This window comes from Pongo abelii, chromosome 13 (assembly GCF_028885655.2).
Source record: "Pongo abelii isolate AG06213 chromosome 13, NHGRI_mPonAbe1-v2.0_pri, whole genome shotgun sequence".
NCBI lineage: Eukaryota > Metazoa > Chordata > Mammalia > Primates > Hominidae > Pongo > Pongo abelii.
In genome coordinates, this window is record NC_071998.2 from 1,703,572 (window position 1) to 1,847,750 (window position 144,179).

Consider the following 144,179-nt stretch of genomic DNA (forward strand, 5'->3'; position numbering starts at 1 on the left):
CACAAATTAGCCGGGCGTGGTGGCAGGCGCTTGTAGTCTCAGCTACTCGGGAGGCTGAGGCAGGAGAAGAGCACGAACCCGGGAGGCGGAGCTGGCAGTGAGCCGAGATTGCGCCACTGCACTCCGGCCTGGGCGGCAGAGTGGGATTCTGCCTCAGAAAAGAAAGAAAAAAAACATCTTCATATATATGAATGTGTGTGTGTGTGTGTGTGTGTGTGTGTGTCTGTGTGTGTGTGTGTACTCAGGTACACTCACTTTACTTCTGAGTTATCTCGTCACCACTTAACCAGCACCAATCAGAGACCACATTTTTCTAGGCAGTCTCCAAATGTACATTACAAATAGTAACGTACTTTAAGGATAGTAATGAAGCTCCGGGAAAAATTGCTTGTCTCCACCTCAGCAGACCAACCTGCCTGGGCCAGCTTCTCTCTTCCTCTACTCTTCAGAAAGTGCTAGACCTGCAACATCTGACAGAATACAGCTTCCATGACTCCTCAGTGCCATGGAAATGGAACGAGCTGAGAGCAATCTAAAGACTGGGAGATATTAGGTCTCTTGGATCTTACTTCTTTTGGTTGCTCGAGCACTTTAATTCCCGAGAGAGCCCTCCCATCTCCATCAGTTCTTCCAGGAACCTGTACCCTCCTTGTGTCTCGAAGATACGCTGGTCTAACTTGTTACATGCCTTTACAAGAAAGTTGGTAAAAATAAAAGGAAAGCTGAACAACGTCACAATATGGAGGTATGAAACAGAATTTCCCCATACTTGGTAAAGTTTAGAAATTTGTGTAATACCCGAAGGCAGATTCTATGTACAATAAGTCCTAGTTTAAGAACAAGAGCTGAGGGTATGAGGAAATAAAACTATATTTTCCGGGAGTATCTCTGGCTTCAGGAAGAAAGAGCACATGTTACTCTCCATTCAATATTAGGGCTGAACTATGGGGTCTTTTCGATCCTTTTTGCTTACCCTCTGCGATTCAGGGGGCACATGGCAAAGGTAAACAGACTGAAACAGCACCGTGGATAGCTGTGAGCTGTGCTGGGAAGATTCACGGTGATTCCATAATAAATCTCAGGTCTTTCTTCTGTAACAAAAAATTCCTCTTTTCCATCATCAAGGTAAAGCCGAGTATGTACAAGTAGAGTATGCGATAACTTTGTCACTCGTGACGAACCTAGTCGGTCCGATACTTTAACAACTTCTCCAATGTCTCTGCACTCAGGTTGGATATTCTGAGTGGGTCATCGGTAGAATGAATGAAATCAAGAATACTCTAAAGCAGTGTTTGGAAGTCAATTTCAGTGTCTCCGGAAGCACTGGGAAAATCACCATGTGTAACGAACGTGAAGTATCCACAGGCTCTCTCTGTGTCTTTGAAACTGCCCATGTGTTCATTAGAAACGGCGGCTTGAGGAAAGGTGGTTTTGGAATTGGTTTCCCTCTAGTCTTACGTGATGCATCTCTACTATATTGCATTATAATAAAGCAAAGGGTCACTTGCTGACATAAAGCACAGGAGGCAGGAATGGAAGAGTCAACTTAGAGAAAAAAAGTGCTTTTCGGTTTTATTTTCATTTCTGCAGTTTGGAAAACAGTTTAACAGTTTAACAGATTTTGTGGCGGCTCACAAAAATACATATGAGCGTTGAAAATGTACAGAAGAACAACAATTGGGAGACATTTCCGGAAGCTTCAGTTTCTGAAACCCAGACATGAGCCTACAAGCTAAGACACGGCTACACCAGGCTTCAGCGTGAAACCATACAACTCCTGGGAAGGGCTTCCCTCTCTGAACGCAGCTACCTGTCCACAGGATGCTCTAGGCCCAGGCACCTTTATTCTTCCAACTAGAGAGACATAGAAAGATGCCTCCATATCCCATGAAGATGCCCAAGCATTTGGCCAAGGCTCCTATGAAACAGTCTGCTGTCTTCATCCAGGTAAGGGCAACTTCACATTTTCAGACACTAAGGTCGTGGGTAAATCCAGGGTGGACTGAGAGGCGGAAGCTCCAGCAAACACAGTCCTGTGGCTGGAAGATGAATGCAGTACTTATTCCTGCACCAACAGACCCTTGCCTCTGGCCTTGGGCCTAGAGCATGATTTTTTGGTAGTTGCTGTTGGGGAAGAGGCCCTTGGGCTTTAACCTGCGGACAGCCTCCCTTAAATGCTTGGGCTGCAGCGGGGGCGTTTCTCCCCACATCTCACACACGTCCAGGGCCTCTTCCACCACCTCTCCAACAAAGACCTTGGCGATTCCAGCCATGGCAATGGCGGCGTTCTCAGACACCGAACTGCCGGTGATAGACTTCATCAGACCTGCAATGCGTGCTTTTGGGAAAGCTGACCGGCGACACACTTCGTAGCGGGCCAGCTGCTCCTCAGACATGGCAGACAGCAGGGCTGTCATCCTCTGAGCCTCCTCTGCATCCACGGTGGGCTTCCTCTCCTTCTTTCCTTTGGTATGTCTTTTCCGTCTTTTGGCGGCAGGAGGAGCTGAGGCTGAGGCCTCCTTGTCCCCTTCTGTGAGGTCCATGACATCCTCACTCCTGAGCTCACCTCCCTGATCCCTGGGTTCTTCCAAGTTCCCACCTAGGTCCTCAGGGATTCCATCCTTCTTGCTGCCCTTCAGACCTCGGGGCATGGCGAACATCTCAGCAGACACACCTGTTTGCCTGCCCGTCTCCACGGGTGAGATTCAAGTCTGCCCCGTGACAGCAGCTGTAGAGGCAGAAGTTCTGGCTGGGGTGGTTTGATTACGGATCTGCAGCGAGAACCTTTCGAAGATTTTAGCTGCCGTGTTTCTGCTGAGCCACTTTAGCCATAACTGGACACAGCTCCCTGCCTCCCCTTCCCACACACAAACACACACGCTGAATTTTCTCACTTCCACAATGTGAAGAAACTTGTGGATGGAGAGTATATTAGTTTTACATCAATGCAGAATAAATTCTCACAAATTTTGGACTCTTAAAACAAACCCCAGCTCAGAGGTCAGAAGTTCTACCAGTCCAAGTGACTGCCACCTGCTCAGAGCCACACGAGGGACCTCCGGGATGGGTCTGGCTGTGTGGTCGCTGCCTTCACCTGAGAAGGGTCTGGCTTCGATCTGACTCGAGGTGGTGGCAGAATTCAATGCCTTCGGGTTGTGAGCCCCAGGCCCACTTGTCTGTTCTGCCTGCTGCCGTGAGGACGCTCTCGGCTCCTGCAAGTGTTGCCCAGGTCTGGGCTGTGAGGCTCCCTGGGTCTGCACGGCCAGTGCCGGGGAATCTCCCACAGGGCAATGTCATCTCAGGGAGCTCCAGTCCTCCCTTATAAAGAGCTCGGATGATTGAACTAGACCCAGCCCTTAGCAGCTATTGGCTCAGGATATCCCTAAGGAAATCAGGGATTTGGGCGGGCTCATCAATTCACGCTTCCGCCCACCCCCAAGGGAGGGGCAGACACAGGGCGAGTCTCCGAGGGGCGGAAAATGCAGGGGGTATTTCAGAATTCAGTCTTCCTCACAGAATCGCAAAGTTCACGTTTCACAACCATAAAGAAACTATTTACGCTAAAAATGAGACTTTTTAAGAAGTTGCACTTAGAAAACTTCAATGTCTGAGAAAAAAATATCCCTAACGCACAGGGAAACAGGTGGCTTATCCAATACTCTGGAAATAAAATGGGCTGGGTGAGGGGAATATGAAAATATTATTTCAATTTCATCTCATTTTATTTATTTATTTATGTACTTATTGATTTATTTTTGAGACAGAGTCTCCCTCTGTCCCTCAGGCTGGATTACAGTGTCCTGAGCTCAGCTCACTGCAGCCTCCGCATCCTGGGCCCAAGGCATTCTCCTGCCTCAGCCTCCAGAGTAGCTGGGACTAAATGAGTACGCCACCACGCCAGGCAAATTTTTGTCTTTTTTATAAAGTGTAGAGGAGGTTTCACCATTTGGGCCAGGGTGGTCTTCAACTGCCAACTTCAGATGATCTGCCCCAACTTGCCTTCCAAAGTGAAGGGACTATAGGCGTGAGCCACTGAACCCAGACTATGATAGTTTCACACTGAGGCCTGAAGCTGCTCTGCCTTAGGATTTTTCCTGAGTTTTACGTTCTTGTCATGATGAGTTGCTAGTTCATATTTTCCGTTGGATCTTTTCGAAAGGGATTACTGATGAGATTATGGCTTTCTCACAAAGAATACCACTTTGGTGAAACTATACTGAAATCAGGAGTACCTTATGTTTCCGATACTTATCAAGCACAATATTTGAACACGGCGTGGTAGGTGAAAGTGTAGGAAGCAGAATTTGGCAAACCCCATTTTTTTTCAATTTCGACGGTTTCAGGATTTTGGTTTCAGCCAAACTGAAGAATGTCCTAATGAGCTGTCAATTCACAGGCCATTACAGACAATTTTTGAAACTACATCACACTGTAATTTAAGGAGTACGATTCTAAAGAAATTTGAACAATCTGGTGGTATTGCTAACACCAAACAAGGTTGTTCAGCTCTTTCATCTTTAAAAACAAACAAACAAAAACATGATGTGGAATTCTCTCATTTTACCAAACAGCCGTACGCTCCCTTGAATATGTGACTATGAAACCCAAGTAATTGGAAGAAGAAAAATAAAGGAAACACCTCATCAGTCTCATTAATAGTTTTGTGGAGAATAGTTTATTTTTCAAAAACTGCTGTCTATGTCTTGATATTTTTAGACACGGCTAAAGCTGAAATTGCATGAATCCTCTCTCTAACATTCATGCTACTAAAGAAACTTTTCCCAAGATTTGACTGCATTCATTTCATAAAAGCCCTGTCCTCTTCTCCCCTATGTATCTATATTAGCACTCTGCCTTCTACCCTCTTCCATAGGAAACACAAATCCGTCAATTGATCACTTAAGCCTTTCCAGTTTGGGTACAACATTTTCTGTAGTTGTACTCCTGAGATTTGTCCTTTATACTTCTAAAGACTAGACCCTAGATAATACATGCTTGGGAATAGTGGAGCTAGCTTGCTTAAACTTTATTTAGGCGTATGCTAATTACTTGTGGGGGGCAAAGGCAGGCAGTGAGGATGTTAAGCTTATCCCAAAATAGTCAATTTTGGAAAAGACACAAGTACAGGCCGGGCGTGGTGGCTCAGACCTGTAATCCCAGCACCTTGGGAGGCCGAGGCGGCCGGTCACGAGGTCAGGAGATCGACACCATCCTGGCTAACACGGTGAAACCCCGTCTCTGCTAAACATACACAAATTAGCCGGGCGTGGTGGCAGGCGCTTGTAGTCTCAGCTACTCGGGAGGCTGAGGCAGGAGAAGAGCACGAACCCGGGAGGCGGAGCTCTCAGTGAGCCGAGATTGCGCCACTGCACTCCGGCCTGGGCGGCAGAGTGGGATTCTGCCTCAAAAAAGAAAGAAAAAAAAATCTTCATATATATGAATGTGTGTGTGTGTGTGTGTGTGTCTGTGTGTGTGTGTGTACTCAGGTACACTCACTTTACTTCTGAGTTATCTCGTCACCACTTAACCAGCACCAATCAGAGACCACATTTTTCTAGGCAGTCTCCAAATGTACATTACAAATAGTAACGTACTTTAAGGATAGTAATGAAGCTCCGGGAAAAATTGCTTGTCTCCACCTCAGCAGACCAACCTGCCTGGGCCAGCTTCTCTCTTCCTCTACTCTTCAGAAAGTGCTAGACCTGCAACATCTGACAGAATACAGCTTCCATGACTCCTCAGTGCCATGGAAATGGAACGAGCTGAGAGCAATCTAAAGACTGGGAGATATTAGGTCTCTTGGATCTTACTTCTTTTGGTTGCTCGAGCACTTTAATTCCCGAGAGAGCCCTCCCATCTCCATCAGTTCTTCCAGGAACCTGTACCCTCCTTGTGTCTCGAAGATACGCTGGTCTAACTTGTTACATGCCTTTACAAGAAAGTTGGTAAAAATAAAAGGAAAGCTGAACAACGTCACAATATGGAGGTATGAAACAGAATTTCCCCATACTTGGTAAAGTTTAGAAATTTGTGTAATACCCGAAGGCAGATTCTATGTACAATAAGTCCTAGTTTAAGAACAAGAGCTGAGGGTATGAGGAAATAAAACTATATTTTCCGGGAGTATCTCTGGCTTCAGGAAGAAAGAGCACATGTTACTCTCCATTCAATATTAGGGCTGAACTATGGGGTCTTTTCGATCCTTTTTGCTTACCCTCTGCGATTCAGGGGGCACATGGCAAAGGTAAACAGACTGAAACAGCACCGTGGATAGCTGTGAGCTGTGCTGGGAAGATTCACGGTGATTCCATAATAAATCTCAGGTCTTTCTTCTGTAACAAAAAATTCCTCTTTTCCATCATCAAGGTAAAGCCGAGTATGTACAAGTAGAGTATGCGATAACTTTGTCACTCGTGACGAACCTAGTCGGTCCGATACTTTAACAACTTCTCCAATGTCTCTGCACTCAGGTTGGATATTCTGAGTGGGTCATCGGTAGAATGAATGAAATCAAGAATACTCTAAAGCAGTGTTTGGAAGTCAATTTCAGTGTCTCCGGAAGCACTGGGAAAATCACCATGTGTAACGAACGTGAAGTATCCACAGGCTCTCTCTGTGTCTTTGAAACTGCCCATGTGTTCATTAGAAACGGCGGCTTGAGGAAAGGTGGTTTTGGAATTGGTTTCCCTCTAGTCTTACGTGATGCATCTCTACTATATTGCATTATAATAAAGCAAAGGGTCACTTGCTGACATAAAGCACAGGAGGCAGGAATGGAAGAGTCAACTTAGAGAAAAAAAGTGCTTTTCGGTTTTATTTTCATTTCTGCAGTTTGGAAAACAGTTTAACAGTTTAACAGATTTTGTGGCGGCTCACAAAAATACATATGAGCGTTGAAAATGTACAGAAGAACAACAATTGGGAGACATTTCCGGAAGCTTCAGTTTCTGAAACCCAGACATGAGCCTACAAGCTAAGACACGGCTACACCAGGCTTCAGCGTGAAACCATACAACTCCTGGGAAGGGCTTCCCTCTCTGAACGCAGCTACCTGTCCACAGGATGCTCTAGGCCCAGGCACCTTTATTCTTCCAACTAGAGAGACATAGAAAGATGCCTCCATATCCCATGAAGATGCCCAAGCATTTGGCCAAGGCTCCTATGAAACAGTCTGCTGTCTTCATCCAGGTAAGGGCAACTTCACATTTTCAGACACTAAGGTCGTGGCTAAATCCAGGGTGGACTGAGAGGCGGAAGCTCCAGCAAACACAGTCCTGTGGCTGGAAGATGAATGCAGTACTTATTCCTGCACCAACAGACCCTTGCCTCTGGCCTTGGGCCTAGAGCATGATTTTTTGGTAGTTGCTGTTGGGGAAGAGGCCCTTGGGCTTTAACCTGCGGACAGCCTCCCTTAAATGCTTGGGCTGCAGCGGGGGCGTTTCTCCCCACATCTCACACACGTCCAGGGCCTCTTCCACCACCTCTCCAACAAAGACCTTGGCGATTCCAGCCATGGCAATGGCGGCGTTCTCAGACACCGAACTGCCGGTGATAGACTTCATCAGACCTGCAATGCGTGCTTTTGGGAAAGCTGACCGGCGACACACTTCGTAGCGGGCCAGCTGCTCCTCAGACATGGCAGACAGCAGGGCTGTCATCCTCTGAGCCTCCTCTGCATCCACGGTGGGCTTCCTCTCCTTCTTTCCTTTGGTATGTCTTTTCCGTCTTTTGGCGGCAGGAGGAGCTGAGGCTGAGGCCTCCTTGTCCCCTTCTGTGAGGTCCATGACATCCTCACTCCTGAGCTCACCTCCCTGATCCCTGGGTTCTTCCAAGTTCCCACCTAGGTCCTCAGGGATTCCATCCTTCTTGCTGCCCTTCAGACCTCGGGGCATGGCGAACATCTCAGCAGACACACCTGTTTGCCTGCCCGTCTCCACGGGTGAGATTCAAGTCTGCCCCGTGACAGCAGCTGTAGAGGCAGAAGTTCTGGCTGGGGTGGTTTGATTACGGATCTGCAGCGAGAACCTTTCGAAGATTTTAGCTGCCGTGTTTCTGCTGAGCCACTTTAGCCATAACTGGACACAGCTCCCTGCCTCCCCTTCCCACACACAAACACACACGCTGAATTTTCTCACTTCCACAATGTGAAGAAACTTGTGGATGGAGAGTATATTAGTTTTACATCAATGCAGAATAAATTCTCACAAATTTTGGACTCTTAAAACAAACCCCAGCTCAGAGGTCAGAAGTTCCACCAGTCCAAGTGACTGCCACCTGCTCAGAGCCACACGAGGGACCTCCGGGATGGGTCTGGCTGTGTGGTCGCTGCCTTCACCTGAGAAGGGTCTGGCTTCGATCTGACTCGAGGTGGTGGCAGAATTCAATGCCTTCGGGTTGTGAGCCCCAGGCCCACTTGTCTGTTCTGCCTGCTGCCGTGAGGACGCTCTCGGCTCCTGCAAGTGTTGCCCAGGTCTGGGCTGTGAGGCTCCCTGGGTCTGCACGGCCAGTGCCGGGGAATCTCCCACAGGGCAATGTCATCTCAGGGAGCTCCAGTCCTCCCTTATAAAGAGCTCGGATGATTGAACTAGACCCAGCCCTTAGCAGCTATTGGCTCAGGATATCCCTAAGGAAATCAGGGATTTGGGCGGGCTCATCAATTCACGCTTCCGCCCACCCCCAAGGGAGGGGCAGACACAGGGCGAGTCTCCGAGGGGCGGAAAATGCAGGGGGTATTTCAGAATTCAGTCTTCCTCACAGAATCGCAAAGTTCACGTTTCACAACCATAAAGAAACTATTTACGCTAAAAATGAGACTTTTTAAGAAGTTGCACTTAGAAAACTTCAATGTCTGAGAAAAAAATATCCCTAACGCACAGGGAAACAGGTGGCTTATCCAATACTCTGGAAATAAAATGGGCTGGGTGAGGGGAATATGAAAATATTATTTCAATTTCATCTCATTTTATTTATTTATTTATGTACTTATTGATTTATTTTTGAGACAGAGTCTCCCTCTGTCCCTCAGGCTGGATTACAGTGTCCTGAGCTCAGCTCACTGCAGCCTCCGCATCCTGGGCCCAAGGCATTCTCCTGCCTCAGCCTCCAGAGTAGCTGGGACTAAATGAGTACGCCACCACGCCAGGCAAATTTTTGTCTTTTTTATAAAGTGTAGAGGAGGTTTCACCATTTGGGCCAGGGTGGTCTTCAACTGCCAACTTCAGATGATCTGCCCCAACTTGCCTTCCAAAGTGAAGGGACTATAGGCGTGAGCCACTGAACCCAGACTATGATAGTTTCACACTGAGGCCTGAAGCTGCTCTGCCTTAGGATTTTTCCTGAGTTTTACGTTCTTGTCATGATGAGTTGCTAGTTCATATTTTCCGTTGGATCTTTTCGAAAGGGATTACTGATGAGATTATGGCTTTCTCACAAAGAATACCACTTTGGTGAAACTATACTGAAATCAGGAGTACCTTATGTTTCCGATACTTATCAAGCACAATATTTGAACACGGCGTGGTAGGTGAAAGTGTAGGAAGCAGAATTTGGCAAACCCCATTTTTTTTCAATTTCGACGGTTTCAGGATTTTGGTTTCAGCCAAACTGAAGAATGTCCTAATGAGCTGTCAATTCACAGGCCATTACAGACAATTTTTGAAACTACATCACACTGTAATTTAAGGAGTACGATTCTAAAGAAATTTGAACAATCTGGTGGTATTGCTAACACCAAACAAGGTTGTTCAGCTCTTTCATCTTTAAAAACAAACAAACAAAAACATGATGTGGAATTCTCTCATTTTACCAAACAGCCGTACGCTCCCTTGAATATGTGACTATGAAACCCAAGTAATTGGAAGAAGAAAAATAAAGGAAACACCTCATCAGTCTCATTAATAGTTTTGTGGAGAATAGTTTATTTTTCAAAAACTGCTGTCTATGTCTTGATATTTTTAGACACGGCTAAAGCTGAAATTGCATGAATCCTCTCTCTAACATTCATGCTACTAAAGAAACTTTTCCCAAGATTTGACTGCATTCATTTCATAAAAGCCCTGTCCTCTTCTCCCCTATGTATCTATATTAGCACTCTGCCTTCTACCCTCTTCCATAGGAAACACAAATCCGTCAATTGATCACTTAAGCCTTTCCAGTTTGGGTACAACATTTTCTGTAGTTGTACTCCTGAGATTTGTCCTTTATACTTCTAAAGACTAGACCCTAGATAATACATGCTTGGGAATAGTGGAGCTAGCTTGCTTAAACTTTATTTAGGCGTATGCTAATTACTTGTGGGGGGCAAAGGCAGGCAGTGAGGATGTTAAGCTTATCCCAAAATAGTCAATTTTGGAAAAGACACAAGTACAGGCCGGGCGTGGTGGCTCAGACCTGTAATCCCAGCACCTTGGGAGGCCGAGGCGGCCGGTCACGAGGTCAGGAGATCGACACCATCCTGGCTAACACGGTGAAACCCCGTCTCTGCTAAACATACACAAATTAGCCGGGCGTGGTGGCAGGCGCTTGTAGTCTCAGCTACTCGGGAGGCTGAGGCAGGAGAAGAGCACGAACCCGGGAGGCGGAGCTGGCAGTGAGCCGAGATTGCGCCACTGCACTCCGGCCTGGGCGGCAGAGTGGGATTCTGCCTCAAAAAAGAAAGAAAAAAAACATCTTCATATATATGAATGTGTGTGTGTGTGTGTGTGTGTGTGTGTGTGTCTGTGTGTGTGTGTGTACTCAGGTACACTCACTTTACTTCTGAGTTATCTCGTCACCACTTAACCAGCACCAATCAGAGACCACATTTTTCTAGGCAGTCTCCAAATGTACATTACAAATAGTAACGTACTTTAAGGATAGTAATGAAGCTCCGGGAAAAATTGCTTGTCTCCACCTCAGCAGACCAACCTGCCTGGGCCAGCTTCTCTCTTCCTCTACTCTTCAGAAAGTGCTAGACCTGCAACATCTGACAGAATACAGCTTCCATGACTCCTCAGTGCCATGGAAATGGAACGAGCTGAGAGCAATCTAAAGACTGGGAGATATTAGGTCTCTTGGATCTTACTTCTTTTGGTTGCTCGAGCACTTTAATTCCCGAGAGAGCCCTCCCATCTCCATCAGTTCTTCCAGGAACCTGTACCCTCCTTGTGTCTCGAAGATACGCTGGTCTAACTTGTTACATGCCTTTACAAGAAAGTTGGTAAAAATAAAAGGAAAGCTGAACAACGTCACAATATGGAGGTATGAAACAGAATTTCCCCATACTTGGTAAAGTTTAGAAATTTGTGTAATACCCGAAGGCAGATTCTATGTACAATAAGTCCTAGTTTAAGAACAAGAGCTGAGGGTATGAGGAAATAAAACTATATTTTCCGGGAGTATCTCTGGCTTCAGGAAGAAAGAGCACATGTTACTCTCCATTCAATATTAGGGCTGAACTATGGGGTCTTTTCGATCCTTTTTGCTTACCCTCTGCGATTCAGGGGGCACATGGCAAAGGTAAACAGACTGAAACAGCACCGTGGATAGCTGTGAGCTGTGCTGGGAAGATTCACGGTGATTCCATAATAAATCTCAGGTCTTTCTTCTGTAACAAAAAATTCCTCTTTTCCATCATCAAGGTAAAGCCGAGTATGTACAAGTAGAGTATGCGATAACTTTGTCACTCGTGACGAACCTAGTCGGTCCGATACTTTAACAACTTCTCCAATGTCTCTGCACTCAGGTTGGATATTCTGAGTGGGTCATCGGTAGAATGAATGAAATCAAGAATACTCTAAAGCAGTGTTTGGAAGTCAATTTCAGTGTCTCCGGAAGCACTGGGAAAATCACCATGTGTAACGAACGTGAAGTATCCACAGGCTCTCTCTGTGTCTTTGAAACTGCCCATGTGTTCATTAGAAACGGCGGCTTGAGGAAAGGTGGTTTTGGAATTGGTTTCCCTCTAGTCTTACGTGATGCATCTCTACTATATTGCATTATAATAAAGCAAAGGGTCACTTGCTGACATAAAGCACAGGAGGCAGGAATGGAAGAGTCAACTTAGAGAAAAAAAGTGCTTTTCGGTTTTATTTTCATTTCTGCAGTTTGGAAAACAGTTTAACAGTTTAACAGATTTTGTGGCGGCTCACAAAAATACATATGAGCGTTGAAAATGTACAGAAGAACAACAATTGGGAGACATTTCCGGAAGCTTCAGTTTCTGAAACCCAGACATGAGCCTACAAGCTAAGACACGGCTACACCAGGCTTCAGCGTGAAACCATACAACTCCTGGGAAGGGCTTCCCTCTCTGAACGCAGCTACCTGTCCACAGGATGCTCTAGGCCCAGGCACCTTTATTCTTCCAACTAGAGAGACATAGAAAGATGCCTCCATATCCCATGAAGATGCCCAAGCATTTGGCCAAGGCTCCTATGAAACAGTCTGCTGTCTTCATCCAGGTAAGGGCAACTTCACATTTTCAGACACTAAGGTCGTGGCTAAATCCAGGGTGGACTGAGAGGCGGAAGCTCCAGCAAACACAGTCCTGTGGCTGGAAGATGAATGCAGTACTTATTCCTGCACCAACAGACCCTTGCCTCTGGCCTTGGGCCTAGAGCATGATTTTTTGGTAGTTGCTGTTGGGGAAGAGGCCCTTGGGCTTTAACCTGCGGACAGCCTCCCTTAAATGCTTGGGCTGCAGCGGGGGCGTTTCTCCCCACATCTCACACACGTCCAGGGCCTCTTCCACCACCTCTCCAACAAAGACCTTGGCGATTCCAGCCATGGCAATGGCGGCGTTCTCAGACACCGAACTGCCGGTGATAGACTTCATCAGACCTGCAATGCGTGCTTTTGGGAAAGCTGACCGGCGACACACTTCGTAGCGGGCCAGCTGCTCCTCAGACATGGCAGACAGCAGGGCTGTCATCCTCTGAGCCTCCTCTGCATCCACGGTGGGCTTCCTCTCCTTCTTTCCTTTGGTATGTCTTTTCCGTCTTTTGGCGGCAGGAGGAGCTGAGGCTGAGGCCTCCTTGTCCCCTTCTGTGAGGTCCATGACATCCTCACTCCTGAGCTCACCTCCCTGATCCCTGGGTTCTTCCAAGTTCCCACCTAGGTCCTCAGGGATTCCATCCTTCTTGCTGCCCTTCAGACCTCGGGGCATGGCGAACATCTCAGCAGACACACCTGTTTGCCTGCCCGTCTCCACGGGTGAGATTCAAGTCTGCCCCGTGACAGCAGCTGTAGAGGCAGAAGTTCTGGCTGGGGTGGTTTGATTACGGATCTGCAGCGAGAACCTTTCGAAGATTTTAGCTGCCGTGTTTCTGCTGAGCCACTTTAGCCATAACTGGACACAGCTCCCTGCCTCCCCTTCCCACACACAAACACACACGCTGAATTTTCTCACTTCCACAATGTGAAGAAACTTGTGGATGGAGAGTATATTAGTTTTACATCAATGCAGAATAAATTCTCACAAATTTTGGACTCTTAAAACAAACCCCAGCTCAGAGGTCAGAAGTTCCACCAGTCCAAGTGACTGCCACCTGCTCAGAGCCACACGAGGGACCTCCGGGATGGGTCTGGCTGTGTGGTCGCTGCCTTCACCTGAGAAGGGTCTGGCTTCGATCTGACTCGAGGTGGTGGCAGAATTCAATGCCTTCGGGTTGTGAGCCCCAGGCCCACTTGTCTGTTCTGCCTGCTGCCGTGAGGACGCTCTCGGCTCCTGCAAGTGTTGCCCAGGTCTGGGCTGTGAGGCTCCCTGGGTCTGCACGGCCAGTGCCGGGGAATCTCCCACAGGGCAATGTCATCTCAGGGAGCTCCAGTCCTCCCTTATAAAGAGCTCGGATGATTGAACTAGACCCAGCCCTTAGCAGCTATTGGCTCAGGATATCCCTAAGGAAATCAGGGATTTGGGCGGGCTCATCAATTCACGCTTCCGCCCACCCCCAAGGGAGGGGCAGACACAGGGCGAGTCTCCGAGGGGCGGAAAATGCAGGGGGTATTTCAGAATTCAGTCTTCCTCACAGAATCGCAAAGTTCACGTTTCACAACCATAAAGAAACTATTTACGCTAAAAATGAGACTTTTTAAGAAGTTGCACTTAGAAAACTTCAATGTCTGAGAAAAAAATATCCCTAACGCACAGGGAAACAGGTGGCTTATCCAATACTCTGGAAATAAAATGGGCTGGGTGAGGGGAATATGAAAATATTATTTCAATTTCATCTCATTTTATTTATTTATTTATGTACTTATTGATTTATTTTTGAGACAGAGTCTCCCTCTGTCCCTCAGGCTGGATTACAGTGTCCTGAGCTCAGCTCACTGCAGCCTCCGCATCCTGGGCCCAAGGCATTCTCCTGCCTCAGCCTCCAGAGTAGCTGGGACTAAATGAGTACGCCACCACGCCAGGCAAATTTTTGTCTTTTTTATAAAGTGTAGAGGAGGTTTCACCATTTGGGCCAGGGTGGTCTTCAACTGCCAACTTCAGATGATCTGCCCCAACTTGCCTTCCAAAGTGAAGGGACTATAGGCGTGAGCCACTGAACCCAGACTATGATAGTTTCACACTGAGGCCTGAAGCTGCTCTGCCTTAGGATTTTTCCTGAGTTTTACGTTCTTGTCATGATGAGTTGCTAGTTCATATTTTCCGTTGGATCTTTTCGAAAGGGATTACTGATGAGATTATGGCTTTCTCACAAAGAATACCACTTTGGTGAAACTATACTGAAATCAGGAGTACCTTATGTTTCCGATACTTATCAAGCACAATATTTGAACACGGCGTGGTAGGTGAAAGTGTAGGAAGCAGAATTTGGCAAACCCCATTTTTTTTCAATTTCGACGGTTTCAGGATTTTGGTTTCAGCCAAACTGAAGAATGTCCTAATGAGCTGTCAATTCACAGGCCATTACAGACAATTTTTGAAACTACATCACACTGTAATTTAAGGAGTACGATTCTAAAGAAATTTGAACAATCTGGTGGTATTGCTAACACCAAACAAGGTTGTTCAGCTCTTTCATCTTTAAAAACAAACAAACAAAAACATGATGTGGAATTCTCTCATTTTACCAAACAGCCGTACGCTCCCTTGAATATGTGACTATGAAACCCAAGTAATTGGAAGAAGAAAAATAAAGGAAACACCTCATCAGTCTCATTAATAGTTTTGTGGAGAATAGTTTATTTTTCAAAAACTGCTGTCTATGTCTTGATATTTTTAGACACGGCTAAAGCTGAAATTGCATGAATCCTCTCTCTAACATTCATGCTACTAAAGAAACTTTTCCCAAGATTTGACTGCATTCATTTCATAAAAGCCCTGTCCTCTTCTCCCCTATGTATCTATATTAGCACTCTGCCTTCTACCCTCTTCCATAGGAAACACAAATCCGTCAATTGATCACTTAAGCCTTTCCAGTTTGGGTACAACATTTTCTGTAGTTGTACTCCTGAGATTTGTCCTTTATACTTCTAAAGACTAGACCCTAGATAATACATGCTTGGGAATAGTGGAGCTAGCTTGCTTAAACTTTATTTAGGCGTATGCTAATTACTTGTGGGGGGCAAAGGCAGGCAGTGAGGATGTTAAGCTTATCCCAAAATAGTCAATTTTGGAAAAGACACAAGTACAGGCCGGGCGTGGTGGCTCAGACCTGTAATCCCAGCACCTTGGGAGGCCGAGGCGGCCGGTCACGAGGTCAGGAGATCGACACCATCCTGGCTAACACGGTGAAACCCCGTCTCTGCTAAACATACACAAATTAGCCGGGCGTGGTGGCAGGCGCTTGTAGTCTCAGCTACTCGGGAGGCTGAGGCAGGAGAAGAGCACGAACCCGGGAGGCGGAGCTGGCAGTGAGCCGAGATTGCGCCACTGCACTCCGGCCTGGGCGGCAGAGTGGGATTCTGCCTCAAAAAAGAAAGAAAAAAAACATCTTCATATATATGAATGTGTGTGTGTGTGTGTGTGTGTGTGTGTGTGTCTGTGTGTGTGTGTGTACTCAGGTACACTCACTTTACTTCTGAGTTATCTCGTCACCACTTAACCAGCACCAATCAGAGACCACATTTTTCTAGGCAGTCTCCAAATGTACATTACAAATAGTAACGTACTTTAAGGATAGTAATGAAGCTCCGGGAAAAATTGCTTGTCTCCACCTCAGCAGACCAACCTGCCTGGGCCAGCTTCTCTCTTCCTCTACTCTTCAGAAAGTGCTAGACCTGCAACATCTGACAGAATACAGCTTCCATGACTCCTCAGTGCCATGGAAATGGAACGAGCTGAGAGCAATCTAAAGACTGGGAGATATTAGGTCTCTTGGATCTTACTTCTTTTGGTTGCTCGAGCACTTTAATTCCCGAGAGAGCCCTCCCATCTCCATCAGTTCTTCCAGGAACCTGTACCCTCCTTGTGTCTCGAAGATACGCTGGTCTAACTTGTTACATGCCTTTACAAGAAAGTTGGTAAAAATAAAAGGAAAGCTGAACAACGTCACAATATGGAGGTATGAAACAGAATTTCCCCATACTTGGTAAAGTTTAGAAATTTGTGTAATACCCGAAGGCAGATTCTATGTACAATAAGTCCTAGTTTAAGAACAAGAGCTGAGGGTATGAGGAAATAAAACTATATTTTCCGGGAGTATCTCTGGCTTCAGGAAGAAAGAGCACATGTTACTCTCCATTCAATATTAGGGCTGAACTATGGGGTCTTTTCGATCCTTTTTGCTTACCCTCTGCGATTCAGGGGGCACATGGCAAAGGTAAACAGACTGAAACAGCACCGTGGATAGCTGTGAGCTGTGCTGGGAAGATTCACGGTGATTCCATAATAAATCTCAGGTCTTTCTTCTGTAACAAAAAATTCCTCTTTTCCATCATCAAGGTAAAGCCGAGTATGTACAAGTAGAGTATGCGATAACTTTGTCACTCGTGACGAACCTAGTCGGTCCGATACTTTAACAACTTCTCCAATGTCTCTGCACTCAGGTTGGATATTCTGAGTGGGTCATCGGTAGAATGAATGAAATCAAGAATACTCTAAAGCAGTGTTTGGAAGTCAATTTCAGTGTCTCCGGAAGCACTGGGAAAATCACCATGTGTAACGAACGTGAAGTATCCACAGGCTCTCTCTGTGTCTTTGAAACTGCCCATGTGTTCATTAGAAACGGCGGCTTGAGGAAAGGTGGTTTTGGAATTGGTTTCCCTCTAGTCTTACGTGATGCATCTCTACTATATTGCATTATAATAAAGCAAAGGGTCACTTGCTGACATAAAGCACAGGAGGCAGGAATGGAAGAGTCAACTTAGAGAAAAAAAGTGCTTTTCGGTTTTATTTTCATTTCTGCAGTTTGGAAAACAGTTTAACAGTTTAACAGATTTTGTGGCGGCTCACAAAAATACATATGAGCGTTGAAAATGTACAGAAGAACAACAATTGGGAGACATTTCCGGAAGCTTCAGTTTCTGAAACCCAGACATGAGCCTACAAGCTAAGACACGGCTACACCAGGCTTCAGCGTGAAACCATACAACTCCTGGGAAGGGCTTCCCTCTCTGAACGCAGCTACCTGTCCACAGGATGCTCTAGGCCCAGGCACCTTTATTCTTCCAACTAGAGAGACATAGAAAGATGCCTCCATATCCCATGAAGATGCCCAAGCATTTGGCCAAGGCTCCTATGAAACAGTCTGCTGTCTTCATCCAGGTAAGGGCAACTTCACATTTTCAGACACTAAGGTCGTGGCTAAATCCAGGGTGGACTGAGAGGCGGAAGCTCCAGCAAACACAGTCCTGTGGCTGGAAGATGAATGCAGTACTTATTCCTGCACCAACAGACCCTTGCCTCTGGCCTTGGGCCTAGAGCATGATTTTTTGGTAGTTGCTGTTGGGGAAGAGGCCCTTGGGCTTTAACCTGCGGACAGCCTCCCTTAAATGCTTGGGCTGCAGCGGGGGCGTTTCTCCCCACATCTCACACACGTCCAGGGCCTCTTCCACCACCTCTCCAACAAAGACCTTGGCGATTCCAGCCATGGCAATGGCGGCGTTCTCAGACACCGAACTGCCGGTGATAGACTTCATCAGACCTGCAATGCGTGCTTTTGGGAAAGCTGACCGGCGACACACTTCGTAGCGGGCCAGCTGCTCCTCAGACATGGCAGACAGCAGGGCTGTCATCCTCTGAGCCTCCTCTGCATCCACGGTGGGCTTCCTCTCCTTCTTTCCTTTGGTATGTCTTTTCCGTCTTTTGGCGGCAGGAGGAGCTGAGGCTGAGGCCTCCTTGTCCCCTTCTGTGAGGTCCATGACATCCTCACTCCTGAGCTCACCTCCCTGATCCCTGGGTTCTTCCAAGTTCCCACCTAGGTCCTCAGGGATTCCATCCTTCTTGCTGCCCTTCAGACCTCGGGGCATGGCGAACATCTCAGCAGACACACCTGTTTGCCTGCCCGTCTCCACGGGTGAGATTCAAGTCTGCCCCGTGACAGCAGCTGTAGAGGCAGAAGTTCTGGCTGGGGTGGTTTGATTACGGATCTGCAGCGAGAACCTTTCGAAGATTTTAGCTGCCGTGTTTCTGCTGAGCCACTTTAGCCATAACTGGACACAGCTCCCTGCCTCCCCTTCCCACACACAAACACACACGCTGAATTTTCTCACTTCCACAATGTGAAGAAACTTGTGGATGGAGAGTATATTAGTTTTACATCAATGCAGAATAAATTCTCACAAATTTTGGACTCTTAAAACAAACCCCAGCTCAGAGGTCAGAAGTTCTACCAGTCCAAGTGACTGCCACCTGCTCAGAGCCACACGAGGGACCTCCGGGATGGGTCTGGCTGTGTGGTCGCTGCCTTCACCTGAGAAGGGTCTGGCTTCGATCTGACTCGAGGTGGTGGCAGAATTCAATGCCTTCGGGTTGTGAGCCCCAGGCCCACTTGTCTGTTCTGCCTGCTGCCGTGAGGACGCTCTCGGCTCCTGCAAGTGTTGCCCAGGTCTGGGCTGTGAGGCTCCCTGGGTCTGCACGGCCAGTGCCGGGGAATCTCCCACAGGGCAATGTCATCTCAGGGAGCTCCAGTCCTCCCTTATAAAGAGCTCGGATGATTGAACTAGACCCAGCCCTTAGCAGCTATTGGCTCAGGATATCCCTAAGGAAATCAGGGATTTGGGCGGGCTCATCAATTCACGCTTCCGCCCATCCCCAAGGGAGGGGCAGACACAGGGCGAGTCTCCGAGGGGCGGAAAATGCAGGGGGTATTTCAGAATTCAGTCTTCCTCACAGAATCGCAAAGTTCACGTTTCACAACCATAAAGAAACTATTTACGCTAAAAATGAGACTTTTTAAGAAGTTGCACTTAGAAAACTTCAATGTCTGAGAAAAAAATATCCCTAACGCACAGGGAAACAGGTGGCTTATCCAATACTCTGGAAATAAAATGGGCTGGGTGAGGGGAATATGAAAATATTATTTCAATTTCATCTCATTTTATTTATTTATTTATGTACTTATTGATTTATTTTTGAGACAGAGTCTCCCTCTGTCCCTCAGGCTGGATTACAGTGTCCTGAGCTCAGCTCACTGCAGCCTCCGCATCCTGGGCCCAAGGCATTCTCCTGCCTCAGCCTCCAGAGTAGCTGGGACTAAATGAGTACGCCACCACGCCAGGCAAATTTTTGTCTTTTTTATAAAGTGTAGAGGAGGTTTCACCATTTGGGCCAGGGTGGTCTTCAACTGCCAACTTCAGATGATCTGCCCCAACTTGCCTTCCAAAGTGAAGGGACTATAGGCGTGAGCCACTGAACCCAGACTATGATAGTTTCACACTGAGGCCTGAAGCTGCTCTGCCTTAGGATTTTTCCTGAGTTTTACGTTCTTGTCATGATGAGTTGCTAGTTCATATTTTCCGTTGGATCTTTTCGAAAGGGATTACTGATGAGATTATGGCTTTCTCACAAAGAATACCACTTTGGTGAAACTATACTGAAATCAGGAGTACCTTATGTTTCCGATACTTATCAAGCACAATATTTGAACACGGCGTGGTAGGTGAAAGTGTAGGAAGCAGAATTTGGCAAACCCCATTTTTTTTCAATTTCGACGGTTTCAGGATTTTGGTTTCAGCCAAACTGAAGAATGTCCTAATGAGCTGTCAATTCACAGGCCATTACAGACAATTTTTGAAACTACATCACACTGTAATTTAAGGAGTACGATTCTAAAGAAATTTGAACAATCTGGTGGTATTGCTAACACCAAACAAGGTTGTTCAGCTCTTTCATCTTTAAAAACAAACAAACAAAAACATGATGTGGAATTCTCTCATTTTACCAAACAGCCGTACGCTCCCTTGAATATGTGACTATGAAACCCAAGTAATTGGAAGAAGAAAAATAAAGGAAACACCTCATCAGTCTCATTAATAGTTTTGTGGAGAATAGTTTATTTTTCAAAAACTGCTGTCTATGTCTTGATATTTTTAGACACGGCTAAAGCTGAAATTGCATGAATCCTCTCTCTAACATTCATGCTACTAAAGAAACTTTTCCCAAGATTTGACTGCATTCATTTCATAAAAGCCCTGTCCTCTTCTCCCCTATGTATCTATATTAGCACTCTGCCTTCTACCCTCTTCCATAGGAAACACAAATCCGTCAATTGATCACTTAAGCCTTTCCAGTTTGGGTACAACATTTTCTGTAGTTGTACTCCTGAGATTTGTCCTTTATACTTCTAAAGACTAGACCCTAGATAATACATGCTTGGGAATAGTGGAGCTAGCTTGCTTAAACTTTATTTAGGCGTATGCTAATTACTTGTGGGGGGCAAAGGCAGGCAGTGAGGATGTTAAGCTTATCCCAAAATAGTCAATTTTGGAAAAGACACAAGTACAGGCCGGGCGTGGTGGCTCAGACCTGTAATCCCAGCACCTTGGGAGGCCGAGGCGGCCGGTCACGAGGTCAGGAGATCGACACCATCCTGGCTAACACGGTGAAACCCCGTCTCTGCTAAACATACACAAATTAGCCGGGCGTGGTGGCAGGCGCTTGTAGTCTCAGCTACTCGGGAGGCTGAGGCAGGAGAAGAGCACGAACCCGGGAGGCGGAGCTGGCAGTGAGCCGAGATTGCGCCACTGCACTCCGGCCTGGGCGGCAGAGTGGGATTCTGCCTCAAAAAAGAAAGAAAAAAAACATCTTCATATATATGAATGTGTGTGTGTGTGTGTGTGTGTGTGTGTGTCTGTGTGTGTGTGTGTACTCAGGTACACTCACTTTACTTCTGAGTTATCTCGTCACCACTTAACCAGCACCAATCAGAGACCACATTTTTCTAGGCAGTCTCCAAATGTACATTACAAATAGTAACGTACTTTAAGGATAGTAATGAAGCTCCGGGAAAAATTGCTTGTCTCCACCTCAGCAGACCAACCTGCCTGGGCCAGCTTCTCTCTTCCTCTACTCTTCAGAAAGTGCTAGACCTGCAACATCTGACAGAATACAGCTTCCATGACTCCTCAGTGCCATGGAAATGGAACGAGCTGAGAGCAATCTAAAGACTGGGAGATATTAGGTCTCTTGGATCTTACTTCTTTTGGTTGCTCGAGCACTTTAATTCCCGAGAGAGCCCTCCCATCTCCATCAGTTCTTCCAGGAACCTGTACCCTCCTTGTGTCTCGAAGATACGCTGGTCTAACTTGTTACATGCCTTTACAAGAAAGTTGGTAAAAATAAAAGGAAAGCTGAACAACGTCACAATATGGAGGTATGAAACAGAATTTCCCCATACTTGGTAAAGTTTAGAAATTTGTGTAATACCCGAAGGCAGATTCTATGTACAATAAGTCCTAGTTTAAGAACAAGAGCTGAGGGTATGAGGAAATAAAACTATATTTTCCGGGAGTATCTCTGGCTTCAGGAAGAAAGAGCACATGTTACTCTCCATTCAATATTAGGGCTGAACTATGGGGTCTTTTCGATCCTTTTTGCTTACCCTCTGCGATTCAGGGGGCACATGGCAAAGGTAAACAGACTGAAACAGCACCGTGGATAGCTGTGAGCTGTGCTGGGAAGATTCACGGTGATTCCATAATAAATCTCAGGTCTTTCTTCTGTAACAAAAAATTCCTCTTTTCCATCATCAAGGTAAAGCCGAGTATGTACAAGTAGAGTATGCGATAACTTTGTCACTCGTGACGAACCTAGTCGGTCCGATACTTTAACAACTTCTCCAATGTCTCTGCACTCAGGTTGGATATTCTGAGTGGGTCATCGGTAGAATGAATGAAATCAAGAATACTCTAAAGCAGTGTTTGGAAGTAAATTTCAGTGTCTCCGGAAGCACTGGGAAAATCACCATGTGTAACGAACGTGAAGTATCCACAGGCTCTCTCTGTGTCTTTGAAACTGCCCATGTGTTCATTAGAAACGGCGGCTTGAGGAAAGGTGGTTTTGGAATTGGTTTCCCTCTAGTCTTACGTGATGCATCTCTACTATATTGCATTATAATAAAGCAAAGGGTCACTTGCTGACATAAAGCACAGGAGGCAGGAATGGAAGAGTCAACTTAGAGAAAAAAAGTGCTTTTCGGTTTTATTTTCATTTCTGCAGTTTGGAAAACAGTTTAACAGTTTAACAGATTTTGTGGCGGCTCACAAAAATACATATGAGCGTTGAAAATGTACAGAAGAACAACAATTGGGAGACATTTCCGGAAGCTTCAGTTTCTGAAACCCAGACATGAGCCTACAAGCTAAGACACGGCTACACCAGGCTTCAGCGTGAAACCATACAACTCCTGGGAAGGGCTTCCCTCTCTGAACGCAGCTACCTGTCCACAGGATGCTCTAGGCCCAGGCACCTTTATTCTTCCAACTAGAGAGACATAGAAAGATGCCTCCATATCCCATGAAGATGCCCAAGCATTTGGCCAAGGCTCCTATGAAACAGTCTGCTGTCTTCATCCAGGTAAGGGCAACTTCACATTTTCAGACACTAAGGTCGTGGGTAAATCCAGGGTGGACTGAGAGGCGGAAGCTCCAGCAAACACAGTCCTGTGGCTGGAAGATGAATGCAGTACTTATTCCTGCACCAACAGACCCTTGCCTCTGGCCTTGGGCCTAGAGCATGATTTTTTGGTAGTTGCTGTTGGGGAAGAGGCCCTTGGGCTTTAACCTGCGGACAGCCTCCCTTAAATGCTTGGGCTGCAGCGGGGGCGTTTCTCCCCACATCTCACACACGTCCAGGGCCTCTTCCACCACCTCTCCAACAAAGACCTTGGCGATTCCAGCCATGGCAATGGCGGCGTTCTCAGACACCGAACTGCCGGTGATAGACTTCATCAGACCTGCAATGCGTGCTTTTGGGAAAGCTGACCGGCGACACACTTCGTAGCGGGCCAGCTGCTCCTCAGACATGGCAGACAGCAGGGCTGTCATCCTCTGAGCCTCCTCTGCATCCACGGTGGGCTTCCTCTCCTTCTTTCCTTTGGTATGTCTTTTCCGTCTTTTGGCGGCAGGAGGAGCTGAGGCTGAGGCCTCCTTGTCCCCTTCTGTGAGGTCCATGACATCCTCACTCCTGAGCTCACCTCCCTGATCCCTGGGTTCTTCCAAGTTCCCACCTAGGTCCTCAGGGATTCCATCCTTCTTGCTGCCCTTCAGACCTCGGGGCATGGCGAACATCTCAGCAGACACACCTGTTTGCCTGCCCGTCTCCACGGGTGAGATTCAAGTCTGCCCCGTGACAGCAGCTGTAGAGGCAGAAGTTCTGGCTGGGGTGGTTTGATTACGGATCTGCAGCGAGAACCTTTCGAAGATTTTAGCTGCCGTGTTTCTGCTGAGCCACTTTAGCCATAACTGGACACAGCTCCCTGCCTCCCCTTCCCACACACAAACACACACGCTGAATTTTCTCACTTCCACAATGTGAAGAAACTTGTGGATGGAGAGTATATTAGTTTTACATCAATGCAGAATAAATTCTCACAAATTTTGGACTCTTAAAACAAACCCCAGCTCAGAGGTCAGAAGTTCTACCAGTCCAAGTGACTGCCACCTGCTCAGAGCCACACGAGGGACCTCCGGGATGGGTCTGGCTGTGTGGTCGCTGCCTTCACCTGAGAAGGGTCTGGCTTCGATCTGACTCGAGGTGGTGGCAGAATTCAATGCCTTCGGGTTGTGAGCCCCAGGCCCACTTGTCTGTTCTGCCTGCTGCCGTGAGGACGCTCTCGGCTCCTGCAAGTGTTGCCCAGGTCTGGGCTGTGAGGCTCCCTGGGTCTGCACGGCCAGTGCCGGGGAATCTCCCACAGGGCAATGTCATCTCAGGGAGCTCCAGTCCTCCCTTATAAAGAGCTCGGATGATTGAACTAGACCCAGCCCTTAGCAGCTATTGGCTCAGGATATCCCTAAGGAAATCAGGGATTTGGGCGGGCTCATCAATTCACGCTTCCGCCCACCCCCAAGGGAGGGGCAGACACAGGGCGAGTCTCCGAGGGGCGGAAAATGCAGGGGGTATTTCAGAATTCAGTCTTCCTCACAGAATCGCAAAGTTCACGTTTCACAACCATAAAGAAACTATTTACGCTAAAAATGAGACTTTTTAAGAAGTTGCACTTAGAAAACTTCAATGTCTGAGAAAAAAATATCCCTAACGCACAGGGAAACAGGTGGCTTATCCAATACTCTGGAAATAAAATGGGCTGGGTGAGGGGAATATGAAAATATTATTTCAATTTCATCTCATTTTATTTATTTATTTATGTACTTATTGATTTATTTTTGAGACAGAGTCTCCCTCTGTCCCTCAGGCTGGATTACAGTGTCCTGAGCTCAGCTCACTGCAGCCTCCGCATCCTGGGCCCAAGGCATTCTCCTGCCTCAGCCTCCAGAGTAGCTGGGACTAAATGAGTACGCCACCACGCCAGGCAAATTTTTGTCTTTTTTATAAAGTGTAGAGGAGGTTTCACCATTTGGGCCAGGGTGGTCTTCAACTGCCAACTTCAGATGATCTGCCCCAACTTGCCTTCCAAAGTGAAGGGACTATAGGCGTGAGCCACTGAACCCAGACTATGATAGTTTCACACTGAGGCCTGAAGCTGCTCTGCCTTAGGATTTTTCCTGAGTTTTACGTTCTTGTCATGATGAGTTGCTAGTTCATATTTTCCGTTGGATCTTTTCGAAAGGGATTACTGATGAGATTATGGCTTTCTCACAAAGAATACCACTTTGGTGAAACTATACTGAAATCAGGAGTACCTTATGTTTCCGATACTTATCAAGCACAATATTTGAACACGGCGTGGTAGGTGAAAGTGTAGGAAGCAGAATTTGGCAAACCCCATTTTTTTTCAATTTCGACGGTTTCAGGATTTTGGTTTCAGCCAAACTGAAGAATGTCCTAATGAGCTGTCAATTCACAGGCCATTACAGACAATTTTTGAAACTACATCACACTGTAATTTAAGGAGTACGATTCTAAAGAAATTTGAACAATCTGGTGGTATTGCTAACACCAAACAAGGTTGTTCAGCTCTTTCATCTTTAAAAACAAACAAACAAAAACATGATGTGGAATTCTCTCATTTTACCAAACAGCCGTACGCTCCCTTGAATATGTGACTATGAAACCCAAGTAATTGGAAGAAGAAAAATAAAGGAAACACCTCATCAGTCTCATTAATAGTTTTGTGGAGAATAGTTTATTTTTCAAAAACTGCTGTCTATGTCTTGATATTTTTAGACACGGCTAAAGCTGAAATTGCATGAATCCTCTCTCTAACATTCATGCTACTAAAGAAACTTTTCCCAAGATTTGACTGCATTCATTTCATAAAAGCCCTGTCCTCTTCTCCCCTATGTATCTATATTAGCACTCTGCCTTCTACCCTCTTCCATAGGAAACACAAATCCGTCAGTTGATCACTTAAGCCTTTCCAGTTTGGGTACAACATTTTCTGTAGTTGTACTCCTGAGATTTGTCCTTTATACTTCTAAAGACTAGACCCTAGATAATACATGCTTGGGAATAGTGGAGCTAGCTTGCTTAAACTTTATTTAGGCGTATGCTAATTACTTGTGGGGGGCAAAGGCAGGCAGTGAGGATGTTAAGCTTATCCCAAAATAGTCAATTTTGGAAAAGACACAAGTACAGGCCGGGCGTGGTGGCTCAGACCTGTAATCCCAGCACCTTGGGAGGCCGAGGCGGCCGGTCACGAGGTCAGGAGATCGACACCATCCTGGCTAACACGGTGAAACCCCGTCTCTGCTAAACATACACAAATTAGCCGGGCGTGGTGGCAGGCGCTTGTAGTCTCAGCTACTCGGGAGGCTGAGGCAGGAGAAGAGCACGAACCCGGGAGGCGGAGCTGGCAGTGAGCCGAGATTGCGCCACTGCACTCCGGCCTGGGCGGCAGAGTGGGATTCTGCCTCAAAAAAGAAAGAAAAAAAACATCTTCATATATATGAATGTGTGTGTGTGTGTGTGTGTGTGTGTGTGTCTGTGTGTGTGTGTGTACTCAGGTACACTCACTTTACTTCTGAGTTATCTCGTCACCACTTAACCAGCACCAATCAGAGACCACATTTTTCTAGGCAGTCTCCAAATGTACATTACAAATAGTAACGTACTTTAAGGATAGTAATGAAGCTCCGGGAAAAATTGCTTGTCTCCACCTCAGCAGACCAACCTGCCTGGGCCAGCTTCTCTCTTCCTCTACTCTTCAGAAAGTGCTAGACCTGCAACATCTGACAGAATACAGCTTCCATGACTCCTCAGTGCCATGGAAATGGAACGAGCTGAGAGCAATCTAAAGACTGGGAGATATTAGGTCTCTTGGATCTTACTTCTTTTGGTTGCTCGAGCACTTTAATTCCCGAGAGAGCCCTCCCATCTCCATCAGTTCTTCCAGGAACCTGTACCCTCCTTGTGTCTCGAAGATACGCTGGTCTAACTTGTTACATGCCTTTACAAGAAAGTTGGTAAAAATAAAAGGAAAGCTGAACAACGTCACAATATGGAGGTATGAAACAGAATTTCCCCATACTTGGTAAAGTTTAGAAATTTGTGTAATACCCGAAGGCAGATTCTATGTACAATAAGTCCTAGTTTAAGAACAAGAGCTGAGGGTATGAGGAAATAAAACTATATTTTCCGGGAGTATCTCTGGCTTCAGGAAGAAAGAGCACATGTTACTCTCCATTCAATATTAGGGCTGAACTATGGGGTCTTTTCGATCCTTTTTGCTTACCCTCTGCGATTCAGGGGGCACATGGCAAAGGTAAACAGACTGAAACAGCACCGTGGATAGCTGTGAGCTGTGCTGGGAAGATTCACGGTGATTCCATAATAAATCTCAGGTCTTTCTTCTGTAACAAAAAATTCCTCTTTTCCATCATCAAGGTAAAGCCGAGTATGTACAAGTAGAGTATGCGATAACTTTGTCACTCGTGACGAACCTAGTCGGTCCGATACTTTAACAACTTCTCCAATGTCTCTGCACTCAGGTTGGATATTCTGAGTGGGTCATCGGTAGAATGAATGAAATCAAGAATACTCTAAAGCAGTGTTTGGAAGTCAATTTCAGTGTCTCCGGAAGCACTGGGAAAATCACCATGTGTAACGAACGTGAAGTATCCACAGGCTCTCTCTGTGTCTTTGAAACTGCCCATGTGTTCATTAGAAACGGCGGCTTGAGGAAAGGTGGTTTTGGAATTGGTTTCCCTCTAGTCTTACGTGATGCATCTCTACTATATTGCATTATAATAAAGCAAAGGGTCACTTGCTGACATAAAGCACAGGAGGCAGGAATGGAAGAGTCAACTTAGAGAAAAAAAGTGCTTTTCGGTTTTATTTTCATTTCTGCAGTTTGGAAAACAGTTTAACAGTTTAACAGATTTTGTGGCGGCTCACAAAAATACATATGAGCGTTGAAAATGTACAGAAGAACAACAATTGGGAGACATTTCCGGAAGCTTCAGTTTCTGAAACCCAGACATGAGCCTACAAGCTAAGACACGGCTACACCAGGCTTCAGCGTGAAACCATACAACTCCTGGGAAGGGCTTCCCTCTCTGAACGCAGCTACCTGTCCACAGGATGCTCTAGGCCCAGGCACCTTTATTCTTCCAACTAGAGAGACATAGAAAGATGCCTCCATATCCCATGAAGATGCCCAAGCATTTGGCCAAGGCTCCTATGAAACAGTCTGCTGTCTTCATCCAGGTAAGGGCAACTTCACATTTTCAGACACTAAGGTCGTGGCTAAATCCAGGGTGGACTGAGAGGCGGAAGCTCCAGCAAACACAGTCCTGTGGCTGGAAGATGAATGCAGTACTTATTCCTGCACCAACAGACCCTTGCCTCTGGCCTTGGGCCTAGAGCATGATTTTTTGGTAGTTGCTGTTGGGGAAGAGGCCCTTGGGCTTTAACCTGCGGACAGCCTCCCTTAAATGCTTGGGCTGCAGCGGGGGCGTTTCTCCCCACATCTCACACACGTCCAGGGCCTCTTCCACCACCTCTCCAACAAAGACCTTGGCGATTCCAGCCATGGCAATGGCGGCGTTCTCAGACACCGAACTGCCGGTGATAGACTTCATCAGACCTGCAATGCGTGCTTTTGGGAAAGCTGACCGGCGACACACTTCGTAGCGGGCCAGCTGCTCCTCAGACATGGCAGACAGCAGGGCTGTCATCCTCTGAGCCTCCTCTGCATCCACGGTGGGCTTCCTCTCCTTCTTTCCTTTGGTATGTCTTTTCCGTCTTTTGGCGGCAGGAGGAGCTGAGGCTGAGGCCTCCTTGTCCCCTTCTGTGAGGTCCATGACATCCTCACTCCTGAGCTCACCTCCCTGATCCCTGGGTTCTTCCAAGTTCCCACCTAGGTCCTCAGGGATTCCATCCTTCTTGCTGCCCTTCAGACCTCGGGGCATGGCGAACATCTCAGCAGACACACCTGTTTGCCTGCCCGTCTCCACGGGTGAGATTCAAGTCTGCCCCGTGACAGCAGCTGTAGAGGCAGAAGTTCTGGCTGGGGTGGTTTGATTACGGATCTGCAGCGAGAACCTTTCGAAGATTTTAGCTGCCGTGTTTCTGCTGAGCCACTTTAGCCATAACTGGACACAGCTCCCTGCCTCCCCTTCCCACACACAAACACACACGCTGAATTTTCTCACTTCCACAATGTGAAGAAACTTGTGGATGGAGAGTATATTAGTTTTACATCAATGCAGAATAAATTCTCACAAATTTTGGACTCTTAAAACAAACCCCAGCTCAGAGGTCAGAAGTTCTACCAGTCCAAGTGACTGCCACCTGCTCAGAGCCACACGAGGGACCTCCGGGATGGGTCTGGCTGTGTGGTCGCTGCCTTCACCTGAGAAGGGTCTGGCTTCGATCTGACTCGAGGTGGTGGCAGAATTCAATGCCTTCGGGTTGTGAGCCCCAGGCCCACTTGTCTGTTCTGCCTGCTGCCGTGAGGACGCTCTCGGCTCCTGCAAGTGTTGCCCAGGTCTGGGCTGTGAGGCTCCCTGGGTCTGCACGGCCAGTGCCGGGGAATCTCCCACAGGGCAATGTCATCTCAGGGAGCTCCAGTCCTCCCTTATAAAGAGCTCGGATGATTGAACTAGACCCAGCCCTTAGCAGCTATTGGCTCAGGATATCCCTAAGGAAATCAGGGATTTGGGCGGGCTCATCAATTCACGCTTCCGCCCACCCCCAAGGGAGGGGCAGACACAGGGCGAGTCTCCGAGGGGCGGAAAATGCAGGGGGTATTTCAGAATTCAGTCTTCCTCACAGAATCGCAAAGTTCACGTTTCACAACCATAAAGAAACTATTTACGCTAAAAATGAGACTTTTTAAGAAGTTGCACTTAGAAAACTTCAATGTCTGAGAAAAAAATATCCCTAACGCACAGGGAAACAGGTGGCTTATCCAATACTCTGGAAATAAAATGGGCTGGGTGAGGGGAATATGAAAATATTATTTCAATTTCATCTCATTTTATTTATTTATTTATGTACTTATTGATTTATTTTTGAGACAGAGTCTCCCTCTGTCCCTCAGGCTGGATTACAGTGTCCTGAGCTCAGCTCACTGCAGCCTCCGCATCCTGGGCCCAAGGCATTCTCCTGCCTCAGCCTCCAGAGTAGCTGGGACTAAATGAGTACGCCACCACGCCAGGCAAATTTTTGTCTTTTTTATAAAGTGTAGAGGAGGTTTCACCATTTGGGCCAGGGTGGTCTTCAACTGCCAACTTCAGATGATCTGCCCCAACTTGCCTTCCAAAGTGAAGGGACTATAGGCGTGAGCCACTGAACCCAGACTATGATAGTTTCACACTGAGGCCTGAAGCTGCTCTGCCTTAGGATTTTTCCTGAGTTTTACGTTCTTGTCATGATGAGTTGCTAGTTCATATTTTCCGTTGGATCTTTTCGAAAGGGATTACTGATGAGATTATGGCTTTCTCACAAAGAATACCACTTTGGTGAAACTATACTGAAATCAGGAGTACCTTATGTTTCCGATACTTATCAAGCACAATATTTGAACACGGCGTGGTAGGTGAAAGTGTAGGAAGCAGAATTTGGCAAACCCCATTTTTTTTCAATTTCGACGGTTTCAGGATTTTGGTTTCAGCCAAACTGAAGAATGTCCTAATGAGCTGTCAATTCACAGGCCATTACAGACAATTTTTGAAACTACATCACACTGTAATTTAAGGAGTACGATTCTAAAGAAATTTGAACAATCTGGTGGTATTGCTAACACCAAACAAGGTTGTTCAGCTCTTTCATCTTTAAAAACAAACAAACAAAAACATGATGTGGAATTCTCTCATTTTACCAAACAGCCGTACGCTCCCTTGAATATGTGACTATGAAACCCAAGTAATTGGAAGAAGAAAAATAAAGGAAACACCTCATCAGTCTCATTAATAGTTTTGTGGAGAATAGTTTATTTTTCAAAAACTGCTGTCTATGTCTTGATATTTTTAGACACGGCTAAAGCTGAAATTGCATGAATCCTCTCTCTAACATTCATGCTACTAAAGAAACTTTTCCCAAGATTTGACTGCATTCATTTCATAAAAGCCCTGTCCTCTTCTCCCCTATGTATCTATATTAGCACTCTGCCTTCTACCCTCTTCCATAGGAAACACAAATCCGTCAGTTGATCACTTAAGCCTTTCCAGTTTGGGTACAACATTTTCTGTAGTTGTACTCCTGAGATTTGTCCTTTATACTTCTAAAGACTAGACCCTAGATAATACATGCTTGGGAATAGTGGAGCTAGCTTGCTTAAACTTTATTTAGGCGTATGCTAATTACTTGTGGGGGGCAAAGGCAGGCAGTGAGGATGTTAAGCTTATCCCAAAATAGTCAATTTTGGAAAAGACACAAGTACAGGCCGGGCGTGGTGGCTCAGACCTGTAATCCCAGCACCTTGGGAGGCCGAGGCGGCCGGTCACGAGGTCAGGAGATCGACACCATCCTGGCTAACACGGTGAAACCCCGTCTCTGCTAAACATACACAAATTAGCCGGGCGTGGTGGCAGGCGCTTGTAGTCTCAGCTACTCGGGAGGCTGAGGCAGGAGAAGAGCACGAACCCGGGAGGCGGAGCTGGCAGTGAGCCGAGATTGCGCCACTGCACTCCGGCCTGGGCGGCAGAGTGGGATTCTGCCTCAAAAAAGAAAGAAAAAAAACATCTTCATATATATGAATGTGTGTGTGTGTGTGTGTGTGTGTGTGTGTCTGTGTGTGTGTGTGTACTCAGGTACACTCACTTTACTTCTGAGTTATCTCGTCACCACTTAACCAGCACCAATCAGAGACCACATTTTTCTAGGCAGTCTCCAAATGTACATTACAAATAGTAACGTACTTTAAGGATAGTAATGAAGCTCCGGGAAAAATTGCTTGTCTCCACCTCAGCAGACCAACCTGCCTGGGCCAGCTTCTCTCTTCCTCTACTCTTCAGAAAGTGCTAGACCTGCAACATCTGACAGAATACAGCTTCCATGACTCCTCAGTGCCATGGAAATGGAACGAGCTGAGAGCAATCTAAAGACTGGGAGATATTAGGTCTCTTGGATCTTACTTCTTTTGGTTGCTCGAGCACTTTAATTCCCGAGAGAGCCCTCCCATCTCCATCAGTTCTTCCAGGAACCTGTACCCTCCTTGTGTCTCGAAGATACGCTGGTCTAACTTGTTACATGCCTTTACAAGAAAGTTGGTAAAAATAAAAGGAAAGCTGAACAACGTCACAATATGGAGGTATGAAACAGAATTTCCCCATACTTGGTAAAGTTTAGAAATTTGTGTAATACCCGAAGGCAGATTCTATGTACAATAAGTCCTAGTTTAAGAACAAGAGCTGAGGGTATGAGGAAATAAAACTATATTTTCCGGGAGTATCTCTGGCTTCAGGAAGAAAGAGCACATGTTACTCTCCATTCAATATTAGGGCTGAACTATGGGGTCTTTTCGATCCTTTTTGCTTACCCTCTGCGATTCAGGGGGCACATGGCAAAGGTAAACAGACTGAAACAGCACCGTGGATAGCTGTGAGCTGTGCTGGGAAGATTCACGGTGATTCCATAATAAATCTCAGGTCTTTCTTCTGTAACAAAAAATTCCTCTTTTCCATCATCAAGGTAAAGCCGAGTATGTACAAGTAGAGTATGCGATAACTTTGTCACTCGTGACGAACCTAGTCGGTCCGATACTTTAACAACTTCTCCAATGTCTCTGCACTCAGGTTGGATATTCTGAGTGGGTCATCGGTAGAATGAATGAAATCAAGAATACTCTAAAGCAGTGTTTGGAAGTAAATTTCAGTGTCTCCGGAAGCACTGGGAAAATCACCATGTGTAACGAACGTGAAGTATCCACAGGCTCTCTCTGTGTCTTTGAAACTGCCCATGTGTTCATTAGAAACGGCGGCTTGAGGAAAGGTGGTTTTGGAATTGGTTTCCCTCTAGTCTTACGTGATGCATCTCTACTATATTGCATTATAATAAAGCAAAGGGTCACTTGCTGACATAAAGCACAGGAGGCAGGAATGGAAGAGTCAACTTAGAGAAAAAAAGTGCTTTTCGGTTTTATTTTCATTTCTGCAGTTTGGAAAACAGTTTAACAGTTTAACAGATTTTGTGGCGGCTCACAAAAATACATATGAGCGTTGAAAATGTACAGAAGAACAACAATTGGGAGACATTTCCGGAAGCTTCAGTTTCTGAAACCCAGACATGAGCCTACAAGCTAAGACACGGCTACACCAGGCTTCAGCGTGAAACCATACAACTCCTGGGAAGGGCTTCCCTCTCTGAACGCAGCTACCTGTCCACAGGATGCTCTAGGCCCAGGCACCTTTATTCTTCCAACTAGAGAGACATAGAAAGATGCCTCCATATCCCATGAAGATGCCCAAGCATTTGGCCAAGGCTCCTATGAAACAGTCTGCTGTCTTCATCCAGGTAAGGGCAACTTCACATTTTCAGACACTAAGGTCGTGGCTAAATCCAGGGTGGACTGAGAGGCGGAAGCTCCAGCAAACACAGTCCTGTGGCTGGAAGATGAATGCAGTACTTATTCCTGCACCAACAGACCCTTGCCTCTGGCCTTGGGCCTAGAGCATGATTTTTTGGTAGTTGCTGTTGGGGAAGAGGCCCTTGGGCTTTAACCTGCGGACAGCCTCCCTTAAATGCTTGGGCTGCAGCGGGGGCGTTTCTCCCCACATCTCACACACGTCCAGGGCCTCTTCCACCACCTCTCCAACAAAGACCTTGGCGATTCCAGCCATGGCAATGGCGGCGTTCTCAGACACCGAACTGCCGGTGATAGACTTCATCAGACCTGCAATGCGTGCTTTTGGGAAAGCTGACCGGCGACACACTTCGTAGCGGGCCAGCTGCTCCTCAGACATGGCAGACAGCAGGGCTGTCATCCTCTGAGCCTCCTCTGCATCCACGGTGGGCTTCCTCTCCTTCTTTCCTTTGGTATGTCTTTTCCGTCTTTTGGCGGCAGGAGGAGCTGAGGCTGAGGCCTCCTTGTCCCCTTCTGTGAGGTCCATGACATCCTCACTCCTGAGCTCACCTCCCTGATCCCTGGGTTCTTCCAAGTTCCCACCTAGGTCCTCAGGGATTCCATCCTTCTTGCTGCCCTTCAGACCTCGGGGCATGGCGAACATCTCAGCAGACACACCTGTTTGCCTGCCCGTCTCCACGGGTGAGATTCAAGTCTGCCCCGTGACAGCAGCTGTAGAGGCAGAAGTTCTGGCTGGGGTGGTTTGATTACGGATCTGCAGCGAGAACCTTTCGAAGATTTTAGCTGCCGTGTTTCTGCTGAGCCACTTTAGCCATAACTGGACACAGCTCCCTGCCTCCCCTTCCCACACACAAACACACACGCTGAATTTTCTCACTTCCACAATGTGAAGAAACTTGTGGATGGAGAGTATATTAGTTTTACATCAATGCAGAATAAATTCTCACAAATTTTGGACTCTTAAAACAAACCCCAGCTCAGAGGTCAGAAGTTCTACCAGTCCAAGTGACTGCCACCTGCTCAGAGCCACACGAGGGACCTCCGGGATGGGTCTGGCTGTGTGGTCGCTGCCTTCACCTGAGAAGGGTCTGGCTTCGATCTGACTCGAGGTGGTGGCAGAATTCAATGCCTTCGGGTTGTGAGCCCCAGGCCCACTTGTCTGTTCTGCCTGCTGCCGTGAGGACGCTCTCGGCTCCTGCAAGTGTTGCCCAGGTCTGGGCTGTGAGGCTCCCTGGGTCTGCACGGCCAGTGCCGGGGAATCTCCCACAGGGCAATGTCATCTCAGGGAGCTCCAGTCCTCCCTTATAAAGAGCTCGGATGATTGAACTAGACCCAGCCCTTAGCAGCTATTGGCTCAGGATATCCCTAAGGAAATCAGGGATTTGGGCGGGCTCATCAATTCACGCTTCCGCCCACCCCCAAGGGAGGGGCAGACACAGGGCGAGTCTCCGAGGGGCGGAAAATGCAGGGGGTATTTCAGAATTCAGTCTTCCTCACAGAATCGCAAAGTTCACGTTTCACAACCATAAAGAAACTATTTACGCTAAAAATGAGACTTTTTAAGAAGTTGCACTTAGAAAACTTCAATGTCTGAGAAAAAAATATCCCTAACGCACAGGGAAACAGGTGGCTTATCCAATACTCTGGAAATAAAATGGGCTGGGTGAGGGGAATATGAAAATATTATTTCAATTTCATCTCATTTTATTTATTTATTTATGTACTTATTGATTTATTTTTGAGACAGAGTCTCCCTCTGTCCCTCAGGCTGGATTACAGTGTCCTGAGCTCAGCTCACTGCAGCCTCCGCATCCTGGGCCCAAGGCATTCTCCTGCCTCAGCCTCCAGAGTAGCTGGGACTAAATGAGTACGCCACCACGCCAGGCAAATTTTTGTCTTTTTTATAAAGTGTAGAGGAGGTTTCACCATTTGGGCCAGGGTGGTCTTCAACTGCCAACTTCAGATGATCTGCCCCAACTTGCCTTCCAAAGTGAAGGGACTATAGGCGTGAGCCACTGAACCCAGACTATGATAGTTTCACACTGAGGCCTGAAGCTGCTCTGCCTTAGGATTTTTCCTGAGTTTTACGTTCTTGTCATGATGAGTTGCTAGTTCATATTTTCCGTTGGATCTTTTCGAAAGGGATTACTGATGAGATTATGGCTTTCTCACAAAGAATACCACTTTGGTGAAACTATACTGAAATCAGGAGTACCTTATGTTTCCGATACTTATCAAGCACAATATTTGAACACGGCGTGGTAGGTGAAAGTGTAGGAAGCAGAATTTGGCAAACCCCATTTTTTTTCAATTTCGACGGTTTCAGGATTTTGGTTTCAGCCAAACTGAAGAATGTCCTAATGAGCTGTCAATTCACAGGCCATTACAGACAATTTTTGAAACTACATCACACTGTAATTTAAGGAGTACGATTCTAAAGAAATTTGAACAATCTGGTGGTATTGCTAACACCAAACAAGGTTGTTCAGCTCTTTCATCTTTAAAAACAAACAAACAAAAACATGATGTGGAATTCTCTCATTTTACCAAACAGCCGTACGCTCCCTTGAATATGTGACTATGAAACCCAAGTAATTGGAAGAAGAAAAATAAAGGAAACACCTCATCAGTCTCATTAATAGTTTTGTGGAGAATAGTTTATTTTTCAAAAACTGCTGTCTATGTCTTGATATTTTTAGACACGGCTAAAGCTGAAATTGCATGAATCCTCTCTCTAACATTCATGCTACTAAAGAAACTTTTCCCAAGATTTGACTGCATTCATTTCATAAAAGCCCTGTCCTCTTCTCCCCTATGTATCTATATTAGCACTCTGCCTTCTACCCTCTTCCATAGGAAACACAAATCCGTCAATTGATCACTTAAGCCTTTCCAGTTTGGGTACAACATTTTCTGTAGTTGTACTCCTGAGATTTGTCCTTTATACTTCTAAAGACTAGACCCTAGATAATACATGCTTGGGAATAGTGGAGCTAGCTTGCTTAAACTTTATTTAGGCGTATGCTAATTACTTGTGGGGGGCAAAGGCAGGCAGTGAGGATGTTAAGCTTATCCCAAAATAGTCAATTTTGGAAAAGACACAAGTACAGGCCGGGCGTGGTGGCTCAGACCTGTAATCCCAGCACCTTGGGAGGCCGAGGCGGCCGGTCACGAGGTCAGGAGATCGACACCATCCTGGCTAACACGGTGAAACCCCGTCTCTGCTAAACATACACAAATTAGCCGGGCGTGGTGGCAGGCGCTTGTAGTCTCAGCTACTCGGGAGGCTGAGGCAGGAGAAGAGCACGAACCCGGGAGGCGGAGCTGGCAGTGAGCCGAGATTGCGCCACTGCACTCCGGCCTGGGCGGCAGAGTGGGATTCTGCCTCAAAAAAGAAAGAAAAAAAACATCTTCATATATATGAATGTGTGTGTGTGTGTGTGTGTGTGTGTGTGTCTGTGTGTGTGTGTGTACTCAGGTACACTCACTTTACTTCTGAGTTATCTCGTCACCACTTAACCAGCACCAATCAGAGACCACATTTTTCTAGGCAGTCTCCAAATGTACATTACAAATAGTAACGTACTTTAAGGATAGTAATGAAGCTCCGGGAAAAATTGCTTGTCTCCACCTCAGCAGACCAACCTGCCTGGGCCAGCTTCTCTCTTCCTCTACTCTTCAGAAAGTGCTAGACCTGCAACATCTGACAGAATACAGCTTCCATGACTCCTCAGTGCCATGGAAATGGAACGAGCTGAGAGCAATCTAAAGACTGGGAGATATTAGGTCTCTTGGATCTTACTTCTTTTGGTTGCTCGAGCACTTTAATTCCCGAGAGAGCCCTCCCATCTCCATCAGTTCTTCCAGGAACCTGTACCCTCCTTGTGTCTCGAAGATACGCTGGTCTAACTTGTTACATGCCTTTACAAGAAAGTTGGTAAAAATAAAAGGAAAGCTGAACAACGTCACAATATGGAGGTATGAAACAGAATTTCCCCATACTTGGTAAAGTTTAGAAATTTGTGTAATACCCGAAGGCAGATTCTATGTACAATAAGTCCTAGTTTAAGAACAAGAGCTGAGGGTATGAGGAAATAAAACTATATTTTCCGGGAGTATCTCTGGCTTCAGGAAGAAAGAGCACATGTTACTCTCCATTCAATATTAGGGCTGAACTATGGGGTCTTTTCGATCCTTTTTGCTTACCCTCTGCGATTCAGGGGGCACATGGCAAAGGTAAACAGACTGAAACAGCACCGTGGATAGCTGTGAGCTGTGCTGGGAAGATTCACGGTGATTCCATAATAAATCTCAGGTCTTTCTTCTGTAACAAAAAATTCCTCTTTTCCATCATCAAGGTAAAGCCGAGTATGTACAAGTAGAGTATGCGATAACTTTGTCACTCGTGACGAACCTAGTCGGTCCGATACTTTAACAACTTCTCCAATGTCTCTGCACTCAGGTTGGATATTCTGAGTGGGTCATCGGTAGAATGAATGAAATCAAGAATACTCTAAAGCAGTGTTTGGAAGTCAATTTCAGTGTCTCCGGAAGCACTGGGAAAAATCACCATGTGTAACGAACGTGAAGTATCCACAGGCTCTCTCTGTGTCTTTGAAACTGCCCATGTGTTCATTAGAAACGGCGGCTTGAGGAAAGGTGGTTTTGGAATTGGTTTCCCTCTAGTCTTACGTGATGCATCTCTACTATATTGCATTATAATAAAGCAAAGGGTCACTTGCTGACATAAAGCACAGGAGGCAGGAATGGAAGAGTCAACTTAGAGAAAAAAAGTGCTTTTCGGTTTTATTTTCATTTCTGCAGTTTGGAAAACAGTTTAACAGTTTAACAGATTTTGTGGCGGCTCACAAAAATACATATGAGCGTTGAAAATGTACAGAAGAACAACAATTGGGAGACATTTCCGGAAGCTTCAGTTTCTGAAACCCAGACATGAGCCTACAAGCTAAGACACGGCTACACCAGGCTTCAGCGTGAAACCATACAACTCCTGGGAAGGGCTTCCCTCTCTGAACGCAGCTACCTGTCCACAGGATGCTCTAGGCCCAGGCACCTTTATTCTTCCAACTAGAGAGACATAGAAAGATGCCTCCATATCCCATGAAGATGCCCAAGCATTTGGCCAAGGCTCCTATGAAACAGTCTGCTGTCTTCATCCAGGTAAGGGCAACTTCACATTTTCAGACACTAAGGTCGTGGGTAAATCCAGGGTGGACTGAGAGGCGGAAGCTCCAGCAAACACAGTCCTGTGGCTGGAAGATGAATGCAGTACTTATTCCTGCACCAACAGACCCTTGCCTCTGGCCTTGGGCCTAGAGCATGATTTTTTGGTAGTTGCTGTTGGGGAAGAGGCCCTTGGGCTTTAACCTGCGGACAGCCTCCCTTAAATGCTTGGGCTGCAGCGGGGGCGTTTCTCCCCACATCTCACACACGTCCAGGGCCTCTTCCACCACCTCTCCAACAAAGACCTTGGCGATTCCAGCCATGGCAATGGCGGCGTTCTCAGACACCGAACTGCCGGTGATAGACTTCATCAGACCTGCAATGCGTGCTTTTGGGAAAGCTGACCGGCGACACACTTCGTAGCGGGCCAGCTGCTCCTCAGACATGGCAGACAGCAGGGCTGTCATCCTCTGAGCCTCCTCTGCATCCACGGTGGGCTTCCTCTCCTTCTTTCCTTTGGTATGTCTTTTCCGTCTTTTGGCGGCAGGAGGAGCTGAGGCTGAGGCCTCCTTGTCCCCTTCTGTGAGGTCCATGACATCCTCACTCCTGAGCTCACCTCCCTGATCCCTGGGTTCTTCCAAGTTCCCACCTAGGTCCTCAGGGATTCCATCCTTCTTGCTGCCCTTCAGACCTCGGGGCATGGCGAACATCTCAGCAGACACACCTGTTTGCCTGCCCGTCTCCACGGGTGAGATTCAAGTCTGCCCCGTGACAGCAGCTGTAGAGGCAGAAGTTCTGGCTGGGGTGGTTTGATTACGGATCTGCAGCGAGAACCTTTCGAAGATTTTAGCTGCCGTGTTTCTGCTGAGCCACTTTAGCCATAACTGGACACAGCTCCCTGCCTCCCCTTCCCACACACAAACACACACGCTGAATTTTCTCACTTCCACAATGTGAAGAAACTTGTGGATGGAGAGTATATTAGTTTTACATCAATGCAGAATAAATTCTCACAAATTTTGGACACTTAAAACAAACCCCAGCTCAGAGGTCAGAAGTTCTACCAGTCCAAGTGACTGCCACCTGCTCAGAGCCACACGAGGGACCTCCGGGATGGGTCTGGCTGTGTGGTCGCTGCCTTCACCTGAGAAGGGTCTGGCTTCGATCTGACTCGAGGTGGTGGCAGAATTCAATGCCTTCGGGTTGTGAGCCCCAGGCCCACTTGTCTGTTCTGCCTGCTGCCGTGAGGACGCTCTCGGCTCCTGCAAGTGTTGCCCAGGTCTGGGCTGTGAGGCTCCCTGGGTCTGCACGGCCAGTGCCGGGGAATCTCCCACAGGGCAATGTCATCTCAGGGAGCTCCAGTCCTCCCTTATAAAGAGCTCGGATGATTGAACTAGACCCAGCCCTTAGCAGCTATTGGCTCAGGATATCCCTAAGGAAATCAGGGATTTGGGTGGGCTCATCAATTCACGCTTCCGCCCACCCCCAAGGGAGGGGCAGACACAGGGCGAGTCTCCGAGGGGCGGAAAATGCAGGGGGTATTTCAGAATTCAGTCTTCCTCACAGAATCGCAAAGTTCACGTTTCACAACCATAAAGAAACTATTTACGCTAAAAATGAGACTTTTTAAGAAGTTGCACTTAGAAAACTTCAATGTCTGAGAAAAAAATATCCCTAACGCACAGGGAAACAGGTGGCTTATCCAATACTCTGGAAATAAAATGGGCTGGGTGAGGGGAATATGAAAATATTATTTCAATTTCATCTCATTTTATTTATTTATTTATGTACTTATTGATTTATTTTTGAGACAGAGTCTCCCTCTGTCCCTCAGGCTGGATTACAGTGTCCTGAGCTCAGCTCACTGCAGCCTCCGCATCCTGGGCCCAAGGCATTCTCCTGCCTCAGCCTCCAGAGTAGCTGGGACTAAATGAGTACGCCACCACGCCAGGCAAATTTTTGTCTTTTTTATAAAGTGTAGAGGAGGTTTCACCATTTGGGCCAGGGTGGTCTTCAACTGCCAACTTCAGATGATCTGCCCCAACTTGCCTTCCAAAGTGAAGGGACTATAGGCGTGAGCCACTGAACCCAGACTATGATAGTTTCACACTGAGGCCTGAAGCTGCTCTGCCTTAGGATTTTTCCTGAGTTTTACGTTCTTGTCATGATGAGTTGCTAGTTCATATTTTCCGTTGGATCTTTTCGAAAGGGATTACTGATGAGATTATGGCTTTCTCACAAAGAATACCACTTTGGTGAAACTATACTGAAATCAGGAGTACCTTATGTTTCCGATACTTATCAAGCACAATATTTGAACACGGCGTGGTAGGTGAAAGTGTAGGAAGCAGAATTTGGCAAACCCCATTTTTTTTCAATTTCGACGGTTTCAGGATTTTGGTTTCAGCCAAACTGAAGAATGTCCTAATGAGCTGTCAATTCACAGGCCATTACAGACAATTTTTGAAACTACATCACACTGTAATTTAAGGAGTACGATTCTAAAGAAATTTGAACAATCTGGTGGTATTGCTAACACCAAACAAGGTTGTTCAGCTCTTTCATCTTTAAAAACAAACAAACAAAAACATGATGTGGAATTCTCTCATTTTACCAAACAGCCGTACGCTCCCTTGAATATGTGACTATGAAACCCAAGTAATTGGAAGAAGAAAAATAAAGGAAACACCTCATCAGTCTCATTAATAGTTTTGTGGAGAATAGTTTATTTTTCAAAAACTGCTGTCTATGTCTTGATATTTTTAGACACGGCTAAAGCTGAAATTGCATGAATCCTCTCTCTAACATTCATGCTACTAAAGAAACTTTTCCCAAGATTTGACTGCATTCATTTCATAAAAGCCCTGTCCTCTTCTCCCCTATGTATCTATATTAGCACTCTGCCTTCTACCCTCTTCCATAGGAAACACAAATCCGTCAATTGATCACTTAAGCCTTTCCAGTTTGGGTACAACATTTTCTGTAGTTGTACTCCTGAGATTTGTCCTTTATACTTCTAAAGACTAGACCCTAGATAATACATGCTTGGGAATAGTGGAGCTAGCTTGCTTAAACTTTATTTAGGCGTATGCTAATTACTTGTGGGGGGCAAAGGCAGGCAGTGAGGATGTTAAGCTTATCCCAAAATAGTCAATTTTGGAAAAGACACAAGTACAGGCCGGGCGTGGTGGCTCAGACCTGTAATCCCAGCACCTTGGGAGGCCGAGGCGGCCGGTCACGAGGTCAGGAGATCGACACCATCCTGGCTAACACGGTGAAACCCCGTCTCTGCTAAACATACACAAATTAGCCGGGCGTGGTGGCAGGCGCTTGTAGTCTCAGCTACTCGGGAGGCTGAGGCAGGAGAAGAGCACGAACCCGGGAGGCGGAGCTGGCAGTGAGCCGAGATTGCGCCACTGCACTCCGGCCTGGGCGGCAGAGTGGGATTCTGCCTCAAAAAAGAAAGAAAAAAAACATCTTCATATATATGAATGTGTGTGTGTGTGTGTGTGTGTGTGTGTGTCTGTGTGTGTGTGTGTACTCAGGTACACTCACTTTACTTCTGAGTTATCTCGTCACCACTTAACCAGCACCAATCAGAGACCACATTTTTCTAGGCAGTCTCCAAATGTACATTACAAATAGTAACGTACTTTAAGGATAGTAATGAAGCTCCGGGAAAAATTGCTTGTCTCCACCTCAGCAGACCAACCTGCCTGGGCCAGCTTCTCTCTTCCTCTACTCTTCAGAAAGTGCTAGACCTGCAACATCTGACAGAATACAGCTTCCATGACTCCTCAGTGCCATGGAAATGGAACGAGCTGAGAGCAATCTAAAGACTGGGAGATATTAGGTCTCTTGGATCTTACTTCTTTTGGTTGCTCGAGCACTTTAATTCCCGAGAGAGCCCTCCCATCTCCATCAGTTCTTCCAGGAACCTGTACCCTCCTTGTGTCTCGAAGATACGCTGGTCTAACTTGTTACATGCCTTTACAAGAAAGTTGGTAAAAATAAAAGGAAAGCTGAACAACGTCACAATATGGAGGTATGAAACAGAATTTCCCCATACTTGGTAAAGTTTAGAAATTTGTGTAATACCCGAAGGCAGATTCTATGTACAATAAGTCCTAGTTTAAGAACAAGAGCTGAGGGTATGAGGAAATAAAACTATATTTTCCGGGAGTATCTCTGGCTTCAGGAAGAAAGAGCACATGTTACTCTCCATTCAATATTAGGGCTGAACTATGGGGTCTTTTCGATCCTTTTTGCTTACCCTCTGCGATTCAGGGGGCACATGGCAAAGGTAAACAGACTGAAACAGCACCGTGGATAGCTGTGAGCTGTGCTGGGAAGATTCACGGTGATTCCATAATAAATCTCAGGTCTTTCTTCTGTAACAAAAAATTCCTCTTTTCCATCATCAAGGTAAAGCCGAGTATGTACAAGTAGAGTATGCGATAACTTTGTCACTCGTGACGAACCTAGTCGGTCCGATACTTTAACAACTTCTCCAATGTCTCTGCACTCAGGTTGGATATTCTGAGTGGGTCATCGGTAGAATGAATGAAATCAAGAATACTCTAAAGCAGTGTTTGGAAGTAAATTTCAGTGTCTCCGGAAGCACTGGGAAAATCACCATGTGTAACGAACGTGAAGTATCCACAGGCTCTCTCTGTGTCTTTGAAACTGCCCATGTGTTCATTAGAAACGGCGGCTTGAGGAAAGGTGGTTTTGGAATTGGTTTCCCTCTAGTCTTACGTGATGCATCTCTACTATATTGCATTATAATAAAGCAAAGGGTCACTTGCTGACATAAAGCACAGGAGGCAGGAATGGAAGAGTCAACTTAGAGAAAAAAAGTGCTTTTCGGTTTTATTTTCATTTCTGCAGTTTGGAAAACAGTTTAACAGTTTAACAGATTTTGTGGCGGCTCACAAAAATACATATGAGCGTTGAAAATGTACAGAAGAACAACAATTGGGAGACATTTCCGGAAGCTTCAGTTTCTGAAACCCAGACATGAGCCTACAAGCTAAGACACGGCTACACCAGGCTTCAGCGTGAAACCATACAACTCCTGGGAAGGGCTTCCCTCTCTGAACGCAGCTACCTGTCCACAGGATGCTCTAGGCCCAGGCACCTTTATTCTTCCAACTAGAGAGACATAGAAAGATGCCTCCATATCCCATGAAGATGCCCAAGCATTTGGCCAAGGCTCCTATGAAACAGTCTGCTGTCTTCATCCAGGTAAGGGCAACTTCACATTTTCAGACACTAAGGTCGTGGCTAAATCCAGGGTGGACTGAGAGGCGGAAGCTCCAGCAAACACAGTCCTGTGGCTGGAAGATGAATGCAGTACTTATTCCTGCACCAACAGACCCTTGCCTCTGGCCTTGGGCCTAGAGCATGATTTTTTGGTAGTTGCTGTTGGGGAAGAGGCCCTTGGGCTTTAACCTGCGGACAGCCTCCCTTAAATGCTTGGGCTGCAGCGGGGGCGTTTCTCCCCACATCTCACACACGTCCAGGGCCTCTTCCACCACCTCTCCAACAAAGACCTTGGCGATTCCAGCCATGGCAATGGCGGCGTTCTCAGACACCGAACTGCCGGTGATAGACTTCATCAGACCTGCAATGCGTGCTTTTGGGAAAGCTGACCGGCGACACACTTCGTAGCGGGCCAGCTGCTCCTCAGACATGGCAGACAGCAGGGCTGTCATCCTCTCAGCCTCCTCTGCATCCACGGTGGGCTTCCTCTCCTTCTTTCCTTTGGTATGTCTTTTCCGTCTTTTGGCGGCAGGAGGAGCTGAGGCTGAGGCCTCCTTGTCCCCTTCTGTGAGGTCCATGACATCCTCACTCTTGAGCTCACCTCCCTGATCCCTGGGTTCTTCCAAGTTCCCACCTAGGTCCTCAGGGATTCCATCCTTCTTGCTGCCCTTCAGACCTCGGGGCATGGCGAACATCTCAGCAGACACACCTGTTTGCCTGCCCGTCTCCACGGGTGAGATTCAAGTCTGCCCCGTGACAGCAGCTGTAGAGGCAGAAGTTCTGGCTGGGGTGGTTTGATTACGGATCTGCAGCGAGAACCTTTCGAAGATTTTAGCTGCTGTGTTTCTGCTGAGCCACTTTAGCCATAACTGGACACAGCTCCCTGCCTCCCCTTCCCACACACAAACACACACGCTGAATTTTCTCACTTCCACAATGTGAAGAAACTTGTGGATGGAGAGTATATTAGTTTTACATCAATGCAGAATAAATTCTCACAAATTTTGGACTCTTAAAACAAACCCCAGCTCAGAGGTCAGAAGTTCTACCAGTCCAAGTGACTGCCACCTGCTCAGAGCCACACGAGGGACCTCCGGGATGGGTCTGGCTGTGTGGTCGCTGCCTTCACCTGAGAAGGGTCTGGCTTCGATCTGACTCGAGGTGGTGGCAGAATTCAATGCCTTCGGGTTGTGAGCCCCAGGCCCACTTGTCTGTTCTGCCTGCTGCCGTGAGGACGCTCTCGGCTCCTGCAAGTGTTGCCCAGGTCTGGGCTGTGAGGCTCCCTGGGTCTGCACGGCCAGTGCCGGGGAATCTCCCACAGGGCAATGTCATCTCAGGGAGCTCCAGTCCTCCCTTATAAAGAGCTCGGATGATTGAACTAGACCCAGCCCTTAGCAGCTATTGGCTCAGGATATCCCTAAGGAAATCAGGGATTTGGGCGGGCTCATCAATTCACGCTTCCGCCCACCCCCAAGGGAGGGGCAGACAGAGGGCGAGTCTCCGAGGGGCGGAAAATGCAGGGGGTATTTCAGAATTCAGTCTTCCTCACAGAATCGCAAAGTTCACGTTTCACAACCATAAAGAAACTATTTACGCTAAAAATGAGACTTTTTAAGAAGTTGCACTTAGAAAACTTCAATGTCTGAGAAAAAAATATCCCTAACGCACAGGGAAACAGGTGGCTTATCCAATACTCTGGAAATAAAATGGGCTGGGTGAGGGGAATATGAAAATATTATTTCAATTTCATCTCATTTTATTTATTTATTTATGTACTTATTGATTTATTTTTGAGACAGAGTCTCCCTCTGTCCCTCAGGCTGGATTACAGTGTCCTGAGCTCAGCTCACTGCAGCCTCCGCATCCTGGGCCCAAGGCATTCTCCTGCCTCAGCCTCCAGAGTAGCTGGGACTAAATGAGTACGCCACCACGCCAGGCAAATTTTTGTCTTTTTTATAAAGTGTAGAGGAGGTTTCACCATTTGGGCCAGGGTGGTCTTCAACTGCCAACTTCAGATGATCTGCCCCAACTTGCCTTCCAAAGTGAAGGGACTATAGGCGTGAGCCACTGAACCCAGACTATGATAGTTTCACACTGAGGCCTGAAGCTGGTCTGCCTTAGGATTTTTCCTGAGTTTTACGTTCTTGTCATGATGAGTTGCTAGTTCATATTTTCCGTTGGATCTTTTCGAAAGGGATTACTGATGAGATTATGGCTTTCTCACAAAGAATACCACTTTGGTGAAACTATACTGAAATCAGGAGTACCTTATGTTTCCGATACTTATCAAGCACAATATTTGAACACGGCGTGGTAGGTGAAAGTGTGGGAAGCAGAATTTGGCAAACCCCATTTTTTTTCAATTTCGACGGTTTCAGGATTTTGGTTTCAGCCAAACTGAAGAATGTCCTAATGAGCTGTCAATTCACAGGCCATTACAGACAATTTTTGAAACTACATCACACTGTAATTTAAGGAGTACGATTCTAAAGAAATTTGAACAATCTGGTGGTATTGCTAACACCAAACAAGGTTGTTCAGCTCTTTCATCTTTAAAAACAAACAAACAAAAACATGATGTGGAATTCTCTCATTTTACCAAACAGCCGTACGCTCACTTGAATATGTGACTATGAAACCCAAGTAATTGGAAGAAGAAAAATAAAGGAAACACCTCATCAGTCTCATTAATAGTTTTGTGGAGAATAGTTTATTTTTCAAAAACTGCTGTCTATGTCTTGATATTTTTAGACACGGCTAAAGCTGAAATTGCATGAATCCTCTCTCTAACATTCATGCTACTAAAGAAACTTTTCCCAAGATTTGACTGCATTCATTTCATAAAAGCCCTGTCCTCTTCTCCCCTATGTATCTATATTAGCACTCTGCCTTCTACCCTCTTCCATAGGAAACACAAATCCGTCAATTGATCACTTAAGCCTTTCCAGTTTGGGTACAACATTTTCTGTAGTTGTACTCCTGAGATTTGTCCTTTATACTTCTAAAGACTAGACCCTAGATAATACATGCTTGGGAATAGTGGAGCTAGCTTGCTTAAACTTTATTTAGGCGTATGCTAATTACTTGTGGGGGGCAAAGGCAGGCAGTGAGGATGTTAAGCTTATCCCAAAATAGTCAATTTTGGAAAAGACACAAGTACAGGCCGGGCGTGGTGGCTCAGACCTGTAATCCCAGCACCTTGGGAGGCCGAGGCGGCCGGTCACGAGGTCAGGAGATCGACACCATCCTGGCTAACACGGTGAAAACCCGTCTCTGCTAAACATACACAAATTAGCCGGGCGTGGTGGCAGGCGCTTGTAGTCTCAGCTACTCGGGAGGCTGAGGCAGGAGAAGAGCACGAACCCGGGAGGCGGAGCTGGCAGTGAGCCGAGATTGCGCCACTGCACTCCGGCCTGGGCGGCAGAGTGGGATTCTGCCTCAAAAAAGAAAGAAAAAAAAAATCTTCATATATATGAATGTGTGTGTGTGTGTGTGTGTGTGTGTCTGTGTGTGTGTGTGTACTCAGGTACACTCACTTTACTTCTGAGTTATCTCGTCACCACTTAACCAGCACCAATCAGAGACCACATTTTTCTAGGCAGTCTCCAAATGTACATTACAAATAGTAACGTACTTTAAGGATAGTAATGAAGCTCCGGGAAAAATTGCTTGTCTCCACCTCAGCAGACCAACCTGCCTGGGCCAGCTTCTCTCTTCCTCTACTCTTCAGAAAGTGCTAGACCTGCAACATCTGACAGAATACAGCTTCCATGACTCCTCAGTGCCATGGAAATGGAACGAGCTGAGAGCAATCTAAAGACTGGGAGATATTAGGTCTCTTGGATCTTACTTCTTTTGGTTGCTCGAGCACTTTAATTCCCGAGAGAGCCCTCCCATCTCCATCAGTTCTTCCAGGAACCTGTACCCTCCTTGTGTCTCTAAGATACGCTGGTCTAACTTGTTACATGCCTTTACAAGAAAGTTGGTAAAAATAAAAGGAAAGCTGAACAACGTCACAATATGGAGGTATGAAACAGAATTTCCCCATACTTGGTAAAGTTTAGAAATTTGTGTAATACCCGAAGGCAGATTCTATGTACAATAAGTCCTAGTTTAAGAACAAGAGCTGAGGGTATGAGGAAATAAAACTATATTTTCCGGGAGTATCTCTGGCTTCAGGAAGAAAGAGCACATGTTACTCTCCATTCAATATTAGGGCTGAACTATGGGGTCTTTTCGATCCTTTTTGCTTACCCTCTGCGATTCAGGGGGCACATGGCAAAGGTAAACAGACTGAAACAGCACCGTGGATAGCTGTGAGCTGTGCTGGGAAGATTCACGGTGATTCCATAATAAATCTCAGGTCTTTCTTCTGTAACAAAAAATTCCTCTTTTCCATCATCAAGGTAAAGCCGAGTATGTACAAGTAGAGTATGCGATAACTTTGTCACTCGTGACGAACCTAGTCGGTCCGATACTTTAACAACTTCTCCAATGTCTCTGCACTCAGGTTGGATATTCTGAGTGGGTCATCGGTAGAATGAATGAAATCAAGAATACTCTAAAGCAGTGTTTGGAAGTCAATTTCAGTGTCTCCGGAAGCACTGGGAAAATCACCATGTGTAACGAACGTGAAGTATCCACAGGCTCTCTCTGTGTCTTTGAAACTGCCCATGTGTTCATTAGAAACGGCGGCTTGAGGAAAGGTGGTTTTGGAATTGGTTTCCCTCTAGTCTTACGTGATGCATCTCTACTATATTGCATTATAATAAAGCAAAGGGTCACTTGCTGACATAAAGCACAGGAGGCAGGAATGGAAGAGTCAACTTAGAGAAAAAAAGTGCTTTTCGGTTTTATTTTCATTTCTGCAGTTTGGAAAACAGTTTAACAGTTTAACAGATTTTGTGGCGGCTCACAAAAATACATATGAGCGTTGAAAATGTACAGAAGAACAACAATTGGGAGACATTTCCGGAAGCTTCAGTTTCTGAAACCCAGACATGAGCCTACAAGCTAAGACACGGCTACACCAGGCTTCAGCGTGAAACCATACAACTCCTGGGAAGGGCTTCCCTCTCTGAACGCAGCTACCTGTCCACAGGATGCTCTAGGCCCAGGCACCTTTATTCTTCCAACTAGAGAGACATAGAAAGATGCCTCCATATCCCATGAAGATGCCCAAGCATTTGGCCAAGGCTCCTATGAAACAGTCTGCTGTCTTCATCCAGGTAAGGGCAACTTCACATTTTCAGACACTAAGGTCGTGGCTAAATCCAGGGTGGACTGAGAGGCGGAAGCTCCAGCAAACACAGTCCTGTGGCTGGAAGATGAATGCAGTACTTATTCCTGCACCAACAGACCCTTGCCTCTGGCCTTGGGCCTAGAGCATGATTTTTTGGTAGTTGCTGTTGGGGAAGAGGCCCTTGGGCTTTAACCTGCGGACAGCCTCCCTTAAATGCTTGGGCTGCAGCGGGGGCGTTTCTCCCCACATCTCACACACGTCCAGGGCCTCTTCCACCACCTCTCCAACAAAGACCTTGGCGATTCCAGCCATGGCAATGGCGGCGTTCTCAGACACCGAACTGCCGGTGATAGACTTCATCAGACCTGCAATGCGTGCTTTTGGGAAAGCTGACCGGCGACACACTTCGTAGCGGGCCAGCTGCTCCTCAGACATGGCAGACAGCAGGGCTGTCATCCTCTCAGCCTCCTCTGCATCCACGGTGGGCTTCCTCTCCTTCTTTCCTTTGGTATGTCTTTTCCGTCTTTTGGCGGCAGGAGGAGCTGAGGCTGAGGCCTCCTTGTCCCCTTCTGTGAGGTCCATGACATCCTCACTCTTGAGCTCACCTCCCTGATCCCTGGGTTCTTCCAAGTTCCCACCTAGGTCCTCAGGGATTCCATCCTTCTTGCTGCCCTTCAGACCTCGGGGCATGGCGAACATCTCAGCAGACACACCTGTTTGCCTGCCCGTCTCCACGGGTGAGATTCAAGTCTGCCCCGTGACAGCAGCTGTAGAGGCAGAAGTTCTGGCTGGGGTGGTTTGATTACGGATCTGCAGCGAGAACCTTTCGAAGATTTTAGCTGCTGTGTTTCTGCTGAGCCACTTTAGCCATAACTGGACACAGCTCCCTGCCTCCCCTTCCCACACACAAACACACACGCTGAATTTTCTCACTTCCACAATGTGAAGAAACTTGTGGATGGAGAGTATATTAGTTTTACATCAATGCAGAATAAATTCTCACAAATTTTGGACTCTTAAAACAAACCCCAGCTCAGAGGTCAGAAGTTCTACCAGTCCAAGTGACTGCCACCTGCTCAGAGCCACACGAGGGACCTCCGGGATGGGTCTGGCTGTGTGGTCGCTGCCTTCACCTGAGAAGGGTCTGGCTTCGATCTGACTCGAGGTGGTGGCAGAATTCAATGCCTTCGGGTTGTGAGCCCCAGGCCCACTTGTCTGTTCTGCCTGCTGCCGTGAGGACGCTCTCGGCTCCTGCAAGTGTTGCCCAGGTCTGGGCTGTGAGGCTCCCTGGGTCTGCACGGCCAGTGCCGGGGAATCTCCCACAGGGCAATGTCATCTCAGGGAGCTCCAGTCCTCCCTTATAAAGAGCTCGGATGATTGAACTAGACCCAGCCCTTAGCAGCTATTGGCTCAGGATATCCCTAAGGAAATCAGGGATTTGGGCGGGCTCATCAATTCACGCTTCCGCCCACCCCCAAGGGAGGGGCAGACAGAGGGCGAGTCTCCGAGGGGCGGAAAATGCAGGGGGTATTTCAGAATTCAGTCTTCCTCACAGAATCGCAAAGTTCACGTTTCACAACCATAAAGAAACTATTTACGCTAAAAATGAGACTTTTTAAGAAGTTGCACTTAGAAAACTTCAATGTCTGAGAAAAAAATATCCCTAACGCACAGGGAAACAGGTGGCTTATCCAATACTCTGGAAATAAAATGGGCTGGGTGAGGGGAATATGAAAATATTATTTCAATTTCATCTCATTTTATTTATTTATTTATGTACTTATTGATTTATTTTTGAGACAGAGTCTCCCTCTGTCCCTCAGGCTGGATTACAGTGTCCTGAGCTCAGCTCACTGCAGCCTCCGCATCCTGGGCCCAAGGCATTCTCCTGCCTCAGCCTCCAGAGTAGCTGGGACTAAATGAGTACGCCACCACGCCAGGCAAATTTTTGTCTTTTTTATAAAGTGTAGAGGAGGTTTCACCATTTGGGCCAGGGTGGTCTTCAACTGCCAACTTCAGATGATCTGCCCCAACTTGCCTTCCAAAGTGAAGGGACTATAGGCGTGAGCCACTGAACCCAGACTATGATAGTTTCACACTGAGGCCTGAAGCTGGTCTGCCTTAGGATTTTTCCTGAGTTTTACGTTCTTGTCATGATGAGTTGCTAGTTCATATTTTCCGTTGGATCTTTTCGAAAGGGATTACTGATGAGATTATGGCTTTCTCACAAAGAATACCACTTTGGTGAAACTATACTGAAATCAGGAGTACCTTATGTTTCCGATACTTATCAAGCACAATATTTGAACACGGCGTGGTAGGTGAAAGTGTGGGAAGCAGAATTTGGCAAACCCCATTTTTTTTCAATTTCGACGGTTTCAGGATTTTGGTTTCAGCCAAACTGAAGAATGTCCTAATGAGCTGTCAATTCACAGGCCATTACAGACAATTTTTGAAACTACATCACACTGTAATTTAAGGAGTACGATTCTAAAGAAATTTGAACAATCTGGTGGTATTGCTAACACCAAACAAGGTTGTTCAGCTCTTTCATCTTTAAAAACAAACAAACAAAAACATGATGTGGAATTCTCTCATTTTACCAAACAGCCGTACGCTCACTTGAATATGTGACTATGAAACCCAAGTAATTGGAAGAAGAAAAATAAAGGAAACACCTCATCAGTCTCATTAATAGTTTTGTGGAGAATAGTTTATTTTTCAAAAACTGCTGTCTATGTCTTGATATTTTTAGACACGGCTAAAGCTGAAATTGCATGAATCCTCTCTCTAACATTCATGCTACTAAAGAAACTTTTCCCAAGATTTGACTGCATTCATTTCATAAAAGCCCTGTCCTCTTCTCCCCTATGTATCTATATTAGCACTCTGCCTTCTACCCTCTTCCATAGGAAACACAAATCCGTCAATTGATCACTTAAGCCTTTCCAGTTTGGGTACAACATTTTCTGTAGTTGTACTCCTGAGATTTGTCCTTTATACTTCTAAAGACTAGACCCTAGATAATACATGCTTGGGAATAGTGGAGCTAGCTTGCTTAAACTTTATTTAGGCGTATGCTAATTACTTGTGGGGGGCAAAGGCAGGCAGTGAGGATGTTAAGCTTATCCCAAAATAGTCAATTTTGGAAAAGACACAAGTACAGGCCGGGCGTGGTGGCTCAGACCTGTAATCCCAGCACCTTGGGAGGCCGAGGCGGCCGGTCACGAGGTCAGGAGATCGACACCATCCTGGCTAACACGGTGAAACCCCGTCTCTGCTAAACATACACAAATTAGCCGGGCGTGGTGGCAGGCGCTTGTAGTCTCAGCTACTCGGGAGGCTGAGGCAGGAGAAGAGCACGAACCCGGGAGGCGGAGCTGGCAGTGAGCCGAGATTGCGCCACTGCACTCCGGCCTGGGCGGCAGAGTGGGATTCTGCCTCAGAAAAGAAAGAAAAAAAACATCTTCATATATATGAATGTGTGTGTGTGTGTGTGTGTGTGTGTGTGTCTGTGTGTGTGTGTGTACTCAGGTACACTCACTTTACTTCTGAGTTATCTCGTCACCACTTAACCAGCACCAATCAGAGACCACATTTTTCTAGGCAGTCTCCAAATGTACATTACAAATAGTAACGTACTTTAAGGATAGTAATGAAGCTCCGGGAAAAATTGCTTGTCTCCACCTCAGCAGACCAACCTGCCTGGGCCAGCTTCTCTCTTCCTCTACTCTTCAGAAAGTGCTAGACCTGCAACATCTGACAGAATACAGCTTCCATGACTCCTCAGTGCCATGGAAATGGAACGAGCTGAGAGCAATCTAAAGACTGGGAGATATTAGGTCTCTTGGATCTTACTTCTTTTGGTTGCTCGAGCACTTTAATTCCCGAGAGAGCCCTCCCATCTCCATCAGTTCTTCCAGGAACCTGTACCCTCCTTGTGTCTCGAAGATACGCTGGTCTAACTTGTTACATGCCTTTACAAGAAAGTTGGTAAAAATAAAAGGAAAGCTGAACAACGTCACAATATGGAGGTATGAAACAGAATTTCCCCATACTTGGTAAAGTTTAGAAATTTGTGTAATACCCGAAGGCAGATTCTATGTACAATAAGTCCTAGTTTAAGAACAAGAGCTGAGGGTATGAGGAAATAAAACTATATTTTCCGGGAGTATCTCTGGCTTCAGGAAGAAAGAGCACATGTTACTCTCCATTCAATATTAGGGCTGAACTATGGGGTCTTTTCGATCCTTTTTGCTTACCCTCTGCGATTCAGGGGGCACATGGCAAAGGTAAACAGACTGAAACAGCACCGTGGATAGCTGTGAGCTGTGCTGGGAAGATTCACGGTGATTCCATAATAAATCTCAGGTCTTTCTTCTGTAACAAAAAATTCCTCTTTTCCATCATCAAGGTAAAGCCGAGTATGTACAAGTAGAGTATGCGATAACTTTGTCACTCGTGACGAACCTAGTCGGTCCGATACTTTAACAACTTCTCCAATGTCTCTGCACTCAGGTTGGATATTCTGAGTGGGTCATCGGTAGAATGAATGAAATCAAGAATACTCTAAAGCAGTGTTTGGAAGTCAATTTCAGTGTCTCCGGAAGCACTGGGAAAATCACCATGTGTAACGAACGTGAAGTATCCACAGGCTCTCTCTGTGTCTTTGAAACTGCCCATGTGTTCATTAGAAACGGCGGCTTGAGGAAAGGTGGTTTTGGAATTGGTTTCCCTCTAGTCTTACGTGATGCATCTCTACTATATTGCATTATAATAAAGCAAAGGGTCACTTGCTGACATAAAGCACAGGAGGCAGGAATGGAAGAGTCAACTTAGAGAAAAAAAGTGCTTTTCGGTTTTATTTTCATTTCTGCAGTTTGGAAAACAGTTTAACAGTTTAACAGATTTTGTGGCGGCTCACAAAAATACATATGAGCGTTGAAAATGTACAGAAGAACAACAATTGGGAGACATTTCCGGAAGCTTCAGTTTCTGAAACCCAGACATGAGCCTACAAGCTAAGACACGGCTACACCAGGCTTCAGCGTGAAACCATACAACTCCTGGGAAGGGCTTCCCTCTCTGAACGCAGCTACCTGTCCACAGGATGCTCTAGGCCCAGGCACCTTTATTCTTCCAACTAGAGAGACATAGAAAGATGCCTCCATATCCCATGAAGATGCCCAAGCATTTGGCCAAGGCTCCTATGAAACAGTCTGCTGTCTTCATCCAGGTAAGGGCAACTTCACATTTTCAGACACTAAGGTCGTGGGTAAATCCAGGGTGGACTGAGAGGCGGAAGCTCCAGCAAACACAGTCCTGTGGCTGGAAGATGAATGCAGTACTTATTCCTGCACCAACAGACCCTTGCCTCTGGCCTTGGGCCTAGAGCATGATTTTTTGGTAGTTGCTGTTGGGGAAGAGGCCCTTGGGCTTTAACCTGCGGACAGCCTCCCTTAAATGCTTGGGCTGCAGCGGGGGCGTTTCTCCCCACATCTCACACACGTCCAGGGCCTCTTCCACCACCTCTCCAACAAAGACCTTGGCGATTCCAGCCATGGCAATGGCGGCGTTCTCAGACACCGAACTGCCGGTGATAGACTTCATCAGACCTGCAATGCGTGCTTTTGGGAAAGCTGACCGGCGACACACTTCGTAGCGGGCCAGCTGCTCCTCAGACATGGCAGACAGCAGGGCTGTCATCCTCTGAGCCTCCTCTGCATCCACGGTGGGCTTCCTCTCCTTCTTTCCTTTGGTATGTCTTTTCCGTCTTTTGGCGGCAGGAGGAGCTGAGGCTGAGGCCTCCTTGTCCCCTTCTGTGAGGTCCATGACATCCTCACTCCTGAGCTCACCTCCCTGATCCCTGGGTTCTTCCAAGTTCCCACCTAGGTCCTCAGGGATTCCATCCTTCTTGCTGCCCTTCAGACCTCGGGGCATGGCGAACATCTCAGCAGACACACCTGTTTGCCTGCCCGTCTCCACGGGTGAGATTCAAGTCTGCCCCGTGACAGCAGCTGTAGAGGCAGAAGTTCTGGCTGGGGTGGTTTGATTACGGATCTGCAGCGAGAACCTTTCGAAGATTTTAGCTGCCGTGTTTCTGCTGAGCCACTTTAGCCATAACTGGACACAGCTCCCTGCCTCCCCTTCCCACACACAAACACACACGCTGAATTTTCTCACTTCCACAATGTGAAGAAACTTGTGGATGGAGAGTATATTAGTTTTACATCAATGCAGAATAAATTCTCACAAATTTTGGACTCTTAAAACAAACCCCAGCTCAGAGGTCAGAAGTTCTACCAGTCCAAGTGACTGCCACCTGCTCAGAGCCACACGAGGGACCTCCGGGATGGGTCTGGCTGTGTGGTCGCTGCCTTCACCTGAGAAGGGTCTGGCTTCGATCTGACTCGAGGTGGTGGCAGAATTCAATGCCTTCGGGTTGTGAGCCCCAGGCCCACTTGTCTGTTCTGCCTGCTGCCGTGAGGACGCTCTCGGCTCCTGCAAGTGTTGCCCAGGTCTGGGCTGTGAGGCTCCCTGGGTCTGCACGGCCAGTGCCGGGGAATCTCCCACAGGGCAATGTCATCTCAGGGAGCTCCAGTCCTCCCTTATAAAGAGCTCGGATGATTGAACTAGACCCAGCCCTTAGCAGCTATTGGCTCAGGATATCCCTAAGGAAATCAGGGATTTGGGCGGGCTCATCAATTCACGCTTCCGCCCACCCCCAAGGGAGGGGCAGACACAGGGCGAGTCTCCGAGGGGCGGAAAATGCAGGGGGTATTTCAGAATTCAGTCTTCCTCACAGAATCGCAAAGTTCACGTTTCACAACCATAAAGAAACTATTTACGCTAAAAATGAGACTTTTTAAGAAGTTGCACTTAGAAAACTTCAATGTCTGAGAAAAAAATATCCCTAACGCACAGGGAAACAGGTGGCTTATCCAATACTCTGGAAATAAAATGGGCTGGGTGAGGGGAATATGAAAATATTATTTCAATTTCATCTCATTTTATTTATTTATTTATGTACTTATTGATTTATTTTTGAGACAGAGTCTCCCTCTGTCCCTCAGGCTGGATTACAGTGTCCTGAGCTCAGCTCACTGCAGCCTCCGCATCCTGGGCCCAAGGCATTCTCCTGCCTCAGCCTCCAGAGTAGCTGGGACTAAATGAGTACGCCACCACGCCAGGCAAATTTTTGTCTTTTTTATAAAGTGTAGAGGAGGTTTCACCATTTGGGCCAGGGTGGTCTTCAACTGCCAACTTCAGATGATCTGCCCCAACTTGCCTTCCAAAGTGAAGGGACTATAGGCGTGAGCCACTGAACCCAGACTATGATAGTTTCACACTGAGGCCTGAAGCTGCTCTGCCTTAGGATTTTTCCTGAGTTTTACGTTCTTGTCATGATGAGTTGCTAGTTCATATTTTCCGTTGGATCTTTTCGAAAGGGATTACTGATGAGATTATGGCTTTCTCACAAAGAATACCACTTTGGTGAAACTATACTGAAATCAGGAGTACCTTATGTTTCCGATACTTATCAAGCACAATATTTGAACACGGCGTGGTAGGTGAAAGTGTAGGAAGCAGAATTTGGCAAACCCCATTTTTTTTCAATTTCGACGGTTTCAGGATTTTGGTTTCAGCCAAACTGAAGAATGTCCTAATGAGCTGTCAATTCACAGGCCATTACAGACAATTTTTGAAACTACATCACACTGTAATTTAAGGAGTACGATTCTAAAGAAATTTGAACAATCTGGTGGTATTGCTAACACCAAACAAGGTTGTTCAGCTCTTTCATCTTTAAAAACAAACAAACAAAAACATGATGTGGAATTCTCTCATTTTACCAAACAGCCGTACGCTCCCTTGAATATGTGACTATGAAACCCAAGTAATTGGAAGAAGAAAAATAAAGGAAACACCTCATCAGTCTCATTAATAGTTTTGTGGAGAATAGTTTATTTTTCAAAAACTGCTGTCTATGTCTTGATATTTTTAGACACGGCTAAAGCTGAAATTGCATGAATCCTCTCTCTAACATTCATGCTACTAAAGAAACTTTTCCCAAGATTTGACTGCATTCATTTCATAAAAGCCCTGTCCTCTTCTCCCCTATGTATCTATATTAGCACTCTGCCTTCTACCCTCTTCCATAGGAAACACAAATCCGTCAATTGATCACTTAAGCCTTTCCAGTTTGGGTACAACATTTTCTGTAGTTGTACTCCTGAGATTTGTCCTTTATACTTCTAAAGACTAGACCCTAGATAATACATGCTTGGGAATAGTGGAGCTAGCTTGCTTAAACTTTATTTAGGCGTATGCTAATTACTTGTGGGGGGCAAAGGCAGGCAGTGAGGATGTTAAGCTTATCCCAAAATAGTCAATTTTGGAAAAGACACAAGTACAGGCCGGGCGTGGTGGCTCAGACCTGTAATCCCAGCACCTTGGGAGGCCGAGGCGGCCGGTCACGAGGTCAGGAGATCGACACCATCCTGGCTAACACGGTGAAACCCCGTCTCTGCTAAACATACACAAATTAGCCGGGCGTGGTGGCAGGCGCTTGTAGTCTCAGCTACTCGGGAGGCTGAGGCAGGAGAAGAGCACGAACCCGGGAGGCGGAGCTGGCAGTGAGCCGAGATTGCGCCACTGCACTCCGGCCTGGGCGGCAGAGTGGGATTCTGCCTCAAAAAAGAAAGAAAAAAAACATCTTCATATATATGAATGTGTGTGTGTGTGTGTGTGTGTGTGTGTGTCTGTGTGTGTGTGTGTACTCAGGTACACTCACTTTACTTCTGAGTTATCTCGTCACCACTTAACCAGCACCAATCAGAGACCACATTTTTCTAGGCAGTCTCCAAATGTACATTACAAATAGTAACGTACTTTAAGGATAGTAATGAAGCTCCGGGAAAAATTGCTTGTCTCCACCTCAGCAGACCAACCTGCCTGGGCCAGCTTCTCTCTTCCTCTACTCTTCAGAAAGTGCTAGACCTGCAACATCTGACAGAATACAGCTTCCATGACTCCTCAGTGCCATGGAAATGGAACGAGCTGAGAGCAATCTAAAGACTGGGAGATATTAGGTCTCTTGGATCTTACTTCTTTTGGTTGCTCGAGCACTTTAATTCCCGAGAGAGCCCTCCCATCTCCATCAGTTCTTCCAGGAACCTGTACCCTCCTTGTGTCTCGAAGATACGCTGGTCTAACTTGTTACATGCCTTTACAAGAAAGTTGGTAAAAATAAAAGGAAAGCTGAACAACGTCACAATATGGAGGTATGAAACAGAATTTCCCCATACTTGGTAAAGTTTAGAAATTTGTGTAATACCCGAAGGCAGATTCTATGTACAATAAGTCCTAGTTTAAGAACAAGAGCTGAGGGTATGAGGAAATAAAACTATATTTTCCGGGAGTATCTCTGGCTTCAGGAAGAAAGAGCACATGTTACTCTCCATTCAATATTAGGGCTGAACTATGGGGTCTTTTCGATCCTTTTTGCTTACCCTCTGCGATTCAGGGGGCACATGGCAAAGGTAAACAGACTGAAACAGCACCGTGGATAGCTGTGAGCTGTGCTGGGAAGATTCACGGTGATTCCATAATAAATCTCAGGTCTTTCTTCTGTAACAAAAAATTCCTCTTTTCCATCATCAAGGTAAAGCCGAGTATGTACAAGTAGAGTATGCGATAACTTTGTCACTCGTGACGAACCTAGTCGGTCCGATACTTTAACAACTTCTCCAATGTCTCTGCACTCAGGTTGGATATTCTGAGTGGGTCATCGGTAGAATGAATGAAATCAAGAATACTCTAAAGCAGTGTTTGGAAGTAAATTTCAGTGTCTCCGGAAGCACTGGGAAAATCACCATGTGTAACGAACGTGAAGTATCCACAGGCTCTCTCTGTGTCTTTGAAACTGCCCATGTGTTCATTAGAAACGGCGGCTTGAGGAAAGGTGGTTTTGGAATTGGTTTCCCTCTAGTCTTACGTGATGCATCTCTACTATATTGCATTATAATAAAGCAAAGGGTCACTTGCTGACATAAAGCACAGGAGGCAGGAATGGAAGAGTCAACTTAGAGAAAAAAAGTGCTTTTCGGTTTTATTTTCATTTCTGCAGTTTGGAAAACAGTTTAACAGTTTAACAGATTTTGTGGCGGCTCACAAAAATACATATGAGCGTTGAAAATGTACAGAAGAACAACAATTGGGAGACATTTCCGGAAGCTTCAGTTTCTGAAACCCAGACATGAGCCTACAAGCTAAGACACGGCTACACCAGGCTTCAGCGTGAAACCATACAACTCCTGGGAAGGGCTTCCCTCTCTGAACGCAGCTACCTGTCCACAGGATGCTCTAGGCCCAGGCACCTTTATTCTTCCAACTAGAGAGACATAGAAAGATGCCTCCATATCCCATGAAGATGCCCAAGCATTTGGCCAAGGCTCCTATGAAACAGTCTGCTGTCTTCATCCAGGTAAGGGCAACTTCACATTTTCAGACACTAAGGTCGTGGGTAAATCCAGGGTGGACTGAGAGGCGGAAGCTCCAGCAAACACAGTCCTGTGGCTGGAAGATGAATGCAGTACTTATTCCTGCACCAACAGACCCTTGCCTCTGGCCTTGGGCCTAGAGCATGATTTTTTGGTAGTTGCTGTTGGGGAAGAGGCCCTTGGGCTTTAACCTGCGGACAGCCTCCCTTAAATGCTTGGGCTGCAGCGGGGGCGTTTCTCCCCACATCTCACACACGTCCAGGGCCTCTTCCACCACCTCTCCAACAAAGACCTTGGCGATTCCAGCCATGGCAATGGCGGCGTTCTCAGACACCGAACTGCCGGTGATAGACTTCATCAGACCTGCAATGCGTGCTTTTGGGAAAGCTGACCGGCGACACACTTCGTAGCGGGCCAGCTGCTCCTCAGACATGGCAGACAGCAGGGCTGTCATCCTCTGAGCCTCCTCTGCATCCACGGTGGGCTTCCTCTCCTTCTTTCCTTTGGTATGTCTTTTCCGTCTTTTGGCGGCAGGAGGAGCTGAGGCTGAGGCCTCCTTGTCCCCTTCTGTGAGGTCCATGACATCCTCACTCCTGAGCTCACCTCCCTGATCCCTGGGTTCTTCCAAGTTCCCACCTAGGTCCTCAGGGATTCCATCCTTCTTGCTGCCCTTCAGACCTCGGGGCATGGCGAACATCTCAGCAGACACACCTGTTTGCCTGCCCGTCTCCACGGGTGAGATTCAAGTCTGCCCCGTGACAGCAGCTGTAGAGGCAGAAGTTCTGGCTGGGGTGGTTTGATTACGGATCTGCAGCGAGAACCTTTCGAAGATTTTAGCTGCCGTGTTTCTGCTGAGCCACTTTAGCCATAACTGGACACAGCTCCCTGCCTCCCCTTCCCACACACAAACACACACGCTGAATTTTCTCACTTCCACAATGTGAAGAAACTTGTGGATGGAGAGTATATTAGTTTTACATCAATGCAGAATAAATTCTCACAAATTTTGGACTCTTAAAACAAACCCCAGCTCAGAGGTCAGAAGTTCTACCAGTCCAAGTGACTGCCACCTGCTCAGAGCCACACGAGGGACCTCCGGGATGGGTCTGGCTGTGTGGTCGCTGCCTTCACCTGAGAAGGGTCTGGCTTCGATCTGACTCGAGGTGGTGGCAGAATTCAATGCCTTCGGGTTGTGAGCCCCAGGCCCACTTGTCTGTTCTGCCTGCTGCCGTGAGGACGCTCTCGGCTCCTGCAAGTGTTGCCCAGGTCTGGGCTGTGAGGCTCCCTGGGTCTGCACGGCCAGTGCCGGGGAATCTCCCACAGGGCAATGTCATCTCAGGGAGCTCCAGTCCTCCCTTATAAAGAGCTCGGATGATTGAACTAGACCCAGCCCTTAGCAGCTATTGGCTCAGGATATCCCTAAGGAAATCAGGGATTTGGGCGGGCTCATCAATTCACGCTTCCGCCCACCCCCAAGGGAGGGGCAGACACAGGGCGAGTCTCCGAGGGGCGGAAAATGCAGGGGGTATTTCAGAATTCAGTCTTCCTCACAGAATCGCAAAGTTCACGTTTCACAACCATAAAGAAACTATTTACGCTAAAAATGAGACTTTTTAAGAAGTTGCACTTAGAAAACTTCAATGTCTGAGAAAAAAATATCCCTAACGCACAGGGAAACAGGTGGCTTATCCAATACTCTGGAAATAAAATGGGCTGGGTGAGGGGAATATGAAAATATTATTTCAATTTCATCTCATTTTATTTATTTATTTATGTACTTATTGATTTATTTTTGAGACAGAGTCTCCCTCTGTCCCTCAGGCTGGATTACAGTGTCCTGAGCTCAGCTCACTGCAGCCTCCGCATCCTGGGCCCAAGGCATTCTCCTGCCTCAGCCTCCAGAGTAGCTGGGACTAAATGAGTACGCCACCACGCCAGGCAAATTTTTGTCTTTTTTATAAAGTGTAGAGGAGGTTTCACCATTTGGGCCAGGGTGGTCTTCAACTGCCAACTTCAGATGATCTGCCCCAACTTGCCTTCCAAAGTGAAGGGACTATAGGCGTGAGCCACTGAACCCAGACTATGATAGTTTCACACTGAGGCCTGAAGCTGCTCTGCCTTAGGATTTTTCCTGAGTTTTACGTTCTTGTCATGATGAGTTGCTAGTTCATATTTTCCGTTGGATCTTTTCGAAAGGGATTACTGATGAGATTATGGCTTTCTCACAAAGAATACCACTTTGGTGAAACTATACTGAAATCAGGAGTACCTTATGTTTCCGATACTTATCAAGCACAATATTTGAACACGGCGTGGTAGGTGAAAGTGTAGGAAGCAGAATTTGGCAAACCCCATTTTTTTTCAATTTCGACGGTTTCAGGATTTTGGTTTCAGCCAAACTGAAGAATGTCCTAATGAGCTGTCAATTCACAGGCCATTACAGACAATTTTTGAAACTACATCACACTGTAATTTAAGGAGTACGATTCTAAAGAAATTTGAACAATCTGGTGGTATTGCTAACACCAAACAAGGTTGTTCAGCTCTTTCATCTTTAAAAACAAACAAACAAAAACATGATGTGGAATTCTCTCATTTTACCAAACAGCCGTACGCTCCCTTGAATATGTGACTATGAAACCCAAGTAATTGGAAGAAGAAAAATAAAGGAAACACCTCATCAGTCTCATTAATAGTTTTGTGGAGAATAGTTTATTTTTCAAAAACTGCTGTCTATGTCTTGATATTTTTAGACACGGCTAAAGCTGAAATTGCATGAATCCTCTCTCTAACATTCATGCTACTAAAGAAACTTTTCCCAAGATTTGACTGCATTCATTTCATAAAAGCCCTGTCCTCTTCTCCCCTATGTATCTATATTAGCACTCTGCCTTCTACCCTCTTCCATAGGAAACACAAATCCGTCAATTGATCACTTAAGCCTTTCCAGTTTGGGTACAACATTTTCTGTAGTTGTACTCCTGAGATTTGTCCTTTATACTTCTAAAGACTAGACCCTAGATAATACATGCTTGGGAATAGTGGAGCTAGCTTGCTTAAACTTTATTTAGGCGTATGCTAATTACTTGTGGGGGGCAAAGGCAGGCAGTGAGGATGTTAAGCTTATCCCAAAATAGTCAATTTTGGAAAAGACACAAGTACAGGCCGGGCGTGGTGGCTCAGACCTGTAATCCCAGCACCTTGGGAGGCCGAGGCGGCCGGTCACGAGGTCAGGAGATCGACACCATCCTGGCTAACACGGTGAAACCCCGTCTCTGCTAAACATACACAAATTAGCCGGGCGTGGTGGCAGGCGCTTGTAGTCTCAGCTACTCGGGAGGCTGAGGCAGGAGAAGAGCACGAACCCGGGAGGCGGAGCTGGCAGTGAGCCGAGATTGCGCCACTGCACTCCGGCCTGGGCGGCAGAGTGGGATTCTGCCTCAAAAAAGAAAGAAAAAAAACATCTTCATATATATGAATGTGTGTGTGTGTGTGTGTGTGTGTGTGTGTCTGTGTGTGTGTGTGTACTCAGGTACACTCACTTTACTTCTGAGTTATCTCGTCACCACTTAACCAGCACCAATCAGAGACCACATTTTTCTAGGCAGTCTCCAAATGTACATTACAAATAGTAACGTACTTTAAGGATAGTAATGAAGCTCCGGGAAAAATTGCTTGTCTCCACCTCAGCAGACCAACCTGCCTGGGCCAGCTTCTCTCTTCCTCTACTCTTCAGAAAGTGCTAGACCTGCAACATCTGACAGAATACAGCTTCCATGACTCCTCAGTGCCATGGAAATGGAACGAGCTGAGAGCAATCTAAAGACTGGGAGATATTAGGTCTCTTGGATCTTACTTCTTTTGGTTGCTCGAGCACTTTAATTCCCGAGAGAGCCCTCCCATCTCCATCAGTTCTTCCAGGAACCTGTACCCTCCTTGTGTCTCGAAGATACGCTGGTCTAACTTGTTACATGCCTTTACAAGAAAGTTGGTAAAAATAAAAGGAAAGCTGAACAACGTCACAATATGGAGGTATGAAACAGAATTTCCCCATACTTGGTAAAGTTTAGAAATTTGTGTAATACCCGAAGGCAGATTCTATGTACAATAAGTCCTAGTTTAAGAACAAGAGCTGAGGGTATGAGGAAATAAAACTATATTTTCCGGGAGTATCTCTGGCTTCAGGAAGAAAGAGCACATGTTACTCTCCATTCAATATTAGGGCTGAACTATGGGGTCTTTTCGATCCTTTTTGCTTACCCTCTGCGATTCAGGGGGCACATGGCAAAGGTAAACAGACTGAAACAGCACCGTGGATAGCTGTGAGCTGTGCTGGGAAGATTCACGGTGATTCCATAATAAATCTCAGGTCTTTCTTCTGTAACAAAAAATTCCTCTTTTCCATCATCAAGGTAAAGCCGAGTATGTACAAGTAGAGTATGCGATAACTTTGTCACTCGTGACGAACCTAGTCGGTCCGATACTTTAACAACTTCTCCAATGTCTCTGCACTCAGGTTGGATATTCTGAGTGGGTCATCGGTAGAATGAATGAAATCAAGAATACTCTAAAGCAGTGTTTGGAAGTAAATTTCAGTGTCTCCGGAAGCACTGGGAAAATCACCATGTGTAACGAACGTGAAGTATCCACAGGCTCTCTCTGTGTCTTTGAAACTGCCCATGTGTTCATTAGAAACGGCGGCTTGAGGAAAGGTGGTTTTGGAATTGGTTTCCCTCTAGTCTTACGTGATGCATCTCTACTATATTGCATTATAATAAAGCAAAGGGTCACTTGCTGACATAAAGCACAGGAGGCAGGAATGGAAGAGTCAACTTAGAGAAAAAAAGTGCTTTTCGGTTTTATTTTCATTTCTGCAGTTTGGAAAACAGTTTAACAGTTTAACAGATTTTGTGGCGGCTCACAAAAATACATATGAGCGTTGAAAATGTACAGAAGAACAACAATTGGGAGACATTTCCGGAAGCTTCAGTTTCTGAAACCCAGACATGAGCCTACAAGCTAAGACACGGCTACACCAGGCTTCAGCGTGAAACCATACAACTCCTGGGAAGGGCTTCCCTCTCTGAACGCAGCTACCTGTCCACAGGATGCTCTAGGCCCAGGCACCTTTATTCTTCCAACTAGAGAGACATAGAAAGATGCCTCCATATCCCATGAAGATGCCCAAGCATTTGGCCAAGGCTCCTATGAAACAGTCTGCTGTCTTCATCCAGGTAAGGGCAACTTCACATTTTCAGACACTAAGGTCGTGGGTAAATCCAGGGTGGACTGAGAGGCGGAAGCTCCAGCAAACACAGTCCTGTGGCTGGAAGATGAATGCAGTACTTATTCCTGCACCAACAGACCCTTGCCTCTGGCCTTGGGCCTAGAGCATGATTTTTTGGTAGTTGCTGTTGGGGAAGAGGCCCTTGGGCTTTAACCTGCGGACAGCCTCCCTTAAATGCTTGGGCTGCAGCGGGGGCGTTTCTCCCCACATCTCACACACGTCCAGGGCCTCTTCCACCACCTCTCCAACAAAGACCTTGGCGATTCCAGCCATGGCAATGGCGGCGTTCTCAGACACCGAACTGCCGGTGATAGACTTCATCAGACCTGCAATGCGTGCTTTTGGGAAAGCTGACCGGCGACACACTTCGTAGCGGGCCAGCTGCTCCTCAGACATGGCAGACAGCAGGGCTGTCATCCTCTGAGCCTCCTCTGCATCCACGGTGGGCTTCCTCTCCTTCTTTCCTTTGGTATGTCTTTTCCGTCTTTTGGCGGCAGGAGGAGCTGAGGCTGAGGCCTCCTTGTCCCCTTCTGTGAGGTCCATGACATCCTCACTCCTGAGCTCACCTCCCTGATCCCTGGGTTCTTCCAAGTTCCCACCTAGGTCCTCAGGGATTCCATCCTTCTTGCTGCCCTTCAGACCTCGGGGCATGGCGAACATCTCAGCAGACACACCTGTTTGCCTGCCCGTCTCCACGGGTGAGATTCAAGTCTGCCCCGTGACAGCAGCTGTAGAGGCAGAAGTTCTGGCTGGGGTGGTTTGATTACGGATCTGCAGCGAGAACCTTTCGAAGATTTTAGCTGCCGTGTTTCTGCTGAGCCACTTTAGCCATAACTGGACACAGCTCCCTGCCTCCCCTTCCCACACACAAACACACACGCTGAATTTTCTCACTTCCACAATGTGAAGAAACTTGTGGATGGAGAGTATATTAGTTTTACATCAATGCAGAATAAATTCTCACAAATTTTGGACTCTTAAAACAAACCCCAGCTCAGAGGTCAGAAGTTCTACCAGTCCAAGTGACTGCCACCTGCTCAGAGCCACACGAGGGACCTCCGGGATGGGTCTGGCTGTGTGGTCGCTGCCTTCACCTGAGAAGGGTCTGGCTTCGATCTGACTCGAGGTGGTGGCAGAATTCAATGCCTTCGGGTTGTGAGCCCCAGGCCCACTTGTCTGTTCTGCCTGCTGCCGTGAGGACGCTCTCGGCTCCTGCAAGTGTTGCCCAGGTCTGGGCTGTGAGGCTCCCTGGGTCTGCACGGCCAGTGCCGGGGAATCTCCCACAGGGCAATGTCATCTCAGGGAGCTCCAGTCCTCCCTTATAAAGAGCTCGGATGATTGAACTAGACCCAGCCCTTAGCAGCTATTGGCTCAGGATATCCCTAAGGAAATCAGGGATTTGGGCGGGCTCATCAATTCACGCTTCCGCCCACCCCCAAGGGAGGGGCAGACACAGGGCGAGTCTCCGAGGGGCGGAAAATGCAGGGGGTATTTCAGAATTCAGTCTTCCTCACAGAATCGCAAAGTTCACGTTTCACAACCATAAAGAAACTATTTACGCTAAAAATGAGACTTTTTAAGAAGTTGCACTTAGAAAACTTCAATGTCTGAGAAAAAAATATCCCTAACGCACAGGGAAACAGGTGGCTTATCCAATACTCTGGAAATAAAATGGGCTGGGTGAGGGGAATATGAAAATATTATTTCAATTTCATCTCATTTTATTTATTTATTTATGTACTTATTGATTTATTTTTGAGACAGAGTCTCCCTCTGTCCCTCAGGCTGGATTACAGTGTCCTGAGCTCAGCTCACTGCAGCCTCCGCATCCTGGGCCCAAGGCATTCTCCTGCCTCAGCCTCCAGAGTAGCTGGGACTAAATGAGTACGCCACCACGCCAGGCAAATTTTTGTCTTTTTTATAAAGTGTAGAGGAGGTTTCACCATTTGGGCCAGGGTGGTCTTCAACTGCCAACTTCAGATGATCTGCCCCAACTTGCCTTCCAAAGTGAAGGGACTATAGGCGTGAGCCACTGAACCCAGACTACGATAGTTTCACACTGAGGCCTGAAGCTGCTCTGCCTTAGGATTTTTCCTGAGTTTTACGTTCTTGTCATGATGAGTTGCTAGTTCATATTTTCCGTTGGATCTTTTCGAAAGGGATTACTGATGAGATTATGGCTTTCTCACAAAGAATACCACTTTGGTGAAACTATACTGAAATCAGGAGTACCTTATGTTTCCGATACTTATCAAGCACAATATTTGAACACGGCGTGGTAGGTGAAAGTGTAGGAAGCAGAATTTGGCAAACCCCATTTTTTTTCAATTTCGACGGTTTCAGGATTTTGGTTTCAGCCAAACTGAAGAATGTCCTAATGAGCTGTCAATTCACAGGCCATTACAGACAATTTTTGAAACTACATCACACTGTAATTTAAGGAGTACGATTCTAAAGAAATTTGAACAATCTGGTGGTATTGCTAACACCAAACAAGGTTGTTCAGCTCTTTCATCTTTAAAAACAAACAAACAAAAACATGATGTGGAATTCTCTCATTTTACCAAACAGCCGTACGCTCCCTTGAATATGTGACTATGAAACCCAAGTAATTGGAAGAAGAAAAATAAAGGAAACACCTCATCAGTCTCATTAATAGTTTTGTGGAGAATAGTTTATTTTTCAAAAACTGCTGTCTATGTCTTGATATTTTTAGACACGGCTAAAGCTGAAATTGCATGAATCCTCTCTCTAACATTCATGCTACTAAAGAAACTTTTCCCAAGATTTGACTGCATTCATTTCATAAAAGCCCTGTCCTCTTCTCCCCTATGTATCTATATTAGCACTCTGCCTTCTACCCTCTTCCATAGGAAACACAAATCCGTCAATTGATCACTTAAGCCTTTCCAGTTTGGGTACAACATTTTCTGTAGTTGTACTCCTGAGATTTGTCCTTTATACTTCTAAAGACTAGACCCTAGATAATACATGCTTGGGAATAGTGGAGCTAGCTTGCTTAAACTTTATTTAGGCGTATGCTAATTACTTGTGGGGGGCAAAGGCAGGCAGTGAGGATGTTAAGCTTATCCCAAAATAGTCAATTTTGGAAAAGACACAAGTACAGGCCGGGCGTGGTGGCTCAGACCTGTAATCCCAGCACCTTGGGAGGCCGAGGCGGCCGGTCACGAGGTCAGGAGATCGACACCATCCTGGCTAACACGGTGAAACCCCGTCTCTGCTAAACATACACAAATTAGCCGGGCGTGGTGGCAGGCGCTTGTAGTCTCAGCTACTCGGGAGGCTGAGGCAGGAGAAGAGCACGAACCCGGGAGGCGGAGCTGGCAGTGAGCCGAGATTGCGCCACTGCACTCTGGCCTGGGCGGCAGAGTGGGATTCTGCCTCAAAAAAGAAAGAAAAAAAACATCTTCATATATATGAATGTGTGTGTGTGTGTGTGTGTGTGTGTGTGTCTGTGTGTGTGTGTGTACTCAGGTACACTCACTTTACTTCTGAGTTATCTCGTCACCACTTAACCAGCACCAATCAGAGACCACATTTTTCTAGGCAGTCTCCAAATGTACATTACAAATAGTAACGTACTTTAAGGATAGTAATGAAGCTCCGGGAAAAATTGCTTGTCTCCACCTCAGCAGACCAACCTGCCTGGGCCAGCTTCTCTCTTCCTCTACTCTTCAGAAAGTGCTAGACCTGCAACATCTGACAGAATACAGCTTCCATGACTCCTCAGTGCCATGGAAATGGAACGAGCTGAGAGCAATCTAAAGACTGGGAGATATTAGGTCTCTTGGATCTTACTTCTTTTGGTTGCTCGAGCACTTTAATTCCCGAGAGAGCCCTCCCATCTCCATCAGTTCTTCCAGGAACCTGTACCCTCCTTGTGTCTCGAAGATACGCTGGTCTAACTTGTTACATGCCTTTACAAGAAAGTTGGTAAAAATAAAAGGAAAGCTGAACAACGTCACAATATGGAGGTATGAAACAGAATTTCCCCATACTTGGTAAAGTTTAGAAATTTGTGTAATACCCGAAGGCAGATTCTATGTACAATAAGTCCTAGTTTAAGAACAAGAGCTGAGGGTATGAGGAAATAAAACTATATTTTCCGGGAGTATCTCTGGCTTCAGGAAGAAAGAGCACATGTTACTCTCCATTCAATATTAGGGCTGAACTATGGGGTCTTTTCGATCCTTTTTGCTTACCCTCTGCGATTCAGGGGGCACATGGCAAAGGTAAACAGACTGAAACAGCACCGTGGATAGCTGTGAGCTGTGCTGGGAAGATTCACGGTGATTCCATAATAAATCTCAGGTCTTTCTTCTGTAACAAAAAATTCCTCTTTTCCATCATCAAGGTAAAGCCGAGTATGTACAAGTAGAGTATGCGATAACTTTGTCACTCGTGACGAACCTAGTCGGTCCGATACTTTAACAACTTCTCCAATGTCTCTGCACTCAGGTTGGATATTCTGAGTGGGTCATCGGTAGAATGAATGAAATCAAGAATACTCTAAAGCAGTGTTTGGAAGTAAATTTCAGTGTCTCCGGAAGCACTGGGAAAATCACCATGTGTAACGAACGTGAAGTATCCACAGGCTCTCTCTGTGTCTTTGAAACTGCCCATGTGTTCATTAGAAACGGCGGCTTGAGGAAAGGTGGTTTTGGAATTGGTTTCCCTCTAGTCTTACGTGATGCATCTCTACTATATTGCATTATAATAAAGCAAAGGGTCACTTGCTGACATAAAGCACAGGAGGCAGGAATGGAAGAGTCAACTTAGAGAAAAAAAGTGCTTTTCGGTTTTATTTTCATTTCTGCAGTTTGGAAAACAGTTTAACAGTTTAACAGATTTTGTGGCGGCTCACAAAAATACATATGAGCGTTGAAAATGTACAGAAGAACAACAATTGGGAGACATTTCCGGAAGCTTCAGTTTCTGAAACCCAGACATGAGCCTACAAGCTAAGACACGGCTACACCAGGCTTCAGCGTGAAACCATACAACTCCTGGGAAGGGCTTCCCTCTCTGAACGCAGCTACCTGTCCACAGGATGCTCTAGGCCCAGGCACCTTTATTCTTCCAACTAGAGAGACATAGAAAGATGCCTCCATATCCCATGAAGATGCCCAAGCATTTGGCCAAGGCTCCTATGAAACAGTCTGCTGTCTTCATCCAGGTAAGGGCAACTTCACATTTTCAGACACTAAGGTCGTGGGTAAATCCAGGGTGGACTGAGAGGCGGAAGCTCCAGCAAACACAGTCCTGTGGCTGGAAGATGAATGCAGTACTTATTCCTGCACCAACAGACCCTTGCCTCTGGCCTTGGGCCTAGAGCATGATTTTTTGGTAGTTGCTGTTGGGGAAGAGGCCCTTGGGCTTTAACCTGCGGACAGCCTCCCTTAAATGCTTGGGCTGCAGCGGGGGCGTTTCTCCCCACATCTCACACACGTCCAGGGCCTCTTCCACCACCTCTCCAACAAAGACCTTGGCGATTCCAGCCATGGCAATGGCGGCGTTCTCAGACACCGAACTGCCGGTGATAGACTTCATCAGACCTGCAATGCGTGCTTTTGGGAAAGCTGACCGGCGACACACTTCGTAGCGGGCCAGCTGCTCCTCAGACATGGCAGACAGCAGGGCTGTCATCCTCTGAGCCTCCTCTGCATCCACGGTGGGCTTCCTCTCCTTCTTTCCTTTGGTATGTCTTTTCCGTCTTTTGGCGGCAGGAGGAGCTGAGGCTGAGGCCTCCTTGTCCCCTTCTGTGAGGTCCATGACATCCTCACTCCTGAGCTCACCTCCCTGATCCCTGGGTTCTTCCAAGTTCCCACCTAGGTCCTCAGGGATTCCATCCTTCTTGCTGCCCTTCAGACCTCGGGGCATGGCGAACATCTCAGCAGACACACCTGTTTGCCTGCCCGTCTCCACGGGTGAGATTCAAGTCTGCCCCGTGACAGCAGCTGTAGAGGCAGAAGTTCTGGCTGGGGTGGTTTGATTACGGATCTGCAGCGAGAACCTTTCGAAGATTTTAGCTGCCGTGTTTCTGCTGAGCCACTTTAGCCATAACTGGACACAGCTCCCTGCCTCCCCTTCCCACACACAAACACACACGCTGAATTTTCTCACTTCCACAATGTGAAGAAACTTGTGGATGGAGAGTATATTAGTTTTACATCAATGCAGAATAAATTCTCACAAATTTTGGACTCTTAAAACAAACCCCAGCTCAGAGGTCAGAAGTTCTACCAGTCCAAGTGACTGCCACCTGCTCAGAGCCACACGAGGGACCTCCGGGATGGGTCTGGCTGTGTGGTCGCTGCCTTCACCTGAGAAGGGTCTGGCTTCGATCTGACTCGAGGTGGTGGCAGAATTCAATGCCTTCGGGTTGTGAGCCCCAGGCCCACTTGTCTGTTCTGCCTGCTGCCGTGAGGACGCTCTCGGCTCCTGCAAGTGTTGCCCAGGTCTGGGCTGTGAGGCTCCCTGGGTCTGCACGGCCAGTGCCGGGGAATCTCCCACAGGGCAATGTCATCTCAGGGAGCTCCAGTCCTCCCTTATAAAGAGCTCGGATGATTGAACTAGACCCAGCCCTTAGCAGCTATTGGCTCAGGATATCCCTAAGGAAATCAGGGATTTGGGCGGGCTCATCAATTCACGCTTCCGCCCACCCCCAAGGGAGGGGCAGACACAGGGCGAGTCTCCGAGGGGCGGAAAATGCAGGGGGTATTTCAGAATTCAGTCTTCCTCACAGAATCGCAAAGTTCACGTTTCACAACCATAAAGAAACTATTTACGCTAAAAATGAGACTTTTTAAGAAGTTGCACTTAGAAAACTTCAATGTCTGAGAAAAAAATATCCCTAACGCACAGGGAAACAGGTGGCTTATCCAATACTCTGGAAATAAAATGGGCTGGGTGAGGGGAATATGAAAATATTATTTCAATTTCATCTCATTTTATTTATTTATTTATGTACTTATTGATTTATTTTTGAGACAGAGTCTCCCTCTGTCCCTCAGGCTGGATTACAGTGTCCTGAGCTCAGCTCACTGCAGCCTCCGCATCCTGGGCCCAAGGCATTCTCCTGCCTCAGCCTCCAGAGTAGCTGGGACTAAATGAGTACGCCACCACGCCAGGCAAATTTTTGTCTTTTTTATAAAGTGTAGAGGAGGTTTCACCATTTGGGCCAGGGTGGTCTTCAACTGCCAACTTCAGATGATCTGCCCCAACTTGCCTTCCAAAGTGAAGGGACTATAGGCGTGAGCCACTGAACCCAGACTATGATAGTTTCACACTGAGGCCTGAAGCTGGTCTGCCTTAGGATTTTTCCTGAGTTTTACGTTCTTGTCATGATGAGTTGCTAGTTCATATTTTCCGTTGGATCTTTTCGAAAGGGATTACTGATGAGATTATGGCTTTCTCACAAAGAATACCACTTTGGTGAAACTATACTGAAATCAGGAGTACCTTATGTTTCCGATACTTATCAAGCACAATATTTGAACACGGCGTGGTAGGTGAAAGTGTAGGAAGCAGAATTTGGCAAACCCCATTTTTTTTCAATTTCGACGGTTTCAGGATTTTGGTTTCAGCCAAACTGAAGAATGTCCTAATGAGCTGTCAATTCACAGGCCATTACAGACAATTTTTGAAACTACATCACACTGTAATTTAAGGAGTACGATTCTAAAGAAATTTGAACAATCTGGTGGTATTGCTAACACCAAACAAGGTTGTTCAGCTCTTTCATCTTTAAAAACAAACAAACAAAAACATGATGTGGAATTCTCTCATTTTACCAAACAGCCGTACGCTCCCTTGAATATGTGACTATGAAACCCAAGTAATTGGAAGAAGAAAAATAAAGGAAACACCTCATCAGTCTCATTAATAGTTTTGTGGAGAATAGTTTATTTTTCAAAAACTGCTGTCTATGTCTTGATATTTTTAGACACGGCTAAAGCTGAAATTGCATGAATCCTCTCTCTAACATTCATGCTACTAAAGAAACTTTTCCCAAGATTTGACTGCATTCATTTCATAAAAGCCCTGTCCTCTTCTCCCCTATGTATCTATATTAGCACTCTGCCTTCTACCCTCTTCCATAGGAAACACAAATCCGTCAATTGATCACTTAAGCCTTTCCAGTTTGGGTACAACATTTTCTGTAGTTGTACTCCTGAGATTTGTCCTTTATACTTCTAAAGACTAGACCCTAGATAATACATGCTTGGGAATAGTGGAGCTAGCTTGCTTAAACTTTATTTAGGCGTATGCTAATTACTTGTGGGGGGCAAAGGCAGGCAGTGAGGATGTTAAGCTTATCCCAAAATAGTCAATTTTGGAAAAGACACAAGTACAGGCCGGGCGTGGTGGCTCAGACCTGTAATCCCAGCACCTTGGGAGGCCGAGGCGGCCGGTCACGAGGTCAGGAGATCGACACCATCCTGGCTAACACGGTGAAACCCCGTCTCTGCTAAACATACACAAATTAGCCGGGCGTGGTGGCAGGCGCTTGTAGTCTCAGCTACTCGGGAGGCTGAGGCAGGAGAAGAGCACGAACCCGGGAGGCGGAGCTGGCAGTGAGCCGAGATTGCGCCACTGCACTCCGGCCTGGGCGGCAGAGTGGGATTCTGCCTCAAAAAAGAAAGAAAAAAAACATCTTCATATATATGAATGTGTGTGTGTGTGTGTGTGTGTGTGTGTGTCTGTGTGTGTGTGTGTACTCAGGTACACTCACTTTACTTCTGAGTTATCTCGTCACCACTTAACCAGCACCAATCAGAGACCACATTTTTCTAGGCAGTCTCCAAATGTACATTACAAATAGTAACGTACTTTAAGGATAGTAATGAAGCTCCGGGAAAAATTGCTTGTCTCCACCTCAGCAGACCAACCTGCCTGGGCCAGCTTCTCTCTTCCTCTACTCTTCAGAAAGTGCTAGACCTGCAACATCTGACAGAATACAGCTTCCATGACTCCTCAGTGCCATGGAAATGGAACGAGCTGAGAGCAATCTAAAGACTGGGAGATATTAGGTCTCTTGGATCTTACTTCTTTTGGTTGCTCGAGCACTTTAATTCCCGAGAGAGCCCTCCCATCTCCATCAGTTCTTCCAGGAACCTGTACCCTCCTTGTGTCTCGAAGATACGCTGGTCTAACTTGTTACATGCCTTTACAAGAAAGTTGGTAAAAATAAAAGGAAAGCTGAACAACGTCACAATATGGAGGTATGAAACAGAATTTCCCCATACTTGGTAAAGTTTAGAAATTTGTGTAATACCCGAAGGCAGATTCTATGTACAATAAGTCCTAGTTTAAGAACAAGAGCTGAGGGTATGAGGAAATAAAACTATATTTTCCGGGAGTATCTCTGGCTTCAGGAAGAAAGAGCACATGTTACTCTCCATTCAATATTAGGGCTGAACTATGGGGTCTTTTCGATCCTTTTTGCTTACCCTCTGCGATTCAGGGGGCACATGGCAAAGGTAAACAGACTGAAACAGCACCGTGGATAGCTGTGAGCTGTGCTGGGAAGATTCACGGTGATTCCATAATAAATCTCAGGTCTTTCTTCTGTAACAAAAAATTCCTCTTTTCCATCATCAAGGTAAAGCCGAGTATGTACAAGTAGAGTATGCGATAACTTTGTCACTCGTGACGAACCTAGTCGGTCCGATACTTTAACAACTTCTCCAATGTCTCTGCACTCAGGTTGGATATTCTGAGTGGGTCATCGGTAGAATGAATGAAATCAAGAATACTCTAAAGCAGTGTTTGGAAGTAAATTTCAGTGTCTCCGGAAGCACTGGGAAAATCACCATGTGTAACGAACGTGAAGTATCCACAGGCTCTCTCTGTGTCTTTGAAACTGCCCATGTGTTCATTAGAAACGGCGGCTTGAGGAAAGGTGGTTTTGGAATTGGTTTCCCTCTAGTCTTACGTGATGCATCTCTACTATATTGCATTATAATAAAGCAAAGGGTCACTTGCTGACATAAAGCACAGGAGGCAGGAATGGAAGAGTCAACTTAGAGAAAAAAAGTGCTTTTCGGTTTTATTTTCATTTCTGCAGTTTGGAAAACAGTTTAACAGTTTAACAGATTTTGTGGCGGCTCACAAAAATACATATGAGCGTTGAAAATGTACAGAAGAACAACAATTGGGAGACATTTCCGGAAGCTTCAGTTTCTGAAACCCAGACATGAGCCTACAAGCTAAGACACGGCTACACCAGGCTTCAGCGTGAAACCATACAACTCCTGGGAAGGGCTTCCCTCTCTGAACGCAGCTACCTGTCCACAGGATGCTCTAGGCCCAGGCACCTTTATTCTTCCAACTAGAGAGACATAGAAAGATGCCTCCATATCCCATGAAGATGCCCAAGCATTTGGCCAAGGCTCCTATGAAACAGTCTGCTGTCTTCATCCAGGTAAGGGCAACTTCACATTTTCAGACACTAAGGTCGTGGCTAAATCCAGGGTGGACTGAGAGGCGGAAGCTCCAGCAAACACAGTCCTGTGGCTGGAAGATGAATGCAGTACTTATTCCTGCACCAACAGACCCTTGCCTCTGGCCTTGGGCCTAGAGCATGATTTTTTGGTAGTTGCTGTTGGGGAAGAGGCCCTTGGGCTTTAACCTGCGGACAGCCTCCCTTAAATGCTTGGGCTGCAGCGGGGGCGTTTCTCCCCACATCTCACACACGTCCAGGGCCTCTTCCACCACCTCTCCAACAAAGACCTTGGCGATTCCAGCCATGGCAATGGCGGCGTTCTCAGACACCGAACTGCCGGTGATAGACTTCATCAGACCTGCAATGCGTGCTTTTGGGAAAGCTGACCGGCGACACACTTCGTAGCGGGCCAGCTGCTCCTCAGACATGGCAGACAGCAGGGCTGTCATCCTCTGAGCCTCCTCTGCATCCACGGTGGGCTTCCTCTCCTTCTTTCCTTTGGTATGTCTTTTCCGTCTTTTGGCGGCAGGAGGAGCTGAGGCTGAGGCCTCCTTGTCCCCTTCTGTGAGGTCCATGACATCCTCACTCCTGAGCTCACCTCCCTGATCCCTGGGTTCTTCCAAGTTCCCACCTAGGTCCTCAGGGATTCCATCCTTCTTGCTGCCCTTCAGACCTCGGGGCATGGCGAACATCTCAGCAGACACACCTGTTTGCCTGCCCGTCTCCACGGGTGAGATTCAAGTCTGCCCCGTGACAGCAGCTGTAGAGGCAGAAGTTCTGGCTGGGGTGGTTTGATTACGGATCTGCAGCGAGAACCTTTCGAAGATTTTAGCTGCCGTGTTTCTGCTGAGCCACTTTAGCCATAACTGGACACAGCTCCCTGCCTCCCCTTCCCACACACAAACACACACGCTGAATTTTCTCACTTCCACAATGTGAAGAAACTTGTGGATGGAGAGTATATTAGTTTTACATCAATGCAGAATAAATTCTCACAAATTTTGGACTCTTAAAACAAACCCCAGCTCAGAGGTCAGAAGTTCTACCAGTCCAAGTGACTGCCACCTGCTCAGAGCCACACGAGGGACCTCCGGGATGGGTCTGGCTGTGTGGTCGCTGCCTTCACCTGAGAAGGGTCTGGCTTCGATCTGACTCGAGGTGGTGGCAGAATTCAATGCCTTCGGGTTGTGAGCCCCAGGCCCACTTGTCTGTTCTGCCTGCTGCCGTGAGGACGCTCTCGGCTCCTGCAAGTGTTGCCCAGGTCTGGGCTGTGAGGCTCCCTGGGTCTGCACGGCCAGTGCCGGGGAATCTCCCACAGGGCAATGTCATCTCAGGGAGCTCCAGTCCTCCCTTATAAAGAGCTCGGATGATTGAACTAGACCCAGCCCTTAGCAGCTATTGGCTCAGGATATCCCTAAGGAAATCAGGGATTTGGGCGGGCTCATCAATTCACGCTTCCGCCCACCCCCAAGGGAGGGGCAGACACAGGGCGAGTCTCCGAGGGGCGGAAAATGCAGGGGGTATTTCAGAATTCAGTCTTCCTCACAGAATCGCAAAGTTCACGTTTCACAACCATAAAGAAACTATTTACGCTAAAAATGAGACTTTTTAAGAAGTTGCACTTAGAAAACTTCAATGTCTGAGAAAAAAATATCCCTAACGCACAGGGAAACAGGTGGCTTATCCAATACTCTGGAAATAAAATGGGCTGGGTGAGGGGAATATGAAAATATTATTTCAATTTCATCTCATTTTATTTATTTATTTATGTACTTATTGATTTATTTTTGAGACAGAGTCTCCCTCTGTCCCTCAGGCTGGATTACAGTGTCCTGAGCTCAGCTCACTGCAGCCTCCGCATCCTGGGCCCAAGGCATTCTCCTGCCTCAGCCTCCAGAGTAGCTGGGACTAAATGAGTACGCCACCACGCCAGGCAAATTTTTGTCTTTTTTATAAAGTGTAGAGGAGGTTTCACCATTTGGGCCAGGGTGGTCTTCAACTGCCAACTTCAGATGATCTGCCCCAACTTGCCTTCCAAAGTGAAGGGACTATAGGCGTGAGCCACTGAACCCAGACTATGATAGTTTCACACTGAGGCCTGAAGCTGCTCTGCCTTAGGATTTTTCCTGAGTTTTACGTTCTTGTCATGATGAGTTGCTAGTTCATATTTTCCGTTGGATCTTTTCGAAAGGGATTACTGATGAGATTATGGCTTTCTCACAAAGAATACCACTTTGGTGAAACTATACTGAAATCAGGAGTACCTTATGTTTCCGATACTTATCAAGCACAATATTTGAACACGGCGTGGTAGGTGAAAGTGTAGGAAGCAGAATTTGGCAAACCCCATTTTTTTTCAATTTCGACGGTTTCAGGATTTTGGTTTCAGCCAAACTGAAGAATGTCCTAATGAGCTGTCAATTCACAGGCCATTACAGACAATTTTTGAAACTACATCACACTGTAATTTAAGGAGTACGATTCTAAAGAAATTTGAACAATCTGGTGGTATTGCTAACACCAAACAAGGTTGTTCAGCTCTTTCATCTTTAAAAACAAACAAACAAAAACATGATGTGGAATTCTCTCATTTTACCAAACAGCCGTACGCTCCCTTGAATATGTGACTATGAAACCCAAGTAATTGGAAGAAGAAAAATAAAGGAAACACCTCATCAGTCTCATTAATAGTTTTGTGGAGAATAGTTTATTTTTCAAAAACTGCTGTCTATGTCTTGATATTTTTAGACACGGCTAAAGCTGAAATTGCATGAATCCTCTCTCTAACATTCATGCTACTAAAGAAACTTTTCCCAAGATTTGACTGCATTCATTTCATAAAAGCCCTGTCCTCTTCTCCCCTATGTATCTATATTAGCACTCTGCCTTCTACCCTCTTCCATAGGAAACACAAATCCGTCAATTGATCACTTAAGCCTTTCCAGTTTGGGTACAACATTTTCTGTAGTTGTACTCCTGAGATTTGTCCTTTATACTTCTAAAGACTAGACCCTAGATAATACATGCTTGGGAATAGTGGAGCTAGCTTGCTTAAACTTTATTTAGGCGTATGCTAATTACTTGTGGGGGGCAAAGGCAGGCAGTGAGGATGTTAAGCTTATCCCAAAATAGTCAATTTTGGAAAAGACACAAGTACAGGCCGGGCGTGGTGGCTCAGACCTGTAATCCCAGCACCTTGGGAGGCCGAGGCGGCCGGTCACGAGGTCAGGAGATCGACACCATCCTGGCTAACACGGTGAAACCCCGTCTCTGCTAAACATACACAAATTAGCCGGGCGTGGTGGCAGGCGCTTGTAGTCTCAGCTACTCGGGAGGCTGAGGCAGGAGAAGAGCACGAACCCGGGAGGCGGAGCTGGCAGTGAGCCGAGATTGCGCCACTGCACTCCGGCCTGGGCGGCAGAGTGGGATTCTGCCTCAAAAAAGAAAGAAAAAAAACATCTTCATATATATGAATGTGTGTGTGTGTGTGTGTGTGTGTGTGTGTCTGTGTGTGTGTGTGTACTCAGGTACACTCACTTTACTTCTGAGTTATCTCGTCACCACTTAACCAGCACCAATCAGAGACCACATTTTTCTAGGCAGTCTCCAAATGTACATTACAAATAGTAACGTACTTTAAGGATAGTAATGAAGCTCCGGGAAAAATTGCTTGTCTCCACCTCAGCAGACCAACCTGCCTGGGCCAGCTTCTCTCTTCCTCTACTCTTCAGAAAGTGCTAGACCTGCAACATCTGACAGAATACAGCTTCCATGACTCCTCAGTGCCATGGAAATGGAACGAGCTGAGAGCAATCTAAAGACTGGGAGATATTAGGTCTCTTGGATCTTACTTCTTTTGGTTGCTCGAGCACTTTAATTCCCGAGAGAGCCCTCCCATCTCCATCAGTTCTTCCAGGAACCTGTACCCTCCTTGTGTCTCGAAGATACGCTGGTCTAACTTGTTACATGCCTTTACAAGAAAGTTGGTAAAAATAAAAGGAAAGCTGAACAACGTCACAATATGGAGGTATGAAACAGAATTTCCCCATACTTGGTAAAGTTTAGAAATTTGTGTAATACCCGAAGGCAGATTCTATGTACAATAAGTCCTAGTTTAAGAACAAGAGCTGAGGGTATGAGGAAATAAAACTATATTTTCCGGGAGTATCTCTGGCTTCAGGAAGAAAGAGCACATGTTACTCTCCATTCAATATTAGGGCTGAACTATGGGGTCTTTTCGATCCTTTTTGCTTACCCTCTGCGATTCAGGGGGCACATGGCAAAGGTAAACAGACTGAAACAGCACCGTGGATAGCTGTGAGCTGTGCTGGGAAGATTCACGGTGATTCCATAATAAATCTCAGGTCTTTCTTCTGTAACAAAAAATTCCTCTTTTCCATCATCAAGGTAAAGCCGAGTATGTACAAGTAGAGTATGCGATAACTTTGTCACTCGTGACGAACCTAGTCGGTCCGATACTTTAACAACTTCTCCAATGTCTCTGCACTCAGGTTGGATATTCTGAGTGGGTCATCGGTAGAATGAATGAAATCAAGAATACTCTAAAGCAGTGTTTGGAAGTAAATTTCAGTGTCTCCGGAAGCACTGGGAAAATCACCATGTGTAACGAACGTGAAGTATCCACAGGCTCTCTCTGTGTCTTTGAAACTGCCCATGTGTTCATTAGAAACGGCGGCTTGAGGAAAGGTGGTTTTGGAATTGGTTTCCCTCTAGTCTTACGTGATGCATCTCTACTATATTGCATTATAATAAAGCAAAGGGTCACTTGCTGACATAAAGCACAGGAGGCAGGAATGGAAGAGTCAACTTAGAGAAAAAAAGTGCTTTTCGGTTTTATTTTCATTTCTGCAGTTTGGAAAACAGTTTAACAGTTTAACAGATTTTGTGGCGGCTCACAAAAATACATATGAGCGTTGAAAATGTACAGAAGAACAACAATTGGGAGACATTTCCGGAAGCTTCAGTTTCTGAAACCCAGACATGAGCCTACAAGCTAAGACACGGCTACACCAGGCTTCAGCGTGAAACCATACAACTCCTGGGAAGGGCTTCCCTCTCTGAACGCAGCTACCTGTCCACAGGATGCTCTAGGCCCAGGCACCTTTATTCTTCCAACTAGAGAGACATAGAAAGATGCCTCCATATCCCATGAAGATGCCCAAGCATTTGGCCAAGGCTCCTATGAAACAGTCTGCTGTCTTCATCCAGGTAAGGGCAACTTCACATTTTCAGACACTAAGGTCGTGGCTAAATCCAGGGTGGACTGAGAGGCGGAAGCTCCAGCAAACACAGTCCTGTGGCTGGAAGATGAATGCAGTACTTATTCCTGCACCAACAGACCCTTGCCTCTGGCCTTGGGCCTAGAGCATGATTTTTTGGTAGTTGCTGTTGGGGAAGAGGCCCTTGGGCTTTAACCTGCGGACAGCCTCCCTTAAATGCTTGGGCTGCAGCGGGGGCGTTTCTCCCCACATCTCACACACGTCCAGGGCCTCTTCCACCACCTCTCCAACAAAGACCTTGGCGATTCCAGCCATGGCAATGGCGGCGTTCTCAGACACCGAACTGCCGGTGATAGACTTCATCAGACCTGCAATGCGTGCTTTTGGGAAAGCTGACCGGCGACACACTTCGTAGCGGGCCAGCTGCTCCTCAGACATGGCAGACAGCAGGGCTGTCATCCTCTGAGCCTCCTCTGCATCCACGGTGGGCTTCCTCTCCTTCTTTCCTTTGGTATGTCTTTTCCGTCTTTTGGCGGCAGGAGGAGCTGAGGCTGAGGCCTCCTTGTCCCCTTCTGTGAGGTCCATGACATCCTCACTCCTGAGCTCACCTCCCTGATCCCTGGGTTCTTCCAAGTTCCCACCTAGGTCCTCAGGGATTCCATCCTTCTTGCTGCCCTTCAGACCTCGGGGCATGGCGAACATCTCAGCAGACACACCTGTTTGCCTGCCCGTCTCCACGGGTGAGATTCAAGTCTGCCCCGTGACAGCAGCTGTAGAGGCAGAAGTTCTGGCTGGGGTGGTTTGATTACGGATCTGCAGCGAGAACCTTTCGAAGATTTTAGCTGCCGTGTTTCTGCTGAGCCACTTTAGCCATAACTGGACACAGCTCCCTGCCTCCCCTTCCCACACACAAACACACACGCTGAATTTTCTCACTTCCACAATGTGAAGAAACTTGTGGATGGAGAGTATATTAGTTTTACATCAATGCAGAATAAATTCTCACAAATTTTGGACTCTTAAAACAAACCCCAGCTCAGAGGTCAGAAGTTCTACCAGTCCAAGTGACTGCCACCTGCTCAGAGCCACACGAGGGACCTCCGGGATGGGTCTGGCTGTGTGGTCGCTGCCTTCACCTGAGAAGGGTCTGGCTTCGATCTGACTCGAGGTGGTGGCAGAATTCAATGCCTTCGGGTTGTGAGCCCCAGGCCCACTTGTCTGTTCTGCCTGCTGCCGTGAGGACGCTCTCGGCTCCTGCAAGTGTTGCCCAGGTCTGGGCTGTGAGGCTCCCTGGGTCTGCACGGCCAGTGCCGGGGAATCTCCCACAGGGCAATGTCATCTCAGGGAGCTCCAGTCCTCCCTTATAAAGAGCTCGGATGATTGAACTAGACCCAGCCCTTAGCAGCTATTGGCTCAGGATATCCCTAAGGAAATCAGGGATTTGGGCGGGCTCATCAATTCACGCTTCCGCCCACCCCCAAGGGAGGGGCAGACACAGGGCGAGTCTCCGAGGGGCGGAAAATGCAGGGGGTATTTCAGAATTCAGTCTTCCTCACAGAATCGCAAAGTTCACGTTTCACAACCATAAAGAAACTATTTACGCTAAAAATGAGACTTTTTAAGAAGTTGCACTTAGAAAACTTCAATGTCTGAGAAAAAAATATCCCTAACGCACAGGGAAACAGGTGGCTTATCCAATACTCTGGAAATAAAATGGGCTGGGTGAGGGGAATATGAAAATATTATTTCAATTTCATCTCATTTTATTTATTTATTTATGTACTTATTGATTTATTTTTGAGACAGAGTCTCCCTCTGTCCCTCAGGCTGGATTACAGTGTCCTGAGCTCAGCTCACTGCAGCCTCCGCATCCTGGGCCCAAGGCATTCTCCTGCCTCAGCCTCCAGAGTAGCTGGGACTAAATGAGTACGCCACCACGCCAGGCAAATTTTTGTCTTTTTTATAAAGTGTAGAGGAGGTTTCACCATTTGGGCCAGGGTGGTCTTCAACTGCCAACTTCAGATGATCTGCCCCAACTTGCCTTCCAAAGTGAAGGGACTATAGGCGTGAGCCACTGAACCCAGACTATGATAGTTTCACACTGAGGCCTGAAGCTGCTCTGCCTTAGGATTTTTCCTGAGTTTTACGTTCTTGTCATGATGAGTTGCTAGTTCATATTTTCCGTTGGATCTTTTCGAAAGGGATTACTGATGAGATTATGGCTTTCTCACAAAGAATACCACTTTGGTGAAACTATACTGAAATCAGGAGTACCTTATGTTTCCGATACTTATCAAGCACAATATTTGAACACGGCGTGGTAGGTGAAAGTGTAGGAAGCAGAATTTGGCAAACCCCATTTTTTTTCAATTTCGACGGTTTCAGGATTTTGGTTTCAGCCAAACTGAAGAATGTCCTAATGAGCTGTCAATTCACAGGCCATTACAGACAATTTTTGAAACTACATCACACTGTAATTTAAGGAGTACGATTCTAAAGAAATTTGAACAATCTGGTGGTATTGCTAACACCAAACAAGGTTGTTCAGCTCTTTCATCTTTAAAAACAAACAAACAAAAACATGATGTGGAATTCTCTCATTTTACCAAACAGCCGTACGCTCCCTTGAATATGTGACTATGAAACCCAAGTAATTGGAAGAAGAAAAATAAAGGAAACACCTCATCAGTCTCATTAATAGTTTTGTGGAGAATAGTTTATTTTTCAAAAACTGCTGTCTATGTCTTGATATTTTTAGACACGGCTAAAGCTGAAATTGCATGAATCCTCTCTCTAACATTCATGCTACTAAAGAAACTTTTCCCAAGATTTGACTGCATTCATTTCATAAAAGCCCTGTCCTCTTCTCCCCTATGTATCTATATTAGCACTCTGCCTTCTACCCTCTTCCATAGGAAACACAAATCCGTCAATTGATCACTTAAGCCTTTCCAGTTTGGGTACAACATTTTCTGTAGTTGTACTCCTGAGATTTGTCCTTTATACTTCTAAAGACTAGACCCTAGATAATACATGCTTGGGAATAGTGGAGCTAGCTTGCTTAAACTTTATTTAGGCGTATGCTAATTACTTGTGGGGGGCAAAGGCAGGCAGTGAGGATGTTAAGCTTATCCCAAAATAGTCAATTTTGGAAAAGACACAAGTACAGGCCGGGCGTGGTGGCTCAGACCTGTAATCCCAGCACCTTGGGAGGCCGAGGCGGCCGGTCACGAGGTCAGGAGATCGACACCATCCTGGCTAACACGGTGAAACCCCGTCTCTGCTAAACATACACAAATTAGCCGGGCGTGGTGGCAGGCGCTTGTAGTCTCAGCTACTCGGGAGGCTGAGGCAGGAGAAGAGCACGAACCCGGGAGGCGGAGCTGGCAGTGAGCCGAGATTGCGCCACTGCACTCCGGCCTGGGCGGCAGAGTGGGATTCTGCCTCAGAAAAGAAAGAAAAAAAACATCTTCATATATATGAATGTGTGTGTGTGTGTGTGTGTGTGTGTGTGTCTGTGTGTGTGTGTGTACTCAGGTACACTCACTTTACTTCTGAGTTATCTCGTCACCACTTAACCAGCACCAATCAGAGACCACATTTTTCTAGGCAGTCTCCAAATGTACATTACAAATAGTAACGTACTTTAAGGATAGTAATGAAGCTCCGGGAAAAATTGCTTGTCTCCACCTCAGCAGACCAACCTGCCTGGGCCAGCTTCTCTCTTCCTCTACTCTTCAGAAAGTGCTAGACCTGCAACATCTGACAGAATACAGCTTCCATGACTCCTCAGTGCCATGGAAATGGAACGAGCTGAGAGCAATCTAAAGACTGGGAGATATTAGGTCTCTTGGATCTTACTTCTTTTGGTTGCTCGAGCACTTTAATTCCCGAGAGAGCCCTCCCATCTCCATCAGTTCTTCCAGGAACCTGTACCCTCCTTGTGTCTCGAAGATACGCTGGTCTAACTTGTTACATGCCTTTACAAGAAAGTTGGTAAAAATAAAAGGAAAGCTGAACAACGTCACAATATGGAGGTATGAAACAGAATTTCCCCATACTTGGTAAAGTTTAGAAATTTGTGTAATACCCGAAGGCAGATTCTATGTACAATAAGTCCTAGTTTAAGAACAAGAGCTGAGGGTATGAGGAAATAAAACTATATTTTCCGGGAGTATCTCTGGCTTCAGGAAGAAAGAGCACATGTTACTCTCCATTCAATATTAGGGCTGAACTATGGGGTCTTTTCGATCCTTTTTGCTTACCCTCTGCGATTCAGGGGGCACATGGCAAAGGTAAACAGACTGAAACAGCACCGTGGATAGCTGTGAGCTGTGCTGGGAAGATTCACGGTGATTCCATAATAAATCTCAGGTCTTTCTTCTGTAACAAAAAATTCCTCTTTTCCATCATCAAGGTAAAGCCGAGTATGTACAAGTAGAGTATGCGATAACTTTGTCACTCGTGACGAACCTAGTCGGTCCGATACTTTAACAACTTCTCCAATGTCTCTGCACTCAGGTTGGATATTCTGAGTGGGTCATCGGTAGAATGAATGAAATCAAGAATACTCTAAAGCAGTGTTTGGAAGTCAATTTCAGTGTCTCCGGAAGCACTGGGAAAATCACCATGTGTAACGAACGTGAAGTATCCACAGGCTCTCTCTGTGTCTTTGAAACTGCCCATGTGTTCATTAGAAACGGCGGCTTGAGGAAAGGTGGTTTTGGAATTGGTTTCCCTCTAGTCTTACGTGATGCATCTCTACTATATTGCATTATAATAAAGCAAAGGGTCACTTGCTGACATAAAGCACAGGAGGCAGGAATGGAAGAGTCAACTTAGAGAAAAAAAGTGCTTTTCGGTTTTATTTTCATTTCTGCAGTTTGGAAAACAGTTTAACAGTTTAACAGATTTTGTGGCGGCTCACAAAAATACATATGAGCGTTGAAAATGTACAGAAGAACAACAATTGGGAGACATTTCCGGAAGCTTCAGTTTCTGAAACCCAGACATGAGCCTACAAGCTAAGACACGGCTACACCAGGCTTCAGCGTGAAACCATACAACTCCTGGGAAGGGCTTCCCTCTCTGAACGCAGCTACCTGTCCACAGGATGCTCTAGGCCCAGGCACCTTTATTCTTCCAACTAGAGAGACATAGAAAGATGCCTCCATATCCCATGAAGATGCCCAAGCATTTGGCCAAGGCTCCTATGAAACAGTCTGCTGTCTTCATCCAGGTAAGGGCAACTTCACATTTTCAGACACTAAGGTCGTGGCTAAATCCAGGGTGGACTGAGAGGCGGAAGCTCCAGCAAACACAGTCCTGTGGCTGGAAGATGAATGCAGTACTTATTCCTGCACCAACAGACCCTTGCCTCTGGCCTTGGGCCTAGAGCATGATTTTTTGGTAGTTGCTGTTGGGGAAGAGGCCCTTGGGCTTTAACCTGCGGACAGCCTCCCTTAAATGCTTGGGCTGCAGCGGGGGCGTTTCTCCCCACATCTCACACACGTCCAGGGCCTCTTCCACCACCTCTCCAACAAAGACCTTGGCGATTCCAGCCATGGCAATGGCGGCGTTCTCAGACACCGAACTGCCGGTGATAGACTTCATCAGACCTGCAATGCGTGCTTTTGGGAAAGCTGACCGGCGACACACTTCGTAGCGGGCCAGCTGCTCCTCAGACATGGCAGACAGCAGGGCTGTCATCCTCTGAGCCTCCTCTGCATCCACGGTGGGCTTCCTCTCCTTCTTTCCTTTGGTATGTCTTTTCCGTCTTTTGGCGGCAGGAGGAGCTGAGGCTGAGGCCTCCTTGTCCCCTTCTGTGAGGTCCATGACATCCTCACTCCTGAGCTCACCTCCCTGATCCCTGGGTTCTTCCAAGTTCCCACCTAGGTCCTCAGGGATTCCATCCTTCTTGCTGCCCTTCAGACCTCGGGGCATGGCGAACATCTCAGCAGACACACCTGTTTGCCTGCCCGTCTCCACGGGTGAGATTCAAGTCTGCCCCGTGACAGCAGCTGTAGAGGCAGAAGTTCTGGCTGGGGTGGTTTGATTACGGATCTGCAGCGAGAACCTTTCGAAGATTTTAGCTGCCGTGTTTCTGCTGAGCCACTTTAGCCATAACTGGACACAGCTCCCTGCCTCCCCTTCCCACACACAAACACACACGCTGAATTTTCTCACTTCCACAATGTGAAGAAACTTGTGGATGGAGAGTATATTAGTTTTACATCAATGCAGAATAAATTCTCACAAATTTTGGACTCTTAAAACAAACCCCAGCTCAGAGGTCAGAAGTTCTACCAGTCCAAGTGACTGCCACCTGCTCAGAGCCACACGAGGGACCTCCGGGATGGGTCTGGCTGTGTGGTCGCTGCCTTCACCTGAGAAGGGTCTGGCTTCGATCTGACTCGAGGTGGTGGCAGAATTCAATGCCTTCGGGTTGTGAGCCCCAGGCCCACTTGTCTGTTCTGCCTGCTGCCGTGAGGACGCTCTCGGCTCCTGCAAGTGTTGCCCAGGTCTGGGCTGTGAGGCTCCCTGGGTCTGCACGGCCAGTGCCGGGGAATCTCCCACAGGGCAATGTCATCTCAGGGAGCTCCAGTCCTCCCTTATAAAGAGCTCGGATGATTGAACTAGACCCAGCCCTTAGCAGCTATTGGCTCAGGATATCCCTAAGGAAATCAGGGATTTGGGCGGGCTCATCAATTCACGCTTCCGCCCACCCCCAAGGGAGGGGCAGACACAGGGCGAGTCTCCGAGGGGCGGAAAATGCAGGGGGTATTTCAGAATTCAGTCTTCCTCACAGAATCGCAAAGTTCACGTTTCACAACCATAAAGAAACTATTTACGCTAAAAATGAGACTTTTTAAGAAGTTGCACTTAGAAAACTTCAATGTCTGAGAAAAAAATATCCCTAACGCACAGGGAAACAGGTGGCTTATCCAATACTCTGGAAATAAAATGGGCTGGGTGAGGGGAATATGAAAATATTATTTCAATTTCATCTCATTTTATTTATTTATTTATGTACTTATTGATTTATTTTTGAGACAGAGTCTCCCTCTGTCCCTCAGGCTGGATTACAGTGTCCTGAGCTCAGCTCACTGCAGCCTCCGCATCCTGGGCCCAAGGCATTCTCCTGCCTCAGCCTCCAGAGTAGCTGGGACTAAATGAGTACGCCACCACGCCAGGCAAATTTTTGTCTTTTTTATAAAGTGTAGAGGAGGTTTCACCATTTGGGCCAGGGTGGTCTTCAACTGCCAACTTCAGATGATCTGCCCCAACTTGCCTTCCAAAGTGAAGGGACTATAGGCGTGAGCCACTGAACCCAGACTATGATAGTTTCACACTGAGGCCTGAAGCTGCTCTGCCTTAGGATTTTTCCTGAGTTTTACGTTCTTGTCATGATGAGTTGCTAGTTCATATTTTCCGTTGGATCTTTTCGAAAGGGATTACTGATGAGATTATGGCTTTCTCACAAAGAATACCACTTTGGTGAAACTATACTGAAATCAGGAGTACCTTATGTTTCCGATACTTATCAAGCACAATATTTGAACACGGCGTGGTAGGTGAAAGTGTAGGAAGCAGAATTTGGCAAACCCCATTTTTTTTCAATTTCGACGGTTTCAGGATTTTGGTTTCAGCCAAACTGAAGAATGTCCTAATGAGCTGTCAATTCACAGGCCATTACAGACAATTTTTGAAACTACATCACACTGTAATTTAAGGAGTACGATTCTAAAGAAATTTGAACAATCTGGTGGTATTGCTAACACCAAACAAGGTTGTTCAGCTCTTTCATCTTTAAAAACAAACAAACAAAAACATGATGTGGAATTCTCTCATTTTACCAAACAGCCGTACGCTCCCTTGAATATGTGACTATGAAACCCAAGTAATTGGAAGAAGAAAAATAAAGGAAACACCTCATCAGTCTCATTAATAGTTTTGTTGAGAATAGTTTATTTTTCAAAAACTGCTGTCTATGTCTTGATATTTTTAGACACGGCTAAAGCTGAAATTGCATGAATCCTCTCTCTAACATTCATGCTACTAAAGAAACTTTTCCCAAGATTTGACTGCATTCATTTCATAAAAGCCCTGTCCTCTTCTCCCCTATGTATCTATATTAGCACTCTGCCTTCTACCCTCTTCCATAGGAAACACAAATCCGTCAATTGATCACTTAAGCCTTTCCAGTTTGGGTACAACATTTTCTGTAGTTGTACTCCTGAGATTTGTCCTTTATACTTCTAAAGACTAGACCCTAGATAATACATGCTTGGGAATAGTGGAGCTAGCTTGCTTAAACTTTATTTAGGCGTATGCTAATTACTTGTGGGGGGCAAAGGCAGGCAGTGAGGATGTTAAGCTTATCCCAAAATAGTCAATTTTGGAAAAGACACAAGTACAGGCCGGGCGTGGTGGCTCAGACCTGTAATCCCAGCACCTTGGGAGGCCGAGGCGGCCGGTCACGAGGTCAGGAGATCGACACCATCCTGGCTAACACGGTGAAACCCCGTCTCTGCTAAACATACACAAATTAGCCGGGCGTGGTGGCAGGCGCTTGTAGTCTCAGCTACTCGGGAGGCTGAGGCAGGAGAAGAGCACGAACCCGGGAGGCGGAGCTGGCAGTGAGCCGAGATTGCGCCACTGCACTCCGGCCTGGGCGGCAGAGTGGGATTCTGCCTCAGAAAAGAAAGAAAAAAAACATCTTCATATATATGAATGTGTGTGTGTGTGTGTGTGTGTGTGTGTGTCTGTGTGTGTGTGTGTACTCAGGTACACTCACTTTACTTCTGAGTTATCTCGTCACCACTTAACCAGCACCAATCAGAGACCACATTTTTCTAGGCAGTCTCCAAATGTACATTACAAATAGTAACGTACTTTAAGGATAGTAATGAAGCTCCGGGAAAAATTGCTTGTCTCCACCTCAGCAGACCAACCTGCCTGGGCCAGCTTCTCTCTTCCTCTACTCTTCAGAAAGTGCTAGACCTGCAACATCTGACAGAATACAGCTTCCATGACTCCTCAGTGCCATGGAAATGGAACGAGCTGAGAGCAATCTAAAGACTGGGAGATATTAGGTCTCTTGGATCTTACTTCTTTTGGTTGCTCGAGCACTTTAATTCCCGAGAGAGCCCTCCCATCTCCATCAGTTCTTCCAGGAACCTGTACCCTCCTTGTGTCTCGAAGATACGCTGGTCTAACTTGTTACATGCCTTTACAAGAAAGTTGGTAAAAATAAAAGGAAAGCTGAACAACGTCACAATATGGAGGTATGAAACAGAATTTCCCCATACTTGGTAAAGTTTAGAAATTTGTGTAATACCCGAAGGCAGATTCTATGTACAATAAGTCCTAGTTTAAGAACAAGAGCTGAGGGTATGAGGAAATAAAACTATATTTTCCGGGAGTATCTCTGGCTTCAGGAAGAAAGAGCACATGTTACTCTCCATTCAATATTAGGGCTGAACTATGGGGTCTTTTCGATCCTTTTTGCTTACCCTCTGCGATTCAGGGGGCACATGGCAAAGGTAAACAGACTGAAACAGCACCGTGGATAGCTGTGAGCTGTGCTGGGAAGATTCACGGTGATTCCATAATAAATCTCAGGTCTTTCTTCTGTAACAAAAAATTCCTCTTTTCCATCATCAAGGTAAAGCCGAGTATGTACAAGTAGAGTATGCGATAACTTTGTCACTCGTGACGAACCTAGTCGGTCCGATACTTTAACAACTTCTCCAATGTCTCTGCACTCAGGTTGGATATTCTGAGTGGGTCATCGGTAGAATGAATGAAATCAAGAATACTCTAAAGCAGTGTTTGGAAGTCAATTTCAGTGTCTCCGGAAGCACTGGGAAAATCACCATGTGTAACGAACGTGAAGTATCCACAGGCTCTCTCTGTGTCTTTGAAACTGCCCATGTGTTCATTAGAAACGGCGGCTTGAGGAAAGGTGGTTTTGGAATTGGTTTCCCTCTAGTCTTACGTGATGCATCTCTACTATATTGCATTATAATAAAGCAAAGGGTCACTTGCTGACATAAAGCACAGGAGGCAGGAATGGAAGAGTCAACTTAGAGAAAAAAAGTGCTTTTCGGTTTTATTTTCATTTCTGCAGTTTGGAAAACAGTTTAACAGTTTAACAGATTTTGTGGCGGCTCACAAAAATACATATGAGCGTTGAAAATGTACAGAAGAACAACAATTGGGAGACATTTCCGGAAGCTTCAGTTTCTGAAACCCAGACATGAGCCTACAAGCTAAGACACGGCTACACCAGGCTTCAGCGTGAAACCATACAACTCCTGGGAAGGGCTTCCCTCTCTGAACGCAGCTACCTGTCCACAGGATGCTCTAGGCCCAGGCACCTTTATTCTTCCAACTAGAGAGACATAGAAAGATGCCTCCATATCCCATGAAGATGCCCAAGCATTTGGCCAAGGCTCCTATGAAACAGTCTGCTGTCTTCATCCAGGTAAGGGCAACTTCACATTTTCAGACACTAAGGTCGTGGCTAAATCCAGGGTGGACTGAGAGGCGGAAGCTCCAGCAAACACAGTCCTGTGGCTGGAAGATGAATGCAGTACTTATTCCTGCACCAACAGACCCTTGCCTCTGGCCTTGGGCCTAGAGCATGATTTTTTGGTAGTTGCTGTTGGGGAAGAGGCCCTTGGGCTTTAACCTGCGGACAGCCTCCCTTAAATGCTTGGGCTGCAGCGGGGGCGTTTCTCCCCACATCTCACACACGTCCAGGGCCTCTTCCACCACCTCTCCAACAAAGACCTTGGCGATTCCAGCCATGGCAATGGCGGCGTTCTCAGACACCGAACTGCCGGTGATAGACTTCATCAGACCTGCAATGCGTGCTTTTGGGAAAGCTGACCGGCGACACACTTCGTAGCGGGCCAGCTGCTCCTCAGACATGGCAGACAGCAGGGCTGTCATCCTCTGAGCCTCCTCTGCATCCACGGTGGGCTTCCTCTCCTTCTTTCCTTTGGTATGTCTTTTCCGTCTTTTGGCGGCAGGAGGAGCTGAGGCTGAGGCCTCCTTGTCCCCTTCTGTGAGGTCCATGACATCCTCACTCCTGAGCTCACCTCCCTGATCCCTGGGTTCTTCCAAGTTCCCACCTAGGTCCTCAGGGATTCCATCCTTCTTGCTGCCCTTCAGACCTCGGGGCATGGCGAACATCTCAGCAGACACACCTGTTTGCCTGCCCGTCTCCACGGGTGAGATTCAAGTCTGCCCCGTGACAGCAGCTGTAGAGGCAGAAGTTCTGGCTGGGGTGGTTTGATTACGGATCTGCAGCGAGAACCTTTCGAAGATTTTAGCTGCCGTGTTTCTGCTGAGCCACTTTAGCCATAACTGGACACAGCTCCCTGCCTCCCCTTCCCACACACAAACACACACGCTGAATTTTCTCACTTCCACAATGTGAAGAAACTTGTGGATGGAGAGTATATTAGTTTTACATCAATGCAGAATAAATTCTCACAAATTTTGGACTCTTAAAACAAACCCCAGCTCAGAGGTCAGAAGTTCTACCAGTCCAAGTGACTGCCACCTGCTCAGAGCCACACGAGGGACCTCCGGGATGGGTCTGGCTGTGTGGTCGCTGCCTTCACCTGAGAAGGGTCTGGCTTCGATCTGACTCGAGGTGGTGGCAGAATTCAATGCCTTCGGGTTGTGAGCCCCAGGCCCACTTGTCTGTTCTGCCTGCTGCCGTGAGGACGCTCTCGGCTCCTGCAAGTGTTGCCCAGGTCTGGGCTGTGAGGCTCCCTGGGTCTGCACGGCCAGTGCCGGGGAATCTCCCACAGGGCAATGTCATCTCAGGGAGCTCCAGTCCTCCCTTATAAAGAGCTCGGATGATTGAACTAGACCCAGCCCTTAGCAGCTATTGGCTCAGGATATCCCTAAGGAAATCAGGGATTTGGGCGGGCTCATCAATTCACGCTTCCGCCCACCCCCAAGGGAGGGGCAGACACAGGGCGAGTCTCCGAGGGGCGGAAAATGCAGGGGGTATTTCAGAATTCAGTCTTCCTCACAGAATCGCAAAGTTCACGTTTCACAACCATAAAGAAACTATTTACGCTAAAAATGAGACTTTTTAAGAAGTTGCACTTAGAAAACTTCAATGTCTGAGAAAAAAATATCCCTAACGCACAGGGAAACAGGTGGCTTATCCAATACTCTGGAAATAAAATGGGCTGGGTGAGGGGAATATGAAAATATTATTTCAATTTCATCTCATTTTATTTATTTATTTATGTACTTATTGATTTATTTTTGAGACAGAGTCTCCCTCTGTCCCTCAGGCTGGATTACAGTGTCCTGAGCTCAGCTCACTGCAGCCTCCGCATCCTGGGCCCAAGGCATTCTCCTGCCTCAGCCTCCAGAGTAGCTGGGACTAAATGAGTACGCCACCACGCCAGGCAAATTTTTGTCTTTTTTATAAAGTGTAGAGGAGGTTTCACCATTTGGGCCAGGGTGGTCTTCAACTGCCAACTTCAGATGATCTGCCCCAACTTGCCTTCCAAAGTGAAGGGACTATAGGCGTGAGCCACTGAACCCAGACTATGATAGTTTCACACTGAGGCCTGAAGCTGCTCTGCCTTAGGATTTTTCCTGAGTTTTACGTTCTTGTCATGATGAGTTGCTAGTTCATATTTTCCGTTGGATCTTTTCGAAAGGGATTACTGATGAGATTATGGCTTTCTCACAAAGAATACCACTTTGGTGAAACTATACTGAAATCAGGAGTACCTTATGTTTCCGATACTTATCAAGCACAATATTTGAACACGGCGTGGTAGGTGAAAGTGTAGGAAGCAGAATTTGGCAAACCCCATTTTTTTTCAATTTCGACGGTTTCAGGATTTTGGTTTCAGCCAAACTGAAGAATGTCCTAATGAGCTGTCAATTCACAGGCCATTACAGACAATTTTTGAAACTACATCACACTGTAATTTAAGGAGTACGATTCTAAAGAAATTTGAACAATCTGGTGGTATTGCTAACACCAAACAAGGTTGTTCAGCTCTTTCATCTTTAAAAACAAACAAACAAAAACATGATGTGGAATTCTCTCATTTTACCAAACAGCCGTACGCTCCCTTGAATATGTGACTATGAAACCCAAGTAATTGGAAGAAGAAAAATAAAGGAAACACCTCATCAGTCTCATTAATAGTTTTGTGGAGAATAGTTTATTTTTCAAAAACTGCTGTCTATGTCTTGATATTTTTAGACACGGCTAAAGCTGAAATTGCATGAATCCTCTCTCTAACATTCATGCTACTAAAGAAACTTTTCCCAAGATTTGACTGCATTCATTTCATAAAAGCCCTGTCCTCTTCTCCCCTATGTATCTATATTAGCACTCTGCCTTCTACCCTCTTCCATAGGAAACACAAATCCGTCAATTGATCACTTAAGCCTTTCCAGTTTGGGTACAACATTTTCTGTAGTTGTACTCCTGAGATTTGTCCTTTATACTTCTAAAGACTAGACCCTAGATAATACATGCTTGGGAATAGTGGAGCTAGCTTGCTTAAACTTTATTTAGGCGTATGCTAATTACTTGTGGGGGGCAAAGGCAGGCAGTGAGGATGTTAAGCTTATCCCAAAATAGTCAATTTTGGAAAAGACACAAGTACAGGCCGGGCGTGGTGGCTCAGACCTGTAATCCCAGCACCTTGGGAGGCCGAGGCGGCCGGTCACGAGGTCAGGAGATCGACACCATCCTGGCTAACACGGTGAAACCCCGTCTCTGCTAAACATACACAAATTAGCCGGGCGTGGTGGCAGGCGCTTGTAGTCTCAGCTACTCGGGAGGCTGAGGCAGGAGAAGAGCACGAACCCGGGAGGCGGAGCTCTCAGTGAGCCGAGATTGCGCCACTGCACTCCGGCCTGGGCGGCAGAGTGGGATTCTGCCTCAAAAAAGAAAGAAAAAAAAATCTTCATATATATGAATGTGTGTGTGTGTGTGTGTGTGTCTGTGTGTGTGTGTGTACTCAGGTACACTCACTTTACTTCTGAGTTATCTCGTCACCACTTAACCAGCACCAATCAGAGACCACATTTTTCTAGGCAGTCTCCAAATGTACATTACAAATAGTAACGTACTTTAAGGATAGTAATGAAGCTCCGGGAAAAATTGCTTGTCTCCACCTCAGCAGACCAACCTGCCTGGGCCAGCTTCTCTCTTCCTCTACTCTTCAGAAAGTGCTAGACCTGCAACATCTGACAGAATACAGCTTCCATGACTCCTCAGTGCCATGGAAATGGAACGAGCTGAGAGCAATCTAAAGACTGGGAGATATTAGGTCTCTTGGATCTTACTTCTTTTGGTTGCTCGAGCACTTTAATTCCCGAGAGAGCCCTCCCATCTCCATCAGTTCTTCCAGGAACCTGTACCCTCCTTGTGTCTCGAAGATACGCTGGTCTAACTTGTTACATGCCTTTACAAGAAAGTTGGTAAAAATAAAAGGAAAGCTGAACAACGTCACAATATGGAGGTATGAAACAGAATTTCCCCATACTTGGTAAAGTTTAGAAATTTGTGTAATACCCGAAGGCAGATTCTATGTACAATAAGTCCTAGTTTAAGAACAAGAGCTGAGGGTATGAGGAAATAAAACTATATTTTCCGGGAGTATCTCTGGCTTCAGGAAGAAAGAGCACATGTTACTCTCCATTCAATATTAGGGCTGAACTATGGGGTCTTTTCGATCCTTTTTGCTTACCCTCTGCGATTCAGGGGGCACATGGCAAAGGTAAACAGACTGAAACAGCACCGTGGATAGCTGTGAGCTGTGCTGGGAAGATTCACGGTGATTCCATAATAAATCTCAGGTCTTTCTTCTGTAACAAAAAATTCCTCTTTTCCATCATCAAGGTAAAGCCGAGTATGTACAAGTAGAGTATGCGATAACTTTGTCACTCGTGACGAACCTAGTCGGTCCGATACTTTAACAACTTCTCCAATGTCTCTGCACTCAGGTTGGATATTCTGAGTGGGTCATCGGTAGAATGAATGAAATCAAGAATACTCTAAAGCAGTGTTTGGAAGTCAATTTCAGTGTCTCCGGAAGCACTGGGAAAATCACCATGTGTAACGAACGTGAAGTATCCACAGGCTCTCTCTGTGTCTTTGAAACTGCCCATGTGTTCATTAGAAACGGCGGCTTGAGGAAAGGTGGTTTTGGAATTGGTTTCCCTCTAGTCTTACGTGATGCATCTCTACTATATTGCATTATAATAAAGCAAAGGGTCACTTGCTGACATAAAGCACAGGAGGCAGGAATGGAAGAGTCAACTTAGAGAAAAAAAGTGCTTTTCGGTTTTATTTTCATTTCTGCAGTTTGGAAAACAGTTTAACAGTTTAACAGATTTTGTGGCGGCTCACAAAAATACATATGAGCGTTGAAAATGTACAGAAGAACAACAATTGGGAGACATTTCCGGAAGCTTCAGTTTCTGAAACCCAGACATGAGCCTACAAGCTAAGACACGGCTACACCAGGCTTCAGCGTGAAACCATACAACTCCTGGGAAGGGCTTCCCTCTCTGAACGCAGCTACCTGTCCACAGGATGCTCTAGGCCCAGGCACCTTTATTCTTCCAACTAGAGAGACATAGAAAGATGCCTCCATATCCCATGAAGATGCCCAAGCATTTGGCCAAGGCTCCTATGAAACAGTCTGCTGTCTTCATCCAGGTAAGGGCAACTTCACATTTTCAGACACTAAGGTCGTGGCTAAATCCAGGGTGGACTGAGAGGCGGAAGCTCCAGCAAACACAGTCCTGTGGCTGGAAGATGAATGCAGTACTTATTCCTGCACCAACAGACCCTTGCCTCTGGCCTTGGGCCTAGAGCATGATTTTTTGGTAGTTGCTGTTGGGGAAGAGGCCCTTGGGCTTTAACCTGCGGACAGCCTCCCTTAAATGCTTGGGCTGCAGCGGGGGCGTTTCTCCCCACATCTCACACACGTCCAGGGCCTCTTCCACCACCTCTCCAACAAAGACCTTGGCGATTCCAGCCATGGCAATGGCGGCGTTCTCAGACACCGAACTGCCGGTGATAGACTTCATCAGACCTGCAATGCGTGCTTTTGGGAAAGCTGACCGGCGACACACTTCGTAGCGGGCCAGCTGCTCCTCAGACATGGCAGACAGCAGGGCTGTCATCCTCTGAGCCTCCTCTGCATCCACGGTGGGCTTCCTCTCCTTCTTTCCTTTGGTATGTCTTTTCCGTCTTTTGGCGGCAGGAGGAGCTGAGGCTGAGGCCTCCTTGTCCCCTTCTGTGAGGTCCATGACATCCTCACTCCTGAGCTCACCTCCCTGATCCCTGGGTTCTTCCAAGTTCCCACCTAGGTCCTCAGGGATTCCATCCTTCTTGCTGCCCTTCAGACCTCGGGGCATGGCGAACATCTCAGCAGACACACCTGTTTGCCTGCCCGTCTCCACGGGTGAGATTCAAGTCTGCCCCGTGACAGCAGCTGTAGAGGCAGAAGTTCTGGCTGGGGTGGTTTGATTACGGATCTGCAGCGAGAACCTTTCGAAGATTTTAGCTGCCGTGTTTCTGCTGAGCCACTTTAGCCATAACTGGACACAGCTCCCTGCCTCCCCTTCCCACACACAAACACACACGCTGAATTTTCTCACTTCCACAATGTGAAGAAACTTGTGGATGGAGAGTATATTAGTTTTACATCAATGCAGAATAAATTCTCACAAATTTTGGACTCTTAAAACAAACCCCAGCTCAGAGGTCAGAAGTTCCACCAGTCCAAGTGACTGCCACCTGCTCAGAGCCACACGAGGGACCTCCGGGATGGGTCTGGCTGTGTGGTCGCTGCCTTCACCTGAGAAGGGTCTGGCTTCGATCTGACTCGAGGTGGTGGCAGAATTCAATGCCTTCGGGTTGTGAGCCCCAGGCCCACTTGTCTGTTCTGCCTGCTGCCGTGAGGACGCTCTCGGCTCCTGCAAGTGTTGCCCAGGTCTGGGCTGTGAGGCTCCCTGGGTCTGCACGGCCAGTGCCGGGGAATCTCCCACAGGGCAATGTCATCTCAGGGAGCTCCAGTCCTCCCTTATAAAGAGCTCGGATGATTGAACTAGACCCAGCCCTTAGCAGCTATTGGCTCAGGATATCCCTAAGGAAATCAGGGATTTGGGCGGGCTCATCAATTCACGCTTCCGCCCACCCCCAAGGGAGGGGCAGACACAGGGCGAGTCTCCGAGGGGCGGAAAATGCAGGGGGTATTTCAGAATTCAGTCTTCCTCACAGAATCGCAAAGTTCACGTTTCACAACCATAAAGAAACTATTTACGCTAAAAATGAGACTTTTTAAGAAGTTGCACTTAGAAAACTTCAATGTCTGAGAAAAAAATATCCCTAACGCACAGGGAAACAGGTGGCTTATCCAATACTCTGGAAATAAAATGGGCTGGGTGAGGGGAATATGAAAATATTATTTCAATTTCATCTCATTTTATTTATTTATTTATGTACTTATTGATTTATTTTTGAGACAGAGTCTCCCTCTGTCCCTCAGGCTGGATTACAGTGTCCTGAGCTCAGCTCACTGCAGCCTCCGCATCCTGGGCCCAAGGCATTCTCCTGCCTCAGCCTCCAGAGTAGCTGGGACTAAATGAGTACGCCACCACGCCAGGCAAATTTTTGTCTTTTTTATAAAGTGTAGAGGAGGTTTCACCATTTGGGCCAGGGTGGTCTTCAACTGCCAACTTCAGATGATCTGCCCCAACTTGCCTTCCAAAGTGAAGGGACTATAGGCGTGAGCCACTGAACCCAGACTATGATAGTTTCACACTGAGGCCTGAAGCTGCTCTGCCTTAGGATTTTTCCTGAGTTTTACGTTCTTGTCATGATGAGTTGCTAGTTCATATTTTCCGTTGGATCTTTTCGAAAGGGATTACTGATGAGATTATGGCTTTCTCACAAAGAATACCACTTTGGTGAAACTATACTGAAATCAGGAGTACCTTATGTTTCCGATACTTATCAAGCACAATATTTGAACACGGCGTGGTAGGTGAAAGTGTAGGAAGCAGAATTTGGCAAACCCCATTTTTTTTCAATTTCGACGGTTTCAGGATTTTGGTTTCAGCCAAACTGAAGAATGTCCTAATGAGCTGTCAATTCACAGGCCATTACAGACAATTTTTGAAACTACATCACACTGTAATTTAAGGAGTACGATTCTAAAGAAATTTGAACAATCTGGTGGTATTGCTAACACCAAACAAGGTTGTTCAGCTCTTTCATCTTTAAAAACAAACAAACAAAAACATGATGTGGAATTCTCTCATTTTACCAAACAGCCGTACGCTCCCTTGAATATGTGACTATGAAACCCAAGTAATTGGAAGAAGAAAAATAAAGGAAACACCTCATCAGTCTCATTAATAGTTTTGTGGAGAATAGTTTATTTTTCAAAAACTGCTGTCTATGTCTTGATATTTTTAGACACGGCTAAAGCTGAAATTGCATGAATCCTCTCTCTAACATTCATGCTACTAAAGAAACTTTTCCCAAGATTTGACTGCATTCATTTCATAAAAGCCCTGTCCTCTTCTCCCCTATGTATCTATATTAGCACTCTGCCTTCTACCCTCTTCCATAGGAAACACAAATCCGTCAATTGATCACTTAAGCCTTTCCAGTTTGGGTACAACATTTTCTGTAGTTGTACTCCTGAGATTTGTCCTTTATACTTCTAAAGACTAGACCCTAGATAATACATGCTTGGGAATAGTGGAGCTAGCTTGCTTAAACTTTATTTAGGCGTATGCTAATTACTTGTGGGGGGCAAAGGCAGGCAGTGAGGATGTTAAGCTTATCCCAAAATAGTCAATTTTGGAAAAGACACAAGTACAGGCCGGGCGTGGTGGCTCAGACCTGTAATCCCAGCACCTTGGGAGGCCGAGGCGGCCGGTCACGAGGTCAGGAGATCGACACCATCCTGGCTAACACGGTGAAACCCCGTCTCTGCTAAACATACACAAATTAGCCGGGCGTGGTGGCAGGCGCTTGTAGTCTCAGCTACTCGGGAGGCTGAGGCAGGAGAAGAGCACGAACCCGGGAGGCGGAGCTGGCAGTGAGCCGAGATTGCGCCACTGCACTCCGGCCTGGGCGGCAGAGTGGGATTCTGCCTCAAAAAAGAAAGAAAAAAAACATCTTCATATATATGAATGTGTGTGTGTGTGTGTGTGTGTGTGTGTGTGTGTCTGTGTGTGTGTGTGTACTCAGGTACACTCACTTTACTTCTGAGTTATCTCGTCACCACTTAACCAGCACCAATCAGAGACCACATTTTTCTAGGCAGTCTCCAAATGTACATTACAAATAGTAACGTACTTTAAGGATAGTAATGAAGCTCCGGGAAAAATTGCTTGTCTCCACCTCAGCAGACCAACCTGCCTGGGCCAGCTTCTCTCTTCCTCTACTCTTCAGAAAGTGCTAGACCTGCAACATCTGACAGAATACAGCTTCCATGACTCCTCAGTGCCATGGAAATGGAACGAGCTGAGAGCAATCTAAAGACTGGGAGATATTAGGTCTCTTGGATCTTACTTCTTTTGGTTGCTCGAGCACTTTAATTCCCGAGAGAGCCCTCCCATCTCCATCAGTTCTTCCAGGAACCTGTACCCTCCTTGTGTCTCGAAGATACGCTGGTCTAACTTGTTACATGCCTTTACAAGAAAGTTGGTAAAAATAAAAGGAAAGCTGAACAACGTCACAATATGGAGGTATGAAACAGAATTTCCCCATACTTGGTAAAGTTTAGAAATTTGTGTAATACCCGAAGGCAGATTCTATGTACAATAAGTCCTAGTTTAAGAACAAGAGCTGAGGGTATGAGGAAATAAAACTATATTTTCCGGGAGTATCTCTGGCTTCAGGAAGAAAGAGCACATGTTACTCTCCATTCAATATTAGGGCTGAACTATGGGGTCTTTTCGATCCTTTTTGCTTACCCTCTGCGATTCAGGGGGCACATGGCAAAGGTAAACAGACTGAAACAGCACCGTGGATAGCTGTGAGCTGTGCTGGGAAGATTCACGGTGATTCCATAATAAATCTCAGGTCTTTCTTCTGTAACAAAAAATTCCTCTTTTCCATCATCAAGGTAAAGCCGAGTATGTACAAGTAGAGTATGCGATAACTTTGTCACTCGTGACGAACCTAGTCGGTCCGATACTTTAACAACTTCTCCAATGTCTCTGCACTCAGGTTGGATATTCTGAGTGGGTCATCGGTAGAATGAATGAAATCAAGAATACTCTAAAGCAGTGTTTGGAAGTCAATTTCAGTGTCTCCGGAAGCACTGGGAAAATCACCATGTGTAACGAACGTGAAGTATCCACAGGCTCTCTCTGTGTCTTTGAAACTGCCCATGTGTTCATTAGAAACGGCGGCTTGAGGAAAGGTGGTTTTGGAATTGGTTTCCCTCTAGTCTTACGTGATGCATCTCTACTATATTGCATTATAATAAAGCAAAGGGTCACTTGCTGACATAAAGCACAGGAGGCAGGAATGGAAGAGTCAACTTAGAGAAAAAAAGTGCTTTTCGGTTTTATTTTCATTTCTGCAGTTTGGAAAACAGTTTAACAGTTTAACAGATTTTGTGGCGGCTCACAAAAATACATATGAGCGTTGAAAATGTACAGAAGAACAACAATTGGGAGACATTTCCGGAAGCTTCAGTTTCTGAAACCCAGACATGAGCCTACAAGCTAAGACACGGCTACACCAGGCTTCAGCGTGAAACCATACAACTCCTGGGAAGGGCTTCCCTCTCTGAACGCAGCTACCTGTCCACAGGATGCTCTAGGCCCAGGCACCTTTATTCTTCCAACTAGAGAGACATAGAAAGATGCCTCCATATCCCATGAAGATGCCCAAGCATTTGGCCAAGGCTCCTATGAAACAGTCTGCTGTCTTCATCCAGGTAAGGGCAACTTCACATTTTCAGACACTAAGGTCGTGGCTAAATCCAGGGTGGACTGAGAGGCGGAAGCTCCAGCAAACACAGTCCTGTGGCTGGAAGATGAATGCAGTACTTATTCCTGCACCAACAGACCCTTGCCTCTGGCCTTGGGCCTAGAGCATGATTTTTTGGTAGTTGCTGTTGGGGAAGAGGCCCTTGGGCTTTAACCTGCGGACAGCCTCCCTTAAATGCTTGGGCTGCAGCGGGGGCGTTTCTCCCCACATCTCACACACGTCCAGGGCCTCTTCCACCACCTCTCCAACAAAGACCTTGGCGATTCCAGCCATGGCAATGGCGGCGTTCTCAGACACCGAACTGCCGGTGATAGACTTCATCAGACCTGCAATGCGTGCTTTTGGGAAAGCTGACCGGCGACACACTTCGTAGCGGGCCAGCTGCTCCTCAGACATGGCAGACAGCAGGGCTGTCATCCTCTGAGCCTCCTCTGCATCCACGGTGGGCTTCCTCTCCTTCTTTCCTTTGGTATGTCTTTTCCGTCTTTTGGCGGCAGGAGGAGCTGAGGCTGAGGCCTCCTTGTCCCCTTCTGTGAGGTCCATGACATCCTCACTCCTGAGCTCACCTCCCTGATCCCTGGGTTCTTCCAAGTTCCCACCTAGGTCCTCAGGGATTCCATCCTTCTTGCTGCCCTTCAGACCTCGGGGCATGGCGAACATCTCAGCAGACACACCTGTTTGCCTGCCCGTCTCCACGGGTGAGATTCAAGTCTGCCCCGTGACAGCAGCTGTAGAGGCAGAAGTTCTGGCTGGGGTGGTTTGATTACGGATCTGCAGCGAGAACCTTTCGAAGATTTTAGCTGCCGTGTTTCTGCTGAGCCACTTTAGCCATAACTGGACACAGCTCCCTGCCTCCCCTTCCCACACACAAACACACACGCTGAATTTTCTCACTTCCACAATGTGAAGAAACTTGTGGATGGAGAGTATATTAGTTTTACATCAATGCAGAATAAATTCTCACAAATTTTGGACTCTTAAAACAAACCCCAGCTCAGAGGTCAGAAGTTCCACCAGTCCAAGTGACTGCCACCTGCTCAGAGCCACACGAGGGACCTCCGGGATGGGTCTGGCTGTGTGGTCGCTGCCTTCACCTGAGAAGGGTCTGGCTTCGATCTGACTCGAGGTGGTGGCAGAATTCAATGCCTTCGGGTTGTGAGCCCCAGGCCCACTTGTCTGTTCTGCCTGCTGCCGTGAGGACGCTCTCGGCTCCTGCAAGTGTTGCCCAGGTCTGGGCTGTGAGGCTCCCTGGGTCTGCACGGCCAGTGCCGGGGAATCTCCCACAGGGCAATGTCATCTCAGGGAGCTCCAGTCCTCCCTTATAAAGAGCTCGGATGATTGAACTAGACCCAGCCCTTAGCAGCTATTGGCTCAGGATATCCCTAAGGAAATCAGGGATTTGGGCGGGCTCATCAATTCACGCTTCCGCCCACCCCCAAGGGAGGGGCAGACACAGGGCGAGTCTCCGAGGGGCGGAAAATGCAGGGGGTATTTCAGAATTCAGTCTTCCTCACAGAATCGCAAAGTTCACGTTTCACAACCATAAAGAAACTATTTACGCTAAAAATGAGACTTTTTAAGAAGTTGCACTTAGAAAACTTCAATGTCTGAGAAAAAAATATCCCTAACGCACAGGGAAACAGGTGGCTTATCCAATACTCTGGAAATAAAATGGGCTGGGTGAGGGGAATATGAAAATATTATTTCAATTTCATCTCATTTTATTTATTTATTTATGTACTTATTGATTTATTTTTGAGACAGAGTCTCCCTCTGTCCCTCAGGCTGGATTACAGTGTCCTGAGCTCAGCTCACTGCAGCCTCCGCATCCTGGGCCCAAGGCATTCTCCTGCCTCAGCCTCCAGAGTAGCTGGGACTAAATGAGTACGCCACCACGCCAGGCAAATTTTTGTCTTTTTTATAAAGTGTAGAGGAGGTTTCACCATTTGGGCCAGGGTGGTCTTCAACTGCCAACTTCAGATGATCTGCCCCAACTTGCCTTCCAAAGTGAAGGGACTATAGGCGTGAGCCACTGAACCCAGACTATGATAGTTTCACACTGAGGCCTGAAGCTGCTCTGCCTTAGGATTTTTCCTGAGTTTTACGTTCTTGTCATGATGAGTTGCTAGTTCATATTTTCCGTTGGATCTTTTCGAAAGGGATTACTGATGAGATTATGGCTTTCTCACAAAGAATACCACTTTGGTGAAACTATACTGAAATCAGGAGTACCTTATGTTTCCGATACTTATCAAGCACAATATTTGAACACGGCGTGGTAGGTGAAAGTGTAGGAAGCAGAATTTGGCAAACCCCATTTTTTTTCAATTTCGACGGTTTCAGGATTTTGGTTTCAGCCAAACTGAAGAATGTCCTAATGAGCTGTCAATTCACAGGCCATTACAGACAATTTTTGAAACTACATCACACTGTAATTTAAGGAGTACGATTCTAAAGAAATTTGAACAATCTGGTGGTATTGCTAACACCAAACAAGGTTGTTCAGCTCTTTCATCTTTAAAAACAAACAAACAAAAACATGATGTGGAATTCTCTCATTTTACCAAACAGCCGTACGCTCCCTTGAATATGTGACTATGAAACCCAAGTAATTGGAAGAAGAAAAATAAAGGAAACACCTCATCAGTCTCATTAATAGTTTTGTGGAGAATAGTTTATTTTTCAAAAACTGCTGTCTATGTCTTGATATTTTTAGACACGGCTAAAGCTGAAATTGCATGAATCCTCTCTCTAACATTCATGCTACTAAAGAAACTTTTCCCAAGATTTGACTGCATTCATTTCATAAAAGCCCTGTCCTCTTCTCCCCTATGTATCTATATTAGCACTCTGCCTTCTACCCTCTTCCATAGGAAACACAAATCCGTCAATTGATCACTTAAGCCTTTCCAGTTTGGGTACAACATTTTCTGTAGTTGTACTCCTGAGATTTGTCCTTTATACTTCTAAAGACTAGACCCTAGATAATACATGCTTGGGAATAGTGGAGCTAGCTTGCTTAAACTTTATTTAGGCGTATGCTAATTACTTGTGGGGGGCAAAGGCAGGCAGTGAGGATGTTAAGCTTATCCCAAAATAGTCAATTTTGGAAAAGACACAAGTACAGGCCGGGCGTGGTGGCTCAGACCTGTAATCCCAGCACCTTGGGAGGCCGAGGCGGCCGGTCACGAGGTCAGGAGATCGACACCATCCTGGCTAACACGGTGAAACCCCGTCTCTGCTAAACATACACAAATTAGCCGGGCGTGGTGGCAGGCGCTTGTAGTCTCAGCTACTCGGGAGGCTGAGGCAGGAGAAGAGCACGAACCCGGGAGGCGGAGCTGGCAGTGAGCCGAGATTGCGCCACTGCACTCCGGCCTGGGCGGCAGAGTGGGATTCTGCCTCAAAAAAGAAAGAAAAAAAACATCTTCATATATATGAATGTGTGTGTGTGTGTGTGTGTGTGTGTGTGTCTGTGTGTGTGTGTGTACTCAGGTACACTCACTTTACTTCTGAGTTATCTCGTCACCACTTAACCAGCACCAATCAGAGACCACATTTTTCTAGGCAGTCTCCAAATGTACATTACAAATAGTAACGTACTTTAAGGATAGTAATGAAGCTCCGGGAAAAATTGCTTGTCTCCACCTCAGCAGACCAACCTGCCTGGGCCAGCTTCTCTCTTCCTCTACTCTTCAGAAAGTGCTAGACCTGCAACATCTGACAGAATACAGCTTCCATGACTCCTCAGTGCCATGGAAATGGAACGAGCTGAGAGCAATCTAAAGACTGGGAGATATTAGGTCTCTTGGATCTTACTTCTTTTGGTTGCTCGAGCACTTTAATTCCCGAGAGAGCCCTCCCATCTCCATCAGTTCTTCCAGGAACCTGTACCCTCCTTGTGTCTCGAAGATACGCTGGTCTAACTTGTTACATGCCTTTACAAGAAAGTTGGTAAAAATAAAAGGAAAGCTGAACAACGTCACAATATGGAGGTATGAAACAGAATTTCCCCATACTTGGTAAAGTTTAGAAATTTGTGTAATACCCGAAGGCAGATTCTATGTACAATAAGTCCTAGTTTAAGAACAAGAGCTGAGGGTATGAGGAAATAAAACTATATTTTCCGGGAGTATCTCTGGCTTCAGGAAGAAAGAGCACATGTTACTCTCCATTCAATATTAGGGCTGAACTATGGGGTCTTTTCGATCCTTTTTGCTTACCCTCTGCGATTCAGGGGGCACATGGCAAAGGTAAACAGACTGAAACAGCACCGTGGATAGCTGTGAGCTGTGCTGGGAAGATTCACGGTGATTCCATAATAAATCTCAGGTCTTTCTTCTGTAACAAAAAATTCCTCTTTTCCATCATCAAGGTAAAGCCGAGTATGTACAAGTAGAGTATGCGATAACTTTGTCACTCGTGACGAACCTAGTCGGTCCGATACTTTAACAACTTCTCCAATGTCTCTGCACTCAGGTTGGATATTCTGAGTGGGTCATCGGTAGAATGAATGAAATCAAGAATACTCTAAAGCAGTGTTTGGAAGTCAATTTCAGTGTCTCCGGAAGCACTGGGAAAATCACCATGTGTAACGAACGTGAAGTATCCACAGGCTCTCTCTGTGTCTTTGAAACTGCCCATGTGTTCATTAGAAACGGCGGCTTGAGGAAAGGTGGTTTTGGAATTGGTTTCCCTCTAGTCTTACGTGATGCATCTCTACTATATTGCATTATAATAAAGCAAAGGGTCACTTGCTGACATAAAGCACAGGAGGCAGGAATGGAAGAGTCAACTTAGAGAAAAAAAGTGCTTTTCGGTTTTATTTTCATTTCTGCAGTTTGGAAAACAGTTTAACAGTTTAACAGATTTTGTGGCGGCTCACAAAAATACATATGAGCGTTGAAAATGTACAGAAGAACAACAATTGGGAGACATTTCCGGAAGCTTCAGTTTCTGAAACCCAGACATGAGCCTACAAGCTAAGACACGGCTACACCAGGCTTCAGCGTGAAACCATACAACTCCTGGGAAGGGCTTCCCTCTCTGAACGCAGCTACCTGTCCACAGGATGCTCTAGGCCCAGGCACCTTTATTCTTCCAACTAGAGAGACATAGAAAGATGCCTCCATATCCCATGAAGATGCCCAAGCATTTGGCCAAGGCTCCTATGAAACAGTCTGCTGTCTTCATCCAGGTAAGGGCAACTTCACATTTTCAGACACTAAGGTCGTGGGTAAATCCAGGGTGGACTGAGAGGCGGAAGCTCCAGCAAACACAGTCCTGTGGCTGGAAGATGAATGCAGTACTTATTCCTGCACCAACAGACCCTTGCCTCTGGCCTTGGGCCTAGAGCATGATTTTTTGGTAGTTGCTGTTGGGGAAGAGGCCCTTGGGCTTTAACCTGCGGACAGCCTCCCTTAAATGCTTGGGCTGCAGCGGGGGCGTTTCTCCCCACATCTCACACACGTCCAGGGCCTCTTCCACCACCTCTCCAACAAAGACCTTGGCGATTCCAGCCATGGCAATGGCGGCGTTCTCAGACACCGAACTGCCGGTGATAGACTTCATCAGACCTGCAATGCGTGCTTTTGGGAAAGCTGACCGGCGACACACTTCGTAGCGGGCCAGCTGCTCCTCAGACATGGCAGACAGCAGGGCTGTCATCCTCTGAGCCTCCTCTGCATCCACGGTGGGCTTCCTCTCCTTCTTTCCTTTGGTATGTCTTTTCCGTCTTTTGGCGGCAGGAGGAGCTGAGGCTGAGGCCTCCTTGTCCCCTTCTGTGAGGTCCATGACATCCTCACTCCTGAGCTCACCTCCCTGATCCCTGGGTTCTTCCAAGTTCCCACCTAGGTCCTCAGGGATTCCATCCTTCTTGCTGCCCTTCAGACCTCGGGGCATGGCGAACATCTCAGCAGACACACCTGTTTGCCTGCCCGTCTCCACGGGTGAGATTCAAGTCTGCCCCGTGACAGCAGCTGTAGAGGCAGAAGTTCTGGCTGGGGTGGTTTGATTACGGATCTGCAGCGAGAACCTTTCGAAGATTTTAGCTGCCGTGTTTCTGCTGAGCCACTTTAGCCATAACTGGACACAGCTCCCTGCCTCCCCTTCCCACACACAAACACACACGCTGAATTTTCTCACTTCCACAATGTGAAGAAACTTGTGGATGGAGAGTATATTAGTTTTACATCAATGCAGAATAAATTCTCACAAATTTTGGACTCTTAAAACAAACCCCAGCTCAGAGGTCAGAAGTTCTACCAGTCCAAGTGACTGCCACCTGCTCAGAGCCACACGAGGGACCTCCGGGATGGGTCTGGCTGTGTGGTCGCTGCCTTCACCTGAGAAGGGTCTGGCTTCGATCTGACTCGAGGTGGTGGCAGAATTCAATGCCTTCGGGTTGTGAGCCCCAGGCCCACTTGTCTGTTCTGCCTGCTGCCGTGAGGACGCTCTCGGCTCCTGCAAGTGTTGCCCAGGTCTGGGCTGTGAGGCTCCCTGGGTCTGCACGGCCAGTGCCGGGGAATCTCCCACAGGGCAATGTCATCTCAGGGAGCTCCAGTCCTCCCTTATAAAGAGCTCGGATGATTGAACTAGACCCAGCCCTTAGCAGCTATTGGCTCAGGATATCCCTAAGGAAATCAGGGATTTGGGCGGGCTCATCAATTCACGCTTCCGCCCATCCCCAAGGGAGGGGCAGACACAGGGCGAGTCTCCGAGGGGCGGAAAATGCAGGGGGTATTTCAGAATTCAGTCTTCCTCACAGAATCGCAAAGTTCACGTTTCACAACCATAAAGAAACTATTTACGCTAAAAATGAGACTTTTTAAGAAGTTGCACTTAGAAAACTTCAATGTCTGAGAAAAAAATATCCCTAACGCACAGGGAAACAGGTGGCTTATCCAATACTCTGGAAATAAAATGGGCTGGGTGAGGGGAATATGAAAATATTATTTCAATTTCATCTCATTTTATTTATTTATTTATGTACTTATTGATTTATTTTTGAGACAGAGTCTCCCTCTGTCCCTCAGGCTGGATTACAGTGTCCTGAGCTCAGCTCACTGCAGCCTCCGCATCCTGGGCCCAAGGCATTCTCCTGCCTCAGCCTCCAGAGTAGCTGGGACTAAATGAGTACGCCACCACGCCAGGCAAATTTTTGTCTTTTTTATAAAGTGTAGAGGAGGTTTCACCATTTGGGCCAGGGTGGTCTTCAACTGCCAACTTCAGATGATCTGCCCCAACTTGCCTTCCAAAGTGAAGGGACTATAGGCGTGAGCCACTGAACCCAGACTATGATAGTTTCACACTGAGGCCTGAAGCTGCTCTGCCTTAGGATTTTTCCTGAGTTTTACGTTCTTGTCATGATGAGTTGCTAGTTCATATTTTCCGTTGGATCTTTTCGAAAGGGATTACTGATGAGATTATGGCTTTCTCACAAAGAATACCACTTTGGTGAAACTATACTGAAATCAGGAGTACCTTATGTTTCCGATACTTATCAAGCACAATATTTGAACACGGCGTGGTAGGTGAAAGTGTAGGAAGCAGAATTTGGCAAACCCCATTTTTTTTCAATTTCGACGGTTTCAGGATTTTGGTTTCAGCCAAACTGAAGAATGTCCTAATGAGCTGTCAATTCACAGGCCATTACAGACAATTTTTGAAACTACATCACACTGTAATTTAAGGAGTACGATTCTAAAGAAATTTGAACAATCTGGTGGTATTGCTAACACCAAACAAGGTTGTTCAGCTCTTTCATCTTTAAAAACAAACAAACAAAAACATGATGTGGAATTCTCTCATTTTACCAAACAGCCGTACGCTCCCTTGAATATGTGACTATGAAACCCAAGTAATTGGAAGAAGAAAAATAAAGGAAACACCTCATCAGTCTCATTAATAGTTTTGTGGAGAATAGTTTATTTTTCAAAAACTGCTGTCTATGTCTTGATATTTTTAGACACGGCTAAAGCTGAAATTGCATGAATCCTCTCTCTAACATTCATGCTACTAAAGAAACTTTTCCCAAGATTTGACTGCATTCATTTCATAAAAGCCCTGTCCTCTTCTCCCCTATGTATCTATATTAGCACTCTGCCTTCTACCCTCTTCCATAGGAAACACAAATCCGTCAATTGATCACTTAAGCCTTTCCAGTTTGGGTACAACATTTTCTGTAGTTGTACTCCTGAGATTTGTCCTTTATACTTCTAAAGACTAGACCCTAGATAATACATGCTTGGGAATAGTGGAGCTAGCTTGCTTAAACTTTATTTAGGCGTATGCTAATTACTTGTGGGGGGCAAAGGCAGGCAGTGAGGATGTTAAGCTTATCCCAAAATAGTCAATTTTGGAAAAGACACAAGTACAGGCCGGGCGTGGTGGCTCAGACCTGTAATCCCAGCACCTTGGGAGGCCGAGGCGGCCGGTCACGAGGTCAGGAGATCGACACCATCCTGGCTAACACGGTGAAACCCCGTCTCTGCTAAACATACACAAATTAGCCGGGCGTGGTGGCAGGCGCTTGTAGTCTCAGCTACTCGGGAGGCTGAGGCAGGAGAAGAGCACGAACCCGGGAGGCGGAGCTGGCAGTGAGCCGAGATTGCGCCACTGCACTCCGGCCTGGGCGGCAGAGTGGGATTCTGCCTCAAAAAAGAAAGAAAAAAAACATCTTCATATATATGAATGTGTGTGTGTGTGTGTGTGTGTGTGTGTGTCTGTGTGTGTGTGTGTACTCAGGTACACTCACTTTACTTCTGAGTTATCTCGTCACCACTTAACCAGCACCAATCAGAGACCACATTTTTCTAGGCAGTCTCCAAATGTACATTACAAATAGTAACGTACTTTAAGGATAGTAATGAAGCTCCGGGAAAAATTGCTTGTCTCCACCTCAGCAGACCAACCTGCCTGGGCCAGCTTCTCTCTTCCTCTACTCTTCAGAAAGTGCTAGACCTGCAACATCTGACAGAATACAGCTTCCATGACTCCTCAGTGCCATGGAAATGGAACGAGCTGAGAGCAATCTAAAGACTGGGAGATATTAGGTCTCTTGGATCTTACTTCTTTTGGTTGCTCGAGCACTTTAATTCCCGAGAGAGCCCTCCCATCTCCATCAGTTCTTCCAGGAACCTGTACCCTCCTTGTGTCTCGAAGATACGCTGGTCTAACTTGTTACATGCCTTTACAAGAAAGTTGGTAAAAATAAAAGGAAAGCTGAACAACGTCACAATATGGAGGTATGAAACAGAATTTCCCCATACTTGGTAAAGTTTAGAAATTTGTGTAATACCCGAAGGCAGATTCTATGTACAATAAGTCCTAGTTTAAGAACAAGAGCTGAGGGTATGAGGAAATAAAACTATATTTTCCGGGAGTATCTCTGGCTTCAGGAAGAAAGAGCACATGTTACTCTCCATTCAATATTAGGGCTGAACTATGGGGTCTTTTCGATCCTTTTTGCTTACCCTCTGCGATTCAGGGGGCACATGGCAAAGGTAAACAGACTGAAACAGCACCGTGGATAGCTGTGAGCTGTGCTGGGAAGATTCACGGTGATTCCATAATAAATCTCAGGTCTTTCTTCTGTAACAAAAAATTCCTCTTTTCCATCATCAAGGTAAAGCCGAGTATGTACAAGTAGAGTATGCGATAACTTTGTCACTCGTGACGAACCTAGTCGGTCCGATACTTTAACAACTTCTCCAATGTCTCTGCACTCAGGTTGGATATTCTGAGTGGGTCATCGGTAGAATGAATGAAATCAAGAATACTCTAAAGCAGTGTTTGGAAGTAAATTTCAGTGTCTCCGGAAGCACTGGGAAAATCACCATGTGTAACGAACGTGAAGTATCCACAGGCTCTCTCTGTGTCTTTGAAACTGCCCATGTGTTCATTAGAAACGGCGGCTTGAGGAAAGGTGGTTTTGGAATTGGTTTCCCTCTAGTCTTACGTGATGCATCTCTACTATATTGCATTATAATAAAGCAAAGGGTCACTTGCTGACATAAAGCACAGGAGGCAGGAATGGAAGAGTCAACTTAGAGAAAAAAAGTGCTTTTCGGTTTTATTTTCATTTCTGCAGTTTGGAAAACAGTTTAACAGTTTAACAGATTTTGTGGCGGCTCACAAAAATACATATGAGCGTTGAAAATGTACAGAAGAACAACAATTGGGAGACATTTCCGGAAGCTTCAGTTTCTGAAACCCAGACATGAGCCTACAAGCTAAGACACGGCTACACCAGGCTTCAGCGTGAAACCATACAACTCCTGGGAAGGGCTTCCCTCTCTGAACGCAGCTACCTGTCCACAGGATGCTCTAGGCCCAGGCACCTTTATTCTTCCAACTAGAGAGACATAGAAAGATGCCTCCATATCCCATGAAGATGCCCAAGCATTTGGCCAAGGCTCCTATGAAACAGTCTGCTGTCTTCATCCAGGTAAGGGCAACTTCACATTTTCAGACACTAAGGTCGTGGCTAAATCCAGGGTGGACTGAGAGGCGGAAGCTCCAGCAAACACAGTCCTGTGGCTGGAAGATGAATGCAGTACTTATTCCTGCACCAACAGACCCTTGCCTCTGGCCTTGGGCCTAGAGCATGATTTTTTGGTAGTTGCTGTTGGGGAAGAGGCCCTTGGGCTTTAACCTGCGGACAGCCTCCCTTAAATGCTTGGGCTGCAGCGGGGGCGTTTCTCCCCACATCTCACACACGTCCAGGGCCTCTTCCACCACCTCTCCAACAAAGACCTTGGCGATTCCAGCCATGGCAATGGCGGCGTTCTCAGACACCGAACTGCCGGTGATAGACTTCATCAGACCTGCAATGCGTGCTTTTGGGAAAGCTGACCGGCGACACACTTCGTAGCGGGCCAGCTGCTCCTCAGACATGGCAGACAGCAGGGCTGTCATCCTCTGAGCCTCCTCTGCATCCACGGTGGGCTTCCTCTCCTTCTTTCCTTTGGTATGTCTTTTCCGTCTTTTGGCGGCAGGAGGAGCTGAGGCTGAGGCCTCCTTGTCCCCTTCTGTGAGGTCCATGACATCCTCACTCCTGAGCTCACCTCCCTGATCCCTGGGTTCTTCCAAGTTCCCACCTAGGTCCTCAGGGATTCCATCCTTCTTGCTGCCCTTCAGACCTCGGGGCATGGCGAACATCTCAGCAGACACACCTGTTTGCCTGCCCGTCTCCACGGGTGAGATTCAAGTCTGCCCCGTGACAGCAGCTGTAGAGGCAGAAGTTCTGGCTGGGGTGGTTTGATTACGGATCTGCAGCGAGAACCTTTCGAAGATTTTAGCTGCCGTGTTTCTGCTGAGCCACTTTAGCCATAACTGGACACAGCTCCCTGCCTCCCCTTCCCACACACAAACACACACGCTGAATTTTCTCACTTCCACAATGTGAAGAAACTTGTGGATGGAGAGTATATTAGTTTTACATCAATGCAGAATAAATTCTCACAAATTTTGGACTCTTAAAACAAACCCCAGCTCAGAGGTCAGAAGTTCTACCAGTCCAAGTGACTGCCACCTGCTCAGAGCCACACGAGGGACCTCCGGGATGGGTCTGGCTGTGTGGTCGCTGCCTTCACCTGAGAAGGGTCTGGCTTCGATCTGACTCGAGGTGGTGGCAGAATTCAATGCCTTCGGGTTGTGAGCCCCAGGCCCACTTGTCTGTTCTGCCTGCTGCCGTGAGGACGCTCTCGGCTCCTGCAAGTGTTGCCCAGGTCTGGGCTGTGAGGCTCCCTGGGTCTGCACGGCCAGTGCCGGGGAATCTCCCACAGGGCAATGTCATCTCAGGGAGCTCCAGTCCTCCCTTATAAAGAGCTCGGATGATTGAACTAGACCCAGCCCTTAGCAGCTATTGGCTCAGGATATCCCTAAGGAAATCAGGGATTTGGGCGGGCTCATCAATTCACGCTTCCGCCCACCCCCAAGGGAGGGGCAGACACAGGGCGAGTTTCCGAGGGGCGGAAAATGCAGGGGGTATTTCAGAATTCAGTCTTCCTCACAGAATCGCAAAGTTCACGTTTCACAACCATAAAGAAACTATTTACGCTAAAAATGAGACTTTTTAAGAAGTTGCACTTAGAAAACTTCAATGTCTGAGAAAAAAATATCCCTAACGCACAGGGAAACAGGTGGCTTATCCAATACTCTGGAAATAAAATGGGCTGGGTGAGGGGAATATGAAAATATTATTTCAATTTCATCTCATTTTATTTATTTATTTATGTACTTATTGATTTATTTTTGAGACAGAGTCTCCCTCTGTCCCTCAGGCTGGATTACAGTGTCCTGAGCTCAGCTCACTGCAGCCTCCGCATCCTGGGCCCAAGGCATTCTCCTGCCTCAGCCTCCAGAGTAGCTGGGACTAAATGAGTACGCCACCACGCCAGGCAAATTTTTGTCTTTTTTATAAAGTGTAGAGGAGGTTTCACCATTTGGGCCAGGGTGGTCTTCAACTGCCAACTTCAGATGATCTGCCCCAACTTGCCTTCCAAAGTGAAGGGACTATAGGCGTGAGCCACTGAACCCAGACTATGATAGTTTCACACTGAGGCCTGAAGCTGCTCTGCCTTAGGATTTTTCCTGAGTTTTACGTTCTTGTCATGATGAGTTGCTAGTTCATATTTTCCGTTGGATCTTTTCGAAAGGGATTACTGATGAGATTATGGCTTTCTCACAAAGAATACCACTTTGGTGAAACTATACTGAAATCAGGAGTACCTTATGTTTCCGATACTTATCAAGCACAATATTTGAACACGGCGTGGTAGGTGAAAGTGTAGGAAGCAGAATTTGGCAAACCCCATTTTTTTTCAATTTCGACGGTTTCAGGATTTTGGTTTCAGCCAAACTGAAGAATGTCCTAATGAGCTGTCAATTCACAGGCCATTACAGACAATTTTTGAAACTACATCACACTGTAATTTAAGGAGTACGATTCTAAAGAAATTTGAACAATCTGGTGGTATTGCTAACACCAAACAAGGTTGTTCAGCTCTTTCATCTTTAAAAACAAACAAACAAAAACATGATGTGGAATTCTCTCATTTTACCAAACAGCCGTACGCTCCCTTGAATATGTGACTATGAAACCCAAGTAATTGGAAGAAGAAAAATAAAGGAAACACCTCATCAGTCTCATTAATAGTTTTGTGGAGAATAGTTTATTTTTCAAAAACTGCTGTCTATGTCTTGATATTTTTAGACACGGCTAAAGCTGAAATTGCATGAATCCTCTCTCTAACATTCATGCTACTAAAGAAACTTTTCCCAAGATTTGACTGCATTCATTTCATAAAAGCCCTGTCCTCTTCTCCCCTATGTATCTATATTAGCACTCTGCCTTCTACCCTCTTCCATAGGAAACACAAATCCGTCAATTGATCACTTAAGCCTTTCCAGTTTGGGTACAACATTTTCTGTAGTTGTACTCCTGAGATTTGTCCTTTATACTTCTAAAGACTAGACCCTAGATAATACATGCTTGGGAATAGTGGAGCTAGCTTGCTTAAACTTTATTTAGGCGTATGCTAATTACTTGTGGGGGGCAAAGGCAGGCAGTGAGGATGTTAAGCTTATCCCAAAATAGTCAATTTTGGAAAAGACACAAGTACAGGCCGGGCGTGGTGGCTCAGACCTGTAATCCCAGCACCTTGGGAGGCCGAGGCGGCCGGTCACGAGGTCAGGAGATCGACACCATCCTGGCTAACACGGTGAAACCCCGTCTCTGCTAAACATACACAAATTAGCCGGGCGTGGTGGCAGGCGCTTGTAGTCTCAGCTACTCGGGAGGCTGAGGCAGGAGAAGAGCACGAACCCGGGAGGCGGAGCTGGCAGTGAGCCGAGATTGCGCCACTGCACTCCGGCCTGGGCGGCAGAGTGGGATTCTGCCTCAAAAAAGAAAGAAAAAAAACATCTTCATATATATGAATGTGTGTGTGTGTGTGTGTGTGTGTGTGTGTCTGTGTGTGTGTGTGTACTCAGGTACACTCACTTTACTTCTGAGTTATCTCGTCACCACTTAACCAGCACCAATCAGAGACCACATTTTTCTAGGCAGTCTCCAAATGTACATTACAAATAGTAACGTACTTTAAGGATAGTAATGAAGCTCCGGGAAAAATTGCTTGTCTCCACCTCAGCAGACCAACCTGCCTGGGCCAGCTTCTCTCTTCCTCTACTCTTCAGAAAGTGCTAGACCTGCAACATCTGACAGAATACAGCTTCCATGACTCCTCAGTGCCATGGAAATGGAACGAGCTGAGAGCAATCTAAAGACTGGGAGATATTAGGTCTCTTGGATCTTACTTCTTTTGGTTGCTCGAGCACTTTAATTCCCGAGAGAGCCCTCCCATCTCCATCAGTTCTTCCAGGAACCTGTACCCTCCTTGTGTCTCGAAGATACGCTGGTCTAACTTGTTACATGCCTTTACAAGAAAGTTGGTAAAAATAAAAGGAAAGCTGAACAACGTCACAATATGGAGGTATGAAACAGAATTTCCCCATACTTGGTAAAGTTTAGAAATTTGTGTAATACCCGAAGGCAGATTCTATGTACAATAAGTCCTAGTTTAAGAACAAGAGCTGAGGGTATGAGGAAATAAAACTATATTTTCCGGGAGTATCTCTGGCTTCAGGAAGAAAGAGCACATGTTACTCTCCATTCAATATTAGGGCTGAACTATGGGGTCTTTTCGATCCTTTTTGCTTACCCTCTGCGATTCAGGGGGCACATGGCAAAGGTAAACAGACTGAAACAGCACCGTGGATAGCTGTGAGCTGTGCTGGGAAGATTCACGGTGATTCCATAATAAATCTCAGGTCTTTCTTCTGTAACAAAAAATTCCTCTTTTCCATCATCAAGGTAAAGCCGAGTATGTACAAGTAGAGTATGCGATAACTTTGTCACTCGTGACGAACCTAGTCGGTCCGATACTTTAACAACTTCTCCAATGTCTCTGCACTCAGGTTGGATATTCTGAGTGGGTCATCGGTAGAATGAATGAAATCAAGAATACTCTAAAGCAGTGTTTGGAAGTCAATTTCAGTGTCTCCGGAAGCACTGGGAAAATCACCATGTGTAACGAACGTGAAGTATCCACAGGCTCTCTCTGTGTCTTTGAAACTGCCCATGTGTTCATTAGAAACGGCGGCTTGAGGAAAGGTGGTTTTGGAATTGGTTTCCCTCTAGTCTTACGTGATGCATCTCTACTATATTGCATTATAATAAAGCAAAGGGTCACTTGCTGACATAAAGCACAGGAGGCAGGAATGGAAGAGTCAACTTAGAGAAAAAAAGTGCTTTTCGGTTTTATTTTCATTTCTGCAGTTTGGAAAACAGTTTAACAGTTTAACAGATTTTGTGGCGGCTCACAAAAATACATATGAGCGTTGAAAATGTACAGAAGAACAACAATTGGGAGACATTTCCGGAAGCTTCAGTTTCTGAAACCCAGACATGAGCCTACAAGCTAAGACACGGCTACACCAGGCTTCAGCGTGAAACCATACAACTCCTGGGAAGGGCTTCCCTCTCTGAACGCAGCTACCTGTCCACAGGATGCTCTAGGCCCAGGCACCTTTATTCTTCCAACTAGAGAGACATAGAAAGATGCCTCCATATCCCATGAAGATGCCCAAGCATTTGGCCAAGGCTCCTATGAAACAGTCTGCTGTCTTCATCCAGGTAAGGGCAACTTCACATTTTCAGACACTAAGGTCGTGGCTAAATCCAGGGTGGACTGAGAGGCGGAAGCTCCAGCAAACACAGTCCTGTGGCTGGAAGATGAATGCAGTACTTATTCCTGCACCAACAGACCCTTGCCTCTGGCCTTGGGCCTAGAGCATGATTTTTTGGTAGTTGCTGTTGGGGAAGAGGCCCTTGGGCTTTAACCTGCGGACAGCCTCCCTTAAATGCTTGGGCTGCAGCGGGGGCGTTTCTCCCCACATCTCACACACGTCCAGGGCCTCTTCCACCACCTCTCCAACAAAGACCTTGGCGATTCCAGCCATGGCAATGGCGGCGTTCTCAGACACCGAACTGCCGGTGATAGACTTCATCAGACCTGCAATGCGTGCTTTTGGGAAAGCTGACCGGCGACACACTTCGTAGCGGGCCAGCTGCTCCTCAGACATGGCAGACAGCAGGGCTGTCATCCTCTGAGCCTCCTCTGCATCCACGGTGGGCTTCCTCTCCTTCTTTCCTTTGGTATGTCTTTTCCGTCTTTTGGCGGCAGGAGGAGCTGAGGCTGAGGCCTCCTTGTCCCCTTCTGTGAGGTCCATGACATCCTCACTCCTGAGCTCACCTCCCTGATCCCTGGGTTCTTCCAAGTTCCCACCTAGGTCCTCAGGGATTCCATCCTTCTTGCTGCCCTTCAGACCTCGGGGCATGGCGAACATCTCAGCAGACACACCTGTTTGCCTGCCCGTCTCCACGGGTGAGATTCAAGTCTGCCCCGTGACAGCAGCTGTAGAGGCAGAAGTTCTGGCTGGGGTGGTTTGATTACGGATCTGCAGCGAGAACCTTTCGAAGATTTTAGCTGCCGTGTTTCTGCTGAGCCACTTTAGCCATAACTGGACACAGCTCCCTGCCTCCCCTTCCCACACACAAACACACACGCTGAATTTTCTCACTTCCACAATGTGAAGAAACTTGTGGATGGAGAGTATATTAGTTTTACATCAATGCAGAATAAATTCTCACAAATTTTGGACTCTTAAAACAAACCCCAGCTCAGAGGTCAGAAGTTCTACCAGTCCAAGTGACTGCCACCTGCTCAGAGCCACACGAGGGACCTCTGGGATGGGTCTGGCTGTGTGGTCGCTGCCTTCACCTGAGAAGGGTCTGGCTTCGATCTGACTCGAGGTGGTGGCAGAATTCAATGCCTTCGGGTTGTGAGCCCCAGGCCCACTTGTCTGTTCTGCCTGCTGCCGTGAGGACGCTCTCGGCTCCTGCAAGTGTTGCCCAGGTCTGGGCTGTGAGGCTCCCTGGGTCTGCACGGCCAGTGCCGGGGAATCTCCCACAGGGCAATGTCATCTCAGGGAGCTCCAGTCCTCCCTTATAAAGAGCTCGGATGATTGAACTAGACCCAGCCCTTAGCAGCTATTGGCTCAGGATATCCCTAAGGAAATCAGGGATTTGGGCGGGCTCATCAATTCACGCTTCCGCCCACCCCCAAGGGAGGGGCAGACACAGGGCGAGTCTCCGAGGGGCGGAAAATGCAGGGGGTATTTCAGAATTCAGTCTTCCTCACAGAATCGCAAAGTTCACGTTTCACAACCATAAAGAAACTATTTACGCTAAAAATGAGACTTTTTAAGAAGTTGCACTTAGAAAACTTCAATGTCTGAGAAAAAAATATCCCTAACGCACAGGGAAACAGGTGGCTTATCCAATACTCTGGAAATAAAATGGGCTGGGTGAGGGGAATATGAAAATATTATTTCAATTTCATCTCATTTTATTTATTTATTTATGTACTTATTGATTTATTTTTGAGACAGAGTCTCCCTCTGTCCCTCAGGCTGGATTACAGTGTCCTGAGCTCAGCTCACTGCAGCCTCCGCATCCTGGGCCCAAGGCATTCTCCTGCCTCAGCCTCCAGAGTAGCTGGGACTAAATGAGTACGCCACCACGCCAGGCAAATTTTTGTCTTTTTTATAAAGTGTAGAGGAGGTTTCACCATTTGGGCCAGGGTGGTCTTCAACTGCCAACTTCAGATGATCTGCCCCAACTTGCCTTCCAAAGTGAAGGGACTATAGGCGTGAGCCACTGAACCCAGACTATGATAGTTTCACACTGAGGCCTGAAGCTGCTCTGCCTTAGGATTTTTCCTGAGTTTTACGTTCTTGTCATGATGAGTTGCTAGTTCATATTTTCCGTTGGATCTTTTCGAAAGGGATTACTGATGAGATTATGGCTTTCTCACAAAGAATACCACTTTGGTGAAACTATACTGAAATCAGGAGTACCTTATGTTTCCGATACTTATCAAGCACAATATTTGAACACGGCGTGGTAGGTGAAAGTGTAGGAAGCAGAATTTGGCAAACCCCATTTTTTTTCAATTTCGACGGTTTCAGGATTTTGGTTTCAGCCAAACTGAAGAATGTCCTAATGAGCTGTCAATTCACAGGCCATTACAGACAATTTTTGAAACTACATCACACTGTAATTTAAGGAGTACGATTCTAAAGAAATTTGAACAATCTGGTGGTATTGCTAACACCAAACAAGGTTGTTCAGCTCTTTCATCTTTAAAAACAAACAAACAAAAACATGATGTGGAATTCTCTCATTTTACCAAACAGCCGTACGCTCCCTTGAATATGTGACTATGAAACCCAAGTAATTGGAAGAAGAAAAATAAAGGAAACACTTCATCAGTCTCATTAATAGTTTTGTGGAGAATAGTTTATTTTTCAAAAACTGCTGTCTATGTCTTGATATTTTTAGACACGGCTAAAGCTGAAATTGCATGAATCCTCTCTCTAACATTCATGCTACTAAAGAAACTTTTCCCAAGATTTGACTGCATTCATTTCATAAAAGCCCTGTCCTCTTCTCCCCTATGTATCTATATTAGCACTCTGCCTTCTACCCTCTTCCATAGGAAACACAAATCCGTCAATTGATCACTTAAGCCTTTCCAGTTTGGGTACAACATTTTCTGTAGTTGTACTCCTGAGATTTGTCCTTTATACTTCTAAAGACTAGACCCTAGATAATACATGCTTGGGAATAGTGGAGCTAGCTTGCTTAAACTTTATTTAGGCGTATGCTAATTACTTGTGGGGGGCAAAGGCAGGCAGTGAGGATGTTAAGCTTATCCCAAAATAGTCAATTTTGGAAAAGACACAAGTACAGGCCGGGCGTGGTGGCTCAGACCTGTAATCCCAGCACCTTGGGAGGCCGAGGCGGCCGGTCACGAGGTCAGGAGATCGACACCATCCTGGCTAACACGGTGAAACCCCGTCTCTGCTAAACATACACAAATTAGCCGGGCGTGGTGGCAGGCGCTTGTAGTCTCAGCTACTCGGGAGGCTGAGGCAGGAGAAGAGCACGAACCCGGGAGGCGGAGCTGGCAGTGAGCCGAGATTGCGCCACTGCACTCCGGCCTGGGCGGCAGAGTGGGATTCTGCCTCAAAAAAGAAAGAAAAAAAACATCTTCATATATATGAATGTGTGTGTGTGTGTGTGTGTGTGTGTGTGTCTGTGTGTGTGTGTGTACTCAGGTACACTCACTTTACTTCTGAGTTATCTCGTCACCACTTAACCAGCACCAATCAGAGACCACATTTTTCTAGGCAGTCTCCAAATGTACATTACAAATAGTAACGTACTTTAAGGATAGTAATGAAGCTCCGGGAAAAATTGCTTGTCTCCACCTCAGCAGACCAACCTGCCTGGGCCAGCTTCTCTCTTCCTCTACTCTTCAGAAAGTGCTAGACCTGCAACATCTGACAGAATACAGCTTCCATGACTCCTCAGTGCCATGGAAATGGAACGAGCTGAGAGCAATCTAAAGACTGGGAGATATTAGGTCTCTTGGATCTTACTTCTTTTGGTTGCTCGAGCACTTTAATTCCCGAGAGAGCCCTCCCATCTCCATCAGTTCTTCCAGGAACCTGTACCCTCCTTGTGTCTCGAAGATACGCTGGTCTAACTTGTTACATGCCTTTACAAGAAAGTTGGTAAAAATAAAAGGAAAGCTGAACAACGTCACAATATGGAGGTATGAAACAGAATTTCCCCATACTTGGTAAAGTTTAGAAATTTGTGTAATACCCGAAGGCAGATTCTATGTACAATAAGTCCTAGTTTAAGAACAAGAGCTGAGGGTATGAGGAAATAAAACTATATTTTCCGGGAGTATCTCTGGCTTCAGGAAGAAAGAGCACATGTTACTCTCCATTCAATATTAGGGCTGAACTATGGGGTCTTTTCGATCCTTTTTGCTTACCCTCTGCGATTCAGGGGGCACATGGCAAAGGTAAACAGACTGAAACAGCACCGTGGATAGCTGTGAGCTGTGCTGGGAAGATTCACGGTGATTCCATAATAAATCTCAGGTCTTTCTTCTGTAACAAAAAATTCCTCTTTTCCATCATCAAGGTAAAGCCGAGTATGTACAAGTAGAGTATGCGATAACTTTGTCACTCGTGACGAACCTAGTCGGTCCGATACTTTAACAACTTCTCCAATGTCTCTGCACTCAGGTTGGATATTCTGAGTGGGTCATCGGTAGAATGAATGAAATCAAGAATACTCTAAAGCAGTGTTTGGAAGTCAATTTCAGTGTCTCCGGAAGCACTGGGAAAATCACCATGTGTAACGAACGTGAAGTATCCACAGGCTCTCTCTGTGTCTTTGAAACTGCCCATGTGTTCATTAGAAACGGCGGCTTGAGGAAAGGTGGTTTTGGAATTGGTTTCCCTCTAGTCTTACGTGATGCATCTCTACTATATTGCATTATAATAAAGCAAAGGGTCACTTGCTGACATAAAGCACAGGAGGCAGGAATGGAAGAGTCAACTTAGAGAAAAAAAGTGCTTTTCGGTTTTATTTTCATTTCTGCAGTTTGGAAAACAGTTTAACAGTTTAACAGATTTTGTGGCGGCTCACAAAAATACATATGAGCGTTGAAAATGTACAGAAGAACAACAATTGGGAGACATTTCCGGAAGCTTCAGTTTCTGAAACCCAGACATGAGCCTACAAGCTAAGACACGGCTACACCAGGCTTCAGCGTGAAACCATACAACTCCTGGGAAGGGCTTCCCTCTCTGAACGCAGCTACCTGTCCACAGGATGCTCTAGGCCCAGGCACCTTTATTCTTCCAACTAGAGAGACATAGAAAGATGCCTCCATATCCCATGAAGATGCCCAAGCATTTGGCCAAGGCTCCTATGAAACAGTCTGCTGTCTTCATCCAGGTAAGGGCAACTTCACATTTTCAGACACTAAGGTCGTGGCTAAATCCAGGGTGGACTGAGAGGCGGAAGCTCCAGCAAACACAGTCCTGTGGCTGGAAGATGAATGCAGTACTTATTCCTGCACCAACAGACCCTTGCCTCTGGCCTTGGGCCTAGAGCATGATTTTTTGGTAGTTGCTGTTGGGGAAGAGGCCCTTGGGCTTTAACCTGCGGACAGCCTCCCTTAAATGCTTGGGCTGCAGCGGGGGCGTTTCTCCCCACATCTCACACACGTCCAGGGCCTCTTCCACCACCTCTCCAACAAAGACCTTGGCGATTCCAGCCATGGCAATGGCGGCGTTCTCAGACACCGAACTGCCGGTGATAGACTTCATCAGACCTGCAATGCGTGCTTTTGGGAAAGCTGACCGGCGACACACTTCGTAGCGGGCCAGCTGCTCCTCAGACATGGCAGACAGCAGGGCTGTCATCCTCTGAGCCTCCTCTGCATCCACGGTGGGCTTCCTCTCCTTCTTTCCTTTGGTATGTCTTTTCCGTCTTTTGGCGGCAGGAGGAGCTGAGGCTGAGGCCTCCTTGTCCCCTTCTGTGAGGTCCATGACATCCTCACTCCTGAGCTCACCTCCCTGATCCCTGGGTTCTTCCAAGTTCCCACCTAGGTCCTCAGGGATTCCATCCTTCTTGCTGCCCTTCAGACCTCGGGGCATGGCGAACATCTCAGCAGACACACCTGTTTGCCTGCCCGTCTCCACGGGTGAGATTCAAGTCTGCCCCGTGACAGCAGCTGTAGAGGCAGAAGTTCTGGCTGGGGTGGTTTGATTACGGATCTGCAGCGAGAACCTTTCGAAGATTTTAGCTGCCGTGTTTCTGCTGAGCCACTTTAGCCATAACTGGACACAGCTCCCTGCCTCCCCTTCCCACACACAAACACACACGCTGAATTTTCTCACTTCCACAATGTGAAGAAACTTGTGGATGGAGAGTATATTAGTTTTACATCAATGCAGAATAAATTCTCACAAATTTTGGACTCTTAAAACAAACCCCAGCTCAGAGGTCAGAAGTTCTACCAGTCCAAGTGACTGCCACCTGCTCAGAGCCACACGAGGGACCTCCGGGATGGGTCTGGCTGTGTGGTCGCTGCCTTCACCTGAGAAGGGTCTGGCTTCGATCTGACTCGAGGTGGTGGCAGAATTCAATGCCTTCGGGTTGTGAGCCCCAGGCCCACTTGTCTGTTCTGCCTGCTGCCGTGAGGACGCTCTCGGCTCCTGCAAGTGTTGCCCAGGTCTGGGCTGTGAGGCTCCCTGGGTCTGCACGGCCAGTGCCGGGGAATCTCCCACAGGGCAATGTCATCTCAGGGAGCTCCAGTCCTCCCTTATAAAGAGCTCGGATGATTGAACTAGACCCAGCCCTTAGCAGCTATTGGCTCAGGATATCCCTAAGGAAATCAGGGATTTGGGCGGGCTCATCAATTCACGCTTCCGCCCACCCCCAAGGGAGGGGCAGACACAGGGCGAGTCTCCGAGGGGCGGAAAATGCAGGGGGTATTTCAGAATTCAGTCTTCCTCACAGAATCGCAAAGTTCACGTTTCACAACCATAAAGAAACTATTTACGCTAAAAATGAGACTTTTTAAGAAGTTGCACTTAGAAAACTTCAATGTCTGAGAAAAAAATATCCCTAACGCACAGGGAAACAGGTGGCTTATCCAATACTCTGGAAATAAAATGGGCTGGGTGAGGGGAATATGAAAATATTATTTCAATTTCATCTCATTTTATTTATTTATTTATGTACTTATTGATTTATTTTTGAGACAGAGTCTCCCTCTGTCCCTCAGGCTGGATTACAGTGTCCTGAGCTCAGCTCACTGCAGCCTCCGCATCCTGGGCCCAAGGCATTCTCCTGCCTCAGCCTCCAGAGTAGCTGGGACTAAATGAGTACGCCACCACGCCAGGCAAATTTTTGTCTTTTTTATAAAGTGTAGAGGAGGTTTCACCATTTGGGCCAGGGTGGTCTTCAACTGCCAACTTCAGATGATCTGCCCCAACTTGCCTTCCAAAGTGAAGGGACTATAGGCGTGAGCCACTGAACCCAGACTATGATAGTTTCACACTGAGGCCTGAAGCTGCTCTGCCTTAGGATTTTTCCTGAGTTTTACGTTCTTGTCATGATGAGTTGCTAGTTCATATTTTCCGTTGGATCTTTTCGAAAGGGATTACTGATGAGATTATGGCTTTCTCACAAAGAATACCACTTTGGTGAAACTATACTGAAATCAGGAGTACCTTATGTTTCCGATACTTATCAAGCACAATATTTGAACACGGCGTGGTAGGTGAAAGTGTAGGAAGCAGAATTTGGCAAACCCCATTTTTTTTCAATTTCGACGGTTTCAGGATTTTGGTTTCAGCCAAACTGAAGAATGTCCTAATGAGCTGTCAATTCACAGGCCATTACAGACAATTTTTGAAACTACATCACACTGTAATTTAAGGAGTACGATTCTAAAGAAATTTGAACAATCTGGTGGTATTGCTAACACCAAACAAGGTTGTTCAGCTCTTTCATCTTTAAAAACAAACAAACAAAAACATGATGTGGAATTCTCTCATTTTACCAAACAGCCGTACGCTCCCTTGAATATGTGACTATGAAACCCAAGTAATTGGAAGAAGAAAAATAAAGGAAACACCTCATCAGTCTCATTAATAGTTTTGTGGAGAATAGTTTATTTTTCAAAAACTGCTGTCTATGTCTTGATATTTTTAGACACGGCTAAAGCTGAAATTGCATGAATCCTCTCTCTAACATTCATGCTACTAAAGAAACTTTTCCCAAGATTTGACTGCATTCATTTCATAAAAGCCCTGTCCTCTTCTCCCCTATGTATCTATATTAGCACTCTGCCTTCTACCCTCTTCCATAGGAAACACAAATCCGTCAATTGATCACTTAAGCCTTTCCAGTTTGGGTACAACATTTTCTGTAGTTGTACTCCTGAGATTTGTCCTTTATACTTCTAAAGACTAGACCCTAGATAATACATGCTTGGGAATAGTGGAGCTAGCTTGCTTAAACTTTATTTAGGCGTATGCTAATTACTTGTGGGGGGCAAAGGCAGGCAGTGAGGATGTTAAGCTTATCCCAAAATAGTCAATTTTGGAAAAGACACAAGTACAGGCCGGGCGTGGTGGCTCAGACCTGTAATCCCAGCACCTTGGGAGGCCGAGGCGGCCGGTCACGAGGTCAGGAGATCGACACCATCCTGGCTAACACGGTGAAACCCCGTCTCTGCTAAACATACACAAATTAGCCGGGCGTGGTGGCAGGCGCTTGTAGTCTCAGCTACTCGGGAGGCTGAGGCAGGAGAAGAGCACGAACCCGGGAGGCGGAGCTGGCAGTGAGCCGAGATTGCGCCACTGCACTCCGGCCTGGGCGGCAGAGTGGGATTCTGCCTCAAAAAAGAAAGAAAAAAAACATCTTCATATATATGAATGTGTGTGTGTGTGTGTGTGTGTGTGTGTGTCTGTGTGTGTGTGTGTACTCAGGTACACTCACTTTACTTCTGAGTTATCTCGTCACCACTTAACCAGCACCAATCAGAGACCACATTTTTCTAGGCAGTCTCCAAATGTACATTACAAATAGTAACGTACTTTAAGGATAGTAATGAAGCTCCGGGAAAAATTGCTTGTCTCCACCTCAGCAGACCAACCTGCCTGGGCCAGCTTCTCTCTTCCTCTACTCTTCAGAAAGTGCTAGACCTGCAACATCTGACAGAATACAGCTTCCATGACTCCTCAGTGCCATGGAAATGGAACGAGCTGAGAGCAATCTAAAGACTGGGAGATATTAGGTCTCTTGGATCTTACTTCTTTTGGTTGCTCGAGCACTTTAATTCCCGAGAGAGCCCTCCCATCTCCATCAGTTCTTCCAGGAACCTGTACCCTCCTTGTGTCTCGAAGATACGCTGGTCTAACTTGTTACATGCCTTTACAAGAAAGTTGGTAAAAATAAAAGGAAAGCTGAACAACGTCACAATATGGAGGTATGAAACAGAATTTCCCCATACTTGGTAAAGTTTAGAAATTTGTGTAATACCCGAAGGCAGATTCTATGTACAATAAGTCCTAGTTTAAGAACAAGAGCTGAGGGTATGAGGAAATAAAACTATATTTTCCGGGAGTATCTCTGGCTTCAGGAAGAAAGAGCACATGTTACTCTCCATTCAATATTAGGGCTGAACTATGGGGTCTTTTCGATCCTTTTTGCTTACCCTCTGCGATTCAGGGGGCACATGGCAAAGGTAAACAGACTGAAACAGCACCGTGGATAGCTGTGAGCTGTGCTGGGAAGATTCACGGTGATTCCATAATAAATCTCAGGTCTTTCTTCTGTAACAAAAAATTCCTCTTTTCCATCATCAAGGTAAAGCCGAGTATGTACAAGTAGAGTATGCGATAACTTTGTCACTCGTGACGAACCTAGTCGGTCCGATACTTTAACAACTTCTCCAATGTCTCTGCACTCAGGTTGGATATTCTGAGTGGGTCATCGGTAGAATGAATGAAATCAAGAATACTCTAAAGCAGTGTTTGGAAGTCAATTTCAGTGTCTCCGGAAGCACTGGGAAAAATCACCATGTGTAACGAACGTGAAGTATCCACAGGCTCTCTCTGTGTCTTTGAAACTGCCCATGTGTTCATTAGAAACGGCGGCTTGAGGAAAGGTGGTTTTGGAATTGGTTTCCCTCTAGTCTTACGTGATGCATCTCTACTATATTGCATTATAATAAAGCAAAGGGTCACTTGCTGACATAAAGCACAGGAGGCAGGAATGGAAGAGTCAACTTAGAGAAAAAAAGTGCTTTTCGGTTTTATTTTCATTTCTGCAGTTTGGAAAACAGTTTAACAGTTTAACAGATTTTGTGGCGGCTCACAAAAATACATATGAGCGTTGAAAATGTACAGAAGAACAACAATTGGGAGACATTTCCGGAAGCTTCAGTTTCTGAAACCCAGACATGAGCCTACAAGCTAAGACACGGCTACACCAGGCTTCAGCGTGAAACCATACAACTCCTGGGAAGGGCTTCCCTCTCTGAACGCAGCTACCTGTCCACAGGATGCTCTAGGCCCAGGCACCTTTATTCTTCCAACTAGAGAGACATAGAAAGATGCCTCCATATCCCATGAAGATGCCCAAGCATTTGGCCAAGGCTCCTATGAAACAGTCTGCTGTCTTCATCCAGGTAAGGGCAACTTCACATTTTCAGACACTAAGGTCGTGGGTAAATCCAGGGTGGACTGAGAGGCGGAAGCTCCAGCAAACACAGTCCTGTGGCTGGAAGATGAATGCAGTACTTATTCCTGCACCAACAGACCCTTGCCTCTGGCCTTGGGCCTAGAGCATGATTTTTTGGTAGTTGCTGTTGGGGAAGAGGCCCTTGGGCTTTAACCTGCGGACAGCCTCCCTTAAATGCTTGGGCTGCAGCGGGGGCGTTTCTCCCCACATCTCACACACGTCCAGGGCCTCTTCCACCACCTCTCCAACAAAGACCTTGGCGATTCCAGCCATGGCAATGGCGGCGTTCTCAGACACCGAACTGCCGGTGATAGACTTCATCAGACCTGCAATGCGTGCTTTTGGGAAAGCTGACCGGCGACACACTTCGTAGCGGGCCAGCTGCTCCTCAGACATGGCAGACAGCAGGGCTGTCATCCTCTGAGCCTCCTCTGCATCCACGGTGGGCTTCCTCTCCTTCTTTCCTTTGGTATGTCTTTTCCGTCTTTTGGCGGCAGGAGGAGCTGAGGCTGAGGCCTCCTTGTCCCCTTCTGTGAGGTCCATGACATCCTCACTCCTGAGCTCACCTCCCTGATCCCTGGGTTCTTCCAAGTTCCCACCTAGGTCCTCAGGGATTCCATCCTTCTTGCTGCCCTTCAGACCTCGGGGCATGGCGAACATCTCAGCAGACACACCTGTTTGCCTGCCCGTCTCCACGGGTGAGATTCAAGTCTGCCCCGTGACAGCAGCTGTAGAGGCAGAAGTTCTGGCTGGGGTGGTTTGATTACGGATCTGCAGCGAGAACCTTTCGAAGATTTTAGCTGCCGTGTTTCTGCTGAGCCACTTTAGCCATAACTGGACACAGCTCCCTGCCTCCCCTTCCCACACACAAACACACACGCTGAATTTTCTCACTTCCACAATGTGAAGAAACTTGTGGATGGAGAGTATATTAGTTTTACATCAATGCAGAATAAATTCTCACAAATTTTGGACACTTAAAACAAACCCCAGCTCAGAGGTCAGAAGTTCTACCAGTCCAAGTGACTGCCACCTGCTCAGAGCCACACGAGGGACCTCCGGGATGGGTCTGGCTGTGTGGTCGCTGCCTTCACCTGAGAAGGGTCTGGCTTCGATCTGACTCGAGGTGGTGGCAGAATTCAATGCCTTCGGGTTGTGAGCCCCAGGCCCACTTGTCTGTTCTGCCTGCTGCCGTGAGGACGCTCTCGGCTCCTGCAAGTGTTGCCCAGGTCTGGGCTGTGAGGCTCCCTGGGTCTGCACGGCCAGTGCCGGGGAATCTCCCACAGGGCAATGTCATCTCAGGGAGCTCCAGTCCTCCCTTATAAAGAGCTCGGATGATTGAACTAGACCCAGCCCTTAGCAGCTATTGGCTCAGGATATCCCTAAGGAAATCAGGGATTTGGGTGGGCTCATCAATTCACGCTTCCGCCCACCCCCAAGGGAGGGGCAGACACAGGGCGAGTCTCCGAGGGGCGGAAAATGCAGGGGGTATTTCAGAATTCAGTCTTCCTCACAGAATCGCAAAGTTCACGTTTCACAACCATAAAGAAACTATTTACGCTAAAAATGAGACTTTTTAAGAAGTTGCACTTAGAAAACTTCAATGTCTGAGAAAAAAATATCCCTAACGCACAGGGAAACAGGTGGCTTATCCAATACTCTGGAAATAAAATGGGCTGGGTGAGGGGAATATGAAAATATTATTTCAATTTCATCTCATTTTATTTATTTATTTATGTACTTATTGATTTATTTTTGAGACAGAGTCTCCCTCTGTCCCTCAGGCTGGATTACAGTGTCCTGAGCTCAGCTCACTGCAGCCTCCGCATCCTGGGCCCAAGGCATTCTCCTGCCTCAGCCTCCAGAGTAGCTGGGACTAAATGAGTACGCCACCACGCCAGGCAAATTTTTGTCTTTTTTATAAAGTGTAGAGGAGGTTTCACCATTTGGGCCAGGGTGGTCTTCAACTGCCAACTTCAGATGATCTGCCCCAACTTGCCTTCCAAAGTGAAGGGACTATAGGCGTGAGCCACTGAACCCAGACTATGATAGTTTCACACTGAGGCCTGAAGCTGCTCTGCCTTAGGATTTTTCCTGAGTTTTACGTTCTTGTCATGATGAGTTGCTAGTTCATATTTTCCGTTGGATCTTTTCGAAAGGGATTACTGATGAGATTATGGCTTTCTCACAAAGAATACCACTTTGGTGAAACTATACTGAAATCAGGAGTACCTTATGTTTCCGATACTTATCAAGCACAATATTTGAACACGGCGTGGTAGGTGAAAGTGTAGGAAGCAGAATTTGGCAAACCCCATTTTTTTTCAATTTCGACGGTTTCAGGATTTTGGTTTCAGCCAAACTGAAGAATGTCCTAATGAGCTGTCAATTCACAGGCCATTACAGACAATTTTTGAAACTACATCACACTGTAATTTAAGGAGTACGATTCTAAAGAAATTTGAACAATCTGGTGGTATTGCTAACACCAAACAAGGTTGTTCAGCTCTTTCATCTTTAAAAACAAACAAACAAAAACATGATGTGGAATTCTCTCATTTTACCAAACAGCCGTACGCTCCCTTGAATATGTGACTATGAAACCCAAGTAATTGGAAGAAGAAAAATAAAGGAAACACCTCATCAGTCTCATTAATAGTTTTGTGGAGAATAGTTTATTTTTCAAAAACTGCTGTCTATGTCTTGATATTTTTAGACACGGCTAAAGCTGAAATTGCATGAATCCTCTCTCTAACATTCATGCTACTAAAGAAACTTTTCCCAAGATTTGACTGCATTCATTTCATAAAAGCCCTGTCCTCTTCTCCCCTATGTATCTATATTAGCACTCTGCCTTCTACCCTCTTCCATAGGAAACACAAATCCGTCAATTGATCACTTAAGCCTTTCCAGTTTGGGTACAACATTTTCTGTAGTTGTACTCCTGAGATTTGTCCTTTATACTTCTAAAGACTAGACCCTAGATAATACATGCTTGGGAATAGTGGAGCTAGCTTGCTTAAACTTTATTTAGGCGTATGCTAATTACTTGTGGGGGGCAAAGGCAGGCAGTGAGGATGTTAAGCTTATCCCAAAATAGTCAATTTTGGAAAAGACACAAGTACAGGCCGGGCGTGGTGGCTCAGACCTGTAATCCCAGCACCTTGGGAGGCCGAGGCGGCCGGTCACGAGGTCAGGAGATCGACACCATCCTGGCTAACACGGTGAAACCCCGTCTCTGCTAAACATACACAAATTAGCCGGGCGTGGTGGCAGGCGCTTGTAGTCTCAGCTACTCGGGAGGCTGAGGCAGGAGAAGAGCACGAACCCGGGAGGCGGAGCTGGCAGTGAGCCGAGATTGCGCCACTGCACTCCGGCCTGGGCGGCAGAGTGGGATTCTGCCTCAAAAAAGAAAGAAAAAAAACATCTTCATATATATGAATGTGTGTGTGTGTGTGTGTGTGTGTGTGTGTCTGTGTGTGTGTGTGTACTCAGGTACACTCACTTTACTTCTGAGTTATCTCGTCACCACTTAACCAGCACCAATCAGAGACCACATTTTTCTAGGCAGTCTCCAAATGTACATTACAAATAGTAACGTACTTTAAGGATAGTAATGAAGCTCCGGGAAAAATTGCTTGTCTCCACCTCAGCAGACCAACCTGCCTGGGCCAGCTTCTCTCTTCCTCTACTCTTCAGAAAGTGCTAGACCTGCAACATCTGACAGAATACAGCTTCCATGACTCCTCAGTGCCATGGAAATGGAACGAGCTGAGAGCAATCTAAAGACTGGGAGATATTAGGTCTCTTGGATCTTACTTCTTTTGGTTGCTCGAGCACTTTAATTCCCGAGAGAGCCCTCCCATCTCCATCAGTTCTTCCAGGAACCTGTACCCTCCTTGTGTCTCGAAGATACGCTGGTCTAACTTGTTACATGCCTTTACAAGAAAGTTGGTAAAAATAAAAGGAAAGCTGAACAACGTCACAATATGGAGGTATGAAACAGAATTTCCCCATACTTGGTAAAGTTTAGAAATTTGTGTAATACCCGAAGGCAGATTCTATGTACAATAAGTCCTAGTTTAAGAACAAGAGCTGAGGGTATGAGGAAATAAAACTATATTTTCCGGGAGTATCTCTGGCTTCAGGAAGAAAGAGCACATGTTACTCTCCATTCAATATTAGGGCTGAACTATGGGGTCTTTTCGATCCTTTTTGCTTACCCTCTGCGATTCAGGGGGCACATGGCAAAGGTAAACAGACTGAAACAGCACCGTGGATAGCTGTGAGCTGTGCTGGGAAGATTCACGGTGATTCCATAATAAATCTCAGGTCTTTCTTCTGTAACAAAAAATTCCTCTTTTCCATCATCAAGGTAAAGCCGAGTATGTACAAGTAGAGTATGCGATAACTTTGTCACTCGTGACGAACCTAGTCGGTCCGATACTTTAACAACTTCTCCAATGTCTCTGCACTCAGGTTGGATATTCTGAGTGGGTCATCGGTAGAATGAATGAAATCAAGAATACTCTAAAGCAGTGTTTGGAAGTCAATTTCAGTGTCTCCGGAAGCACTGGGAAAATCACCATGTGTAACGAACGTGAAGTATCCACAGGCTCTCTCTGTGTCTTTGAAACTGCCCATGTGTTCATTAGAAACGGCGGCTTGAGGAAAGGTGGTTTTGGAATTGGTTTCCCTCTAGTCTTACGTGATGCATCTCTACTATATTGCATTATAATAAAGCAAAGGGTCACTTGCTGACATAAAGCACAGGAGGCAGGAATGGAAGAGTCAACTTAGAGAAAAAAAGTGCTTTTCGGTTTTATTTTCATTTCTGCAGTTTGGAAAACAGTTTAACAGTTTAACAGATTTTGTGGCGGCTCACAAAAATACATATGAGCGTTGAAAATGTACAGAAGAACAACAATTGGGAGACATTTCCGGAAGCTTCAGTTTCTGAAACCCAGACATGAGCCTACAAGCTAAGACACGGCTACACCAGGCTTCAGCGTGAAACCATACAACTCCTGGGAAGGGCTTCCCTCTCTGAACGCAGCTACCTGTCCACAGGATGCTCTAGGCCCAGGCACCTTTATTCTTCCAACTAGAGAGACATAGAAAGATGCCTCCATATCCCATGAAGATGCCCAAGCATTTGGCCAAGGCTCCTATGAAACAGTCTGCTGTCTTCATCCAGGTAAGGGCAACTTCACATTTTCAGACACTAAGGTCGTGGCTAAATCCAGGGTGGACTGAGAGGCGGAAGCTCCAGCAAACACAGTCCTGTGGCTGGAAGATGAATGCAGTACTTATTCCTGCACCAACAGACCCTTGCCTCTGGCCTTGGGCCTAGAGCATGATTTTTTGGTAGTTGCTGTTGGGGAAGAGGCCCTTGGGCTTTAACCTGCGGACAGCCTCCCTTAAATGCTTGGGCTGCAGCGGGGGCGTTTCTCCCCACATCTCACACACGTCCAGGGCCTCTTCCACCACCTCTCCAACAAAGACCTTGGCGATTCCAGCCATGGCAATGGCGGCGTTCTCAGACACCGAACTGCCGGTGATAGACTTCATCAGACCTGCAATGCGTGCTTTTGGGAAAGCTGACCGGCGACACACTTCGTAGCGGGCCAGCTGCTCCTCAGACATGGCAGACAGCAGGGCTGTCATCCTCTCAGCCTCCTCTGCATCCACGGTGGGCTTCCTCTCCTTCTTTCCTTTGGTATGTCTTTTCCGTCTTTTGGCGGCAGGAGGAGCTGAGGCTGAGGCCTCCTTGTCCCCTTCTGTGAGGTCCATGACATCCTCACTCTTGAGCTCACCTCCCTGATCCCTGGGTTCTTCCAAGTTCCCACCTAGGTCCTCAGGGATTCCATCCTTCTTGCTGCCCTTCAGACCTCGGGGCATGGCGAACATCTCAGCAGACACACCTGTTTGCCTGCCCGTCTCCACGGGTGAGATTCAAGTCTGCCCCGTGACAGCAGCTGTAGAGGCAGAAGTTCTGGCTGGGGTGGTTTGATTACGGATCTGCAGCGAGAACCTTTCGAAGATTTTAGCTGCTGTGTTTCTGCTGAGCCACTTTAGCCATAACTGGACACAGCTCCCTGCCTCCCCTTCCCACACACAAACACACACGCTGAATTTTCTCACTTCCACAATGTGAAGAAACTTGTGGATGGAGAGTATATTAGTTTTACATCAATGCAGAATAAATTCTCACAAATTTTGGACTCTTAAAACAAACCCCAGCTCAGAGGTCAGAAGTTCTACCAGTCCAAGTGACTGCCACCTGCTCAGAGCCACACGAGGGACCTCCGGGATGGGTCTGGCTGTGTGGTCGCTGCCTTCACCTGAGAAGGGTCTGGCTTCGATCTGACTCGAGGTGGTGGCAGAATTCAATGCCTTCGGGTTGTGAGCCCCAGGCCCACTTGTCTGTTCTGCCTGCTGCCGTGAGGACGCTCTCGGCTCCTGCAAGTGTTGCCCAGGTCTGGGCTGTGAGGCTCCCTGGGTCTGCACGGCCAGTGCCGGGGAATCTCCCACAGGGCAATGTCATCTCAGGGAGCTCCAGTCCTCCCTTATAAAGAGCTCGGATGATTGAACTAGACCCAGCCCTTAGCAGCTATTGGCTCAGGATATCCCTAAGGAAATCAGGGATTTGGGCGGGCTCATCAATTCACGCTTCCGCCCACCCCCAAGGGAGGGGCAGACAGAGGGCGAGTCTCCGAGGGGCGGAAAATGCAGGGGGTATTTCAGAATTCAGTCTTCCTCACAGAATCGCAAAGTTCACGTTTCACAACCATAAAGAAACTATTTACGCTAAAAATGAGACTTTTTAAGAAGTTGCACTTAGAAAACTTCAATGTCTGAGAAAAAAATATCCCTAACGCACAGGGAAACAGGTGGCTTATCCAATACTCTGGAAATAAAATGGGCTGGGTGAGGGGAATATGAAAATATTATTTCAATTTCATCTCATTTTATTTATTTATTTATGTACTTATTGATTTATTTTTGAGACAGAGTCTCCCTCTGTCCCTCAGGCTGGATTACAGTGTCCTGAGCTCAGCTCACTGCAGCCTCCGCATCCTGGGCCCAAGGCATTCTCCTGCCTCAGCCTCCAGAGTAGCTGGGACTAAATGAGTACGCCACCACGCCAGGCAAATTTTTGTCTTTTTTATAAAGTGTAGAGGAGGTTTCACCATTTGGGCCAGGGTGGTCTTCAACTGCCAACTTCAGATGATCTGCCCCAACTTGCCTTCCAAAGTGAAGGGACTATAGGCGTGAGCCACTGAACCCAGACTATGATAGTTTCACACTGAGGCCTGAAGCTGGTCTGCCTTAGGATTTTTCCTGAGTTTTACGTTCTTGTCATGATGAGTTGCTAGTTCATATTTTCCGTTGGATCTTTTCGAAAGGGATTACTGATGAGATTATGGCTTTCTCACAAAGAATACCACTTTGGTGAAACTATACTGAAATCAGGAGTACCTTATGTTTCCGATACTTATCAAGCACAATATTTGAACACGGCGTGGTAGGTGAAAGTGTGGGAAGCAGAATTTGGCAAACCCCATTTTTTTTCAATTTCGACGGTTTCAGGATTTTGGTTTCAGCCAAACTGAAGAATGTCCTAATGAGCTGTCAATTCACAGGCCATTACAGACAATTTTTGAAACTACATCACACTGTAATTTAAGGAGTACGATTCTAAAGAAATTTGAACAATCTGGTGGTATTGCTAACACCAAACAAGGTTGTTCAGCTCTTTCATCTTTAAAAACAAACAAACAAAAACATGATGTGGAATTCTCTCATTTTACCAAACAGCCGTACGCTCACTTGAATATGTGACTATGAAACCCAAGTAATTGGAAGAAGAAAAATAAAGGAAACACCTCATCAGTCTCATTAATAGTTTTGTGGAGAATAGTTTATTTTTCAAAAACTGCTGTCTATGTCTTGATATTTTTAGACACGGCTAAAGCTGAAATTGCATGAATCCTCTCTCTAACATTCATGCTACTAAAGAAACTTTTCCCAAGATTTGACTGCATTCATTTCATAAAAGCCCTGTCCTCTTCTCCCCTATGTATCTATATTAGCACTCTGCCTTCTACCCTCTTCCATAGGAAACACAAATCCGTCAATTGATCACTTAAGCCTTTCCAGTTTGGGTACAACATTTTCTGTAGTTGTACTCCTGAGATTTGTCCTTTATACTTCTAAAGACTAGACCCTAGATAATACATGCTTGGGAATAGTGGAGCTAGCTTGCTTAAACTTTATTTAGGCGTATGCTAATTACTTGTGGGGGGCAAAGGCAGGCAGTGAGGATGTTAAGCTTATCCCAAAATAGTCAATTTTGGAAAAGACACAAGTACAGGCCGGGCGTGGTGGCTCAGACCTGTAATCCCAGCACCTTGGGAGGCCGAGGCGGCCGGTCACGAGGTCAGGAGATCGACACCATCCTGGCTAACACGGTGAAAACCCGTCTCTGCTAAACATACACAAATTAGCCGGGCGTGGTGGCAGGCGCTTGTAGTCTCAGCTACTCGGGAGGCTGAGGCAGGAGAAGAGCACGAACCCGGGAGGCGGAGCTGGCAGTGAGCCGAGATTGCGCCACTGCACTCCGGCCTGGGCGGCAGAGTGGGATTCTGCCTCAAAAAAGAAAGAAAAAAAAAATCTTCATATATATGAATGTGTGTGTGTGTGTGTGTGTGTGTGTCTGTGTGTGTGTGTGTACTCAGGTACACTCACTTTACTTCTGAGTTATCTCGTCACCACTTAACCAGCACCAATCAGAGACCACATTTTTCTAGGCAGTCTCCAAATGTACATTACAAATAGTAACGTACTTTAAGGATAGTAATGAAGCTCCGGGAAAAATTGCTTGTCTCCACCTCAGCAGACCAACCTGCCTGGGCCAGCTTCTCTCTTCCTCTACTCTTCAGAAAGTGCTAGACCTGCAACATCTGACAGAATACAGCTTCCATGACTCCTCAGTGCCATGGAAATGGAACGAGCTGAGAGCAATCTAAAGACTGGGAGATATTAGGTCTCTTGGATCTTACTTCTTTTGGTTGCTCGAGCACTTTAATTCCCGAGAGAGCCCTCCCATCTCCATCAGTTCTTCCAGGAACCTGTACCCTCCTTGTGTCTCTAAGATACGCTGGTCTAACTTGTTACATGCCTTTACAAGAAAGTTGGTAAAAATAAAAGGAAAGCTGAACAACGTCACAATATGGAGGTATGAAACAGAATTTCCCCATACTTGGTAAAGTTTAGAAATTTGTGTAATACCCGAAGGCAGATTCTATGTACAATAAGTCCTAGTTTAAGAACAAGAGCTGAGGGTATGAGGAAATAAAACTATATTTTCCGGGAGTATCTCTGGCTTCAGGAAGAAAGAGCACATGTTACTCTCCATTCAATATTAGGGCTGAACTATGGGGTCTTTTCGATCCTTTTTGCTTACCCTCTGCGATTCAGGGGGCACATGGCAAAGGTAAACAGACTGAAACAGCACCGTGGATAGCTGTGAGCTGTGCTGGGAAGATTCACGGTGATTCCATAATAAATCTCAGGTCTTTCTTCTGTAACAAAAAATTCCTCTTTTCCATCATCAAGGTAAAGCCGAGTATGTACAAGTAGAGTATGCGATAACTTTGTCACTCGTGACGAACCTAGTCGGTCCGATACTTTAACAACTTCTCCAATGTCTCTGCACTCAGGTTGGATATTCTGAGTGGGTCATCGGTAGAATGAATGAAATCAAGAATACTCTAAAGCAGTGTTTGGAAGTCAATTTCAGTGTCTCCGGAAGCACTGGGAAAATCACCATGTGTAACGAACGTGAAGTATCCACAGGCTCTCTCTGTGTCTTTGAAACTGCCCATGTGTTCATTAGAAACGGCGGCTTGAGGAAAGGTGGTTTTGGAATTGGTTTCCCTCTAGTCTTACGTGATGCATCTCTACTATATTGCATTATAATAAAGCAAAGGGTCACTTGCTGACATAAAGCACAGGAGGCAGGAATGGAAGAGTCAACTTAGAGAAAAAAAGTGCTTTTCGGTTTTATTTTCATTTCTGCAGTTTGGAAAACAGTTTAACAGTTTAACAGATTTTGTGGCGGCTCACAAAAATACATATGAGCGTTGAAAATGTACAGAAGAACAACAATTGGGAGACATTTCCGGAAGCTTCAGTTTCTGAAACCCAGACATGAGCCTACAAGCTAAGACACGGCTACACCAGGCTTCAGCGTGAAACCATACAACTCCTGGGAAGGGCTTCCCTCTCTGAACGCAGCTACCTGTCCACAGGATGCTCTAGGCCCAGGCACCTTTATTCTTCCAACTAGAGAGACATAGAAAGATGCCTCCATATCCCATGAAGATGCCCAAGCATTTGGCCAAGGCTCCTATGAAACAGTCTGCTGTCTTCATCCAGGTAAGGGCAACTTCACATTTTCAGACACTAAGGTCGTGGCTAAATCCAGGGTGGACTGAGAGGCGGAAGCTCCAGCAAACACAGTCCTGTGGCTGGAAGATGAATGCAGTACTTATTCCTGCACCAACAGACCCTTGCCTCTGGCCTTGGGCCTAGAGCATGATTTTTTGGTAGTTGCTGTTGGGGAAGAGGCCCTTGGGCTTTAACCTGCGGACAGCCTCCCTTAAATGCTTGGGCTGCAGCGGGGGCGTTTCTCCCCACATCTCACACACGTCCAGGGCCTCTTCCACCACCTCTCCAACAAAGACCTTGGCGATTCCAGCCATGGCAATGGCGGCGTTCTCAGACACCGAACTGCCGGTGATAGACTTCATCAGACCTGCAATGCGTGCTTTTGGGAAAGCTGACCGGCGACACACTTCGTAGCGGGCCAGCTGCTCCTCAGACATGGCAGACAGCAGGGCTGTCATCCTCTCAGCCTCCTCTGCATCCACGGTGGGCTTCCTCTCCTTCTTTCCTTTGGTATGTCTTTTCCGTCTTTTGGCGGCAGGAGGAGCTGAGGCTGAGGCCTCCTTGTCCCCTTCTGTGAGGTCCATGACATCCTCACTCTTGAGCTCACCTCCCTGATCCCTGGGTTCTTCCAAGTTCCCACCTAGGTCCTCAGGGATTCCATCCTTCTTGCTGCCCTTCAGACCTCGGGGCATGGCGAACATCTCAGCAGACACACCTGTTTGCCTGCCCGTCTCCACGGGTGAGATTCAAGTCTGCCCCGTGACAGCAGCTGTAGAGGCAGAAGTTCTGGCTGGGGTGGTTTGATTACGGATCTGCAGCGAGAACCTTTCGAAGATTTTAGCTGCTGTGTTTCTGCTGAGCCACTTTAGCCATAACTGGACACAGCTCCCTGCCTCCCCTTCCCACACACAAACACACACGCTGAATTTTCTCACTTCCACAATGTGAAGAAACTTGTGGATGGAGAGTATATTAGTTTTACATCAATGCAGAATAAATTCTCACAAATTTTGGACTCTTAAAACAAACCCCAGCTCAGAGGTCAGAAGTTCTACCAGTCCAAGTGACTGCCACCTGCTCAGAGCCACACGAGGGACCTCCGGGATGGGTCTGGCTGTGTGGTCGCTGCCTTCACCTGAGAAGGGTCTGGCTTCGATCTGACTCGAGGTGGTGGCAGAATTCAATGCCTTCGGGTTGTGAGCCCCAGGCCCACTTGTCTGTTCTGCCTGCTGCCGTGAGGACGCTCTCGGCTCCTGCAAGTGTTGCCCAGGTCTGGGCTGTGAGGCTCCCTGGGTCTGCACGGCCAGTGCCGGGGAATCTCCCACAGGGCAATGTCATCTCAGGGAGCTCCAGTCCTCCCTTATAAAGAGCTCGGATGATTGAACTAGACCCAGCCCTTAGCAGCTATTGGCTCAGGATATCCCTAAGGAAATCAGGGATTTGGGCGGGCTCATCAATTCACGCTTCCGCCCACCCCCAAGGGAGGGGCAGACAGAGGGCGAGTCTCCGAGGGGCGGAAAATGCAGGGGGTATTTCAGAATTCAGTCTTCCTCACAGAATCGCAAAGTTCACGTTTCACAACCATAAAGAAACTATTTACGCTAAAAATGAGACTTTTTAAGAAGTTGCACTTAGAAAACTTCAATGTCTGAGAAAAAAATATCCCTAACGCACAGGGAAACAGGTGGCTTATCCAATACTCTGGAAATAAAATGGGCTGGGTGAGGGGAATATGAAAATATTATTTCAATTTCATCTCATTTTATTTATTTATTTATGTACTTATTGATTTATTTTTGAGACAGAGTCTCCCTCTGTCCCTCAGGCTGGATTACAGTGTCCTGAGCTCAGCTCACTGCAGCCTCCGCATCCTGGGCCCAAGGCATTCTCCTGCCTCAGCCTCCAGAGTAGCTGGGACTAAATGAGTACGCCACCACGCCAGGCAAATTTTTGTCTTTTTTATAAAGTGTAGAGGAGGTTTCACCATTTGGGCCAGGGTGGTCTTCAACTGCCAACTTCAGATGATCTGCCCCAACTTGCCTTCCAAAGTGAAGGGACTATAGGCGTGAGCCACTGAACCCAGACTATGATAGTTTCACACTGAGGCCTGAAGCTGGTCTGCCTTAGGATTTTTCCTGAGTTTTACGTTCTTGTCATGATGAGTTGCTAGTTCATATTTTCCGTTGGATCTTTTCGAAAGGGATTACTGATGAGATTATGGCTTTCTCACAAAGAATACCACTTTGGTGAAACTATACTGAAATCAGGAGTACCTTATGTTTCCGATACTTATCAAGCACAATATTTGAACACGGCGTGGTAGGTGAAAGTGTGGGAAGCAGAATTTGGCAAACCCCATTTTTTTTCAATTTCGACGGTTTCAGGATTTTGGTTTCAGCCAAACTGAAGAATGTCCTAATGAGCTGTCAATTCACAGGCCATTACAGACAATTTTTGAAACTACATCACACTGTAATTTAAGGAGTACGATTCTAAAGAAATTTGAACAATCTGGTGGTATTGCTAACACCAAACAAGGTTGTTCAGCTCTTTCATCTTTAAAAACAAACAAACAAAAACATGATGTGGAATTCTCTCATTTTACCAAACAGCCGTACGCTCACTTGAATATGTGACTATGAAACCCAAGTAATTGGAAGAAGAAAAATAAAGGAAACACCTCATCAGTCTCATTAATAGTTTTGTGGAGAATAGTTTATTTTTCAAAAACTGCTGTCTATGTCTTGATATTTTTAGACACGGCTAAAGCTGAAATTGCATGAATCCTCTCTCTAACATTCATGCTACTAAAGAAACTTTTCCCAAGATTTGACTGCATTCATTTCATAAAAGCCCTGTCCTCTTCTCCCCTATGTATCTATATTAGCACTCTGCCTTCTACCCTCTTCCATAGGAAACACAAATCCGTCAATTGATCACTTAAGCCTTTCCAGTTTGGGTACAACATTTTCTGTAGTTGTACTCCTGAGATTTGTCCTTTATACTTCTAAAGACTAGACCCTAGATAATACATGCTTGGGAATAGTGGAGCTAGCTTGCTTAAACTTTATTTAGGCGTATGCTAATTACTTGTGGGGGGCAAAGGCAGGCAGTGAGGATGTTAAGCTTATCCCAAAATAGTCAATTTTGGAAAAGACACAAGTACAGGCCGGGCGTGGTGGCTCAGACCTGTAATCCCAGCACCTTGGGAGGCCGAGGCGGCCGGTCACGAGGTCAGGAGATCGACACCATCCTGGCTAACACGGTGAAACCCCGTCTCTGCTAAACATACACAAATTAGCCGGGCGTGGTGGCAGGCGCTTGTAGTCTCAGCTACTCGGGAGGCTGAGGCAGGAGAAGAGCACGAACCCGGGAGGCGGAGCTGGCAGTGAGCCGAGATTGCGCCACTGCACTCCGGCCTGGGCGGCAGAGTGGGATTCTGCCTCAAAAAAGAAAGAAAAAAAAAATCTTCATATATATGAATGTGTGTGTGTGTGTGTGTGTGTGTGTCTGTGTGTGTGTGTGTACTCAGGTACACTCACTTTACTTCTGAGTTATCTCGTCACCACTTAACCAGCACCAATCAGAGACCACATTTTTCTAGGCAGTCTCCAAATGTACATTACAAATAGTAACGTACTTTAAGGATAGTAATGAAGCTCCGGGAAAAATTGCTTGTCTCCACCTCAGCAGACCAACCTGCCTGGGCCAGCTTCTCTCTTCCTCTACTCTTCAGAAAGTGCTAGACCTGCAACATCTGACAGAATACAGCTTCCATGACTCCTCAGTGCCATGGAAATGGAACGAGCTGAGAGCAATCTAAAGACTGGGAGATATTAGGTCTCTTGGATCTTACTTCTTTTGGTTGCTCGAGCACTTTAATTCCCGAGAGAGCCCTCCCATCTCCATCAGTTCTTCCAGGAACCTGTACCCTCCTTGTGTCTCTAAGATACGCTGGTCTAACTTGTTACATGCCTTTACAAGAAAGTTGGTAAAAATAAAAGGAAAGCTGAACAACGTCACAATATGGAGGTATGAAACAGAATTTCCCCATACTTGGTAAAGTTTAGAAATTTGTGTAATACCCGAAGGCAGATTCTATGTACAATAAGTCCTAGTTTAAGAACAAGAGCTGAGGGTATGAGGAAATAAAACTATATTTTCCGGGAGTATCTCTGGCTTCAGGAAGAAAGAGCACATGTTACTCTCCATTCAATATTAGGGCTGAACTATGGGGTCTTTTCGATCCTTTTTGCTTACCCTCTGCGATTCAGGGGGCACATGGCAAAGGTAAACAGACTGAAACAGCACCGTGGATAGCTGTGAGCTGTGCTGGGAAGATTCACGGTGATTCCATAATAAATCTCAGGTCTTTCTTCTGTAACAAAAAATTCCTCTTTTCCATCATCAAGGTAAAGCCGAGTATGTACAAGTAGAGTATGCGATAACTTTGTCACTCGTGACGAACCTAGTCGGTCCGATACTTTAACAACTTCTCCAATGTCTCTGCACTCAGGTTGGATATTCTGAGTGGGTCATCGGTAGAATGAATGAAATCAAGAATACTCTAAAGCAATGTTTGGAAGTCAATTTCAGTGTCTCCGGAAGCACTGGGAAAATCACCATGTGTAACGAACGTGAAGTATCCACAGGCTCTCTCTGTGTCTTTGAAACTGCCCATGTGTTCATTAGAAACGGCGGCTTGAGGAAAGGTGGTTTTGGAATTGGTTTCCCTCTAGTCTTACGTGATGCATCTCTACTATATTGCATTATAATAAAGCAAAGGGTCACTTGCTGACATAAAGCACAGGAGGCAGGAATGGAAGAGTCAACTTAGAGAAAAAAAGTGCTTTTCGGTTTTATTTTCATTTCTGCAGTTTGGAAAACAGTTTAACAGTTTAACAGATTTTGTGGCGGCTCACAAAAATACATATGAGCGTTGAAAATGTACAGAAGAACAACAATTGGGAGACATTTCCGGAAGCTTCAGTTTCTGAAACCCAGACATGAGCCTACAAGCTAAGACACGGCTACACCAGGCTTCAGCGTGAAACCATACAACTCCTGGGAAGGGCTTCCCTCTCTGAACGCAGCTACCTGTCCACAGGATGCTCTAGGCCCAGGCACCTTTATTCTTCCAACTAGAGAGACATAGAAAGATGCCTCCATATCCCATGAAGATGCCCAAGCATTTGGCCAAGGCTCCTATGAAACAGTCTGCTGTCTTCATCCAGGTAAGGGCAACTTCACATTTTCAGACACTAAGGTCGTGGGTAAATCCAGGGTGGACTGAGAGGCGGAAGCTCCAGCAAACACAGTCCTGTGGCTGGAAGATGAATGCAGTACTTATTCCTGCACCAACAGACCCTTGCCTCTGGCCTTGGGCCTAGAGCATGATTTTTTGGTAGTTGCTGTTGGGGAAGAGGCCCTTGGGCTTTAACCTGCGGACAGCCTCCCTTAAATGCTTGGGCTGCAGCGGGGGCGTTTCTCCCCACATCTCACACACGTCCAGGGCCTCTTCCACCACCTCTCCAACAAAGACCTTGGCGATTCCAGCCATGGCAATGGCGGCGTTCTCAGACACCGAACTGCCGGTGATAGACTTCATCAGACCTGCAATGCGTGCTTTTGGGAAAGCTGACCGGCGACACACTTCGTAGCGGGCCAGCTGCTCCTCAGACATGGCAGACAGCAGGGCTGTCATCCTCTGAGCCTCCTCTGCATCCACGGTGGGCT